The sequence below is a fragment of the Triturus cristatus genome, chromosome 8, assembly GCF_964204655.1.
Source record: "Triturus cristatus chromosome 8, aTriCri1.1, whole genome shotgun sequence".
Classification (NCBI taxonomy): Eukaryota; Metazoa; Chordata; class Amphibia; order Caudata; family Salamandridae; genus Triturus; species Triturus cristatus.
Window position 1 is genome coordinate 1,511,382,653 of NC_140591.1, and position 144,179 is coordinate 1,511,526,831.

Sequence of the window (144,179 nt, forward strand, 5' to 3'; positions counted from 1 at the left end):
TGATCAGGTTGAGTTCTTGGGGGCAGGGGGCCCTTCTAGGGAAGATATGAGTAAGGAGCAACAGTGCTGCCCCTCTCTTGAACCCTTCAGACAGCAGGCTGCTGCTGAGGCTGCTAGGAGTGCTAGTGGGTCCCATGAAGTTTATTGGGATGAGGGACTCCTATATTCTGAGGGCAGAGATCCAACCCCTGGAGCCACCAGGAGGTTGGTAATACGTCAGACCTTTAGGGGGTTCCTCTTGACCCTAGCACATGATATCCCTTTGGCAAGTCACTTGGGCCAAAACAAGACCGGGGACAGGCTTGTTCAACATTTTCATTGGCCACATATGTCAGAAGACACAAAGGAGTTTTGTCGCTCTTGTGTCACCTCTCAAGAGAGTGCAAGGCAGGTGGCACAACAAAGGCCCCCCTAATACCACTACCTGTGGTGGGGGTACCCTTTGAAAGGGTAGGGATTGACATTGTTGGTCCCCTTGACCCCCCAACTGCATCTGGGCACAGATTTATCCTGGTGGTAGTGGATCATGCCACCAGGTACCCAGAGGCAATTCCCCTAAGGACCACCACAGCCCCTGTGGTAGCAAGAGCCCTCATTGGAGTTTTCTCCAGAGTGGGTTTCCCAAAGGAGGTCATCTCTGACAGAGAGCATACTTCATGTCAGGATATTTGAAAGCAATGTGGAAGGAGTGTGGTACAACTTATAAGTTCACCACCCACTATCACCCACAATGCAATGGGTTGGTTGAGCGTTTCAACAAAATCCTGAAGGGAATGATTAAAGGACTCCCAGAGAAGCTAAGGCGGAAATGGGACCTTCTTCTTCCCTGCCTTTTGTTTGCATTCAGAGAGGTTCCACATAAGGGGGTTGGTTAAAGCCCATTTGAGCTTCTGTTTGGACACTTTCTAAGAGGTCCATTATGTTTGGTAAAAGAGGGCTGGGTGTTACCTCTCAAACCCCCCAACAGGATGTGATGGACTATGTACTTGGTTTCCGCTCCAGGATGGCCGAATAAATGAAGGAGGCAACCAAAAACCTGGAGGCCAGCCAAGAATTACAAAAAGCTTGGCATGACCTAAAGGCTGTGCTGACTGTGTACCAGCCGGGACAGAAAGTGTGGGTGTTGGAGCCTGTGGCCCCAGCAGCCCTCCAAGACAAGTGGAGTGGCCCCCATACAATATTTGAGCAAAAGGGAGAAGTCACCTATCTGGTAAATCTTGGAACTCACAGGAGCCCCCTGAGGGTGCTCCATGTCAACAGATTGAAACCATATGTTGACAGGGCTGACATGGGCTTGCTCATGGCAACTGATGAGGAGCAGGAGGAGGAGAGTGACCCTCTCCCTGACCTCTTCTCACAGAACCCTGATGATGGGTCAGTAGATGGTGTTGCTGTGGCAAGCAGCCTCACTGACCATCAACAAACGGAGTTCAGACAAGTTCTGCAACAGTACAGACATATGTTTAGCCTGACCCCTAGGCAGACTACCTGGTGCACCCATGAGGTGGACACTGGGTACAGTCTGCCTGTCAAGAGGAAAATCAACAGGCAACCTGCCCATGTCAGGGACTGTCTCAGGACTGAAGTCCAGAAAATGTTGGAGTTAGGTGTAATTGAGCCTTCAGATAGCCGCTGGGCTAGCCCAGTAGTCCTAGTACCCAAGCCTCATACCCAGGGTGGTAAGAAAGAAATGAGGTTTTGTGTAGACTACAGAGGCCTCAATACAGTCACCAGGACTGATGCCTATCCTATTCCAAGGGCAGATTAGCTGATTGATACGTTGGCCTTAGCCAAGTATCTCAGCACATTCGACCTAACAACTGGCTACTGGCAGATCAGGTTAGCTGATGATGCTAAAGCCAAAACAGCATTTTTGACCCCTAGTGGGCACTATCACTTTGTGGTGATTCCCTTTGTATTGAATAATGCACCTGCCACTTTTCAGAGGTTGGTGAACAAAGTTCTGGCAGGGATGGAATCTTATTGCTCAGCTTATCTAGATGATATTGCTGTCTTTAGTTCCTCCTGGCAGGATCACCTGTTCCACCTCAGAAATGTTTTGGAGGCTCTGCAGAAAGCAGGCCTCTCTATCAAGGCCACTAAGTGCCAGATAGGACAGAGCCAGATTGTGTACCTGGGCCACCTTGTAGGTGGGGGCCAGGTTCAGTCTTTACAGAGCAAAATCCAAACCATAATGGAATGGGTTGCTCTAACCACCCAGACACAGGTTGTTGTAAATTGGTGGCGATTGGATTAGCATTAGCGGAATCCATCTGGTATTTAGAGGCTATCTTGTCAAGTTTGTGGAATCCATTTTGTATTTCTGGCAGCCATTTTGTCTGCCATGTGCTCACCAAGAGATGTTTCCTTCTTCACTGTTGCTTACCCTTGTGCTCTGTTTAAAGGACTGGCTATATTTAGACTCTGCTACTCTGCACATGCACAGGAAAATCTAACTGTCCATGCATCGGTTTTTAGTCTGTAGCTGTCAGGTTGTTTCTACCAGAGTCAGCAACTGCTAGCTCCTCCTTTACTGTTGACTGTGCATTTCTGTATGACTATCTATGTGCATATCTCTTCTCATGTATACTTGTACCACCCTCTTTTTGAGCCCCTGTGTGGGTATAAAAGGCCCATGGTTCTTCTACTCTGTGTGCTACATTCATTCAGCACCACAGGGTGCTGTGTGAATGTGGTTCCACTTCATGAAGGTTTATTAAACCTTGTATTTTCTATTCCAGTTTCTGTGCCAACTTCTTCATACTAGTCTGAGGACTCTGTGCAGAGAAGGGCGAACCCCTTGCACTGGTAGGCCTAGCTGAGGTCTCCTTTCAACAAGGTGAGAGCCTTCTTAGGCCTGACCGGGTACTATTGGAGGTTTGTGAGGGGATATGGATCCATAGTGACCCCCTTGAATGATCTTACCTCAAAGAAAATGCCAAAAACGGTTCAGTGGACAGCTAGCTGTCAAAAGGCATTTGAAGACCTAAAGCAGGCTATGTGCACTGCCCCCATTTTACAGAGTCCAGACTACACCAAAAAGTTCATTGTCCAAACAGATGCTTCTGAGATGGGTGTTGGAGCTGTACTGTCTCAACTGAATGATGAAGGTCAAGACCAGCCAGTAGCTTTTATTAGCAGAAGGCTGACCCCTAGAGAGAAATGTTGGTCAGCTATAGAGAGGGAGGCCTTTGCTGTGGTATGGGCCCATACGTGTTTGGCACTCACTTCATAGTTCAGATTGACCACAAGCCCCTCCTATGGCTTAAACAGATGAAAGGTAAAAACCCAAAACTTTTAAGGTGGCCATTTCCCTACAGGGGATGGACCATACAGTGGAACATAGACCTGGAACCCAACATGCCAATGCAGATGGACTCTCAAGGTGTTTCCACTTAGAGCACAACGACTCAATTGGTGAAGGTTAGTTTAGTGTCCCTGCATTTTTTTGGGGGGGTTGTGTAGGAGAGTAGGATCTGCCTCTTATGTTGCCCCCAATTCTTTTCTCATGTTTACACTGGTTTCTGGATATAGTCTGGCTGGGACCCTGCTAATCAGGGCCCCAGCCTCTCTGTTCTCTCTAAACAACATGGAGTGCATATTAGGTGCACTAGTGATTGGATACTGTGGTACCTTATGAGTCCCTGGTATATGGTACCTTAGGTACCAAGGGCATAGGTGCTTCACAGGCCTAACAGGGGCTGAAGCATGTATTATGCCACTCCTGGGAAGCAGACTAAATCTGACACCACATGCCTGCTACTGCAGCCTGGGTGAGGTGGTGCTAGCACTCCTCACTGGGCTATAGGTTTCCTATATCTCTCCTGCACACACATTTAAACCTATTGGTCACCCCTAAGGCAGGCCCTATCAATCCTGAGGGCAGGATGCTTGGTTTCCATATGAGGGAGTACCTCTGCCTGAGCAGGACCCCTCTGTAGCTCTCAGAGTCCATTCTCTGGGGCTGTTTGTGAATGCAGTCAAACCATATACTCTTAAGTGCATTATAACCTCGCTATAAATGCTAACTTTGGAATGGCTGCATCTAAACATGTTGTGTTTGGTGTCAAACGCTTTGGAATCATACTCCCACACCAGTAACTGGTGTGGGAGTATGATCTCACCCTTCTAGAGGGACAGACATGTACCTACTGTGGAAACGCGGTAGGATCTTGAAGAGCCCTGGCATCACAAAATGGATGCCACCAGTAACAGACACTGGGCTACCCTCCTGCTGATGACCGAAATTCACAGTGGAGGAAGCCCAACAAAAGGTATCCTGCCACAGGGAGGTGTGACCATCTCCCAGACAGGGTTTAGTGTAGTGGGGCTGTGTGGGTGCACTCCTAGAGTGCTTTGAAGTCCTGCACTGGGGGAGCAGTAGGCTCCTCTGTGCATTCACCAGTTCAAATCGGCTCAGGGGCTACCTGCCCCTGCTCTGGCGTGAAACTGGACAAAGGGAAGTGGGTGTAGCCATCCACTCCCCTGACCCTCCCATAGGTGGGGTCATAGAGCTAGTCCCTCCCTTCCTTCCAGTATAAATTAGGGAACCCTTTCCATTGCAAACCAGATACCCCTGGATGACACTGAAAACGAATCCCGGATCTTCGACGTTGCACTACCTCTGGAAGACTGAAGAATCTCCCTTGGAGTCAAGGAATGACTCCCCTGCTTGGCAGGCAGCAAAAACTGCAATCCACAGTTGCAAACTCCACCGCTCCCGCCGGAGCCCGAAGTCCCTGCAGCCCAGGAAGAGGATTTCTTGACTTCTCCAATGCCATCGTGAGTCCCCAGCGATGCTGAGGTAAGTGGACCCCACGAGTGCAAGGAACCGCAATCCCTGGGTACCGTGCACTATTTTTGAGTGCAACCCCTTCACGACATTCTACGAACCTGTGCTTTGGGCCACGTGTGATCGAATCCTCTAGCAGGGATCCCTCCAGAGATCAGAGGCATTCCCCGTCCCGAGTAACCGTGGGCCCCTGTTGAGAGGATCCTCCTGAGGCGTCTTCGCGATCCCTTGCCGGCTGGCTTGTGGGTCCCCTGAAGACATTCCTACAATTCCAAAGGGCTCCCCTGGTTGCTCCAGGCCTGCCCTGACTTACCCTCGCTAGGTGAGTCCCCCAGATCTTGCTGGTCTGCACCGCTGACTGTTTGTCCTTTCCATGAGACTTGCTGTTATCAAGGCTTGTTGGCTCCAATCTGGTCACCGACACTGCAGTAAGCTGCAGACTTTATGGGACACACCGAATCTACCTCCTGGTCATCGTCGACACCTCCTGGACCTAAATGGCTGAAGAGTTAAGACACCTTTGAACTACCTGAAAACACCCGACGACTGTGGGTATCCATCTTCCTTGCCCAGGGTCACTGCCAAGTGACTTTGAACATTGTCCCCTCTGCTTTCAGGTCTTCCTTCTTCTGAATCCATGCATGGATTCCACAGGACACTTCTTCTGTCTTCACAAGCTGCATGTCTTCATTGTCTCCAATTGAAAACGACGCCGCGACCCGACACAAAAAGACACCTATGCACCCGGCTTCCCTGGCGGAGGTAACTCCAGCAATACGGATATCCTGTGGGTGTTGGCTCTAGAACTACTTACCCTGTAAGTGACTTGCTTGTAGACTCTCCCGAAGTACCCTTAAACTCTTAATTTCCAACCGCGACTTGCACCATTGAAGTCAAAGGGGATTTGCGGCTGTGTTAACACACTGCATGCGTCCCTCGTGGGTCCTTTACCTGCCTTGGGTAGTTTTGTGAGGTCCCAATGCTTCTGAAGGCCCTAGGACTTGTCCCTTTGCAAGTCGTTATCTCTAAGTCTCTTTTTTAGTATATGGTCTGGTACGCCCCCTAGGGCCCCAGCCATATTTGTGCTTAATTTATTGTGAAACGTTGTTTGTGCATATGTTCCTGACTTCTAATCTCATAAAGAGATTAGTAGAGAGTTGTTTAGTAATAAATACCTATATATTTCATATATATACCTCTGTGATGTCATTTCATTTGGTAATTCAAGAGATTATGTGGTAAAACAAGCTGCTTTACATTCCTTCCAAGACAGCCTGAAGGTTGCTCTCCACAGCTACCACTAGGATAGCTTTCTTTAAAGGTTGTCTTAAACCTACGACCATAAGAGTCGAATTGTACTGGTGCAAGGTGTCCACTTTAACTAGTGAACAGCATATACCAGGTCAACTTCTCACACCTTCTATACAAAATCGCCCTATAACCAATATCAAAACAAGGCTCCGGTATTAGCCGGCATAGTTACAGAGGTGCCCCTCCTTCCAGCCTCAAGTCTGCTTTATCACAATTGTCCATATCTCATGACCTGCATACAGTAGTGGCATTAACTTGAAACAGTCCCCATATAGGGCCAAGAAATGTATAATCCCATTGCGATAGGCACGAATGAGTTATATTTTTCCATTGTCTGTGCTGTCCAAGGTATATTCAGACCCGCTACAAACTTCTATGCTCCCCTGCGTCGATTGAGGTTTCAGGCGTGTGGGTTTCGAGGTTTGGCATTTATGTTGTGATGATCTACTTCTACTCACTGTGTCGGCTTACACTATTAATGTCCCTGACAATTGGGTGGGGGGCTTTAGACTGAAATTTCTGCCACTGAGGTCAAGATCTGCATCTTACCCTGGTACAATACCCTAAGCTTGACGGGGAACATTAAGCTAGAGCTCAGGTTGTGTTCTCGTAGTCTTGCCTTTAGCTCTAGGAAGGTTCGCCACTGCTTTTGAACTTTCGGGGTAAAATCTGGAAATACCGAGATGGGTTGCCCTTTGAAGTTAGGTGTACCTTTTGCTCTCACATGTTGCAGGATTGTGTCTCTATCTCTATGGTTAAGTACCCTGGCAATGATGGGTCTCTTAGGTGCCTCATTGTGAGGGGGCTGCTCTAAGGTTCTCTGTGCATGTTCCACTGTGAAGAGCCTCAACAGAGGTTTTGGATGCACAATCTTGCGTATCTACTCCTCAAGAAAAAGTTCTGCCGATTGTCGTTCCGATTTTCCAGGGAGTCCAACAAAGTGGAGGTTGTTCCTCATGGAACGCCCTTCTGCGTCTTCCTCTCAGTCCTCTAAACAGGTGGTCAGTGTTTGAAATGAGGATATTGTTTTGCAAAGGCACACTAATCTGGATTGTAGGTCTGTTACTACCGTCTCAGTAGTAGTCACTCAGTCTAGAAGCCCATATAGGTCCACCCACAGAAGCTTTACATTTATGGCAACAGAGTCTATTTTGTGGAAGAGTCTCGAACGTGTGGTTGGAATTGCTGCCAGAAGGTCTGCTAGTGAGGGCTCTTTGGGCAGGCTGTCGGGTTGTGACTGTTTCGGTTTAGTCTATCTGAAATTCTGTAGTCCGTCCTGTCAGTACAAGCACCTGGTTAAAGTGGTCGATTTTGTTGGATTGGGAGTGCTTGGTATTTCTCTCTTTGCCCATGTTGGCACTGTCGCTTACCAAAAGACAGGCTGTCCTCAAACCAGGAAATAAGTCTTATATTGTCTGAGCTGGTGGCTATTGTGGTTGGATTATCCGCACAATGGCAATATTTTCCATGCACTAAAATGGCATGTAGCCAGAACACGGGACTGGCCAATGACGTTTCCCTACCCAACTTATTTCCAACGTTCCCCATGAAGGGGTTCATCCACTCGGTCAATGACAGCCGGGAAGGGTGATTAGAAGGCCCTTGAGTGTAAAACAGTGTCCCTGGCTCCTGCCATGAGAAAGGGCAGGGGGCACGGGAAAGCCGCCACTGAGGTCCCACGGTCCGGGAGGAGGCTGACTTTGAGGGAAATGCCCCAGTACCTACAGGGGAACAGGTAGCTGAACTGGGGGACGACTTATCTTAGCTGGTCAATTGGCAGCAAGAAGGTGGTCCCACCAGGGAAGAACTCTGCAGTGAGCAGAAAGAATTCTCTTCTCTGGAGGGTTTGCAGCAGCAGGCTGCAAATCAGGCAGCTGGTGACCAGTCTGGATCATACTGGATCTACTGGGAGAATCATCTTCTATACAGTGAGCTTAAAGTTACTGATATATCCACAAAATGAACAGGGGGGGCGTAAGGGCGCTTTATGAAAGAAGGTCCAGCTATGTGTGCCCTCAGAAGATACAACAACGAAAACAAAGCTGTTCCTATAAGTGAGATAAGAAAAAGGGGGGGAAAGAATGTGTGTTCACGGACACTTAAAATATTGGATATTGAGGCCCTCACACAAACTCAAGGGTATCGTAATTTACGTTACCCCTTCGAATGTATTGCATCATCATCGGGCTGCTCCTGCGTCGAGTCGGCTGGTGCAATACCCGACGGGCTCTTGTTTAAGGAGCACTTTTATGGAGATCTTTTAAATCCAATGAAGCCGGTGGATGCGTGCGTGTGTGAGGCTCTAAAGTGATGTAGATGAAAAATGCGTTGGTATTTAAAAATAGGGGTCGAGGTACTTACTCAACTAATTTATTAGGAAGTCTTCTCCCCTAGTTAAAAAATTCTGAGGTTAAGTGTTATTAACCTAGAGTTATTAACTAAGTTATATACACTGCCTCAGTTGGGTCGACATGTTTCTCGCTCCATTTAGAGAAGTACTCTGGCGATTCTTCAGGACCAAAAAGATGTTTATCTATCTACATCTAAAATAATATCTGAATAAACAGTACGCAGTCTCTGTCACAAATTTAGTGTTACCTGCAGCTCGGTCTACCTGTAGGGGGATAAAGGCCAAGGAGGTTACAGAAAGCATAGTATAGTCACTGTTTGTTTACATTAAATATCTCGTGAACCACTGAGTGCAAATGTGGTGAAAGTGCACTCTAAACGTGAAAGGTGAAAAGAAACTAAGTGAAGACTGAACCCTGTGAAGTGACTTCTATTAAACACGGTGTTGGTAAAATTCATAAATGGACTTACCCTAACAATTCATAAGGATATTCCACTGCAGTTCCTGGTAGATGAACGCAAGGAGTTCCTCGCGTTCTGTAATCATATATGAACACAGCTAGAGGAACGGGGGTTGTTAAAAATGAAAAACTCCAGGGTCATGGTGGCCCCTTCTCTTATTGTTGTAGATACATCCTGAATTCTGAAAAAATGCTTGGGACACTCATATTTTCTGATTTAAAAACACTCCTTTTTGTATAATCGTGAAGGTAAGGATGGTTCATTTTTTTGTAGAGAGTTGCATTCAATGAAAACTATGGCTCTGACCCTAATGCTTGGTGAAGGTACTATCCTTAGTCTTTTAATTAAAGCATGTATTTGCCGAAATGGCTGCCCCAACCTTTATATCTGGGTCGCTGTTTGCTGTGATTACATTGAAAGAACCCCATGGTAAAGCACTATGTAAACTATGCAAACTGGGTTGGCGTGTAGAGATATCTTATTAGAGGCTAGCTCTTATAGTCAATACTAACTGCTTATTGTGTGGAGCTCACGGATAAATATCACCTTGGGTGTAAAATCTTTAAGCTTCGGAGGGGTCGTCATGAACGTTCGACTCATGTCCTCGTTAAAGCTAATGTTTTGACTCTACAAGGTCTCGTAGTCAATGCTGACTGCTAATTGTGTGAAGCTCAGGGATAAATATCACATATAGTATGGGGTCATGACGAGCGATCGGCTAGCGTCCTCATTAAAGCTTATCCCTAATTCTACAAGGTGTCCGTTTATTTGTTAACTAAATGGGTCCCGTAGTATCGAGTCAAATCCTCTAAAACCCCTTCTTTGTGTTTCAAAGTTAAAACAATAAAGATCAGAAAATAAAATAAAAAAGAAGTCTACTTACTGACACGCCGAGTCCGTGTCTCGTACACACCTACCCCGTTCTACCAGGACTGGGCGGCGGTGTGTAGATTCTCGTTGCCGTATTTGAAGACGGCGTTTGACGTGGACCCGGAAGTGATAGGAACACTCGGAATTGTATGGCTTAACAGCGGCCGGTGGCGAATGCGGTCGCCATCTTAGGTGAGGGTCATAGTACTTTAACTTTTTGTCGTACACCGGCTCTTCAAGTATTGTTGCTCTCATTATTTAATCGTTACGACATATCGCCTTTGAGACCCGGTTGTATTTTGCGAGTCTGCTTAATTACATTGTTGTCAAAAACATCTAAGGGGGAGACATATTTTATTAAAAAGGTGATTGATGTAGAAGTATATTTAGAGGCCGCCATCCTAAGTTGCATAGTCTGCATTGTGGGTCTATATGATTCACTCTAAATCATTTCTTCAGGCTTTACATACGAAGTTCGCTATATGAGCCTCTATATCAGTATAGGAGAGTGCAGTGTGTCAGGGGATGGTGTTAATGGGTACGTAATTCAAGGAGGTTTGATGGAAGCCCAAGGAATAGCATCATTCAATCCTGTCACATGAGTGCCCAACCTGTACACCCACCTCTGTTCTTTTGTAAGTAAAGCATCCTTGGTGATGCTCGAAAATGATTCCAATATGAGCCAGGTGAATGACTCTGGAAGATGTCCTTTTTCTAGAAAGTGGGTGCACATTCTAGTGGTGATTTTTTTGCAGCGAAAATTGCTGCGGTGTTCAGTCATGCGTATTTTGATGGGGCGAGTGGTCATGCCAATATATTGCAGTCTACAGGGGCATGTGATGAGATATATGCAGTTCGCTGTGTTGCAATTTGTATGGCGACGTAGCTCCCATTTAAAATTGTTGTTAAAGAGGACAGACTTGTGTGTTGTGGTCATGGGACACACTGAGCACGAGCCACAAGGGTAGTGTCCAGTTACAGGTGGCAAATCCCATAATTGTCTCTGGGTTGTTTGCCCCTGCGGACGTGGTCGAGTGTGAATCAAGGTGTCTTTTAAGTTTTTTGTACGTTTGAATGCAAATCTAGGAATTTCAAGTTGCATGGTACCTGTGTTCAAAATGTTCCAATGTTTTTTGATTGTTTTAGTAATCTGATTTGACAATGGAGTAAATGATGTGACACAGGTCAGGGTTTCGTTTGGAGTTGTCACTTTGGGTTCTAGAAGGGCTTCACGGTTGTTGTTTCGGGCTCTCTTCCTGGCCAGGGCTATCTGTTTGGTAGGGTAGTCACGTGCCCGAAGATTATTGGCCAATTTCTTCGCTTCTACTTTGTAGTCTGCCAAGTCACTACAATTTCGTCTTACCCTAAGGAACTGTCCGATGGGTAGATTATCCCTCAGACTGCGGGGATGATGACTTGTGTATAGTAATAGACTATTACGATCTGTTGGTTTCTTGTATAGGGAGGTGGATAAAGTGCCCCTGTGTAGACTGATGTTTAAATCTAGGAAAGGAATGATGTTGTCGGACACTGTTTGTGAAAACTTGAGGTGTGGGTCAAGGGTGTTGATCCAATCACAGAACTCGGTACAGGTCGACATATCCCCCTTCCAAAGGATGAGGATATCATCAATAAACCTCTTCCAGAGGTATATGTCTGTGCTGAAAGGGTTGGACTCGTGGTAGATGTACCGGGTCTCAAAATCAGACATATATAAGCAAGCCAGACTAGGAGCAACCGTGCTCCCCATGCAAGTTCCTTGTGTCTGCTTGTAAATCTGGCCTTTGAATTCGAAGAAGTTCTCCGTCAATGTTAGGGTGGCACATTCCATAATGAAACCAGTGGGGGTGTTATGTTCCCAGACTCCCTGATTCAGGACTTCTTCTACCACATTCAGAGTAGCCCTTTGTGGTATATTTGTGTACAGTGCTTGTACATCTAGGGTCACCAATAGTGTGATCTCATCCGTGGATGGTAGTTCATTCAAGAGTCTTAATAAGTCTGCGGTGTCCTGTATGTAAGACGCAGTCTTCTTGACTAGAGGTTGCAAAAAGTAGTCACAGAATTGAGACAACGGTTCTAAGACTGAATCTATCCCTGATACGATGGGCCTTCCGGGGACAGGTGAAATACCCTTATGGATTTTTGGTAGGGTATAAAAGTATGGAGTGCGTGGATTCTTCTTCACCAGAAATGTAGCCTCTTTCTTGCTAATCCAGCCTTCACTCTCAGCCGAGAAGACTAAGGCTGTGATAGTAGCAAGTAGGTTTTGGGTGGGGTTGGCGGAGGCCGGAGTGTAGTAAGTTCTGTCACTCAATTGTCGTCTGCATTCCAGGTCATATTCTGATGTATCCATTATGACCGTGGCCCCTCCTTTATCTGCTTGCTTAATGGTTATTGATGTATCGTTGGACAAGTTCCTAATAGCCTCAATCTCCACTTTACACAAGTTGTTGTATTTCTTGGGTTTGGTTATGTTGGCCAGGTCTTTTAATACGGCTTGTTCGAAAGTCAATACTTCTGGTGGAATCATTGACATATTGGGAGTGAAGGAAGACTTAATGTGCAAACCACTGTCTGTTTGTTCTGTGGTCTCGGTTCCATCAAAAAAGGATCTTAACCTGATTTTGCGAAAAAATTGTTGAATTTCGCACTGCTGTTTGAATTCATCGATCTGAGGTGTTGGTACAAAGCCCAACCCTTTTTGGAGTACTCTGTGTTCGATTTCAGTAAGAGTTCTTTGAGAAAGGTTGACAACTAGGTCTTCTTCCTGGTGTTGGTGTGGCTCCTGGTTTCCATTGTTCTCGGAGTGTCTTCCCACTGGACTCTGGTTCCTTGTTGGGTTTGTTGATTGTTTCCTCTTCTTCGCCCGCGCCCTCTGCCCCAACCTCTGCCTAAAAAAGGCTGGTTGTATACCGGGGGGTAGAGCTGTGGCGGGCCCTGTGGTGGTATTGGATATTGAGGTTGGCCGTGCAAATTCATAGGGTATTGCCAAAAAGTAGGATATTGAAAAGCAGGCGGTTGGAAAGTAGGGTAGGTTTGGCGATTCCCCTTACGTGAAGTACCATAGTTAGTTGAGTCAGTGCTCGAGTTACTGTTGCTCGAGGAGCCTCTTCTAGTGGAGTTAGAATTTGTATCGGAATCTCCAGAATTGTTGGAACTTGGAGGTACAAAATCTTCTTTTAAATAGGGGTACATTTTCTCTTTGTTGAAGTTGTTCACATCTTTTTGTAACTTCTTAACCTTTTGTCGCATCAAGTATTCGCGATGTTCTGCGATCTCGTTATTGATTTCCGACAACTTAGATTTAAAAAGAGTCGTAGATGTTGCACTTTTCAACGTGCTTTCTGCCAATTGGATCCTTGCCAAGAGAGTATCCGCTAGTCTCTTGGCTGTCTTAATAATCAATATGAGGAGATCTCTGGTGCATTTCCATGACACCTGTGACCAATCGGTCTTGAATGTTCCGTCCTCTAGAAAAATACGTGGGAAGATTTTCACTATTAAGCCATTAGGGGCGATGTTTGCCCTCAGGTATTCTGTCATCAGGGCGCCATGGAGTGTGATCTTCACCCAGTCTCTTTTTAGTGAGGATAAGGACTGCCAGTCTTCTGATTGGCTCCCTGTGGCTGCCCCACCATCAGCTCCCAGAATTGAGGGGGCATTGAGTATCTCGTCAACAAAATCATCCCCAAAACTTAGCCCTTGACCTTCCATTATGATGATGATCTGAGTAATGGTCTCTGGTTATGAGATACTCTCTTTATAGTATTGATGTTATCGACTGTAGAGGCCAGTTACAGGGTTCAGGTGAACTGACAAAAAGAAGTCCTTTTTGTACTAAAAAAGGGGGGGGGGAAAAGGACATGGAAACCTTAAAAATGGGGGATATGCACAGGTTAACCCACCGGAAGATGCCCCACGGATAGAGATCCGTGCATAATATATCCACAAAATGAACAGGGGGGGCGTAAGGGCGCTTTATGAAAGAAGGTCCAGCTATGTGTGCCCTCAGAAGATACAACAACGAAAACAAAGCTGTTCCTATAAGTGAGATAAGAAAAAGGGGGGGAAAGAATGTGTGTTCACGGACACTTAAAATATTGGATATTGAGGCCCTCACACAAACTCAAGGGTATCGTAATTTACGTTACCCCTTCGAATGTATTGCATCATCATCGGGCTGCTCCTGCGTCGAGTCGGCTGGTGCAATACCCGACGGGCTCTTGTTTAAGGAGCACTTTTATGGAGATCTTTTAAATCCAATGAAGCCGGTGGATGCGTGCGTGTGTGAGGCTCTAAAGTGATGTAGATGAAAAATGCGTTGGTATTTAAAAATAGGGGTCGAGGTACTTACTCAACTAATTTATTAGGAAGTCTTCTCCCCTAGTTAAAAAATTCTGAGGTTAAGTGTTATTAACCTAGAGTTATTAACTAAGTTATATACACTGCCTCAGTTGGGTCGACATGTTTCTCGCTCCATTTAGAGAAGTACTCTGGCGATTCTTCAGGACCAAAAAGATGTTTATCTATCTACATCTAAAATAATATCTGAATAAACAGTACGCAGTCTCTGTCACAAATTTAGTGTTACCTGCAGCTCGGTCTACCTGTAGGGGGATAAAGGCCAAGGAGGTTACAGAAAGCATAGTATAGTCACTGTTTGTTTACATTAAATATCTCGTGAACCACTGAGTGCAAATGTGGTGAAAGTGCACTCTAAACGTGAAAGGTGAAAAGAAACTAAGTGAAGACTGAACCCTGTGAAGTGACTTCTATTAAACACGGTGTTGGTAAAATTCATAAATGGACTTACCCTAACAATTCATAAGGATATTCCACTGCAGTTCCTGGTAGATGAACGCAAGGAGTTCCTCGCGTTCTGTAATCATATATGAACACAGCTAGAGGAACGGGGGTTGTTAAAAATGAAAAACTCCAGGGTCATGGTGGCCCCTTCTCTTATTGTTGTAGATACATCCTGAATTCTGAAAAAATGCTTGGGACACTCATATTTTCTGATTTAAAAACACTCCTTTTTGTATAATCGTGAAGGTAAGGATGGTTCATTTTTTTGTAGAGAGTTGCATTCAATGAAAACTATGGCTCTGACCCTAATGCTTGGTGAAGGTACTATCCTTAGTCTTTTAATTAAAGCATGTATTTGCCGAAATGGCTGCCCCAACCTTTATATCTGGGTCGCTGTTTGCTGTGATTACATTGAAAGAACCCCATGGTAAAGCACTATGTAAACTATGCAAACTGGGTTGGCGTGTAGAGATATCTTATTAGAGGCTAGCTCTTATAGTCAATACTAACTGCTTATTGTGTGGAGCTCACGGATAAATATCACCTTGGGTGTAAAATCTTTAAGCTTCGGAGGGGTCGTCATGAACGTTCGACTCATGTCCTCGTTAAAGCTAATGTTTTGACTCTACAAGGTCTCGTAGTCAATGCTGACTGCTAATTGTGTGAAGCTCAGGGATAAATATCACATATAGTATGGGGTCATGACGAGCGATCGGCTAGCGTCCTCATTAAAGCTTATCCCTAATTCTACAAGGTGTCCGTTTATTTGTTAACTAAATGGGTCCCGTAGTATCGAGTCAAATCCTCTAAAACCCCTTCTTTGTGTTTCAAAGTTAAAACAATAAAGATCAGAAAATAAAATAAAAAAGAAGTCTACTTACTGACACGCCGAGTCCGTGTCTCGTACACACCTACCCCGTTCTACCAGGACTGGGCTGCGGTGTGTAGATTCTCGTTGCCGTATTTGAAGACGGCGTTTGACGTGGACCCGGAAGTGATAGGAACACTCGGAATTGTATGGCTTAACAGCGGCCGGTGGCGAATGCGGTCGCCATCTTAGGTGAGGGTCATAGTACTTTAACTTTTTGTCGTACACCGGCTCTTCAAGTATTGTTGCTCTCATTATTTAATCGTTACGACATATCGCCTTTGAGACCCGGTTGTATTTTGCGAGTCTGCTTAATTACATTGTTGTCAAAAACATCTAAGGGGGAGACATATTTTATTAAAAAGGTGATTGATGTAGAAGTATATTTAGAGGCCGCCATCCTAAGTTGCATAGTCTGCATTGTGGGTCTATATGATTCACTCTAAATCATTTCTTCAGGCTTTACATACGAAGTTCGCTATATGAGCCTCTATATCAGTATAGGAGAGTGCAGTGTGTCAGGGGATGGTGTTAATGGGTACGTAATTCAAGGAGGTTTGATGGAAGCCCAAGGAATAGCGTCATTCAATCCTGTCACATGAGTGCCCAACCTGTACACCCACCTCTGTTCTTTTGTAAGTAAAGCATCCTTGGTGATGCTCGAAAATGATTCCAATATGAGCCAGGTGAATGACTCTGGAAGATGTCCTTTTTCTAGAAAGTGGGTGCACATTCTAGTGGTGATTTTTTTGCAGCGAAAATTGCTGCGGTGTTCAGTCATGCGTATTTTGATGGGGCGAGTGGTCATGCCAATATATTGCAGTCTACAGGGGCATGTGATGAGATATATGCAGTTCGCTGTGTTGCAATTTGTATGGCGACGTAGCTCCCATTTAAAATTGTTGTTAAAGAGGACAGACTTGTGTGTTGTGGTCATGGGACACACTGAGCACGAGCCACAAGGGTAGTGTCCAGTTACAGGTGGCAAATCCCATAATTGTCTCTGGGTTGTTTGCCCCTGCGGACGTGGTCGAGTGTGAATCAAGGTGTCTTTTAAGTTTTTTGTACGTTTGAATGCAAATCTAGGAATTTCAAGTTGCATGGTACCTGTGTTCAAAATGTTCCAATGTTTTTTGATTGTTTTAGTAATCTGATTTGACAATGGAGTAAATGATGTGACACAGGTCAGGGTTTCGTTTGGAGTTGTCACTTTGGGTTCTAGAAGGGCTTCACGGTTGTTGTTTCGGGCTCTCTTCCTGGCCAGGGCTATCTGTTTGGTAGGGTAGTCACGTGCCCGAAGATTATTGGCCAATTTCTTCGCTTCTACTCTGTAGTCTGCCAAGTCACTACAATTTCGTCTTACCCTAAGGAACTGTCCGATGGGTAGATTATCCCTCAGACTGCGGGGATGATGACTTGTGTATAGTAATAGACTATTACGATCTGTTGGTTTCTTGTATAGGGAGGTGGATAAAGTGCCCCTGTGTAGACTGATGTTTAAATCTAGGAAAGGAATGATGTTGTCGGACACACTTAGTTTCTTTTCACCTTTCACGTTTAGAGTGCACTTTCACCACATTTGCACTCAGTGGTTCACGAGATATTTAATGTAAACAAACAGTGACTATACTATGCTTTCTGTAACCTCCTTGGCCTTTATCCCCCTACAGGTAGACCGAGCTGCAGGTAACACTAAATTTGTGACAGAGACTGCGTACTGTTTATTCAGATATTATTTTAGATGTAGATAGATAAACATCTTTTTGGTCCTGAAGAATCGCCAGAGTACTTCTCTAAATGGAGCGAGAAACATGTCGACCCAACTGAGGCAGTGTATATAACTTAGTTAATAACTCTAGGTTAATAACACTTAACCTCAGAATTTTTTAACTAGGGGAGAAGACTTCCTAATAAATTAGTTGAGTAAGTACCTCGACCCCTATTTTTAAATACCAACGCATTTTTCATCTACATCACTTTAGAGCCTCACACACGCACGCATCCACCGGCTTCATTGGATTTAAAAGATCTCCATAAAAGTGCTCCTTAAACAAGAGCCCGTCGGGTATTGCACCAGCCGACTCGACGCAGGAGCAGCCCGATGATGATGCAATACATTCGAAGGGGTAACGTAAATTACGATACCCTTGAGTTTGTGTGAGGGCCTCAATATCCAATATTTTAAGTGTCCGTGAACACACATTCTTTCCCCCCCTTTTTCTTATCTCACTTATAGGAACAGCTTTGTTTTCGTTGTTGTATCTTAAAGTTACTGAGCCTGGGCCAGCCATTGTGCTGGTGGTACCCCGGCATCTTCAAGACCTTCCTACTGGGTCTGGCTCACGATGCGCCTTTGGTAGGACATTTGGGGCACTCACTTCTTTTAGCCCCAAATGCAAAGACAGTCAGATGGGCATTGCATGTCTTGCCAAACTTGCCAGGCAAGTGGTAAGTGTGGGAGGAAGTGTTAGGCTCCTCTCCAACCTTTTATAGTTGTAGTAACCTCTTTTGAAAGGGTAGGGATGGACATTCTGGGGCAACTGGACCCCAGGACAGCCATGGGCAACAGGTACTTTCGGGTCTTGGTGGGCCATGTGACCCAGTAACCGTGGGCTATCCCTCTCCGGACAACGATGTCACCAGATGTTTGTCGGGTGTCAATGGGGATATAGTCCATGTGGCCATCCCCAGAGAGGTGGTATTTGACCGTAGGACCAATTTCATATACAAGTAGACAGCATTCTTGTGGGAGTGCAGTGTGGCCTACAAGTTTATCACTTCTTATCACCCAAAAGGCAATGATTTGGTGGATATATTCATCCAAGCCTTAAAGGGCATGATCAAGGGCCAAGCATAACCCGTGAGGTGTAAATGGGACGTCCTCTTACTATGCCTTCTTTTTGCATACACGGAGGTACCTCAGAAGTCATTAGGGTTCAGTCCCTTTGAGCTTCTGAATCGGCACCCTGTGAGAGCACCTCTCAGTTTGGTCAAGGAAGGCTTGGAGACAGCTCTCGTAAAACTCCCCAGGATGTATTTTCCTACATTCTTACCTTCAGGAACCAAACTTCCCACTTCGGGAAACTCGGTCAGGCGAACCTGGAAGCAAGCCTGGAGGAGGTGAAATGCTGGTACGACCGGAATGCCACTCTGGTAGCGTTTCAGCCTGGCCAGGAACTGTGGGTCATGGCCCCAGATGAACATTGTGCCTTGCAGGACAAGTGCACTGGTCCTTTCAAGGTGGTGGAGTGCAAATGTAATGCCACCTACCTGGTGAATTTGCAGACTCCCAGGAACCCTTTGAGGGTGCTACATATGAACGGCCTCAAACCTCACTTTGAGAGGTCTGAAGTGAACATTCTCTTGGTGACAGATGATGGGGTGGAAGAGGAGAGTGAACCTATCTCTAACCTCTTGTCGACCAAGGAGAACAATGGGTTAGTGGAAGGTGTGATCCTCTCCCCAGCACTGTGCCCAGAGCAGCGGAGTGACTAATGCCAATTGTTGGGGAAGTTCACCTTGCTGTTCTCCCTGAACTCAGGTGTCACTCACTGGAGTACCCATGAGGTGAACACTAGTGAAAGCCCTCCTGTGAAACAGAAGATTTACAGGGTGACTGATCGGTTCAGATCCAGCATCAAAGAGGAGGTCTCTAAGATGTTGGAGCTAGGGGCGATAGACCCCCCCCAAATAGTCCTTGGGCCAGCCCCATGGTCTTGGTCCCAAAGGCTACTGCAACCGTTGTCACTCCAGAGCTGCAGTTCTGCATGGACTATCGTGGGCAGTACCGGCTGCGGCACTGTTTGCTGCTGACACATCAGGGGCCGGAGGATGATTGTAGGCTGCACTGTGTGGCAGTGACACAACAGGTGCCGAAGTGGATACATCTGCCGCACTGTGAGGCACCGACACATCAGGGGGCAGAGATGTGGATGGTGTGGGGGCAGCAGCATTCATCTGCGCCACGCCTTGTGGGAGCAATGCCATGATGAGGATCTGCAGGGCATGGTAGATCCCAGCTACATTTCGCTGGTGTGCAGCGGTGGCTGCCATCCTTTCTGCCTCCATCAGCAACATGTCCTCCATGAGCCCCCACATGTGTGCCAGCTCACGGCTGGTATCGCTCGAACCACTCTGAGCAGACAGGTGTTCTTCTCTCCGCATCATGACTCCAGCGATGTCAGTAAGGGCTTGTTGAAGACCATGGAGCAGGCCTAGACACCCAAGGATGGCATCCAGTTTGGCAGCCATGAGGTCGAACCCCACCGGCACCTGCTCAGCCGTCTTCCTCTGACCCTCCAGCACACGGTGTTGGAAGGCCATGTGTTGTTCCTGGGAGTCTTTGGAGACTGCCTGGGCTGTAGGTGCTTCCTGCTGAGTGGTTTGGGTGGTGGGTGGGGTCTCCTTGATGCAGCTGGGCTGCCCTGATCTTAGAGGTGAGTTGCGGATGATGTCAATGATGTCTAAGAGGGCTTGGGTGTCAATGCTTGGGGTGTCCTCCTTGTCATTGGTGAAGAGTGGCTGGGACTGCTCTGCAGGAGGTGTTGATGGTGCCCCTGAAATGTGAAGGGGAGATGGGGTATTACAATGTGTCCACATGTATGTAGCCGCATGGTACATGTTGACATTTAGACAGCATGGCATTGCTCATTGTGACAGTCTGTGGATCAGGGCCATGACCCAGAGTCATTGTGGGTGTGCACTGTGCTCTGCTTGATTGTGCATGTGTGCCATAGTGGCCATCTCCACCTATCCCCCCAGTACCTGGTGGTCATTCACCCTGTTGCGGTTGTGTCGTGTCCTGTCAAGCAGTGTCCGGTCCACTGCCTCTGGCCACAGTCTCCATACTGATGACTGTCGACACCAGCTCCTCCATGTCATCCAGTTCCAGCTGTGGCACAGGGCTCCCACCTTCAGTCTGCATTGCTGCCTTCTGGTTGGCTGCAAGTTTATACTTGGTCTTTTGATTGATGTCATTCCATCGCCTCTTGACCTCATGGATTGACCTCTTGTGTTCTCCGACGGCATTCACCTTGTCCACAATTTCCTGCCATATACCATTTTTGGTGCCCAATGACACAGTGGAGGTGACGAACAGTTATTGGTGTTTCATCACCTCCGTGACTATGATCCTGTTCTCCTGCGGACGGAACTTCGTCTTCCTCTTCTTCTTGTCCTTGCCCTTCCCTGTCCCCGAAGTCCCGGGATGGTCGTCCGGGGTGCTTGTGGGGGTGCGCTCTTCCTCTGCACCTTCTCTGGCTTCCTCAATGGTGCTTGGGTGTTGGTCAGTTTGAGTCTGTGTGTTTTTTCTACTTTTATAGTGATTTTTCCCACCTGCCATGTGTGTATTGCAGGCCTGGCGGTGCTTATCGCTGATTTTCTCATAGCGCTTTGGCCCATCGCAGGTTTTTTTGTTGTTAAAGTGTGTGTTTTTATCTTCGTCGAGGTGGTTGTATTGCGGACATTGACCGCGGTTTCGGTTGACTATCGTATGGTACTGCCTAGTTGTGAATTCCACGTTGACACGGGGTTATTTTCCCGCAATAGTTTGCAATGTGTAAAGTTGCGTTAGCATTTTTTGTTGATGTTTAGCACATGTTCTTGTGAATATACCTCTTTGTCCCTTTATACCTCTGCATGGATTCACTGTGCTAATCCTACGCTTGAAGACTCCGATAGAAAAGCAGACATTTGAGGTGATCAAATTTAGAGTGTCACTGGTGTTGAGAATACTCTATACTGGAGCTGCTTTCCACCTAAACTTGAGAATTACCCAGAGTTGTCTGCTTCTTTTTTTGCACATATATATATATATATATATATATATACATATATATATCACCACGAATTGCTGATCTGAAATGAAATCAGCGGGACACATGCTCTGGGCACAAAGCAGGATTTAATTCAGCATATAAAAGCACTTCTGCAGAGCGTGGAACATCCATATATATATATATTCACTTAAAAAACCATAGGTTTCACACATGTTATAGTTAGCTGGGCATTTCCCTCGTAAAAAACTAATGAAATTCCCCCGTTATAGTTAGTGCAGGCAACTATAACTCACGCGACCGCAATCCGCTGCTGATGACGTCAGATATTACATCACTGTTTTTAGACACTTATTTACCCATGTCTTCTTCCATTCATCTTTAGCTATACATATATTACATTTTTTTTTTCTTCAGAAAGACACATATGTCATCAGTGATGTAATATCTGACGTCATCAGCAGCGGATTGCGGTCGCGTGAGTTATAGTTGCCTGCACTAACTATAACGGGGGAATTTCAATGGTTTTTTACGAGGGAAATGCCCAGCTAACTATAACATGTGTGAAACCTATGGTTTTTTAAGTGAATTTGCAAGGTTTTTTAAATGCTAATTCCTAACTATAACGTGTGTGAAACCTATGGTTTTTTCAGTGAATTTGTACGGTTTTTTAAATGCTACGTTATGTATTTATTAATATATATATTTTTTTTTTACTTTTTCACCGTGCACGCGCGGTGCGCGCGCGGTGCGCTTCACGCACCGAGCGCTTCACGCACCGTGCGCACGCGGTGGGCACGCGCCCACTTTACGCAGTTCGTGCCGTGCGCGCACGGTGCGCTTCGCGCACCTTGCGCGCGCGGTGGGCACGCGGTGCACTTCACGCACCGCGCGCCCAATTTACGCAGTTCGTGCCGTGCGCGCATGGAGCGCTTACGCAGTTATTGCCGTGAGCGCACGCTGCGCGCACTCCGCGATTTTTCGAAAAAAAAATAAATTTTTTTTGGCCCTTGGGGGTCCTTCCGGGGCCCCCTGTCCACAGCTAGGGGGTCAGTAACTGTCCACCCTGCCCCCTTTTCACGTTCTCCACATTTGTTTTTCACCCCCTCAGAGTGTGAGAGACAAAATGGTGGCCGACACTTCCTGGTTTCGACCGATTCGAATGTTTACTAAGATCTAACAACCAATCAGAATTGCGCTGCGCGCGTACAGATATATATATGCTTTTAAATGCTATTTTCTCTGAAAATACTGAACAGGTTTATACCAAACCTGCAAAAGGCACTTCATGGACCATATGGCTACCACTCTGCCAAATTTCACGTAATTCTGTTCAGCCGTTCGGGCTGTAGCTGCGACTAAAGTCCCTATGGAAAAATCCATGGGGAAAACGCGTTTTGGGACCCCCCCTTTTTCTCAGCACCCGCTTGATGAATCCCCCCGAGACTTTCAGAGAAGGAGCGTAGAGGAGCGCCCCACCTATTTTGAAAATTTCGCGAGGATTCGTCAATCGGCGCCAAAGTTATTCCAAATAGAATGTTGCGGATTTCCTATGGAAACACGGTCCTAACTATAACTATCTACTGGCGATCGCCAGTAGATAATGTATATATATATATATATATATATATATATATATATATATTTGTATATATTCACTGAAAAAACCATAGGTTTCTCCCACCTCGCCGCCAAGACCTGGAACACTCTCCCTACCGACCTACGACAGACGCAGGGCCTGCTTGCCTTCAGAAGACTTCTCAAGACCTGGCTCTTCGAACAGTAGCAGCCCTCCTTTCTCCCAGCACCTTGAGACCCTCACGGGTATGTAGCGTGGTTTACAAATGGTATGATTGATTGATTGATAGGTTTCAGGGGCGTTATAGTTAGGAATTGGCATTTAAAAAACCTTAGAAATTCACTGAAAAAAACATAGGTTTCAGGGGTGTTATAGTTAGCTGGACATTTCCCTCATACAAAACCCTAGAAATTCCCCCGTTATAGTTAGTTCAGCTAACTATAACTCGCGCCCCCGCAATGCACTGCTGATGACGTCACATATTACATCACTCATGACATGGTCAGTGACATCACTGATGACATCTGAAATGACATCACCTCTGACATCACTGATGACGTCATCTAGTGAGTGTGTATTTCTGTAAATTTTAAATATGTTTAATATATATATATATAGGGAAAAACCTATGGAAGAATGAGTGGGTGTATAAGTGTGTGAATGGATGATTCAGTAGGTGCATGACTGACTCTATAAGTGAGTCATTAAACGTATCTTACTGCAGACTAGTGACTAAACTGTGTGAATGTCTGTATCTGTCTGTCTGTCGGTGTATAAGCGGCTGCATGGTTTTGTGAATAGCTATATGAGTGTCTCTATGGGTTATTGATTGGTTGTCTGAGTATCTGTTTGGGTGCCTGAGTGTTTGTGTGTGTGGGGTGTGTGCATACATGTGTGAGTGGGTGAGTCTAAGGGTGCATGTTTTTTTTTTGTTTTTTTGTTGTCCTCATTTGCCAATTACCCTCTTATAGGAATCACCGGCCACCTAGTATGTCGCAAGCTGGAAGAACAGCTCTGGTTCTCGGGCTAGCTCGCATTCCAGGACACAATTCACAGAATGGCGGAAGATAAATCCACAATGAGGGAAGCTAATTAGCTTGATTACTCCGCCAAGGAAACTTTCAGCCTGATGGGGCGAATCATTGAACAGTTAGACCAGCGTTAAAGATCCATAGAGTAAAATAGGCATAATCTTAGGACCCGGGAAAAACAAAAAGAATCCCCGGCGCTCCTATTTCCAGTTTAACAAGAGGTCCCAGAAAGCCACATTTTTTTTATTAACACATCTAGCCAGGTCCAGCTTGGATGTATTGTATAAGGATGTCAACCAATCGCCATGTGATGGGACAGTGGCGTCTACCCAAAGCCTGCATATTTGACTTGCCAGGAGAATAGCATAAAAAAGAAAGGATCTTGCCTGGCCCAGAATGTTTTCGTCAATGCCAAAAATAACTAATGACAGAGTAATGGGCACGGAAAAATTGAGTATAGAGTCCAACGTCTCCTTTATTTTCTCCCAGAAAGTACAGATAGAAGGGCAATCCTTAAACATGTGTGTATCTGAAGCATCGAGGAGGTTGCACTTGTTACATCTCTTTCCTGGCAGAAATTTTGATAGTCGTAAAGGAGAGAGGTATGCACTGTGAACGGTGAAAAGGTGGTTGCGCCTTAGCCAAGCAGGTTTAACTAATCTATGTAAGAGAGTAAATGAGGTAAGCCATAATTGCTCACACTGTCGCCCCATCTCCTCCCCCCATAGTTGGTCAGGGAGGTTAAAATCTTCATCCACCTCCTCCAAAATACTCCAATACCAGGAAGCCACCTCTGTGTATTGTATTGTATTGTATTGTATTGTATAGAGTATTTATAGATCGCAACAATCACCCAACGGGCATCTCGGCGCTACAGTACATGATAAAAAAGATATGTGGCTAGGGGGGAACGGAAAAAGAGCAAATAGTGCCAGGAAGATTATTGAGCTCTAGGGATCAGCCATGTCTTAAGTTTCCTCCTGAACTGCATAAGGTCATGCGACTGTCTGAGTTCCAGGGGAAGGCCATTCCAGAGGTTAGCTGCAGCAAAGCTAAAAGCTCTACCCCCTGACTTAACTTTCCGAACCTTTGGAACTTTTACCAAGTAGGCAGTAGCAGAACGAAGACACCTGGTAGGAACATACCACGGAAAAATGTCTTGAAGGGGTATGGGTCCTTGTCCATGCAAGGCCTTAAAAACCAGGCAAAGGGACTTAAACTGGATCCTCTGCGTTAGCGGTAGCCAGTGAAGCTCAGCAAGAGCCCACGAACCTGATGACTGACGTGGTTTCGTCAGTGCCAATTTGGCCGCCATGGTCTGTACTCTCTGGAGACGTTCAGTCAAAAATTTGGGGGCGTCCAACAGTAGAGCATTACAGTAATCTAGTCTACTGAGGATAATACCACCAGTGACCAGCGCTCTCGCCACCTCTGGTAGTAGTGGAAAAATTTTCTTCGAGCTCTAATCCGAGAAAAACAGGTCCCTACCACCTTATTGAGGTGCATTTCCAGAGTTAGAGTAGCATCCAGCATAACTCCCAGATTGCGTACAGCTTTAGCCAGCGCCAAGGTAGGCGTAGATAGAGATGACCAGAGATTTTCAGGGAAAAGGGGGGAATCCTCCCGGTGGTGCAGTAAAGAACCTCAGTTTTGCCTGAATGAAACTGAAGAGAGTTTGCTCTTAGCCATTGGGCAGTATCTCGCATACAGTCATGAAAGGCTGTCAATGGGATAGAGTGATTCCCCTCAAGGGAGAAAAAGATTTGAGTGTCGTCGGCATAATTTACAAGTCTCACACCATGCGTTTTTATGAGTCTGACCAGGGGTTGCATATAAATATTGAAAAGAATGGGACTTATTGCCGACCCCTGTGGAACACCATGGAGGACTTCAGAAAACTTAGACCGATACGGTGGAAGGGAGACCGCTTGACACCTATCTGATAAATAGGAACAAAACCAATTAAGGGAAATCCCAGACACCCCTATTTCTTCCAGTCTGGTCAGCAAGATTTCATGGTTGACCGTATCGAAAGCGACAGACAGATCGAGTAAAATTAGAATACCTGATTGCCCTCGGTCTGCCCGCATCCGAAGATCATCCAATACGGTCACAAGTGCAGTCTCGGTTCCGTGACCAGGTCGAAAACCAAATTGGACATCATCCAACTTAGAGTTGGATTCAAGGAACTCAGATAGACTTTTGCTGACCAGACGTTCAACTATTTTTATCGGAAAAGGAAGGAGAGAAATGGGTCTGTAATTCGCCGCACTAGTCGGGTCTAAAGTCACTTTTTTCAGAAGTGGAGTGACCATTGCTTTCTTCCAACAAGCTGGCACTGACCCGGAGGTCAGAGAGCTATTACAGATCTGGCGGAGAAGGGGGACGAGCTCATAACCAAGGTCCTTCCAGATTTTGTAAGGGAGGGGATCTAAAGGGGACCCGACGATACACTCCCTGCAATTCTATGAAAAGTATCCTCTGAAAAAAGCTCAAAGTGATCCAAGGTGGGTGATAAGCCCATCTTTGGTGCTTTGGCCCTGTCCGATTCCAATACCTCAATGTGATTATCCACAGAGTCTTTACAACTGGGTAGGTCAGTGCGCCTTAATCCGTCAATTATGTTGCTTATTTTTTCCAAGAAATAAATGGCTAAGCTATCACATAAGGCTTGGGTCGGCACAACTTTAGATTGCAGACATTCAGGGGCAGTCATATCCTTCACTATTTTAAAGATTGTCCGAGAATTGTTTTTAGAGTTTAAGATAATATTGGCAAAATATTCCGACTTGACCACATTGATTTCCTTCCTATATTTCCCCAGTAGTACCTTCCAAACAGTCCTATTCTTATCTGAATAGGTTTTCCTTCATTTCCTCTCAGCTTGTCGACAGACCAGTTTCATAGACTTAAGATGGTCGTTATACCAACTGGCCAAAGGCCTACCTACTTTCCTACAGATTTTTTCGGGGGCAATTTGGTTGAGTTGACTTTGGATTTGGGTACAAAGAGTCATATAATTATCTTCTACGGTACTGCAATCGTTAAAAGTGTCAATAAAAGAAAATACAGGAGGGGGGCCAATCTTTCTCTTGATTAATTCCTTCCAGTTTCTACATTTGAGCAGCCTAGCCTCACTAATAGCAAGCTGTGCTCTTTGAAGATCAAGTAGCCGAAATTTGATCAGAAAATGATCGGACCAGTCAACTGGAAGAATTTCCACCACTTCCAAGGCCTGTTCCTTGGAGAAGATGAAATCAAGAGTATTTCCTCCTATATTGCTGATTCCCTGGTATAAATCCAAGTTCTCGCAGGCTTGCAAAAGATTGTAAAGGCCGGAGTCCAACTCTCCATTACACCATAAATTAATTATAAACAAGTTGGAATGGGTGACGGCCATATTGCAAATCACATCAATTAGACTCTGCAAATGCGAGGACCTTACCGCTCCTGGCGGTCTATAACAAACAATACCAGCCCGTACGCAGCCCTTAGGATCTTTGAGGGAGAAGCCAAAAAGTTCAAAACCCTCCACTTCATCAATCTCTAACTGAATAAAGTCCAGTGCTTCTCTAAAGATAATCCCCACTCCACCTCCTCTTCCATTGTTACGGGGCTTATGTAAGATTTTATAGCCCGGAGGGCATGCCAGTCCTAGTTCTACCTCTAGGTCTGGTTGGGTCCAGGTTTCCATTATAAACAGGACATCTAAATAATGAAATTCCAGCAGCAATTGGATCTCCACTTGATGTTTCGGCAGAGATCTAACATTAAGTAGCCCTCCCAATAAAGCATATTTCCTAACAATCTCAGCCATAATACTGGTTGTGCCCTCACCATGGTGCAGATTGAACCTACCATTTGCCGATTCGCCTATCAGCTTTAGAGCCTCGCTGGAGTAGGTGAGTCTCTCATTGCTAACACTATTCTCAACTTTTCCGGTAGCATAACTGGGTGCTGTGCGTGGCCGGTGCGCGGACGGGCGCAGACGGGCTTGCCTTAGGCGCACCTTCGGCCAGCCAGCAGCGCGCCCGCCGCGCGCGTCCGCTACGTGGCCACGCCAGCGTGCTGCCTAAATGGGGCCGAGCAAAAAACAACTAGACCGCCGACCTTGAGACTAATAGAGCCGCTCTGAGGGCGTGCTTCTGTGAGGTCCGCTAGGCGCAGAGTATCGTGTCTGCAGCCCAAGAGGCTCCGAGCACTGATCGAATTAAAACACCAATTATTCACGTTTCATGTCAATTTTACAAATAAAATCCGATTCATGTTTAAAAAGTTCAGGGAAGTCAGTGAACATAACAAGATGTGCAAATGAGCAATTTCATTTAAAAAAAGCAAGCTAGAGGAGCAAAAAATGCAGTTTTCGTTCCCCCCACCACACAGTAATCAAGTAGCGTTAGCGTTAGTAATCTTTACCGCCCGCCTGCCTTACCACAAGCTGTTGTTCCAGCTTGCTAAATTTGCCCAGCGGGACAGCTTTACTACCGAGAGCCCGGGCCCAACTATCAAGCTGCATATATTTAAATCTCGATAGCCCGGGGCCAACCTTGACCCGTAGTTCATCCCATGTCACCAATGCGTCGTTTACCAACATCTCTCCCCACCTTACGATTCCGGCATGTTTCAAAGGGGACACCAACCCATCCCTCAAACACATTGGTAAACGCGGGGAGTCCCACACCGGGGCATAGTTTGAAAAATAAGACAACCCTATTTTCTTTTTAATCTGGACCCAGAGTCTAGCCATAGATTGAAGAGGCTTTAATTTAACTTTTTTAAAAAACTTTTGGTCTCCAAACTTAAACATAAACCCCTGAGGAGGTATTTCCGCCCCAGCTAACATGGCTCGATACATTAATCCTATCGAGGAGTTGGATGGCGATTTAAGAAGCATTCTACAGTAAGATAATTGGAAGGTCCAAGCGTAATACTGCAGGTCGGGTAATGCCAACCCACCCTTTTCCCTCCTCCTTCGCAATTTCTTCGATGCCAATCTAGTAGCTTTATACTTCCAAATAAAAGAATTAATTTCCCGCTGAAATTTATCTATTTGTTTAGGGTCAAAAGCAAGGGGAATAGTGTTACAGATGAAAGTAAACTTAGGAAGGATAGCCATTTTCACTAAATTGATTCTACCCAATATAGATAGTGGAAGGTAGGACCACGCTTTTAGTTTTTTTTTATAGTCTTTAAAGACTCGTTCCAAGTTGATTTGCGCTATGTTCCCAACTTCTTGAGTGATGCGGATTCCGAGATATCTCATTGAGGACGTCACCTCAAGATGTGTATTATTTATATTCCACACCATTATTTCGGTTTTGCTTGCATTTATCTCGTATCCGGAAATACGCCCGAATTCTTCTGCGCGCTTAATTACAGTTGGAAATGCTAAGACCGGGTCTACAGTAAATATAAGGATGTCATCCGCATACAGGGCTACCCTCCTTTCCCACCCCTCATATTTAAAGGAGGGGATATTAACTTCCTCCCGTAAAACTTGAGCAAAAGACTCAATGAACAAATTGAAAAGAAGGGGAGAAAGGGGGCAGCCCTGTCTTGTCTCCCTTGTAATTTTTACCGGGTTTGACAAAGTATTGTTTACTAAGAGTCTAGCGGATGGAGCCTTATACAGAAGAGAGATCACCCAACAAAAATTGTCGCCGAACTTAAATTTTTTCAATACCGCAGCCAAGTAAGGCCAGCTCACTCTGTCAAAGGCCTTAGTTGCGTCTAAGGTGAAAGTAGCTTACGGAAGAGAGAAGCTAGAAGCAATATCAATGGCCCGACTAAATCATGCGTAAGGTCAGCCAACTGACGGCCCTTTATGAATCCTTTCTGATCTTGATTTATTATTAAGGCTATAACCTTCCCCAGCCTAGCTGACATAATGGCCGCAAACATTTTATAGTAATTATTAAGGAGTGATATCGGGCGGTATGATCCGCACTCAGTCGGTTCTTTCCCCGGTTTAAGTATCAAGACTATGATGGCATCACTCCATGATTTAGGAGGGTCATCCCCTTTTAAAAGATTACTATTAAAAAGGATTGTCAGAGTTGGTATTATAGCCTCGCTCAACGCACGATATAGTTCTGCTGGTAAGCCGTCAGTACCATCTGCCTTCCCTGGCTTAAGTTGCCCAATAACTTCTCTAACCTTCGCTTCTGTTATTTCCGAATCCAAGCTGCTACTTTGAACCTGAGTGAGACTTGGCAGGGATATTTTATCCAACCAGGAATCTCTTGCAAAGTGGTTGTCAATGATATCCTCTTTGTAAATGGCCTGAAAAAATTCCTGAAAAGCTCTCCCAATTTCGGAGTTTGCAGATCGAGGGGATTGTTCGCCTTTCAACTTTATCTCCCTTATGTATTTTTTTGTTTAATCTGCTTTTATTTTTCACGCTAGCATCCTCCCTGCTGCTTCCCCGAACTCGAAATGGGAATTTTTACTTGCCTCCCATCTCCTAGCGACCCTTTCTTGTAAAATACTCTCCAATTGTGTTTTTAAGTGGACTAATCTTTCTTGCTGTCTAATTGAGCCTATAGAAGTACCAAGTTGTTGTTCAATAGATTTCATTTCCACTTCTACATTTATAATCTTTTAACTGTATATCTTCCGTCTCTGAGAGGCTCTACAAGTAATGTTTCCTCTCCAAAATGCCTTCAGAGCATCCCAAACTGTGGCAATTAGAGTGAAATCTAGGTTTGCTTCTAAAAAAAACTTAGATTCAGCTATTAAAAAACTAATTTCGTCCTCATCATGAAGGATGGACCGATCAAATGACCAAGACACATGTCCTAACTGCTGGCCGGAATTCAAAGTAAAACAAATTGCTGAGTGATTGGAGAAATGAGAGGGGAGATATGATATCTCCACTAATGAGTCTTTAAGACAAAAACTAAACAAAGCGTAGTCAATTATTGATCTGTGCTTATATTTAAGGTTCCGAAATGAGACTCCCAATTTATCGCCCTTCCTCTCCCTCCATATGTCGGCTAGACCCAATTGTGCCATTATTCATGCTAGAATTTGCCGTGATTTAGAGGCAACGCTGGCCCTCGAATTTGGAGAATTTTCGAGTTTTGGGTTGAGCACAACGTTGAAATCTCCACACCAGATAATAGGGTCATTAACATTTAACAAGTGATTCCGAATGAGGTCTAAATGCGAGGGATCATCTTGGTTTGGGCCGTAGTAGGCGACCAGTGAGTATATACTCTCACCTAATGAGACTCTTAACATAAGCCATCTTCCACTCTGGTCCTACATATGCTCTAATATTTGAGCATTAGCATTCTTTTTAAAAATAATGACGATCCCTCTTATATTTTCCGATTGATCTGTAGCAACAACATTATCAATCCATTTCTGTTTTTTTAATATATCCGTGATCTCTGTTTTGAGAAGATGTGTCTCCTGTAGGGCAATGACCTGTGCGGGAGAGTCCCTAAGATATTGTAAAATCCGGTCTCTTCTAACCTTACCACACAGGCCATTGACATTCCAAGATAGGTAATGCAGGGAACTCATCTCAAGTCTCTCCCCCTCCACAGACCCGCCAACCCGCTAGCCAAACCTACATCCCAGATCACTGCCTCAAAAAAAAAGATAGTCTGAAAGTAAAGTGGTGACACATCACCCTTGCCTACCCGTAAAAAACAGCCAAAGAAGGTTGGCTTTTGAGGATGATTTTTGATTTTTTCCCCTTTCCCCAATACACCCAGTGCCCCCGTTCCTCTGTCCCCTCCTTCCCCTCCCCTAGAGAACCCCTCCCATCTTAAGCTGGCTAGATGTATGGCCAGTTTAACGTCCTCTATCCGTCCTCCCCCCCTTACACACAAACCAAACACAACTAAGAATGGTACTAAGAATACTTTGTTGGAGAAATGAAGAATAAAGAGTAAGGTGTTGGGAAAAAGTGAGAAGAGCTACTTTTAGCTTTTAACTTTACTGTAGTGCATATGTTATGTGTGTTTTTTTTTTTTTTAATTCTCCTGCATACAGTATAGATAATTTCTATTCATAAATTTTCTCGTTTTTGTTTTTTTTCCCTCCTTTTTTTTCCCCCGTTTCTCCTTTCTTTTCTCCCTTCTTATTTAAATATATTTTTTTATTTTTCCATTCCCTTCCTTTCCTTTATTACCCTTTTCCTCATTTCTCCACCCCACTGTGCTTGTATATCCCCCAGCTCTCAAATATATATATATATATATATTTTTTAAAATATAAAATGACTCCCCCATTCTTTTTTTTTTTCCTTAATTACCAATACTCACTCTTTATGTTTCTTTTTTTATCTAAGGGCTAGGGCCAGATGTAGAAGCAGTTGGATGTTCCAACATCAAAGTTGCATCTATACCGGTCTTAACCCAAATAGTGCAACACCCTAAATAGGTCCACCCGCGGAGGCCTTAATATAGTCCAGTAATTGATCTGTGTCTGAGGTGGATCTAATATTGTACATCTTGTTGTTGAACATAATCCGCAAAAACGCAGGGAACCTCATTTGCACCGTTGCGCCTAATGATCTAAATTTGTCCATCCTTTGGCCAAGTTCCCACTGCCGGTCCAAGGTGGATTTGGAGAGGTCGGACCGAACTTCATAGGAAAAATCTGGGCCCTGTAATGATTTGGCATTCAATGCTAAATTTAAGATCCTTTCTTTCAGGGTATACGTATCAAAGTTAATCAAGATTTTTCTGGGTTTAGTTCTGCCGGGGTTTAGCCGAAAAGGGTCTCTGTGTATCCGCTGGATGTCTTTCAGCAGAGCCTCGGGTGTCTCGTCTGGTTTTAGAGAGTCTTTTAACAAAGACACCACAAAGGATTTTAAATCACTCCCTTCCTTACCCTCCGGAACATTTAAAAGACGAAGATTGTTATGACGGGAGTCATTTTCCAATGATTCGACTCTTTCCCGCAGAGCATCTCCTTCCTTATGGAGGCTTTCAATCTTTACCTCTGCAGACTCCAGTGTAGTTTTGAGATCCCCCACGGAATCCTCTAGAGATTCAGTTCTTGCATAGAGTCCATCTACTTTCCTCTCCAATATTTCACAAGCAGCCCTGATCTCATTCTGATTTCCATTAGAGACCTGAAACCCGTTCCTGATCTCTTCCCTCATAGAAGTGAGAATATCCTCTAGTGACGTTTCCCCCTCCTTCTCTACCCCCGCTACTACAATCCGACTCTGAGTAGCTGGTAAGCGAGAACGGGGGACTGTAGGGTTCACAGCCCCCAATATATCGTCTTCTGGTCTCATTGAGTCACCCACTCTGAGGGGATCGGCAAGGCCCTCACCGTGCGTATACTTCCCCCCTGTATTGACCAACTCCGCAGGAGGAAGCGATGTGGCCAGAGCCGGCAAATCTAAAGGGACTAGAGAAGATTCGGCCATAATGGTAGCTTGGGAGCAAGGAGGAATTGCGGAAGCGAGAGGGTGTATATCTACTACCTGATGTAGCACATTAAGAGTACATCTGTGATGGACTGTATGGTTGGGTGAGTGTATGTATGGGTGTGTTAGTGATGAATGTATATCTCAGTGGTACATGTGTGAGTAACTACATATGTGAAAAGCAGTATATATGTGTGTAAGAGTATATAAGTGGGTATATGTGAGAGTGTGTGATTGTGAGAGTGGCTGTATGGATGAGTGTGTGCTTGTATCAGTGATTGTATAAGAGCGTAAGAATGTGGTACTGTTTTTATGAGTAAGTGAACTTGTGTGTGTAAAACTGCATAGGTGAGTAAATGGGAGTGTGATTAATTATTTGCATGACTGACTAGGTGTGAGAGTACCTCTATGGATGATTGGTGGTGTGTGAGTGTCTATGTAGGTGTACAAATGCATATGATAGTCCTGTACTGAGTGACTGTAAGTATGAGTGACTGTACAGGTGAGTGAGTGCATGTGTGTGTAGATCTAAGAGTATCGATGGTTTTGAGAATGGACGTCTGAAATTTTGCTTGAGTATATCAAAGGGTTTGAGAAGATGCACTAATTTATCACATGGATGATGTCATCAGTGATGTCATTTCAGATGTCATCAGTGATGTCATCAGTGATGTCACTGACCATGTCATGAGTGATGTAATATGTGACGTCATCAGCAGTGCATTGCGGGGGCGCGAGTTATCGTTAGCTAAACTAACTATAAAGGGGGAATTTCTAGGGTTTTGTACGAGGGAAATGTCCAGCTAACTATAACACCCCTGAAACCTATGTTTTTTTCAGTGAATTTCTAAGGTTTTTTAAATGCCAATTCCTAACTATAACGCCCCTGAAACCTATGGTTTTTTCAGTGAATTTCAAAAGTTTTTTAAATGCTAATTCCTAACTATATCAGGCCTGAAACCTATGGTTTTTTGGGTGAATTTCAGAGGTTTTGTAAATGACAATTTTGAATGTATTAATTGTTATACTGATTTTTTTATTCTGATTTACTACATTTTTTAAACTAGTTATTTTTAGATATATTCTTTTAATTACATTATAATTACATTATACATTAAAATACAAAATATACTTTCTCAGAATGAATTACTTTAGTTTAAATACTTGGCAAATAGGCAACAGACTTTCAAGTATAGTAGTTCCAGTTGTTGCAATGGGCAACACAATTTCAAACACAAAGCAACATTGAGCTCAATGTGAATTTCTATTTAAATGCAATTAGTTACTTTATGGATTACTGTTCTAACCACAGGACTGGATCCTAGATTCAGTCCTTGGACATCTCCTGTAAACAGTTGAGTAAAAGCGCTTTGGTTAAAGTAGTAATTTTTAAGGAATATTATTGTATTTTAAAAGTTGACACTTGGAAACTTTTCCCCATAGAATCACCAATGTTATCCTATGGCAGAAAATTCACTTAGCAGGTAAGTAGTATTATCGTTACTTTTTCTTACTCAGTGGTGGATCCTGGATCCAGCACTGGCCAACCTCCTGTAAACAGTTGAAAGAATGTGTTTAAGTCATACAGACGATTTTTTAGGACTATTTTTAGGTTGTGAAAATAGACACTTAGAAGCTTTTCTGGTGAAAACCACACAATGGATTCCTATTAAGGAAATACAAGTTACTGGTAAGTACGCTTAGAATTACTTTTCAATGCCAGTGCTGGGCTAAAAGATGCAGCACTGGGTTCTCTCCTGATTACAGGTAAGTAAATCGGAATTCGTAGTTCGGCTGATTTTAGAGGAATATTTGTACAATGGTGAAGGAAGGGGGAGGGGCCTGAGGTGACCTGTGCAAACACGCCCTGTGGCGCGTTTTTTTTTTTAAAACTGTTTTTTTTCGTCAACAGACACATATAATGTCGGCCCCTGTGACCCAGAGGTATCGGCCCATGCAATACACTAATCATGCCATTGACAATTTTATCATGATAGGATATTTGGAATGCAATTCAGATGAAAACAAAACCCCCAAACTCTCCCCCCCTAACCTCCCCACTCCCACCCCCCGACCGCACTATACTATATTTAGCCATCCATAATGCGTATAAGCGTAGGTCTGACAGGTCAGTTCCCTGTCCATGCGTGCACCCCCTCACCCGGGGGCGACTAGGCGAGTCCCTCCTCCAGCTCCTCTGGGACTGGCTCCAGAGGGAGACCCCTATAGTCTACCCAACTTTTCCATATCTTATAATGTTTGCGAGGGCACCCTCTAGCAGCAAAGATAGGGAGCTCCAGACCCATATTAAAGTCTAAGGCCCTCTTCCACACATTCAGCGAGGGGGCAGTCGGTGCTTTCCATGCCCGGGCGATATCCCTCTTGGCCAGTGTAAAACCCAGTAATAATAGGTGCCGCTTGTATATGTTGCCACCAATGTCCTCCATAATGTGCAGGAGTGTCAGCTTGGGGTCCGCTGGGAGATCCCACCCCAATACCTCGGATAAACAAGCCAATACCCCTCTCCAAAACCGGGACAAGGACCCACAGAGCCACACAGTGTGAAAGAAGGAACCCTCTTCCCGTCTACAGCGGAGGCACTCCGGAGAGTCAACCAAGCCCGCCCGCCACAACCTCCACCGGGTAAATAGGCCCTATGTAAGTACTTAAATTGTATGAGACGGAGTCGCATGGCTATGGCTGCTCCCAGGGGTGAGGCCAGTGCATCTGTCCAATCCGTCTAGTCAAGGGGCCCAACATCGTCCTCCCATTTCCCTTTGAGCTTTTGGAGTGAAGGGGCACTATGGATAACCAGTGATCAGTATGTCTTGGAGATTTTCTTTTCATGAAGGTCTCCCATAAACAACTTCGCTTCGACTGGGCTAAAGTCAGCTATGGAGTCCAGGCCCACGAGACTAGGGGAGAACGCGTGGCGAAATTGTAGGTATCGATAGAACTGTGTCTGCGGCATGTAGGACATGAAGGACTTCAGCACACACCCACGCACGACGTTGCCTATAGCGGAGATGCCAGTCTGATCCCACTCCTCAAACCCAGACAGGACCGCCAACTGTGGTAGCCACCCATTGTGCCACAGAGGGGTCTCGTGCGTGAGAACGCCCCAGCACCCAATAAATTGCAACACCTGGCTCCAAATTTTGAAGATTACTTGCGTCGCCGGTGGCAACCGCGCCCGATGGACGGCAGAATAAAGCAAGGTGTGAAGTGTGTGTGGGACCATGAGCCGCCATTCCACCGCATACGCCGGGTCCCCCCCTCCCATACCACCAGTCGATCAGCACCAGAAGGTGGGAGGCCTGGTAATACGAGAGCAAATCCGAAATAGCCAGACCCCCAGTATATGTTGAGAGGAAGCACGTTCGTAAGGCAACCCGCACCACCCCTCCCTCCCACAAGAACTGACCCAAGGTCGAGTTCACCCTACGGAACCATTCCGGTGGGATCGTATAGGGTTGATTCTGCAGCTGATATAGCAGGCGGGGAAGAGCCACCATTTTAAAAATCGCAGACCGGCCAAAGATAGTGAGTGGCATGCGAGCCCATAATTTGATGTCCCGACAAACCTGCTCCCACACGGGCACCACGTTTCGCCCCCAGGAGATCTCCGGGGTAGGTGACAAGAATACCCCCAGATACTGAAGCCCCCCCTCTGCCATCCACACCGAGGACGCCCACCCCTGCACAGGACTCGGACCCCCAAGTACCCACAGCGTGGACTTCCGGGGGTTCATAAAAAGACCCAACGTCTCACCGAATAGCTGCATGATCCGGAGCAACCGGGGCCCTGTACGATCGAGATTCGTCAGAAAGAAGAGGACATCATTGGCGTATAGGGCTATCCGATCAGCCAGGCCAGTTTCCCACTCAAATCCGGATATCTGCGCGTCCATTCGCACCCACGCCGCCAGCGGCTCCATGGCCAAGGCAAACAGATATGGAGACAAGGGGCACCCCTGGCGCATCCCACGCTGTACGGGGAACAGCCGTGAGGACACCCCCGCCACCCTGACCGAGGCCGTAATCTCCGTATAGAGGAGCAGCACGTAAGACAGGAACCGCCATCCGAAGTTTAAGCGCCGCAGCAGCAGGAACAAATAGCGTCAATTAAGGGAGTCAAACGCCCTATCCATGTCCGCCAACAATTGAGCTGTCGGGACCTCTAACCGCCGCACTTCAGCAATCGCCACATTGGCGCGCCGGATATTATGCCGCGTGGCACGAGAGGGCATAAACCCCACCTGATACGGGTGGACCAATGAGGCAACATATGGCAGGAGGCGAGTGGCCAAGGTCTTCACGAGTATTTTAGCCTCCACGTTGAGGAGGGAGATCGGACGGTACGAGGCATGCTCCTCTGGGGGTCTACCTGGTTTATGAAACACTACAATCTCAGCATGTCTCCAATCCCGGGGTAACAACCCACCCTCTTGGGCCTCCTCCACCACCGCTGCATAGTGTGGTGGACCTAATTGTAAAAAGTATTTCTTAAAAAACTCGCACGGAAACCCCTTCGGGTCCGGGGCCTTGCCCGGATTCAGGCCACCCAGAGCCTCCCCCAGTTCTTCCACTGTTAGCGGAAGATCCAATGCCGTCCGTGCCGTTTCGGGTAAGGCCGTGACCGAGTGATCAGTCAGGAAGTGCTCTACTGCCGTCGCCGTGAGGCACTCATGGGGGCTATAGAGATCCTCATAGTATGTCGCAAAACTTTTAGCCAGCCCCCCCGGGTCCACTATGGGCGCCCCCCCTGAATCCATTATCCCGGGTAGGTCCTTGGCATGATATTTCCCCTGGCACAACCTATGTAGCATCGCACCCGACTTATCCCCCCACTGGTACACGCGACTCCGTGTGGCCAGCCACACCTGGCGCGCCTCGTCAAGCAGCAGGGAGCCGTACTTCTGCTGCGCATAGATTAACTGTCAACAATGCCCCCCCCTCCCACCTCCCGAGCCCCACGCTCCAGTTCCAAGACCTCAGCCTCCGCTCGAACCAGCCCCGCCCTATGATCACGGCAGGCCGCCACACAAAAGGAGATATCCACACCAAAGAGTATCGGCTTCAGTGCCTCCCACAACGTCTCTGCCCCGGATACAGAACCCACATTTCGCGACAGATACTGATCTAGCGCCGCGGTCATATGCACTCAATAGTCCTGTTGTTACAAGTGCCACACTGGCAGTCGCCAGCGAAACGGCCCCCCGCGCCCCCCATCCGCTGGACCGCAGACACCGGGGAGTGATCCGAGAGCCCGCGCTGTAGGATCTATGCCGTGTCCAACCGAGTCACCGCGGCCCCTGATAGGAATATATAGTCCAGTCGGGAGAAGGACCCGTCCACCGCCGACAAATATGTGTAAGCCCTAGCAGCTCCATGACACCGTCTCCAAGCATCCACCCACACCAGGCCACCCACCAGCGTGTGGAGTTTCGTCTGTCCCCCTTCCCCTCTCTCCCGGCCCCCCGAAAGTCGGTCCCTATGAAGATCCATCACATCGTTCCAGTCCCCCCCGATAATCCCCGGGACTTCCGGGATGTCTGCCCAGCGCCCCAGGAGCCACTCCGCAAAGGACCAGAAAAATGGGGGGGGGGCGTACACACTACCGAACACCATCTGCTCCGTTCCAATCCGACCCAAGACAAAGACATACCTCCCATACTTGTCTGTCTACATCTGGGAATGCGCAAAGGAGACCCGCCTGTGTATCAAGATACCCACACCCCTGGAACCTGGACAAACCCTGCATGAAACACCTGTGTATATCCGTAGCATTGTAGGCATAGCACCTTCGTTCCCAATAAGTGTGTCTCCTGCAGGAGCACCAAGTCCGCCGATGCCCTCTTCACGTACTGCAGAATTGCCCCTCTTTTAATCTTATCGAGGGCACCCCGAACATTCCAACTCAGCACTTTGAGCGCAGCTAGTCGCCCACTAGGCCCAGGGACATCTGTCGCCATAGTGATCATATCCAGACCATAGGGACCACTCAGGGACTCCTGTATTTACCCCGCCCACGCCCAATAGTGTTCTAAGGTGCGGTCAACCCCTAACTCAAAACTCCAACTCTCCCACAATCCCCCCACCCCCGCTCCCCCCACCCCATACCTCACAAACATGGAAGTACCTGTCGCAGTGAGAAACTTCCCAAGGCCCAAACAGTGAGCTTCTGTAGTGCTCAACCAAGGGATCCCCAACGTACCCCCGCCACCAAATCCCCAAAGACCCCGCCCGCAACTGGCTACGATGGTGGTCGCCCCCAAACTCTGTCCCCCGGACCAAGGTAGCCCCCCATATCTAGGAGAGTAAGGCAGCAGGCGGCATGTCCATGATATGGAAGCCAGGAAGATTTGCACCCAAGGAACGTCCAGGCCTTTAAGGTCCACTCGGTGGATGTCCTGCCTCCGGGCCAGCCCCACGCCAAGCTCCCCCCGACTTATGCCGACGGCGGGATCTGGAGCGCCGCTGCTTCTTAGCTATAGATCCTGCCCCCCCAGCTTGGGATGAGTCCGAATCTCTACCTGGAGGTGTATGGGGGCGCAATTTGTCTCGTCTGTCCATTTAAATACTTCCTCCGGTGATTCGAAGAATAGTGTTTGGGACTCATGGACAACCCGCAGGCGCGCAGGGTAGAGAAGGGCATAGGATAAGTGAAGTTCTCGTAACCTGGCCTTAGCCACCAAGAAAGACTGCCACTGCTGCTAAACCATGCGGGTATAGTCTGGGAATATAAGTATACAGGAGTTTTCGAACTGCAAATGCTCCTTCTCCCTGGCCTGGCGGAGAATAACGTCCCTGTCGTGCTAGTTCAAAAGTTTAGCGATAATCGACCGAGGACGGGCCCCCACCGGCGGCCTCTGGACCAGGGCCCGATGAGCCCGCTCCACCACGAAGTAGCGGGACAGCGATTTGGCCGGTAGCCACTACTCCAGCCATTGAGAGAGGAAGCGCTCCATGTTGTTCACTTCGCATCCCTCCGGAAAACCCACGAAGCGCAGGTTATTCCTGCGGGCCCGCCCTTCTGCGTCCTCAACCCTGCCCACCAGGCCCCGCTGGGTCGACTCCAGGGCCGTGACATGCTTCCTCAGCGTCGCAACCTCGTCCTCCACGCTCAACAACCTGGTCTCGGCCTCCGTGATGCGGGTCACCGCGTTTCGCAGATCTTGACGCAGCAGCATGACGTCCGAACCTACTGCCCCAATCTTGGCATCCAACATATCCCGGGTCTGCGTTATGGCTGCAAGGAGGGCGGCGTTGTCTGGCACTGCCCCCGGGGAGTCCCCGGTCACCGACCCCGCCGGGCCCGCAAATTTATCAATAGGCCCCTGCTTCGCCGCCCCTCCTCCGGGTTTGTCCCTGGTCATCGTGGCAGACTGATGATCCCAATCCACCACCGTACGGGATCCCCCGGTCCGACCGCAGATCCTCACTCTCTCTTACGGGACTGCCCTCAGGATAGCTCCACCGTCTCCTGTCCTCGACCCCGGTCGTCAAGGGGAAATCACGGGGATGGGCTAAGCCGGTCTTCCGTCACCTCGCCTGCGCCGGACCAGGCCCAGTCTCTACCAGATAATGGGGGGGCAGAGGGGGCCCCCGGCGCCACTCCCCAGACTATGAAACGGGGCGGATACGACGTCCACTGCACCCCAGCCGGCCAGGTCAACTGTGCCCTGTGGCCACTAGGATCCACCAAGCCACAGCCCCTTTCCAGTCGGGCCCAGCAGCCCTCATCGCCTCACACCATGCACCTCACCTCCCTCGCAACCCGAACTGGCCGCCGAACCCCCAGGGACCAGCAGCCCATCCAGGGGGGGGGGAGAAGAGAGGGGAGAACCAGTTTCGGCACACCGGGGACCCAGGCGCCACCTCACCTCAGGGCCGAAGCCCGCAGCGCGCCCCGCTGTGTCGCAGGCCCCTCCAAGACGAGACGCCCCAGACTGCCTCTGCCGGATCTCGCCAGCTGGGACTCAGACTCCGCTCCGCCGTCAGCTCACAGGATCGCCGTGTGACTACCAATGTCGCCGGGCACCACACCGCACCAGCCGATCTCGAGCAGGGCCGGCCCAGCCTCCCGGCTCATGCGAGGGCGGTGCTCCCGGTGCCGCTCCAGGCCTCAAACGTCCCTCGGCCGTCCCTGAGCTCACAAGGGACCTGGACCCTCCGGAGCGCTCCTATCGCCGCCGCTGCTCCTCCGCTATCGTTGCCTGCTGGCGGGGCTTCTGCACCGGGGACAAGGATAATTATGCGGATATTTGGTACGGGCGGGCGGGAGCCGGCTTAAAAAGCGGCTGCCATCTTCTCTCACCAAGCCACCCTGTGGCGCGTTTTAAGTTGGGGAATAAATTCCTCTTCAATCCTGTGGTGCCCTGGGGGCCAACTAGCCCACCAGGTACCTCCAGTATGTGCCAGGGAGCTGCATTGCAGAGAGGTATTCAGAGGCCACGCCCCTTTTTACAACACTCTGCAACACAGCTCCGTGGCGCTTACTGGAGGTACCTGGTGGATTAGTTAGTCCCCAGGGACCCTCAGGATTGAAGAGGAATTAATTCCCCACCTTAAAACGCGCCACAGTGCGTGTTTGCACAGATCTCACCTCAGGACCCGCCCCCTACCTTCACCACTGTACAAACGCGCCCCGTGGGGTGTTTTAAGTTGAAGGATTAAGTCCCCTTGAATCCTGAGGTCCCCATGCGGCCAACTAGCCCACCAGGTACCTCCAGTATGTGCCAGGGAGCTGCGTTGCAGAGAGGTGTTCAGAGGCCACACCCCTTTTTACAACACTCTGCAACACAGCTCCGTGGCGCTTAGTGGAGGTACCTGATGGGCTAATTGTCCCCTAGGGGACCACTGGATTGAAGAGGAATGATTTGCCCAACTTAAAACGCGCCACAGGGCGTGTTTGCACAGTATTACCTCAGGCCCCTCCCCCTACCTTCACCACTGTGCAAACATGCCCCGTGGCGCGTTTTAAGTTGGGAGATAAAGTCCCCTTGAATCCTAAGGTCCCCTGGCGAGGTGTAAAAAGGGGCATGGCCTCATCACACCTCTCTGCAACGCAGCCCGCTGGTGCATACTGGAGGTTCCTGGTGGGCTAGTTGGCCCCCAGGGACCCCCAGTATTGAAGGGGAATTCGTTCCCCCTCTGCAAACGTGCCAGGGGGCATGTTTGCAGGGTGATGAAAGGAGGGGGGGTGGCCTCCTCCCGATCCCGTTTTTTTTTCTCCTTTTTAAGAAGGGGCCCCCCTTCTTTTTCTTATTTTTTGGCCCTGGGGACCCCATCCCCCAGGGCCTGCCCCCAATTTGATTTTATTATTTAAAAAAAAAAATCGGGAAAGGGGCCGCGTGGCCCCCCTCCCGAGGCCATAATTTGCCCCGGGGACCCCATCCCCCGGGTCATGGCCCTTTTTATTTTTTATTTTTTAAGGAGGGGTGCTGCGTGGCCCCCTTCCTGGGCCACTACTGGCCCCGGGGACCCTATCCCCCAGGGCCTGGCCTCTGTTGGGGGCTGTGGGGGTCCCCAATCCCCCCACAGCCCCGCCGGCTCCCCGCGTCCTGTGGGAGCCGGCATTGCTTTTCCACATGGGGAGCAGCTAACATGCTGCTCCCCTTGTGGAAAAGCAATCGTGTTTGGTATTTGGAAGAGAGAGCAGGTTTCCTGCTCTCTCTTCCAAATACCAAAGCAGTTTGCTATGGCAGAATGGGAGCCGCGAGGCTCCCACCCTGCCATAGCAAATAGCAGTGTCCCGGGGGTGGGCACCCTGGGACACTGCAGGAGCCGGCCCTGGGGGGTGGCAGTCCCCAGGGCCATGACAAAGCTCCAGGAGGGGGGCCGCGGGCCCCCCCCCACTTAATATTAAGCCCCGGGGGTGGTGTTCCCCGGGGCTTGGGGGTCTCTAACGGACCCCCGATTTAAATATTTAGTGTCCCGGGGAGGTGGCGGTCCCCGGGGCGTGTGGGGGGCTCGAGCACCCCCACACAGGTATTTTTATTTTTTTAAAACAAGCCCCGGCGGGTGGCGGTCCCCAGGGCTGCGGGGGGTTATGAGCCCCCCGCATACATTCAGTTAAGCCCCAGGGGATGGTGGTCCCCGGGGCTAGGGGGCTCCTCTGGGCCCCACATTATGATAAACACATTGGCCCCGGGGCTTGGCCCCCCGGGGGCTAAATAAAAACGAAGCGCGGGAGTCCGCGCTTCGTTTTTTTTTCATTAGCGGGTTGCGTGGACCCTACGCGCATCCCGCGATTTAAAAAAAAATAAAATTCTTTGGGCCTAGGGGGTCAGGGTGTTTCTACCCTGCCCCCTTGTCACGTTTTGCGCCTTTGTTTTTGTGCTTTCTTGTGCCTCGTTTCTACCGCGGCACAAGACGGCTGCCAACACTTCCTGATTCAGAGTGTTGGCAGCCAATTCGCATTAAGCTCGTGCTCGGGAGGGTTTACACCATTTAAGCAAAAGGCAGGAGTCTGAACTGAGCATTACCTCTTTGCCAAATTTGGTGTAATTCCGTTCAGCGGTTCGGGCTGTAGCTGCGACAACAGATCCTATGGGAAATTGTATAGGGAAAACGCGTTGTGGGACCCAACTTTTTCTCGGCCCCACTTGACGAATCACCACAAAACTTTTAGGGTAGGAGCGGAGCGGAGCTGGCCAAAAGTTTGGAAAATTTCGCGAAGATTCGTCAATCGCCGCCAAAGATCTTCCCAATAGAATGTTGCAGATTTCCTATGGAAAAAAACATAGGTTTCAGGGGTATTATAGTTAGCTGGCCATTTCACTCGTTCAAACCATAGAAATTCCTCCGTTATAGTGAGTTCTGCTAACTATAACTCGCGTGCCTGCAGTGCACTGCTGGTGATGTCACATATTGCATCATTCATGACATGGTCAGTGACATCACTGATGACATCACTGATTACATCTCAAATGACATCACTGATGACATCACTGATGACATTATCCAGTGAATGTAGTTTAGTTTGAAATTTAAATGTGTATTATATATATATATATATATACCAATCTGTATTGAAGGTTGAGTGGATATATAACTGTCTGGATGGAGAATTTAGTAGCTGTCTGACTGTCTGTTTAAGTGAGTAATTAAAAGTGTCTCACTTAATACATGGATTAGTAACTAAGCTATGTGAATGTGTGCATCACGGTCTCTGTTGTTGTATAACATGCTGCATCAGTTGGTCACTAACTACATGAGTATTTATATTAGTTATTGATTAGTTGGATGAGTATTTGTATGGTACACTGAGTTTGTGTGTGGTTGGATGGGGTGTGTGTAACTCTATGCATAGATGTGTGAATGGTTGATTGATTAGGTGTATAGATTTAAGAGTGCATGTGGAAACAGTTGTGACTGAGTGTATTTATTTGTGTGTTGGAGAGCGAATATATGTTTTAGTTGTACATCTTCAACAAAGTAAAAAAATAAAAGTCATTGTATGTGAGAGTTGGTGTATATAAATAAGTATGTGTGAGAGTCAGTGATTGTGAGAGTAACTATATGAATGAGTGTATAATTGTAATGGTGATTTTTTAACATATTAACTATAAATTACTCTGTGTTTGAATAAATGAGGTGTTGTTGGATAATTGTGTAAGTGAGTAAATGTAAGTGTGATTAATTTTTAATTATATGAGTGAGTAGGATGACTGCATAACCGACTAAGATGACTGCTGATGTGTCAATGTCTATATACGTGTATAAGTGCATTTGATAGTGTTCTATTAATTAGTGACTGCATGCATAAATAATTTTGTTGTTGAATGGGTAGTTGTGTGTGTAGACTTAGGAATCAGTGAGTGGGTATGTAGTAACTGGTATTGGTGTGTCAATGGTTTCAAATATGGTACTCTGTATTTTACAGTGAGTGATGAAAAGTTATACTAGTGTATGATGAGGTGTATCAGATTGTCACATGGATGATGTCATCAGTGATGTTATTTGAGATGTCATCAGTGATGTCATCAGTGATATCACTGACCATGCCATGAATGATGCAATATGTGACATCATCAGCAGTGCATTGCGGGCGCGCGAGATATAGTTAGCAGAACTAACTATAACGGTGGAATTTCTATGTTTTTGCAAGAGTGAAATGGCCAGCTAACTATAACACCACTGAAACCTATGGTTTTTTCCATGAATTTCTAAGGTTTTTTAAATGCTAATTTCTAACTATAACGTCTCTGAAACTTATGTTTTTTCAGCGAATTTCAAAGGTTTTTTAAATACTAATTTTTAAGTGTGATAGTAGTTATACCTTTTTTTGTAATGATTTTCTACAGCTTTTTTAACTGTTCATTTATAAATATTTTATTCATTAAATAACATTATATATTTTCTAAAAATTGCAACAAAAAAAAAAATCAAACAGAAATATTGATGATTTTTTTTTAGTTTTTCATTGTTTATGTTAATATATTTATATAATTTTCTTTAAAAAAAAAAGTTTTTCCCAAAAAATTTCATAGTCGCGCACTCAAAGCGTACACCTCACGGTGGGTGCGCGGATTCTAGCCGCTATTTTAGAAAAGTCGTGAAGGATCTGCGTACGGTGTGCGACACTGCATGTTTTTCAGTTACATCATATACATTTAATATTACGTGATGTGCGCGATTGGTATGCGACCAGTCCGCGACTCCTGCTCCTGCGCATTCGCGACACAAGCATTACGGTACGAGATGCTTGCACGGTGGCGGGTCCCGCGTGATGACATATACGATACGTGCTGGGGCGTGCTGGGTTCGCAACGCCCCCAAAACAAATTTATGTTCCAAAATGATATGTATGTGTCTTTAATATACATATTAGGGCAAGAGATTATCTAAGATAGTCATAAAAATAACATATTTGTACTTATAATAAACTTATATATATATAAATATATTTTCACGAAGTCGGGTGCGTGCATCGTGAGTGCAGAGAACCAGGTCAGCAGAGGTGCTGTAGAGCCAGAGAAACCAGGTAAGCAGAGCTGTTGTAGAGCCAGAGAACAAGGTCAGCAGAACTGCTCTAGAGCCTAAAAAGCAGGTCATCAGAGCTGCTCTAGAACCAGAGACCCAGGACAGCAAATCTGCTCAAGAGCCAGAGACCCAGGTCAGCTGAGCTGCTCTAGAGGCCGAGAACCAGGTCAGCAGAGCTGCAGTAGAGCCAGAGAAACCAGGTCAGCAGTGCTGCTTTAGAGGGAGAGAACCAGGTCAGCAGAGCTGTTCTAGAACCAGAGAACCATGTCAGCAGAGCTGCTTTAGAGCCATAGAACCAGGTCAGCAGAGCTGCTTTAGAGGCAGAGAACCAGTTCAGCAGAACTGCTTTAGTGCCACAGAACCAGGTCAGCAGAGCTCTTATGAGGGAGAGAATCAGGTCAGCAGAGCTGCTTTAGAGCCAGAGAACCAGGTCAGCAGAGTTGCTCTAGAGGCAGAGAACCAGGTCAGCAGAGCTGCTTTTGAGCCAGAGAACTAGGCCAGCAGAGCTGCTTTAGAGCCAGAGAACCAGGTCATCAGAGCTGCTCTAGAGCCAGAGAACCAAGTCAGCAGAGCTGCTTTAGAGCCATAGAACTAGGTCAGCAGAGCTGCTTTAGAGCCAGAGAACCAGGTCAGTAGAGCTGCTCTAGAGCCTAAGATCCAGGTCAGCAGAGCTGCTCTAGAGCCAGAGAACCCAGGTCAGTAGAGCTGCTTTAGAGGGAGAGAACCAGGTCAACTGAGCTGCTCCAGAGGGAGAGAACCCAGGTCAGTAGAGCTGCTTTAGAGGGAGAGAACCAGGTCAGCAGAGCTGCTCCAGAGGGAGAGAACCAGGTCTGCAGAGCTGCTCTAGAGCCAGAGAACCATGTCAGCAGAACTGCTTTAGAGCCATAGAACCGGGTCAGCAGAGCTTCTTCAGAGCCAGAGAACCAGGTCAGCAGAGCTGTTGTAGAGCAAGAGAACCAGATCAACAAAGCTGCTCTGTAGCCTAAGAACTAAGTCAGCAGAGCTTCTCTAGAGCCAGAGAACCAGGCCAGCAGACCTGCTGTAGCGGCAGAGAAACCAGATCAGCAGAGCTGCTTTAGAGCCAGAGAACCAGGTCAGCAGAGCAGCTCTAGCTGACACTGACTGACTGGCACTGACTGACTGACACTGACAGATTGACACTGACTGACACTGATTGACTGACACTGACTGACACTGAAACTGACTGACACTGACTGACTGATAATGACTGACACTGACTTACACTGAAACTGACTGACACTGACTGACTGACTGACACTGACCGACAATGATTGACTGACACTGACTGACTGACACTGACTGACACTGACACTGATTGACTGACATTGAGTGACTGACTGACACTGACACTGACTGACTGACACTGACAGTGACTGACTGACAGACAGACTGACTGACACTGACTGACACTGACAGACACTGACTGACACTGATTGACTGACACTGACTGACACTGAAACTGACTGACACTGACTGACTGATAATGACTGACACTGACTGACACTGAAACTGACTGACACTGACTGACTGACTGACACTGACCGACAATGATTGACTGACACTGACTGACTGACACTGACTGACACTGATTGACTGACACTGAGTGACTGACTGTCACTGACTGACTGACACTGACACTGACTGACTGACACTGACACTGACTGACTGACAGACAGACTGACTGACACTGACTGACACTGACAGACACTGACTGACACTGACTGACTACTCTCTACTACTCTACTACTCACTCTCTACTACTCTCTCTCTAGTACTCACTCTCTACTACTCACTCTCTACTACTCTCTACTACTCACTCTCTACTACTCACTCTCTACTGCTCTCTACTATTCACTCTCTACTACTCACTCTCTACTACTCTCTCTACTACTCACGCTCTACTACTCACTCGCTACTACACTCTGCTTATCACTCTCTACTACTCTCTACTACTCACTACTACTCTCTACTATTACTCTCTTCTACTCTCGCTCTACTACTCACTCTCTAATACTCTCTGCTACTCACTCTACTACTCTCTACTACTCTCTACCACTCACTCTCTACTACTCTACTACTGACCGACAATGATTGACTGACACTGACTGACTGACACTGACTGACACTGATTGACTGACACTGAGTGACTGACTGTCACTGACTGACTGACACTGACACTGACTGACTGACACTGACACTGACTGACTGACAGACAGACTGACTGACACTGACTGACACTGACAGACACTGACTGACACTGACTGACTACTCTCTACTACTCTACTACTCACTCTCTACTACTCTCTCTCTAGTACTCACTCTCTACTACTCACTCTCTACTACTCTCTACTACTCACTCTCTACTACTCACTCTCTACTGCTCTCTACTATTCACTCTCTACTACTCACTCTCTACTACTCTCTCTACTACTCACGCTCTACTACTCACTCGCTACTACACTCTGCTTATCACTCTCTACTACTCTCTACTACTCACTACTACTCTCTACTATTACTCTCTTCTACTCTCGCTCTACTACTCACTCTCTAATACTCTCTGCTACTCACTCTACTACTCTCTACTACTCTCTACCACTCACTCTCTACTACTCTACTACTCACTCTCTACTACTCTCTACTACTCTCTCTCTACTACTCACTTTCTACTACTCAGTCTACTACTCTCTGCTGCTCACTCTCTACTACTCACTCTCTACTATTCACTCTCTACTACGCACTCTCTATTACTCTCTGCTACTCTCTCTCTACTACTCACTCTCTACTACTCACTCTACTACTCATCTTTACTACTCACTCTCTACTATTCACTCTCTACTACTCTCTCTCTACTACTCGCTCTCTACTACTCTCTACTACTCACTCTCTAATACTCTCTCTCTACTGCTCTCTATTACTCACTCTCTACTACTCACTCTCTACTATTCTTTACTACTCACTCTCTACTACTCACTCTCTACTACTCTACTACTCTCTACTACTCTCTCTACTACTCACTTTTCACTACTCTCTGCTACTCACTCTACTACTCTCTATTACTCTTTACCACTGATTCTCAACTACTCTACTACTCACTCTCTACTACTCTCTCTTTACTACTCAGTCTCTACTACTCACTCTACTACTCTCTGTACTTATAATAAACTTATATTATTTTTAAATATAATTTCGTGAAGTCGGGTGCGTGCATCGTGAGTGCAGAGAACCAGGTCAGCAGAGGTGCTGTAGAGCCAGAGAAACAAGGTCAGCAGAGCCGTTGTAGAGCCAGAGAACCAGGTCAGCAGAGCCGTTGTAGAGCCTGAGAACCAGGTCAGCAGAGCTGCTCTAGAGCCATAGAACTAGGTCAGCAGAGCTGCTTTAGAGGCAGAGAACCAGGTCAGCTGAAGTGCTTTAGAGCCAGAGAACCAGTTCAGCAGAGCTGCTTTATATTTAGAGACCCAGGTCAGCAGAGCTGCTCTAGAGGGCGAGAACCAGGTCAGCAAAGCTGCTGTAGAGCCAGAGAAACCAGGTCAGCAGAGCTGCTCTAGAGCCAGAGAACCAGGTCAGCAGAGCTGCTGTAGAGCCAGAGAAACCAGGTCAGTAGAGATGCTTTAGAGTGAGAGAACCAGGTCAGCAGAGCTGCTTTAGAGGGAGAGAAGCAGGTCAGCAGGTCTGCTTTTGAGCCAAGGGACCAGGTCAGCAGAGCTGCTCTAGAGCCAGAGAACCAGGTCAGCAGAACTGCTTTAGAGCCATAGAACCAGGTCAGCAGAGCTGCTTTAGAGCCAGAGCACCAGGTCAGCAGAACTGCTTTAGAGCCATAGAACCGGGTCAGCAGAGCTGCTTTAGAGCCAGAGAACCAGGTCAGCAGAGCTGTTGTAGAGCCAGAGAACCAGGTCAGAAGAGCTGCTCTGAAGCCTAAGAACTAGGTCAGCAGAGCTGCTGTAGAGCCAGAGAAACCAGGTTAGCAGAGCTGCTTTATAGGGAGAGAACCAAGTCAGCAGAGCTGCTTTAGAACCTGAGAACTAGGACAGCAGAGCTGCTTTAGAGCCAGAGAACCAGGTCAACAGAGCTGCTTTAGAGCCAGAGAACCAGGTCAGCAGAGCTGCTCTAGAGCCAGAGAACCAAGTCAACAGGGCAGCTTTAGAGCCATAGAACCAGTCAGCAGAGTTGCTTTAGAGCCAGAGAACCAGGTCAGCAGAGCTGCTCTAGAGGCAGAGAACCAGTTCAGCAGAGCTGCTCTAGAGCCAGAGAACCAGGTCAGCAGAACTGCTCTAGAGGCAGAGAACCAGGTCAGAAGAGCTGATTTAGAGGGAGAGAACCAAGTCAGCAGAGCTGCTTTAGAGCCAGAGAACCAGGTCAGCAGAGCTGCTCTAGAGCCAGAGAACCAGGTCAGCAGATCTGCTTTAGTGCCAGAGACCCGGGTCAGCAGAGCTGCTCTAGCTTACACTGACTGACTGGCACTGACTCACTGACAGATTGATACTGACTGACACTGACTGATACTGACTGACTGACAATGACTGACACTGATTGACTGACACAGACTGACTGACACTGACTGACTGACTGACTAACACTGACCGACACTGATTGAATGGCACTGACTGACTGACACTTACACTGACTGACTGACAGACTGACTGACTGTCACTGACTGACACTGACTGACACTGATTGACTGCTCTCTACTACTCTACTACTCAATCTCTACTACTCTCTCTCTACTACTCACTCTCTACTACTCACTCTCTACTACTCTCTACTACTCACTCTCTACTACTCTACTACTCTCTAATACTCACTCTCTTCTACTCTCTACTACTCTCTACTACTCACTCTCTACTACTCACGTTCTACTATTCTCTACTATTCACTCTCTACTACTCACTCTCTTCTACTCTCTACTACTCTCTCTCTACTACTCACTCTCTACTACTCACTCGCTACTACTCTCTACTACTCACTCTACTACTCTCTACCTCTCACTCTCTACTACTCTCTACTACTCTCTCTCTACTGCTCACTTTTACTACTCACTCTACTACTCTCTACTACTCACTCTCTACTATTCACTCTCTACTACTCACTCTCTACTACTCACTCTCTACTATTCACCCTCTACTACTTGCTCTCTTCTAACTAACGCGACCGCAATCCACTGCTGATGACGTCTTCCATTAACCTTTAGCTATATATATATAACAAATATTTATTTTACAGAAAGACACATATGTCATCAGTGATGTAATATCTGACGTCATCAGCAGTGGATTGCGGTCGCGTGAGTTATAGTTACATGAACTAACTATAACGGTGGAATTTCATTGGTTTTTTACAAGTGAAATGTCCAGCTAACTATAACATGTGTGAAACCTATGGTTTTTTAAGTGAATCTGCAAGGTGTTTTTAAATGCTAATTCCTAACTAAAATGTGTGTGAAACCTATGCTTTTTTAAGTGAATTTGCAAGGTTTTTTAAATGCTAATTCCTAACTAAAACGTGTATGAAACCTATGGTTTTTTAAGTGAATTTGCAAGGTTTTTTAAATGCTAATTTCTAACTATAACGTGTGTGAAACCTATGTTTTTTTTGTGAATTTCAAAGGTTTTTTAAATGCTAATTTATGTATGTATAATTTTTTTTTATTTAATTTTTTTTTTGAATTTGGATAGAGTTGAACAGCATAGTTAATATCTTCTATAAAATTATAAACAGTTTTAATTTTTTTTTTCTATGGGTTTTTCACCGTGCGCGCACCTCGCGATTTTTCAGAAATAAAAGAAAATGTTTTTTCTCACCCTTTTTGGTCCTTCAGGGACCCCCTGACAAAGGCTAAGGGGTCATGAACTCTCTACCCTGCCCTCTTTTCACGTTCTTTTTTGTTTAGTTTTTTAAGGGTTTTTCACGGTGCGCGCACCGTGGGCGCACCCAGCGATTTTTAAAAAAAATAAATAAAATGTTTTTTTCACCCTTGGGGTCCTTCAGGGACCCCCTGGCAGAGGCTAGGGGGTCAGGAACTCTCTATCCTGCCCCCTTTTCACGTTCTCCACCTTTGTTTTTCTCTCTCACACAAGCGACACACAAAATGGCAGCCGACACTTCCTGATTTCGACCGATTCGAACGTTGACTGACATCAAACCACCAATCAGAATTACGCTCGCGCACGGCACCGTGCGCGCACGGTGCGCGCCTATAGATATATATGTACTTTTAAATGCAAATATCTCAGGAAATACTGAACAGATTGACACCAGATATGCAAAAGGCACTTCCTTGACCTAAGTAATACCACTGTGCCAAATTTCAAGAAACTCTGTTCAGCTGTTCGGGCTGTACCTTCGACTAAAGGTCCTATGGGAAAATGCATGGGGGAAACGCGTTTTGGAACCCCCCTTTTTTCTCAGCCCCCGCTTGAGGAATCACCCTGAGACTTTCAGGAGCTGAGCGGAGCATCCTATTAGTTTTGAAAATTTCGCGAAGATTCGTCAACCGGCGCCAAAGTTATTCAAAATAGAATTTTCTGATTATATATATATATATATATATTCACTGAAAAAACCATAGGTTTCACACAAGTTATAGTTAGCTGTACATTTCACTCGTAAAAAACCAATGAAATTCCACGTTATAGTTAGTGCAGGCAACTATAACTCACGCGACCGCAATCCTCTGCTGATGCTAATACTTTATTTAGACACTTATTTGCCCATGTCTTCTTCCATTAAATTTTAGCTATACATATATTACAAATATTTTTTTTTCATAAAGACACATAAGTCATCAGCAGAGGATTGCGGTCGCGTGAGTTATAGTTGCCTGCACTAACTATAACGTGGAATTTCATTGGTTTTTTATGAGTGAAATGTACAGCTAACTATAACTTGTGTGAAACCTATGGTTTTTTCAGTGAATTTGCAAGGTTTTTTAAATGCTAATTCCTAACTATAACGTGTGTGAAACCTATGGTTTTTTCAGTGAATTTGTACGTTTTTTTAAATGCTAAGTTACTTTACGCCGTTCGTGCCGTGCGCGCCCACTTCACGCAGTTCGTTCCGCGCTTTGCGCACCGCGCGCCCACTTTGCGCAGTTAGTGCCGTGCCGTGCCCACGTTACGCTTGAAAAGGCCATGTACGCACGATGCGCTTCGCGCACCGTCCGCACACGGAGGACACATTATGCGCTTCGTTGTGAAAGGTTTTCTATTAAATGTTGATCTCTTATATGCCATGCACAAATGGTGCGTTGCGCGCACCATTTGCAAACGGGGGAGGGGACATTTGTAGAGTTTGTTTTTAAAAAAAAATTTTTTTGCCTTACGCGTACGGTAAGCGCATGGTGCGCGTACGGTAAGCGCATTCGGCGTTTTTTCGAAAAAAAAAAAATATTATTTTTTGCCCTTGGGGGTCCTTCTGGGACCCCCTGACCAAGGCTAGGGGGTCAGGAGCTGTCTAGCCTGCCCCCTTTTCATGTTATCCACCTTTGTTTTTCCCCCACCTCAGAGTGCGAGAGAGAAAATGGCGGCCGACACTTCCTGGTTTCGACCGATTTGAATGTTTACTTAGATCTAACAGCCAATCAGAATCGCGCTTGTGCACGTCACCGTACGCGTACGGTAAGCTTACCGTAAGCGCACGGAGTGCGCTTACAGATATGTATATTGATTTAAATGCTATTTTCTCAGGAAATACTGAACAGATTTATACCAAACCTACAAAAGGCACATCCTTGACCTGTAGACTACCTCTCTGCCCAATTTCAAGTAATTCTGTTCAGCCGTTCGGGCTGTAGCTCGGACTAAAGGTCCTATGGAAAAATGCATGGGGAAAACGCGTTTTGGGACCCCCCTTTTTCTCGACCCCTGCTCGACGAATTCCCCCGAGACTTTCAGGGAAGGAGCGAAGCGTAGCGCCCCATTAGTTTTGAAAATTTCGCGAAGATTCGTCAACCGGCGCCAAAGTTATTCCAAATAGAATGTTGCGGATTTCCTATGGAAACACGGTCCTAACTATAACTATCTACTGGCGACCGCCAGTAGATAATATATATATATATACATACATACATACATACATATATACATACATATTACCTGCTGGCGGTCGCCAGTAGGTAGTTATAGTTAGGACCGAGTTTCCATAGGAAATCTCAAAATTCTATTTTGAATAACTTTGGCGCCGGTTGGCGAATCCTCGTAAAATTTTCAAAACTAATGGGGTGCTCCGTTCAGCTCCTACCCTGAAAGTCTTGGGGTGATTCATCAAGCGGGGGCTGAGAAAAAGGGGGGGCCCCTCCACACTTACCTACTCCCTGCTGACGAGAGGCAACTACCTCGAAACACGTGTCCAGGGATGGCTAATGCGACACATACTTATTCTTACACTTCATAGCATAGGCGTACTCACCGTCGCTACTACATCGCCCACAGTTCCATGGGGCAACTTGCTGGTGTGACGAGCAGTGTGCGGCCATTTATACCTAATACATTACGGCTCTCCTGAGCTAGCCGACTGACGAGTCATTGACCGGCACCTGCGCGCCTTGAAAGGTACTTTACCTGTTTTTAATTGCATGCAGTCCACGCGGCACCCCTCCACACTTACCTAATCCCTGCTGACGAGAGGCAACTACCTCGAAACACGTGTCCTGGGATGGCTAATGCGACACATACTTATTCTTACACTTCGTAGCATAGGCGTACTCGCTGTCGCTACTACATCGCCCACAGTTCCATGGGGCAACTTGCTGGTGTGACGAGCAGTGTGCGGCCATTTATACCTAAAACACGTTTTCCCCATGGATTTTTCCATAGGGACTTTAGTCGCAGCTACAGCCCGAACGGCTGAACAGAATTATGTGAAATTTGGCAGAGAGGTAGCCATAAGGTCCATGAAGTGCCTTTTGCAGGTTTTGTGTAAATCTGTTCAGTATTTCCAGAGAAAATAGCATTTAAATCAATATATATATCTATACGCGCGCTGCGTGCGCGCACTGAGCAAGCCCTGTGCGCGCACCCTGCCATGCGCGAGCGCACTTCTGATTGGTTGTTAGATGTCAGTAAACATTCGAATCGGTGGAAATCAGAAAGCGGCGGCCGCCATTTTGTCTCTCGCAGTCTGAGGCAGTAAAAAACAAAGGGGGAGAACGTGTAAAGGGGGCAGAGTGGGGAGATATTGACCCACTAGGCATTGTCAGGGGGTCACCTTGTAGGGCAAAAAAAAAGAATTATATTTTTTAAAAAAATATCGCCGAGTGCGCGCACCCAGCGCGCACCCGAAAAAAAACTTTAAAAAAAAAAAGAAAAAAAAATCACAGTAAAGTGTTTAGATATTAGGTGGCTCTAAAAAGAGCCCTTGTGTTCATTGAGTGTTTTTTTTTGTAGTACCTACAAGTAAGTACGGATGCAGAGTCTTAAGTTCAAGAGGAAGACTCTGTTGCCTTCATCAGTGAAGTGTACACCATCTCCTCTCTATAAATGCCTTGCATGTTGTAACGCAAGTTGTTGTGGTATATAGAACCCATACCATAGTCTCTGAGGAAAGCAGAAATAGATTTGTTGACGTGCTTCCTTGCTTTGTCAATCTGCGGACAAAATTGGTTGGACCAGATCCACTTTTGCCTTTGGCATATATTAGAATATACAAAGGCAGTTTGTGGAAAAAGCGCCATCAATTGCACAAAGGTGTCCTTCATAAGCATTTCCAGACCTACCCCAGTTAAAGTGCCTAGGTCATTTCCACCACAGTGCACAATAATAAGGTTAGGCTGTGGGAGATGTAGAAAGGTTTTCACCAAAGGCATTAATTGGTTCCACTTTAACCCTCTCTGACCAATCCATTTAATGTCTACATTTGGCAAAGCAAGGTCTCTCACCATACCTCTTTTTTCTGCATACTTTGCACTCCAGAAGACATAGCTGTGACCTACAATCCACACTGTGAACATTTTCCAAGGAGATCTGGATGCACTCAGGAGGTGTCTTTCAGCAGAATGGCAATATGAAAAGAAAGACAGTTGAAAAATGGAGGCATACATATTTTTTTTTAACAAAAAGAACTGATTGGCTGATTCAAACTATTTTAAAGTTAAATCTAGGCTGTCTGTATACATTTTTAGAAGCATGTTTTGTATTGGTTATGAAAAATGTGTTGCCACTGAACATTACTTTGGATTTGCTGTGAGGTTTGACAGGTCAAGCACTTTTGCTCTTTGGATTTGAAACATTGTGTGCTGAACTTCTGACCTCTCTGCACACACCAGTGTTCCATGACCTGTTGCTATGGCAGCAGGTAGAAGTCATGTTGGGGGAAGGGTTCAGTTGGAAAAGGGTTGAAAATGACAACCAATAAAAAAGTGTGATTCCATTTGAAAAAATGTGGGAAGGAATGTGATTTGGAGTCAACATGTATATGTGTGAAAAAAGAGAGGGAAACTGTGCCATTAACTGGTTCTGCTGAGAGGAGAGAGGTGTTCAGCTCAGAGATTCTGGGCTGCTAAACTGCTGTGTGACTGCCACATTTCTTTCACAACTAACTAATTTTAAAGGTGAGTTATGAGTTTGAGAGGGGGTGTATGTGGTCAATTTAGATATAAATAAAAAAAATTGTGATTATTTGTTTAAAGTTGTGATTTACATTTTGTGTTATGGGAGATATTTAACTGTCTTGAATATGTAAAATATTAAGGAGTATGTTTTCACCATAAGTTAAGGTGTACTGGTAACAATAAGGAAAACATTTTGTGCCTACTATCAAACCATGAGTCTGTGTGCAGAGAGGAATTGTTGACAGAGATTTAATTTGTGTTGCTGTTGAAAAGTAAGACTTGCACTTGAAAGAGAAGGAAAGCTTTTTTTTAACTGTGATGGTTAGGATTTAGCAGAAATCACTTTGAAAGAAATGAGAGGCAAATGCCAACACATTTGAAATTAGCATGGTAGATTTTCGTTCTACATTAAAAGTTGTGAATTACATTTTATGTTGTGGAAGATATGTATCTGTCTTGATCATGTTAGATATTTTGGAGTATGTCTTCCCCAGAATCTAAGGTGTGCTGGTACTATCCAGGAACACTGTTTTTTGCCTAAAATCACAGCATGAGTGTTTGTGCATACAGGAATTGTGGGCAGAGATTTAATTTGTGAAGTTGTTGTTCTGAAAGAATTGCAGTCCCAGGAAAGGGGCAGCCTGTGTTATGTGCCTAAAATGACGGCATGAGTCTGTGTGCGCACAGGAATTGTGGGCAGAGATTTAATTTGTGAAGTTGTTGTTCTGAAAGAATTGCAGTCCCAGGAAAGGGGCAGCCTGTGTTATGTGCCTAAAATCACGGCATGAGTCTGTGTGCGCACAGGAATTGTGAGTAGAGATTTAATTTGTGAAGTTGTTGTTCTGTAAGAATTGCAGTACCAGGAAAGGGGCAGCCTGTTGTGTAAACTCAAATTATCGCTTGGCATACATGCACTGTTACATACATCCCTGCAGTCTTCATGCAGTTCTGGAAGTCTCCTTGCTCATCTCTCTTGCACCAGAGAATACACAGTCTCCAGAAACATACTCTTGGCATACACACAGCAGCTTCTCCAACACTCCCATGCGTAGTACTCAGCTCTGTGTGATGTTTCAGATAGCAGTGTGTAACGCAAAAAAAAAAAAAACATCATCAAGGCTCATTTTCTTTGCTCTAGTCTAATCACTCACCCTGTAACACATGGTCATGGTCTCAAGGAGCTGTTAGGACATGTGCTGTTTTCTGCCTCTCTAAACGATAAGGAAAATGTGTCAGGCTGTAACAGTAATTTGGTACTATCCAGGAACACTGTTTTGTGCCTAAAATCACAGCATGAGTCTGTGTGCGCAGAAAAATTGTGGGCAGAGATTTAATTTGTGAAGTTGTTGTTCTGTAAGAAATGCACTCCCAGGAAACGGGCAGCCTGTGTTTTGTGCCTAAAATCACAGCATGAGTCTGTGTGCATACAGGAATTGTGGGCAGAGATTTAATTTGTGAAGTTGTTGTTCTGAAAGAATTGCAGCCCCAGGAAAGGGGCAGCCTGTGTTATGTGCCTAAAATCACGGCATGAGTCTGTGTGCACACAGGAATTGTGGGCAGAGATTTAATTTGTGAAGTTGTTGTTCTGAAAGAATTGCAGTCCCAGGAAAGGGGCAGCCTGTGTTATGTGCCTAAAATGACGGCATGAGTCTGTGTGCGCACAGGAATTGTGGGCAGAGATTTAATTTGTGAAGTTGTTGTTCTGAAAGAATTGCAGTCCCAGGAAAGGGGCAGCCTGTGTTATGTGCCTAAAATCACGGCATGGGTCTGTGTGCGCACAGGATTTGTGAGTAGAGATTTAATTTGTGAAGTTGTTGTTCTGTAAGAATTGCAGTACCAGGAAAGGGGCAGCCTGTTGTGTAAACTCAAATTATCGCTTGGCATACATGCACTGTTGCATACATCCCTGCAGTCTTCATGCAGTTCTGGAAGTCTCCTTGCTCATCTCTCTTGCACCAGAGAATACACAGTCTCCAGAAACATACTCTTGGCAACTTCTCCAACACTCCCATGCGTAGTACTCAGCTCTGTGTGATGTTTCAGATAGCAGTGTGTAACGCAAAAAAAAAAAAACATCATCAAGGCTCATTTTCTTTGCTCTAGTCTAATCACTCACCCTGTAACACATGGTCATGGTCTCAAGGAGCTGTTAGGACATGTGCTGTTTTCTGCCTCTCTAAACGATAAGGAAAATGTGTCAGGCTGTAACAGTAATTTGGTACTATCCAGGAACACTGTTTTGTGCCTAAAATCACAGCATGAGTCTGTGTGCGCAGAAAAATTGTGGGCAGAGATTTAATTTGAGAAGTTGTTGTTCTGTAAGAAATGCACTCACAGGAAACGGGCAGCCTGTGTTTTGTGCCTAAAATCACAGCATGAGTCTGTGTGCATACAGGAATTGTGGGCAGAGATTTAATTTGTGAAGTTGTTGTTCTGAAAGAATTGCAGCCCCAGGAAAGGGGCAGCCTGTGTTATGTGCCTAAAATCACGGCATGAGTCTGTGTGCGCACAGGAATTGTGGGCAGAGATTTAATTTGTGAAGTTGTTGTTCTGTAAGAATTGCAGTCCAAGGAAAGGGGCAGCCTGTTTTCTAAACTCAAATTAACCCTTACCACACATGCACTGTTACATACATCCTAGCAGTCTTCATGCAGTTGTGGAAGTCTCCTTGCTCATCTCTCTTGCATCAGAAAATGCACAGTCTCCAGAAACACACTCTTGGCACTCACGCAGCAGCTTCTCCAACTCTCCCATGCGTAGTACTCAGCTCTGTGTGATGTTTCAGATAGCAGTGTGTAACACAAACACATAAAAACATCATCAAGGCTCATTTTCTTTGCTCTAGTTTAATCACTCACCCTGTAACACATGGTCATGGTCTCAAGGAGCTGTTAGGACATGTGCTGTTTTCTGCCTCTCTAAATGATAAGGAAAATATGTCAGGCTGTAACAGTAATTTGGTACTATCCAGGAACACTGTTTTGTGCCTAAAATCACAGCATGAGTCTGTGTGCGCAGAGGAATTGTGGGCAGAGATTTAATTTGTGAAGTTGTTGTTCTGTAAGAATTACACTCCCAGGAAAGGGGCAGCCTGTGTTTTGTGCCTAAAATCACAGCATGAGTCTGTGTGCATACAGGAATTGTGGGCAGAGATTTAATTTGTGAAGTTGTTGTTCTGAAAGAATTGCAGCACCAGGAAAGGGGCAGCCTGTGTTATGTGCCTAAAATCACGGCATGAGTCTGTGTGTGCACAGGAATTGTGGGCAGAGATTTAATTTGTGAAGTTGTTGTTCTGTAAGAATTGCAGTCCAAGGAAAGGGGCAGCCTGTTTTCTAAACTCAAATTAACCCTTATCACACATGCACTGTTACATACATCCTAGCAGTCTTCATGCAGTTGTGGAAGTCTCCTTGCTCATCTCTCTTGCACCAGAAAATGCACAGTCTCCAGAAACACACTCTTGGCACTCTCGCAGCAGCTTCTCCAACACTCCCATGCGTAGTACTCAGCTCTGTGTGATGTTTCAGATAGCAGTGTGTAACGCAAACACATAAAAACATCATCAAGCCTCATTTTCTTTGCTCTAGTCTAATCACGCACCCTGTAACACATGGTCATGGTCTCAAGGAGCTGTTAGGACATGTGCTGTTTTCTGCCTCTCTAAATGATAAGGAAAATGTGTCAGGCTGTAACAATAATTTGGTACTATCCAGGAACACTGTTTTGTGCCTAAAATCACAGCATGAGTCTGTGTGCGCAGAGGAATTGTGGGCAGAGATTTAATTTGTGAAGTTGTTGTTCTGTAAGAATTGCACTCCCAGGAAAGGGGCAGCCTGTGTTTTGTGCCTAAAATCACAGCATGAGTCTGTGTGCATACAGGAATTGTGGGCAGAGATTTAATTTGGGAAGTTGTTGTTCTGAAACAATTGCAGCCCCAGGAAAGGGGCAGTCTGTGTTATGTGCCTAAAATCACGGCATGAGTCTGTGAGCGCACAGGAATTGTGGGCAGAGATTTAATTTGTGAAGTTGTTGTTCTGTAAGAATTGCAGTCCAAGGAAAGGGGCAGCCTGTTTTCTAAACTCAAATTAACCCTTACCACACATGCACTATTACATACATCCTAGCAGTCTTCATGCAGTTGTGGAAGTCTCCTTGCTCATCTCTCTTGCACCAGAAAATACACAGTCTCCAGAAACACACTCTTGGCACACACGCAGCAGCTTCTCCAACACTCCCATGCGTAGTACTCAGCTCTGTGTGATGTTTCAGATAGCAGTGTGTAACGCAAACACCTAAAAACATCATCAAGGATCATTTTCTTTGCTCTACTCTAATCACTCACCCTGTAACACATGGTCATGGTCTCAAGGAGATGTTAGGACATGTGCTGTTTTCTGCCTCTCTAAATGATAAGGAAAATGTGTCAGGCTGTAACAGTAATTTGGTACTATCCAGGAACACTGTTTTGTGCCTAAAATCACAGCATGAGTCTGTGTGTGCACAGGAATTGTGGGCAGAGATTTAATTTGTGAAGTTGTTGTTCTGTAAGAATTGCAGTCCCAGGAAAGGGGCAGCCTGTGTTTTGTGCCTAAAATATCAGCATGAGTCTGTGTGCGCACAGGAATTGTGGGCAGAGATTTAATTTGTGAACTTGTTGTTCTGAAACAATTGCAGCCCCAGGAAAGGGGCAGCCTGTGTTATGTGCCTAAAATCACGGCATGAGTCTGTGTGCGCACAGGAATTGTGGGCAGAGATTTAATTTGTGAAGTTGTTGTTCTGTAAGAATTGCAGTCCCAGGAAAGGGGCAGCCTGTTTTCTAAACTCAAATTATCCCTTAGCACACATGCACTGTTACATACATCCCAGCAGTCTTCATGCAGTTCTGGAAGTCTCCTTGCTCATCTCTCTTGCACCAGAGAATACACAGTCTCCAGAAACACACTCTTGGCACACACACGGCAGCTTCTCCAACACTCCGATGCGTAGTACTCAGCTCTGTGTGATGTTTCAGATAGCAGTGTGTAACGCAAACACATAAAAACATCATCAAGGCCTCATTTTCTTTGCTCTAGTCTAATCACTCACCCAGGTTGCACATGCTCATGGTATGAAGTAGCTGTTAGGAAATGTGCTCTTTTCTGTCTCTGTAAACTATAAGGAAAATGTGTCAGGCGGTAACAGCAATTATCACTTGCTCTACCTCAGTAGTAAATGTGCTTTGAAATTGCCAATCAAATATCGTTTTCTGCCTAGAATCTCACCATGAGGCTGTGTGCGCACAGGAATTGTGGGCAGAGATTTAAAGTGTGTTGCAGTTGTTCTGAAAGACTTGCACTTGCAGGAAAGGGGCAGCTTGTTTTTTTCAACTGTGGTGGTTAGCACTCTGCACAAATCAGTAAATCACAAATGAGAGGCAAATGCTAAAACATTTGAAATTATTGAAAAGCTTAACATTTTTTTTAATGAATTATAATTACAAAAAGGTATTTTTTTAAAAGTGTTTTGCAGGTATTGCTGAGCAACAGTGACAAAATAAAAAATGCCTTTAAGGACAAGAAAGAGGAAAGAAAAGTAACAACAAGTATATCTGGACAAAACTGGGGGAAAAAAAATAGGAGGAAAAGCTTGTGATGAAAAAAAGAAAAACTCTACTGTTAAGCAAACTAAAGTTTTCTTTAAAAATATTTTCAAAAAAACAAAAAATGGAAAAAATAAATGTAAAACCAACAGTGTTTTATGTACAAAGCAACAACAGAGTCAACAGCAAAAAACAAAAGCTAATGTACAATCAGAAATAAGTAAAACTGATTTAACACGAAAATTAGATTTTAAAAACATTCGTCGAAAAATGTTTCAGAGAAGAGTGATGTTAAATTTGCTAAAGGATGTGAAAAAATATAAGAAAAAATCAAAATTTATTAAGAACATTTTTTTATAGAAAATATTGTAAGTAAGGCTTTGGAAATAAAAAGAAAACTTTTTATTTTAATTTTGAATAGGATGCGTAGATTAGATAAATTAGTCAATGCAATGAAGTCACAAAGCAAAAGGAAAAGAGAAGTGAAAAAAAGTAACTGTTGCATGCAGTTGACACCAATGGTAGAGCATATGAAGTTAAGGATGGTTGTGTGATGGAAAAGGAGAAAATGGTCCCAAGAAATGAGGAAGAAGTAATGGCTGCTGAGGCTATGGGGAGACGTCCAAAAGCCCCAGTGTACACTTGGAACTGTAGTAGTATTTGTACTGTGCGTCAGGAATCTATTGATAAATTACGTGACTTTCTAAGAGAATATAGTAAAAAGAGTGTAAAACAGAAAATTAAGGTGCTTCAAACACTAAATCCATGCAGAGTGAGAGAGAATACTGGTTTGCAAGGGCATTCTCTGGCTTGTCTTTCTAGGAAAGTTTGTCAAAGTGTTTTTCAGCATTTTAGGATGCTGGCAGTACATCATACTGAAATGAGAAAGTTTGTGAGAACATTGTATTTTGCTAAAAGTCCAGCAGTAAAGTTAAATGAGTTAAATAATGCTCTGTTCCGTGGATCTGTATCAGATGTAGTGAAGGTTACCGATGAGATTCAGTTTTGCTACTTCGGTCCAGAACAAGAAAGTGCAGAAAAGGACACAGTTAATGAGGAAAATGAGGAACAGAATGTAGAACTCATTATTACTAAAAATTTTGAAGATGAAATGACAAAATTTACTATCATCTCAAATGAAAGACCAAATATTACTTGTATTTGTTGCCGCAGAAGCCATTATAAAATTCAAACAAGGAATGTTGATCTGTATAAAAAAAGTGAAAATGAAGATAATTATAAGTGGAAGGATTTTGCAACATATATATTTCTGGAAAATTGTTTTGATTTGGGTGAAGATCAGCGTATTTGTAAATACTGTTATAATAAGTTAGAAGAAAATAGAATGCCGACCAGAGCTGTACACAATAATTTAGAATTGGATGCTATTCCTGCCGAACTTTCTGATTTAAATACATATGAGTCTATACTCATTCAATGTGTTCATCCGTTCCAGACCATAGTACGTATGAAGCCCAAAACTGGTAAATTACCTCCTTCAGATTTACTGAGAGGTTTAAAAGGAAGAGTGGTCTATTTGCCGTTGGATTTGAAAAAAAATATGGAAACTATTGATGCAGATACTTTGGAAACTGAACCATTAGTTATTCTGGTTAATGGTGTACCTACAAAGAATAAGAAGATTTGGCAGGAGCTGGTAGATGTACGGAAAGTACAAAGAGCAAATTTATATTTGAAAAGGAATAATAAATGGTATGAATCAATTTATATAGATGAAGAAGAAGAAGATTTACAAGAAGACACAGAAACACCAACTGGACAAATTGAAAAAGTGGACAAGTCAAAAGAAGAAGAAATTTATGAACATTTTAGCATACATCCTCTTCATTCAAAAGAAGTTATGGGAGACACTATTGATCTGTTTCAGATGAAGAAAGCAAAAGGAACTCCCGTGAGTGTATGGGAGAAGAGCTTGGAAGCTCGATGTTTTCCTCAGCTGTTTCCTACAGGAAAAGGTGGACGATACGATGAACGCACAGAACAGATTCCAGCTTCTGAGTATCGGACTACAAGACTATATGCTGAAGATTCAAGATTTCGTCAAAGTATTCCATATTTGTTTCATCTTTTATTTGAAAGCGACTTGTCTGCACTATCTTATGCAGTAAATCACATTTTAAAAAGTGGAGTACATCTACATAATGTGTCTGCTAAAGATTTTATGGACAAAGTGCAGCACCGAAATGATCATTTGGAAACACAATTGATCAATCTGATGGCTTGTCAATGTGGGACAAATGAATATTGGTACCGACGCCATGGAGAATTGAAATGTATGTTACGGAATTTAGGAACTCCTACATGGTTCCTAACCCTAAGCTGTGCCGAGTACGCTTGGGATGATTTATTGGATTTTCTACGAGAGGCAAATTCAAACATTAAAAACATCGAATACAAGACCGCAGGAGAACTGTGCTCATTGGATCCGGTTAATGTTTGCAGATATTTCAATCATAGATTTGAGGCTATGATGTCCTTCATCTGCAATATAAAAAATCCACCTCTTGGAGAAGTTGTGGATTTGTTTTGGAGAAAAGAGTACCAGGCAAGAGGTGCTCCTCATATTCATATGCTGTTGTGGATCAAGGATGCTCCAAAATTTGGAACAGATGCTGATGAAGCAGTGTTATCTTTTATTGAAGAATATGCAACATGTGCTATACCTAAAAGCACAGAAGAGAAAAAGTTAAAAGAGCAAGTTTTACGTTTCCAAAGTCATCGGTGTGGAAAATACTGTCGACGGAAGTACAAGACCAAAGATAAATTCTACACAAAGTGTCGATTTGGATTTCCACGACCTGTTCTTTCAAAAGGAAGAGTCAACAGTTTTATGTCAGCTGTGCGACATACTATTACAAGAAAATCTCCAAAAAATATACAACCTAAGAAGAAAAGAAGAGTCAAAATTTATAAATGACTACAACCCAGTCATTTTATCCATGTGGAATGCTAACATGGATATTCAGTATGTGGCAGACAATTCTATTGCTGTTGCTCGGTATGTCAAATCTTACATCACTTAATCTGAGAAAACAGAATTGAAGGAAATGTGGGAAGAGATTTCTCACGAGAAGACTGTCACTAAGAAGCTGTACAGTTTCAGTTCAAAGATGTTATCGCATCGTGAAATTGGATCCTACGAATGTTCAGATAGGTTATCATCTGCAAGTCTGTACTCGAAATCAAGAAGAATAATTTGGGTCAGTTTAGGCCTTGCAGGAATGTGAAATCGGGTACTGAAATCTGTTGGAGAAATTGAATATTTGGCCGAGAACGACCCAGAAATTACAGATATTTTGAAAACAAACATGTTGGACACATATTACCCAAAAAGAAGTCATCATCTTGAGAACATGTGTCTCTATGAAGTGCTGCAGAACTACATTTTTTCACGGAAAGCCACAGAAGACATCAACAATGGAAAATATAAAGTCATTGGTGAGGAAGGATGTTTGGTGAAGCAAACAAAAGGAAGTTTGATAAATCACAGGAAGCTGAGTTGCGACACTACTGACAAAAAGGAATTTTACTACTTGGCACTTTTACAGCTGTTTAAACCATGGCGTTGAGAGGACGAACTACTGGGAGAATTTCAAAGCTATGAAGATTCATTTAATGCTAGCAAAGACAGCATAGAATGCAGTACTTTCACAACTTATGTCCAAATGTTAAATGAAGAAATTGAACAGGAAGCAACAATTGCAGCTGAAGTAGCTAGAGACAGTTCTCAAGACAGCCAAAGTTCTGGAACACTCAGTCAAGATCCCCTAGGACAACCTGTTGTAGAAAATGAAGCTGCAATAGCCATGACTGTAGTAGAAACGGCTATGAATCAAGCACAGGAAGATTCAATAGACTTACTAAATCTGGAACAACAACTGAATGAAGAACAAAAACAAATTTATGAAGAAGTCACCAAAAAAATTGATCATGGATTACTACATGAAAAAAAACAGTTCTCATGCACATCATTTGAACCAATCAGGATGTATGTGAGTGGACAAGCTGGAACTGGTAAAAGTTTCTTAATAAAAGTCATCAGAAGCTACCTACAGCAAAAAACAGCTTCAAATTTGTTTTGTGTGGTAACTGCTCCAACTGGGTTAGCAGCCTATAACATAAAAGGAATTACCTTACATCGCTTGCTAATGTTACCAGTGGAGCATGAGAACAAAATAGAATACCACAAGCTAACTGGAGAAGCATACTTCGAAGTTTCAAGAGTGTTGAAGAAGATGCAAGTTCTCATTATTGATGAGGTGAGCATGGTATCAAACTTAATGCTTGCCTTTGTGCATTTAAGAATGCAACAAATTCTAAAGAGAGACTATGACGTGTTGTTTGGAGGAAAACACGTCATAGTTTTTGGGGATCTTTTACAGCTCACTCCAGTTAAAGGAAAACCCGTGTTTAATACTGTGACACATGAAGACACGAAGAAGTCATTAGGAAGCATTGGTAATGTGAATATTTGGTCGTTCTTTGAGTACAAAGAACTCACTACCAATATGAGGCAAGCAAACGATGAAGATTATGCAAGTATTCTGAAAGATATCAGAATTGGACTACTCACAGAAGTTGGCAAAAAAGCATTACAGAGTAGGATGCTACATAATTTATTTCCAAATGAAGAAATAGTTGCAGAGAAAATATACAAGAACATTGCTGAAAAAAATACTGTAATCTGCTTAATGCCAACACTATGTGAGTGCTCAATATTCAATGAGGAACTTTTGAAATTGGAAAAGGAAGAGATTAAGAACATGGAAGCAGAGGACACAATTCAGCATGAAAGAATTACTATTACATTAACAGGCAAACTGAAAAATAAATTGGATTCACTAGAGAAGAACATTTCCAAAACAGCTGGATTAGAAAAAAATCTATATGTTTGCATGAATTGTCGAGTGATTTTAAGGAGAAATTTGGATGTAGAAAAAGGTTTAGTGAATGGAGCTATGGGAAGAGTTGTGGGTTTTATTAATTACCAGAAAAAAGTTGGAATTGAATGTTTAAAAATAAAATTTGATCAGATAGAAGAAGTTAAAGACATTTGTCGTTGTTCAGTTCGTTTCTTGCTTGTGAAAGACTTATATGTGCGCAGGAAGCAGTTTCCATTTTCTCTAGCATATGCTGTAACTATTCACAAGTCTCAAGGATTGACTGTAGATAGTGCTTTTGTAAACATTGGTTCTACTGTGTTCAAAGAAGGTATGGCATATGTTGCTCTGTCACGAGTCAAAACATTATCTGGTTTATTTATGATAGACTTTGATGACACAAAAGTTAGTGCTGATGCGAACTGTGTAAAGGAGTATAATAGATTAAGAAGAATCTATGCTCCTCATTTAGGTCAGTATCCTGTGATTGAAAAACATGTTGTTTCTCGGAAAAGGAGAATTGAAAATATCTGTAATGTGGATGAACAGAACAAAAAAAAAAGGACAGTAATGTGATAGCAAGGAAAAAGAAAAAGGACAGTGTTGAAGAGGTTGTTGGTTGCCATTTTGAAAATAGCTCTGGTGTCAACTGCTACGCAAATGTAGTGCTGAATGTTGTATTTTATCTTGAAAAGTTGCAAGAACAGATAATAGTAAATCATGGAAAAAGATTCTGTTCTCTGCTGAGTCTCCTTTATGAGAAGCTAAGTAATGATAAAACTAAAATAGAAAGTGCTTCTGATGTTAGAAATCTTTTAGATGTATGTTCTGGATCTACACAGTTTAAAGAAAATGTCCAGCAAGATGCACAGGAATTCTTAATATATATACTGAGCGTACTTGAAGATGAAGGAGTAGAAGTAGAAAACTTATTTGGTGTCTCTTACAAATGAGAACATTGCTGTGAAAACTGTATGAACACATGCAGTAGTAATGTTGATTCTGAAAGGTTCATCTTTTTACCATTACCACAAAGTAAATCAGTGACTTTTAGTAAATTAGTTAAAGATGCCAATCACAACATGGAATGTTCTGAATGTAAATCTGACATGTTTTCCACGTTATTTTTACAGAAATATGGTCAGTATGTAATTTTAATGATGCAACGTTGTAGAGCTGATGGTTCAAAATTGGATACTTTAATAAAGAAGTTTATAGGACAACAATTATCAATTTCTGGAAAAACTTTTGTTACAGTTGCAATAATTTTTCATGAAGGGCCTACTGTAACTTCTGGACATTACACAGTTTATCTTAAATGTGAAAAAGGCTGGACACTGTGTAATGATTCCCAATTGATTTTCAAGCAACGTTTGCCTTATGATTTACCCAATTCTTACTTAATTTTTCTGAAACCTAAATTTTGAAAACTAAAAACTGCATCTGAAGAAAGCATTTTTTGTAATTTTAAAGGATTATAATTGAAGATATCACTTAAAAAGGATTTTGAAATTACTATTTGGCCTAAAGGAAAAGTAATAAAAACAATTGTGGACTCCTTTGACAGATATTATTTTGGCGTATGTGCTTTTGCAACAAGGTTTAAAGACGGTTTATCTAGAAAATTTTTATTCATCTAGAAAAGTATTTGTAATATATGTAATATTTCTAACAAGGTATATTTTAGTGTGGATAGTTTTGGGGCTTTTTTTAAACAATCTTTCAGATAGTTTTTTTTTTGCCCGCTGTTAAATGATGAATACAATTGTTTTCACTATTTTAAGTGAAAATTAAAAAATTCTGAAAACAGCAAAAAAAGGGCAAAAAATTGCTTTGTTAAATATGTAAAAACATGTAATGCTTTTTAAAATGTATGATTGAATATTAATACTTTTTCTTGTTTTGCAGAACTAGAAAGAAAAATGAAAAAATGAAATTCTGTTCCCTTGCAAATTATTAAAAATGTTTTTTTTTCAAAATAAGTTATTTTTAAAAAAAAAATAAGTTAAAAATATTTGTATTTCTCAATCCTCCCTTTTCATGCTTCCTTTTCTTCACCTCTCTTTGTACATTAATTTAAAAAATAAATAAATAAATCCCCCAAAAATTTTGGGGGTTTAGTTTTTAAGTGGCTCTTAAAAGAGCCCTTGAGTTAATGCAGGGAAACAGGAAGAGAAAAACGAAAAAAAGAAAAAACATCTATGGCCTAGAGCACTCATGCGCATCAAATTTTCTCTGAAGGAGATCAAGACTGGTCTCCCCCACAGAAATAAGATTACCGCAAAAAGTGCACCATGTGGACAACCAAGCCAAACAAGGTGGACCAACAAGAGGTGTGGAAGAAGGCGAAGGCACCATCGCAGAAGAAGTGCTCGCCTGAGCTGCCGAAGATGTGCTCGGCTGAGCTGCTGCAGATGTCGTCGGCTGAGCAGGTGGAGGGTTTGCTCCAGAAGCTCGACGAAAAGTCACTGGATGCATTTTGTCAACATGCCTCAACATATTGTGAATAGTAAAAGAATACTTCTTGTTAGGATTCCCACGTGACAAGACTTTTTGACAAAGTACACAAGTAACTTTCGGTGCATTCACCTTTTTTTGTCCCTCTGGGAAAGTAAAAAACTGCCATATAAAGCTGTCTTTCTGCTTCCTGTTCCTCTGTCTCTCAAGAGTGTCCTGTTCACTCTCTGAAGATGGTTGCTGCTCAGCCATTGTCTCTTAACAACAGATTAGCTCCTTCTCCAAGGGAATCATAACTAATAATGAGGGGAGTAGGTGTGGTTTGGGAAGAATCAGGAACTGAAAGTACTTCAAACCAATCAAAAGGGATGATTCTTGATCACATGACTTGCCATCAGGGGATTGGGTGTGGTGTTGAAACAATCAGAAACTGAAAGTAATGAAAACCAATTAGAAGTGTTGTTTTATTATGCACATAACCCGAGGTGCGCGCACTGAGCAAGCTCCGAGCGCGCACCTTGTGATTACGCATGCGCGAACGCGTAGGAGCACATGCGCATACGTCATATGCGTGTACGTAACGTGCATATGTAGCACACGCGTATACGCGAACGTAAATGCGCGTAATTTAAGCGTATGCGGAAGTGAACCGCGTGGAGCGCGTACGACGCACGCACGGATGCGTAAGTACGCATGCGTACGTACGTATGCGTACTGGGTGTGCGCTCCCAGCGCGCACTAAAACGTATGTATGCGTACGTAAATTACGTACGATGGTATTCATAAAAAACTTACGAAAACGTACTAGGTGCGCGCTCTGAGCGCGCACCCCAAGAATTTATATAAAAAAAATTAAAAGTGGAGAAAACTTAATAGAAAAAATTAAATATGCTGTTCAACTTTATCGTAATTGAAAGTTAAAAAAAAAATTAGCCAAAACAAATAAAAGGATACAGATAATATATAAATGAATACATAGGAATTTAAAAAAAGAAATTTCAAAATATAATTTAATAATTCAAAAATTAGCATTTAAAAAACCGTACAAATTCACTGAAAAAACCATAGGTTTCACACACGTTATAGTTAGGAATTAGCATTTAAAAATCCTTGCAAATTCACTTAAAAAACCATAGGTTTCACACACGTTATAGTTAGCTGGACATTTCTCTCGTAAAAAACCATTGAAATTCCCCCGTTATAGTTAGTTCAGCTAACTATAACTTGCGCGACCGCAATCCACTGCTGATGACGTCACATATTACATCACTCATGACATGGTCAGTGACATCACTCATGACATCACTGATGACATCTCAAATGACATCACTGATGATGTCATTGTTGACGACATCAATGTGATAAATTACCACATCTTCTCACACCCTTATAAAACCTTTGATATACCAACTGAAAATTACACACTTCCATTCTCAAATCCATAAATAATGCAATACCAATAACTGCATACCCAAAAAATAACTTTTAAGGCCTTCATTCACCTCCACACACTCACCTGTACAGTCACTCATAGTTACAGTCAGTCCATAAAAAAGTATCATATAAATTTATACACACTCCTATATAGACACTCACACACTAACAATCATCCATAGAGGTACTCTCACACCTAGTCATTCATACAAATAATCACACTGCCATTTACTCACCTATGCAGTTATACACACTCAAGTTCACTCACTCACAAAAATAGTATCATATTCTTATGCTCTATTAGAATCATTGACACAAGCACACATTCATCCATACAGTCACTGTCACAATCATACACTCTCACATTTAGCCACTTATATACTCTTACACACATATATACTGCCTTTTACATATTTAGTTAGTCACAAATGTACCACTGAGATATACATTCAATCCATAACACAGCCATACATACACTCACTCAACCATACAGTCCTTCATAGATGCACTTTTAATAACATCCAGTCATAGAATCACACACTCACTCATCTATGCACAGTCACACACACCTTACCCACACAAACACTCAGGAACTCATACAGATACTGAGACAAGCAATCAATAACCCATATAGACACTTATATAGCTATTCACAAAACCATGCCACCACTTATACACCTACACACAGACACATACAAAACATTTCTACAGTTTAGTCACTAGTCTGTAGTAAGATGCAGTTAAAGGACTCACTTGTCGAGTCAGTTACGCAACACAGAAAATCATCCCTTTACACACTTGTACACCCACTCATTCTTTAACAGGCCTTTCCCTATATATATTAAACATATTAAAATTGTTCAGAAACACATACTCACTGGATGACGTCATCAGTGATGTCATCAGTGATGTCATTTGAGATGTCATCAGTGATGTCATGAGTAATGTCACTGACCATGTCATGAGTGATGTAATATGTGACGTCATCAGCAGTGGATTGCGGGCGCGCGAGTTATAGTTAGCTGAATTAACTATAACGGGGGAATTTCAATGGTTTTTTACGAGAGAAATGTCCAGCTAAATATAACGTATGTGAAACCTATGGTTTTTTCACTGAATATATATATATATATATATATATATATATATATATATATATATATTCACTTAAAAAACCATAGGTTTCACACATGTTATAGTTAGCTGGGCATTTCCCTCGTAAAAAAACAATGAAATTCCCCCGTTATAGTTAGTGCAGGCAACTATAACTCACGCGACCGCAATCCGCTGCTGATGACGTCAGATATTACATCACTGTATTTAGACACTTATTTACCCATGTCTTCTTCCATTCATCTTTAGCTATACATATATTACTTTTCTTTTTTTTCAGAAAGACACATATGTCCTCAGTGATGTAATATCTGACGTCATCAGCAGCGGATTGCGGTCGCGTGAGTTATAGTTGCCTGCACTAACTATAACGGGGGAATTTCATTGTTTTTTTACGAGGGAAATGCCCAGCTAACTATAACATGTGTGAAACCTATGGTTTTTTAAGTGAATTTGCAAGGTTTTTTAAATGCTAATTCCTAACTATAACGTGTGTGAAACCTATGGTTTTTTCAGTGAATTTGTACGGTTTTTCAAATGCTAAGTTACTTTACGCCATTCGTGCCGTGCGCGCACGGTGGGCACGCGGTGCGCTTTGCGCACCCCGCGCCCAGTTCACGCAGTTCGTGCCGTGCGCGCACGGTTCGCTTCGCGCACCGTGCGCGCACAGTGAGCACGCGGTGCGCTTCGCACACCGCGCGCCCACTTTACGCAGATAGTGGCGTGCACGCACGGTGCACTTTGCGCACCGCGCATGCACGTTACGCTGAATGGGCCATGTACGGACGGTGCACTTCGCGCACCGTCTGCACACGGAGGACACATGATGCGCTTTGTTGTTAAGGGTTTTCGCGTTAATACCGCGCACCGCGCGCCCACGTTACGCTTCGTGGGCCATGCACGCACGGGGCGCGAAGAAAAGCACGCTTCAGTGTAATATGTAGTTTATATTCATAAGCCATTCACGCATGCTGCGCTACGCACAGCCTGCGTACACGGGGTGGGGGAATTTTGAAATTAGATTTTTTTGGTTTATAGCGTGCGCGCACGCTAAGTGCACTTGCGGAATAATACGTTCTGCTCCTACCCTGAAAGTTTCATGGTGATTCGTCAAGCAGGGGCCGAGAAAAAAGGGGAGTCCCAAAATGTTTTCCCCATGCAATTTCCCATAGGATCTGTTGTCGCAGCTACAGCCCGAACCGCTGAACGGAATTACACCAAATTTGACACAGAGGTAGTCCTCAGTTCAGACTCATGCCTTTTGCATAAATGGTGTAAATCTGTTCAGTAGTTCCTGAGAAAATTAGGGTAAAAAAGTTAGTGATATCTATGGCCGGGAAGGATCTGCGCACCCTACCCGCACCGTAAGCTCACCCTCCCCGAACCGAGCGCGCACACTGCCGACACGCGCTGATTGTTAATTAGCTGTCAAGCATCTCTCTACATTCAAAACCAGGAACTGTTGACAGCCATTTTCTGCCTCGGTAGAAGCGAGGCTGAAGAAGCAAGGGAAATAAGTGTGTGAAACATAAAAAGGGGGAAGAGTGGAAATACTCTGACCCTCTAGATCTGCTTAGGGGGTCCCAGAAGGACCACCTGGGGCCCCCCTTTAAAAAAAAAAAAAGACGGCAAAATGCACGCAGGGTATGCGGATCCTCTCGCGTTGGGTGCGTGGATCCTAACGCGTTGGGTATGCGGTTCCTAACGCGCTGGGTGCGAGGATCCAAGGAAAAAGAAATTGAAATTTTTGGGAGATAAACATCAAGCTGAAGTGTTTTGTTCTTGAGTGGCTCTAAAAAGAGCCGTTCAGTTCATTGAGAGTTGTTGGTACTTATAAATAAGTACCTATACAGAGTCTAAAGTTGTTGAGGAAGACTCTGTTTCCTTCATCAGTAAAGTGTACTCCATCTCTCCTATACATCTCTTGCATATAAAAGCGCAGATTGTTATTGTAAATGGACCCCATTCTATAGTATCTGAGAAAAGCAGAAACAGATTAATTCACATGTTTCCTAGCTTTCTCAATTTGTGGACAAAAATGATCGGACCAGTTCCATTGCTGCCTTAGGCGTATTTTAGAATACACAAAGGCAGTTTTAAGGAAAAGTGAAATCAGTTCTGCAAAGGTGTCCTTCATAAGCATTTCCATTCCTACCCCAGTCAAAGTGCCTAGGTCATTGCCACCATAGTGCACTATTATGAGGTCAGGGTGTTGGATATGCATGAAGGATTTCACCAGTGGCATCAATTGGTGCTACTTTAACCCTCTTGTCCAATCCATTCAATGTCTACATTTGGCAAACCTAGGTCTTTGTGAATATATAGCTGTGTCCCACAGTCCACACTCTCAGCATCTAGAAAGGAGGTCTGGATACACTCAGATGGTCTCTGTAAATGAAATGGCAGTTTGGAAAGTAAGATTTGTCTAAAATGGTGGCTAAGATTCAGTTTTGAAAAAAGACAAGAAATCATTGGTTGTTTGACAACCTTCTACACTGAAAGGTAGGGTGCATGTTTCTGTTTTTTAAACGGATGATTCTTATTGGTTAACAAAAACTAATTGTAAGGAACATTATATATGATAAGCTGATATGTTGAAAAGTCAAGCACACTTGCTGTTTTGATTAGCAACATTGTGTGCTGAACTTGTGACCTGTGTGCTCAGTACAGTGTTCCATGACCTGTTTCTATGGTAACAGGCAGAAGGCAGATTGGGGGAAGGGTTCAAATTTATGTCATTTGGAAAGGGTTGAAATGTTTAACCAATAGAAATGTGTGTTTGGTTTTGAATTTATGTGGAAAGGAATCTGATTTGATGTTTACATGTATAAGTGGAAAATGAGAGGGAAACTTTGCCATTGTTTGGTTTTGCTGAGAGGTGCACAGTGCAGAGATTCTGTATAAGAAAATCTGGTGTGTGACTCATATACTTCTTAACCTACAAAACTACTTGAAAGGTGAGTTATTTAATTGAGAGGAGGTCTTTTGTGATAAGCATTTGTGTTTTTCATGTGTTTGCATTAAAAACTGTTTCATATTGCTGTTTTTATATTTTGGTACAATTAGAAATCAGTGATTGTTTATGAATTTGTGAAATGGGTTATGTTTCTACACTAAAATGTAGTACTCCTTCTAGATGAAGAAATGTGTTTTGTTATAGTGCAAGGGATAGTGTTGTTTGTCTAGAATCACACAGTGAGTATGTGTGCATTTGGGAGTCACTGTGAGAGAAGCATTTGGTAACATCATGTATTTGCTGACAGATAACTGTTTTAAAACCTGTCATGTTGTCAAGTTTTAGTAGCAATAGAAGCCAGTCTTTGCTTATGCTTTGATTAAATGAGTCAGGCTTTGATACTAAAGAGCAGTTCTGAAATATGTAGATTGTGTGCAGTCCCCTTACCCTTCCACAGTAGTGAATGAGTTTTGGTAAGCTGCGAGGGATAGTGGTGCTTGTCTAGAATCACACTGTGAGTCTGTGTGCATTTGGAAACCACTGTGAGAGAAGCATTTGGTAACATCGTGTATTTGCTGACAGATGACAGTTTTAAAACCTGTCTTGTTGTCAAGTTTCAGTAGCATTAGAAGGCAGTTTTTGCTTATGGTTTGATTAAATGAGTCAGGTTTGACACTAAAGTGCAGTACTGAAATATGTAGATTGTGTGCAGTCCCCTTACCCCTTCCATAGTAGTGAATGAGTTTTGGTAAACTCCAAGGGATAGTGGTGCTTGTCTACAATCACACTGTAAGTCTGTGTGCATTTGGGTAACCATTGTGAGAGAAGCATTTGGTAACATCATGTATTTGCTGACAGATAACTGTTTTAAAACCTGTTATGTTGTCAAGTTGTAGTAGCAATAGAAGCCAGTCTTTGTTTATGCATTGATAAAATGAGTCATGCTTTGAATCTAATGTACAGTTCTGAAATATGTAGATTGTGTGCAGTCCCCTTACCCCTTCCACAGTAGTGAATGAGTTTTGGTAAACTCCTAGGGATAGTGGTGATTGTCTAGAATCACACTGTGAGTCTGTGTGCTTTTGGGAACCACTGTGAGAGAAGCATTTGGTAACATCATTTATTTGCTGACAGATAACTCTTTTAAAACCTGTCATGTTGTCAAGTTTTAGTAGCATTAGAAGCCAGTGTTTGCTTATGTATTGATAAAATAAGTTGTGCGTTGACAGTGATGTGCTGTAGTTTAATATGTAGATTGTGTGCAATCCCCTTACTCCTTGCACAGTAGTGAATGAGTTTTGGTAAACTGGTAGGGATAGTGTTGCTTGTCTAGAATCACACTGTGAGTCTGTGTGCATTTGGGAACCACTGTGAGAGAAGCATTTGGTAACATCATGTATTTGCTGACAGATAACTCTTTTAAAACCTGTCATGTTGTCAAGTTTTAGTAGCATTAGAAGCCAGTGTTTGCTTATGCATTGATAAAATGAGTCAGGCTTTGACACTAAAGTACAGTACTTAAATATGTACATTGTGTGCAGTCCTCTTACTACTTCCACAGTAGTGAATGAGTTTTGGTAAACTCCTAGGGATAGTGTTGCTTGTTTAGAATCACACAGTGAGTCTGTGTGCAGTTGGGTAACCATTGTGAGAGAAGCATTTGGTAACATCATGTATTTGCTGACAGATAACTCTTTTGAACCCTGTCATGTTGTCAAGTTTTAGTAGCATTACAAGCCAGTCTTTGCTTCTGCATTGATAAAGTGAGTCAGGCTTTGACACTAAAGTGCAGTACTGAAATATGTAGATTGTGTGTAGTATCCTTAACCCTTCCAGACTAGTGAATGATTTTTGGTAAACACGTAGGATAGTATTGCCTCTCTAAAATCACACTGTGAGTCTGTGTGAATTCTGGTAAGGATTCTGAGAGAAGCATTTGGTAACATCAAGTATTTGCTGACAGATAACTGTTTTAAACCCTGTCATGTTGTGAAGTTTTAGTAGCATTAGAAGGCAGTTTTTGCTTATGCTTTGATTAAATGAGTCAGGCTTTGACACTTAAGTGCAGTTCTGAAATATGTAGATTGTGTGCAGTCTCCTTACCCCTTCCATAGTAGTGAATGAGTTTTGGTAAACTCCTAGGGATAGTGGTGCTTGTCTAGAATCACACTGTGAGTCTGTGTGCTTTTGGGAACCACTATGAGAGAAGCATTTGGTAACATCATGTATTTGCTGACAGATAACTCTTTTAAAACCTGTCATGTTTTCAAGTTTTAGTAGCATTAGAAGCCAGTCTTTGCTTATGCATCGATACAATGAGTCATGCTTTGACAGTAATGTGCTGTACTTTAATATGTAGATTGTGTGCAGTCCCCTTACCTCTTGCACATGGACTGTTTCAAAACCCTATCCACTATGCATGAGGTCTTCTAACCACCTTCACATTTGCCTTTCACACCTTCAATTCTACAGTCATTATACATACTCTTCCAGCAAACACTCTGTCACTCCCCTTGCATTCCTGTAGTGACCCATTCAGCACCATGTACTAATCCATTCACTGCGCCAAAACCCAACCACTTATAAATTCACCCAAGCACTCTCCATGCAGTACTCTAATCATTCAGTCAGTACCCAAGTACTCATGCACTGCTTCAAATGCCTATCAACTATGCATGCAGTCCTCTAACCATCTACACACTTGTCTTTCACACCTTCAATTCCCCAGTCATTATCCATACACTTCCATCAGACACCCTGTCACTCTCCTTGCACTCTTCTAGTGACCCATTCAGCACCATGTACTAATCCATTCACTGCGCCAAAACCCAACCACTTATAAATTCATCCAGGCACTCTCCTTGCAGTAATCTAATCATTCAGTCAGTACCTATGTAGTAATGGAGTGAGGCAGGACATAGCGCATGGATTGCTACAAACCCCTATCCACTATGCATGCAGTCTTCTAACCACTTACACAATTGTCTTTCGCACCTTCAATTCCCCTGTCAGTATAGATACACTCCAGCAAACACCCTATCACTCCCCTTGCACTCCTCCAGTGACCCATTCAGCACCATGTAATAATGTATTTACTGCACCAAAAGCCAACCACTCATAAATTCATCTAGGCACTCTCCTTGCAGTACTCTAATCATTCAGTCAGTACCTATATAGTAATGGAGTGAGGTAGGATTTAGCACATGGAATGCTACAAACCCCTATCCACTATGCATGCAGTCTTCTAACCACTTACTCAATTGTCTTTCGCACCTTTAATTCCCCAGTCATTATACGTACACTCCAGGAAACACCCTATCACTCCCCTTGCACTCCTCCAGTGACCCATTCAGCACCATGTACTAATGTATTTACTGCACCAAAACCCAACCACTTATAAATTCACCTAGGCACTCTCCTTGCAGTTCTCTAATCATTTAGTCAGTACCCAAGTACTCATGCATTGAGCCGGGCCTTAGCACATGGACTGCTTCAAACGCCTATCCACTATGCATGCAGTCCTCTAACCACCTACACACTTGTCTTTCACACCTTCAATTCCCCAGTCAATAGTCATGCACTTCCAGCAAACACCCTATCACTCCCCTTGCACTCCTCTAGTGACCGATTCAGCACTATGTACTAATGTATTTACTGCACCAAAAGCCAACCACTTATAAATTCACCCAGGTACTCTCCTTGCAGTACTCTAATCATTCAGTCAGTACCCAATTACTCATGCAGAGAGCCAGGCCTTAGCACATGGACTGCTTCAAACGCCTATTCACTATGCATGCAGTCCTCTAACCACCTACACACTTGTTTTTTACACCTTCAATTCCCCAGTCAGTATTCATGCACTTCCAGGTAGTTTTGGAGTGATGCAAGTGTTTCTCTAGCAAACACCCTGTCACTCACCCAGTGTGTCTCCTTATAGTACTGTAATCATTCAGTCAGTTAGCATGTAGTCTTTTAGTGAGGTAGGCTTTAGGGCATGAACTGCTTAAAAGTAGTATACACTATGCATGTAGTGTTTTAACGATTGTCACACTTGTGCTTCAGGGCTATAGTTTCTTAGTCATTTTTATATAAAATGTGTTTCTACAGTAATAGAATAGTATAAATTTGAAAGTTATTAATATACATTTATTTTTTGATTCTTTTTTACAGAAACTGTTTTTCAACGTTAAAATATAGAAATCATGCCAGAAAGAAAAAGAAAAAGAAAAGAACAGAGACAGGAGGATTACTTGAAGAAACATCAACCACAAGTATTGAATGTACAAGATAATGTGGCTAAAAGGAAAAAATCTTCTGGTAAGATCACAAAACAATTTATTAAAAATGTTTGTAGGACAAAACAGAATGTATAATTGTGAAACTACTGAGAATGCTTCAACTTGGAAAAAAATCAAAATAAGAGGAAAAGGAAAAAAGCAAATGGTTTGTCAAAGGAGATAAAGTATGGTAAAAGAAGGCAAAATCAGTATAAGGAATTACGCAAAAATATATTTTACAAGAGATTAGTGCATAATTTGCTGAAAGATGTGAAGAAATATAAAATGAGAGCTCTATTTTATAAAAAGAAGAAGCATATTGAAAACGTTGTGGAAAAGGTTTTTGAAATAAAAAGGAAACTGTTTATTTTAGTATTAAACATAATTCGATCACTAGATAAACCAATCCATGTAATGAAGGCCAAAAGTAGGAGGAAAAGAGTTATTAATAAAAAAAAAAATTGTGATTTTTTTTGGGAGAATGGAAACACAGTTCCAGTTCAGAGCCTTTTTTTAACGAAGAGAGTTATTCACAGAGCGAAAAATTATTGTATGCAGTTGACACCAGTGGTAGAGGTTATGAGGTTAGAGGCGGTTGTCCAATTGAGAAAGAGAAAATGGTTGAAAGAAATGCAGAAAAAGTGATAGCTGATGAAGTTTTAGGGAGACATGCTAAAAACCCTGTGTACACTTGGGATTGCAGTAGTATTTGCAGTGTACGATAGGAATCTATTGAAAAATGATGTCGTTTTTTACGAGCCTATACTAAAAAAAGTGTAAAACAAAAGATTAAGCTGTTGCAAGGACTATACCCTTGCAGAGTGAGAAAACATACTGGCTTGCAAGGTCATTCTCTGGCTTGTCTTTCTAGGAAAGTTTGTCAAAGTGCTTTTCATCATTTCAGGATGCTGGCAGTACATCATACTCAAATGCGGAAGTTAGTGAGAAGGTTGTATTATGCAAAAAGTCCAGCACTAAAGTTAAGTGAGTTGAACAGTGCTCTTTTGCGTGGGTCAGTATCAGATGTGAAGGAGGTCTGTGATGATATTGAGTTTTGTTACTTTGGTCCTCAGCAAGTGAGTGAAGAAACTGACACATTAGTAGAACAAAATGTTGAAGACAATGTACAACCCATAATTACAGAAACATTTGAGAATGAAATCACAAACTTTAAGGTAATTTCAGGTGAAAGACCAAATGTTTCTTGTATTTGTTGTCGGTGAAGTCACTATAAAAATCAGACTAGGGGTGTCAATCTGTATTTAAAAAGAGAAATAGAAGATAATGATAAGTGGATGGAATTTGCAACTTATTTGTTAGTAGAGGCTTGTTTTGATTTGGGATCTGAGCAGCGTATTTGCAAATATTGTTATAACAAATTAGATGAGAATAAAAGGCCTGCTAGAGGTGTTCATAATAATCTAGATTTGGTTGCTATTCCACAAGAGCTGATAGATTTAAATACGTATGAGTCAATTCTCATACAATGTGTTCACCCGTTTCAGGCTATTGTTCGCATGCAGCCCAAAACAGGGAAATTACCTCCATCAGAGTTGCAAAGTGGATTGAAAGGAAGAGTTGGGTATTTACCGTTAGATTTAAGGAAAAATATTGAAACTATTGGTGTAGACCATGCAGAAAATGAGCCACTAGTCATTCTAGTTAATGATGTTCCTACTAAGAATAAGAAAATTTGGCAAGAGTTAGTGGATTTTAGAAAAGTGCAAAAGGCTTCATTGTATCTGTTGAAAAATAATGAGTACTATAGAAATGTGTTTGTTGGAGAAGAAGAAATAGATTTAGCAGAATATAATGAAACAATAAGTGGACAAATAGAAAAAGTGGACATGTCCAGATGTGAAGAGATCTATGAACATTACAGTGTACATCCACTTCATTCCAAAGAGGTAATGGGGAATACGATTGAGTTGTTTCAAATGAAAAAAGCAACAGGAAGTCCCATGAGTGTATGGGAAGAGAGCTTGGAAGTTCGTTGTTTCCCGCAGTTGTTTCCAACAGGAAAAGGTGGACGATATGATGAACGTCCTGTGCAGATTCCTGCATCTGAATATCGGACAACAAGATTATATGCAGAAGATCCAAGATTTCGACAATGTATCCTTTATATGTTTCATCTTCTGTTTGAAAGTGACTTTTCTGGACTTTCATATGCAGTAAATCACATTTTAAAAACTGGAATGCATCTTCAAAATGTGACTGCAAAGGATTTTATGGATAAAGTGCATCAGAGAGATGATCATTTAGAATCTCAGTTGATTAAGCTGATGGCATGTCAGCGTGGGACTAATGAATATTGGTACCGTCGACATAGAGAACTGAAATGTATGCTACGGAACTTGGGAAATCCTACATGGTTCGTTACACTAAGCTGTGCTGAGTATGCTTGGGATGATTTACTTGAATTTCTTCGAGAGGCAAATTCCAATATAAAATATATTGAATACAAGACACCTGGAGAATTGTGCTCTTTGGATCCTGTCAATGTATGCAGATATTTCAATCATAGATTTGAAGCTATGATGTCTTTCATCTGCAATAAAAAGAATCCTCCTCTTGGAAAAGTTGTGGATTTCTTTTGGAGAAAGGAGTATCAAGCAAGAGGTGCTCCTCATATACATATGTTCTTATGGATCAAGGACGCTCCCAAATTTGAAACAGATTCAGATGAAACTGTTTTGTCTTTAATTGAAGATTATGCTACATGTGCTCCACCCAATAGCAGAGAAGATAAAAACTTAAAACAACAAGTCTTACGATTTCAAAGCCACAGGTGTGGAAAATACTGTCGACGAAAGTACAAGTCAAAGGATAAGTTCTATACCAAATGTCGTTTTGGATTTCCTCGTCCTGTATTATCTAAAGGAAGAGTGAACAGTTTAATGTCAGCTATGCGACATACCATCACAAGAAAGTCTCCGAACAACACCTACAACTTAAGAAGAAGTGAAGAATCGAAATACATAAATGACTTAAATCCAGTTATTTTATCCATGTGGAACGCGAACATGGATATTCAGTATGTTGCGGACAATTCCATTGCTGTTGCTCGATATGTAATGTGTTACCTTACTAAATCAGGAAAAGACTGAATTGAAAGAAATGTGGGAAGAGATTTCTCACGAGAAGACTCTAAGTAAGAAATTATACAGTTTCAGTTTGAAGATGTTATCGCATCGTGAAATTGGAGCATATGAATGCTCTGATCGGGTATCATCTGCAAGTTTAAATTCCAAAAGTAGAAGAATCATTTGGGTGAGTCTAGGTCTTGCAGGAATGCGATATCGGGTACTGAAATCTGTTCAAGAAATTGAATATTTAGCAGAAAATGAACCAGAAAGTAGAGATATTTTAAAAACGAATATGTTGGACACATACCACCAAATAGAAATCATCATCTTGAGAACATGTGTCTCTATGAAGTGCTGCAAAACTATACTTTTAAACGGAATATTACAGAGAACATCAATGAGGGAAAATATGCAGTGATTGGTTCCAAAGGATGTCTGGTGAAATAAAGGAAAGGAAATGTAATTAATCACAGGAAACTGAGTTGCGACCCAGCTGACAAAAGGGAATTTTACTATTTAGCCCTTTTGCAAATGTTCAAACCATGGCGTTCAGGACTGGAATTACTTGGAGATTTTCCCAGCTATGAAGATTCATTTCATGCTTCTAAAGATAGCATACAATGCAGTGCTTTAGCAAATTATGTCAAAATGTTGAATGATGAAATTGATCAAGAAGCTACAATTGCAGCTGAGATTGCTAGAGACAGTCCTCAAGACAGTCAAAGTTCTGCTCAACTGAGTCAAGATCCACTAGGACAAACAATTGTTGAAAATTGAAGCAGTGATTGCAATGAATGAGGTGGAAACAGCAATGTATCAAGCTCAAGAAGATGCAATACAGTTAGGAAACTTGGAAGAACAACTAAATGTTGGACAGAAACAAATAAATGAGCAAGTGAAAGAGCATATAGACCATGGATTACTTCATGAAAAGAGAGGGTGCTCATGTACATCATTTCAACCTATCCGAATGTATGTGAGTGGTCAAGCTGGAAAAAGTTTCTTAATTAAAGTAATTACAAGTTATCTGCAGAAAACAACTGATTCGCATTTGTCTTGTGTTGTCACTGCTCCAACTGGGTTGGCAGCACATAACATTAAAGGAATTACTTTACATCGTTTACTAATGCTGCCAGTAGAGCTTGAAAACAAATTGGAATACCACAAGCTATTTGGAGAAGCTTGATGTGAAGTTGCAAGAGTCCTGAAGAAAATGAAACTTCTCATTATTAATGAGGTGAGCATGGTCTCAAACTTGATGCTTGCCTTTGTGCATTTAAGAATGCAGCAAATTCTTAAAACAGAGTATGACGTGTTATTTGGAGGAAAACACGTCATAGTTTTGGGAGATCTACTGCAACTGACTCCGGTAGAAGGACAACTGGTATTTAAAACACTAGCCCATGAAGATACCAGAAAGTCTCTTGCCAGTTCTGGTAATGTGAACATTTGGACTCATTTTGAATACAATGAACTGACAACAAATATGCGACAGGCAAATGATGCTGAATATGGAAGTATTCTTCAAGATATAAGAATTGGAATTCTTTCAAAACTAGGCAAACAAGCTTTAGAGAGTTGATTACTTTGCAATGTCTTTCCAAATGAAAATGCAGTTCCTGCAGAAGTGTATGTGGAAATTGCTAAAAATAAATCAATGATTTGCTTAATGCCAACACTGCGCGAGTGTTCCATATTCAACAAAGAACTATTGAAACTGGAAAATGAAGCAATTGTAAAAATGGAAGCCATCGATAAAATACAGCATGAAGGAATCACTATTATTTTGACAGGAAAGTTGAGATCAAAACCGGATTGTTTAGAAAAAAAACATATCTAAAACTGCTTGTTTAGAAAAGACACTCTATGCGTGTGTAAACTGTCGGCTAATTTTAAGGCGTAATTTGGATGTAGAGAAAGGTTTAGTTAATGGTGCCATGGGTAAAGTGGTGGATTTTGTGAATTATCAGAAAAAAGAAGGAATTGAATTTTTAAAAATTAAATTTGATCAGATTGATGAAGTGAAAATATTGGTAGTTGTTTCGTTCGTTTTTTGCTTGTTAAAGATGGATATGTCCGCAGAAAACAATTTCCATTTTCTCTGGCATACGCAGTGGCTATTCATAAATCTCACGGATTAAGTGTAGACAGTGCATTGGTGAACATTGGATCTACCATATTTAAAGAGGGTATGGCATATGTTGCTTTGTCGCGAGTCAGAACATTCTCTGGTTTGTTTTTGATTGATTTTGATGAGACGAAGGTTACTGCAGATGCAAACTGTGTAAAAGAGTATAATAGGCTAAGAAGGGTTTATGCTCCAAATTTAGGTAAATATCCTGTATTTGAAAAGCTTGTGGTTGGTCGAAAAAGAAGGTTAGAGAATATCTGTTCTGAAGGTGTCAAGAAGGGAAAAGAACAAGATAATGTTGTGATTGCAGGTAAAAAGAAATTGGACACTGTTGAAGAGATTGTTGGTTATCAGTTTGAAAATAGTTCAGCTGTCAACTGCTATGCTAATGTAGTGGTCAATGTTGTTTTTTATCTGGAAGGTTTGCAAGAACAAATTATGCAGAATCGGCAACAAAGATTTTTGTTCTCTGTTGCGTTCTGTTTATGAAATGTTGACAACAGATACAAGTAAAATACAATCTGTTTCAGATGTTCGTAGTCTTTTGGATGTGTGTTCTGGTTCTACACAATTTTCACAAAATATCCAACAAGATGCTCAGGAACTTTTAATGTATATGCTTACCATTTTTGAAAATGAAGGTGTAGAAATAGAAAATATTTTTGGCTTTTCTTACAAATGGGAACATCATTGTGAAAATTGCATGTATACATGTAGCACTAATTTAGACACTGAGAGATTTCTGTATTTAACATTACCAGAATGTAAATCAGTGTCTTTCAATAAATTAGTTAAAGGTGCAAATCAAAACATGGAGTGTAGCCAATGTAAATCAGAAATGTTATCCACATTATTCTTAACAAAATATGGCAAATACATAATTTTAATGATGCAATGTTGTACAACTGGATACTTTACTAAAGCAATTTGTAGCAGCACAACTATCAATATCAGGAAGAACTTTTGCAGCAATTGCTATAATTTTCCATGATGGTCCTTCCACCACATCTGGACATTACACTGTCTATCTAAAATGTGACAAGGGCTGGACACTTTGTAATGATTCCCAGTTGGAATTCAAACAACGTTTGCCTAGGGAACTACAAAATTCATACCTAATATTTTTAAAGTTAAAGTTTTAGCAAGATAATTCATTCTCTGAGGAATTTATTATTATAATTTAATAGGACTACCATTGGACAATTTACATAAAGAAGGAGTGCAAAAATACCATTTGGCATCAAGGAAAGGTATATTTTTGAAACATGGACTTTTTGGTGGTCATTGATTCGGTGAATATTTGAAGGCGGCAAAATTTACAGTTTTTATAAGTTAAAGTTATAAAATTTTGTAAGCCGTAAGCATTTCATATATGTGTGATTTGTATTTTCTGGTATTTTACTGAGAATAGCATGTTGTTTTTTTTTAACAATCTTTCTGATTTTTTTACCCCGCTGCTAAGTGATTAGTACGATTGAAATCACTATTTCTAGTGAAATTCAATATAATCTGAGAACAGCAAAAAAGGCAAATAAATTACTTTGTGGAAATTATGCTGTGTTGTAAAAAATGTATTATTACATGTTATAATTTTTTTTTCTTTTCTTTCACAGATCCAAATTTAAAAATAAGCAATTTATAACAATACAGTTTGCAAAGAAAATCTGAGAAAAAAATGTATACCATTTTTTATTCCTATTACTGTGAAGGTAAGTTTAACTAAGTCTCAATATGCAGACTGAGGAGGTCTGCAAGAAGCTACAAAGTTGAAACACATTTCTAAAAACACTCCATTTATACCTATGTAGTTTTGAAATCTGACCATAATCAGCTATCATATGACTTGCAAAAAAAGAGATTTGAGGTGTTCATAATATTTCCCATTGTACCTATTGAAGGACCGCAATCATTTCAATCATTCTTCTTTGCAGACAGAACTCTTTGCTTACCTTCTATCATTCGCAAGAAATTTTAAAACCAGATATATGTCACTTTTTGTAACATAGTTATTGCGCAAGACACTCTTTCATATTTACAAAGAGAGGAAAAGGCACTCTGTGCACTTTTTCTACTCCATGTAAATACAACCTCATCATACACACCACTTTGTGTTGAAAGGCTGTTCTATAAGTGTTGTTGTGCATGATTGCACTGAATACTAGGGGTGGGCGGAATTTGCGGAGCAAAATCCAAATTTTGCTCCGATCCGGAAACTGATAGGACGGAGGTAACACAGCGTAAACCAGACTCGCTGGTCAAAGAGGAGGATTTTAGCACATTACGTGTTGCGGGAACCCAGAAATATAACCATAGAAAGAGGTTGTTTACAACTAACGAGCCCCCCCCAATCACCAAAAGGTAACTATAAAGTGCAACACATTACTCGATTCATCACGAGGGCGGAAAAAGATGAGTTGGAGTTCATCTTACTATTCAGAGAATAAGGAGCACAGATAGATATCCCCTAATACAAAGGAATAAGATTAACTGTGGTGGGAGACAGAATCATGTGGTCTTGATAAAGATGGTAATATCATTTTGAAGCCATCGAAACGCGTCGACGCTGTGGATAAGCACAATCAAAGAACAAATACTGATTACGTATATACAGATTTATTAATGTATAATGTGCTGTATCTTAGAAACTCAATCTGATGTGAAATCGTAAAGAAGGTATTTGAATCTTACAATTTTGTCTGTCTCCATATTATGCTGGTCATAATTGTGTTACATTGTTTTATGTGATTGAAATCGAATTGTCATGTATTTTATGAGGTTTTTAATATTTTGATGTACTATGAAATGTTAAGTGACTTTGTATGATATATAATGATAAATATGTTTTTTTAAATAAAGAAAAAAATATTTCTATATAGAACCCCCTTTCTGACATAATATTTTATGCTCTCTTAATTGTTGGATCAAGGGAATATTCTCTTTTCTCCAGAAGAGTTGTCTACAGTGACCATGTGTGTCTGTAACGTTGCCACGGTGCCGACACCCCCGGGGTCCTTCGAGTCAGCTGTTCATCATAGTGGGGGAAATGGCGGGAAGACGTTGCCCACCGCTGGTGTGTGGGGCGGGGCCAAACGGGCGGGCTTCCATGCAGTTCACTTGCCTCTTGTTTATAAAGGGTCAGAGCAGTGTCTCTGAGGCAGACAAGGAAAAGGAAGTAACCGCCTTGGCACCGGAACTACATGAGGATTGCGCTCGAGAAAATGAAGGATGCAAACACCACCATCAAGTATATCCACTAACATTTCAGGGTGGAAATGGGGAGAAGGCACATCTGCTTAACCACGATCACGATTTCTACACGAGGATTGCGCTCAAGAAAATGAACGATGCAAACACCAACATCAAGTATATCCGCTAACATTTCAGGGTGGAATGGGTAGATGGCACATCTGCTAGTGCTAAGCCACCTCCACGCTCCCAAATGTTTTGTGCTGATTAATGCGTTCCTGAATTTGAGCTTCAACTCGGGCCCCTGCTTTATTTAATTTCCGTTCCCTCGCGGATCGCGGAAATTTTGATATTTTCGCGTTCCGCGCGGAAGGCGAAAATGTCGAATTGTCGCAATTTCCGCGAGCGGAACGGAAATTGTCGCCCTCCCTAATACTCATAGAACAAGACACAACTCTAGATTTATCAGAAATCATGAATCTCGATATGTGTGTGAATGCTGCGCCATTCTAAAATTGTTGTAGGAAAGCAAAAGAAGGAGAATTGTTTTCATTTCTCCTCATTTTTACATCTTCAATGCATGCTAAAATGTTCAGCATACATTAAAGGAGTAGAATGTGTTTTCTCATTGTTTTTGTGCAGGAAGCTGTGTCTTCCTGTGCAAAAACAAAGAGCACATGACACAGATATCCTTGCACTATGGTGCCTGTGTCACCATATGGCTGCAGTTTAAGCAGCCGTGCAGAGAGAAGCATAGATTTGCAACATATTTATGTACATATGTACAAATAGCTAACTATAACGCCCCTGAAACCTAGAGTTTTTTCAGTGAATTTCAAAGGTTTTTTAAATGCCATTTCCTAACTATAATGCCCCTGAAACCTTTGTTTTTTTTAGTGAATTTCAAAGGTTTTTTAAATGCCAATTCCTAACTATATTGCCACTGAAACCTTTGTTTTTTTTCAGTGAATATATATTTAGATCTAAATTCACTGACAAAACCATAGGTTTCAGGGGCGTTATAGTTAGGAATTGGCATTTAAAAAACCTTAGAAATTCACTGAAAAAAACATAGGTTTCAGGGGTGTTATAGTTAGCTGGACACTTCCCTCGTACAAAACCCTAGAAATTCCCCTGTTATAGTTAGTTCAGCTAACTATAACTCGCGCCCCGTAATGCACTGCTGATGACGTCACATATTACATCACTCATGACATGGTCAGTGACATCACTGATGACCACTGATGACATCTGAAATGACATCACTGATGACGTCATCCAGTGAGTGTGTGTTTCTGTAAATTTTAAATATGTTTAATATATATATAGGGAAAAACCTAAGGAAGAATGAGTGGGTGTATAAGTGTATGAATGGATGATTTAGTAGGTGCATGACTGACTCTATAAGTGAGTCATTAAACGTATCTTACTGCAGACTAGTGACTAAACTGTGTGAATGTCTGTATCTGTCTGTCTGTTGGTGTATAAGCGGCTACATGGTTTTGCGAATAGCTATATGAGAGTCTCAATGGGTTATTGATTAGTTGTCTGAGTATATGTTTGGGTGCCAGAGTGTTTGTGTGGGTGGGGTGTGTGTGACTCTGTGCATACATGTGTGAGTGGGTGATTCTATGGGTGCATGGTTTTAAGAGTGCATCTTTGATGGAGTGTATGGTTGGGTGAGTGTATGTATGGGTTTGTTAGTGATTGAATGTATATCTCAGTGGTACATGTGTGAGTAACTACATATGTGAAAGGCAGTATATATGTGTGTAAGAGTATATAAGTGGGTATATGTGATTGTTAGAGTGGCTGTATGGATGAGTCTGTGCTTGTATCAGTGATTGTATAAGAGCTTAAGAATGTGGTACTATTTTTATGAGTAAGTGAACTTGTGTGTGTATAACTGCATAGGTGAGTAAATGGGAGTGTGATTAATTATTTGCATGACTGACTAGGTGTGAGAGTACCTCTATGGATGATTGGTGGTGTGTGAGTGTCTATGTAGGTGTATAAATGCATATGATAGTCCTGTACTGAGTGACTGTAAGTATGAGTGACTGTACAGGTGTGTGAGTGGATGTGTTTGTAGATATAAGAGTATATCAAAGGGTGTGAGAAGATGCACTAATTTATCACATGGATGACGTCAACAGTGATGTCATCAGTGATGTCATTTCAGATGTCATCAGTGATGTCATTTCAGATGTCATCAGTGATGTCATCAGTGATGTCACTGACCATGTCATGAGTGAAGTAATATGTGACGTTATCAGCAGTGCATTGCGGGGGCGCGAGTTATAGTTAGCTGAACTAACTATAACAGGGGAATTTCTAGGGTTTTGTACGAGGGAAATGTCCAGCTAACTATAACGCCCCTGAAACCTATGGTTTTTTCAGTGAATTTCTACGGTTTTTTAAATGCCAATCCCTAACTATAACGCCCCTGAAACCTATTGTTTTTTCAGTGAATTTCAAAGGTTTTTTAAATGCTAATTCCTAACTATATCAGGCCTGAAACCTGTGTTTTTTTGTGAATTTCAAAGGTTTTGTAAATTACAATTTTGAATGTATTAATTGTTACACTGATTTGTTTGATACTGATTTACTACATTTTTTAATGTATTTAATTTTAGATATATTTTTTTAATTACAATATAAATACATTATACATTACAATACAAAATATACTTTCTCAGAATGAATTACTTTAGTTTAAATACTTGGCAAATAGGCAACAGACTTTTAAGTACAGTAGTTACAGTTGTTACAATGGGCAACACAATTTCAAACACAAAGCAACATTGAGCTCAATGTGAATTTCTACTTAAATGCAATTAGTCACTTTATGGATTACTTTTCTAACCATAGGACTGTATCCTAGATTCAGTCCTTGGACATCTACTGTAAACAGTTGAGTAAAAGCGCTTTGGTTACAGTAGTAATTTTTAAAGAATAATATTGTATTTTAAAAGTTGACACTTAGAAACTTTTTCCCATAGAATCACCAATGTTATCCTAAGGCAGAAAATTCACTTAGCAGGTAAGTAGTGTTATCGTTACTTTTTCGTACTCAGTGGTGGATCCTGGATCCAGCACTGGCCAAACTCCTGTAAACAGTTGAAAGAATGTGTTTAAGTCATACAGACGATTTTTTATGAATATTTTTAGTTTGTGAAAATAGGCACTTAGAAACTTTTATGGTGAAAACCACAAAATGGATTCCTATGGAAGGAAATACAAGTTACTGGTAAGTACACTTAGAATTACTTTTCAGGGTCAGTGCTGGGCTAAAAGATGCAGCCCTGGGTTCTCTCCTGATAACAGGTGAGTAAATCGGAATTCGTAGTTCGGCTGATTTTAGAGAAATATTTCTACGTTTCAGAATTGGACACTTAGAAACTTTTCTGCTAAAAACAAAACAATAGATTTTCCATTCCAATCTAAATTCATTTAAATTGCTTTTTGCTAAATTTGGATCTGTGAAAGAAAAGGAAATAAAAATTATAATATGTAATAATACATTTTTTACAACACAGCATAATTTCCACAAAGTAATTTGTTTGCCTTTTTTGCTGTTCTCAGAATATATTGAATTTCACTAAAAATAGTGATTTCAATTGTACTCATCACTTAGCAGCGGGCAAAAAAAAACCAATCAGAAAGATTGTTAAAAAAACAACAACATACTATTCTCAGCAAAATACCACAAAATACAAATCACAGATATAAAAATGCTTACGGCTAACAAAATTTTATAACTTTATCTTACAAAAACTGTAAATGTTGTTGCTTTAAAATATTCACCGAATCTAAGGATGAATTTTTGAAGGATGCACCACCCCACAACGTTTTTCTTCAGTGGTGTAGAAAATGTTTACCTTTCCCGAGGGGCAAACAAAGATCAATGCCAGCTTGGTCACGTGCAAAATTTCCAAAAGAGTTCTATAGCAAGGGGATCCTAACAAGAAATACTCGTACGGCAAGTATGATGAAACACCTATGGACCCTTCATCCAAACAATGTTGCATGAGAAAAGTGCAAACAGATGAGAAACACTCCTGCTCTGTATCTGTAAAAAAGAATCACAAATAAATGTATATTAATAACTTTCAAATTTATACTATTCTATTACTGTCGAAACACATTTTGTATAAAAACTGACCAAGAAACTATAGCCCTGAAGCACAAGTGTGACAATGGTTAAAACACTACATGCATAGTGCAAACTACTTTGAAGCAGTTCATGCCCTAAAGCCTACCTCACTAAGGGCCATATGTAGGAAGCTAAATACCGGTCGGTAACGGCCGAAATTCTGTAAATTTCCTGTTACCGACCGGTATTTAGCTAGTTGAGATGTAGGGGGCATCATTTCAGTATTCGGTAATTTACCGAATACCGACTCGGTAAAAATACCGATTCGGTAAATACCGAATCCTGAAATGATATGTAGGAAACACTCTAATGAGTGATGAGTAGGAATTAGAATTTGTTATTTACCACCAAATTCAGGTTGGTGATAAATAACGAATACCTTGCAAAACGCAATAATTTGCAGATGTAAGAGTGCCATGTGGCAGACATACATGCCCTTAGGGCATGTATGTGCGCCACATGTGCACACATGCAAGAATCAGGGGTGCAACAGGGTGTCAATGTGACACCCTGCCACCCTTGTATTTGCTCGCCCCATTACCGAATCGGTATTTACCGAATCGGTAATGGTGACTGGCTTCCCATTGATTCCTATGGGCCTTCAGGCCCATAGGAATCAATGGGAAGGTATGCCCCATTACCGAATCGGTAAATACCGATTCATATTTACCGAATATTTCCGATTCGGTAAAATTTACCGAATCATTACCTACATCACATTTACCGATTCATAAATACCGAATCGGTAAAATTCGGTATTTATGAATCGGTAAATGTGATGCTACCTACATATGGCCCTAATAGACTACATGCTAACTGACTGAATGATTACAGTACTATAAGGAGATACACGGGATGAGTGACAGGATGTTTGCTAGAACTGTATGAATACCGACTGGGGAGTTGAAGGTGTGAAATACAAGTATGTAGGTGGTTACAGGACTGCATGCATAGTGGATAGGCGTTTGAAGCAGTCCATGTGCTAAGGCCTGGCTCACTGGATGAGTACTTGGGTACTCACTGAATGATTACAGTACTGCAAGGAGAGTGCCTGGGTGAATTTATAACTGTTTGGGTTTTGCACAGGGAATGGATTAGTCCATGGTGCTGAATAGGTCACTAGAAGAGTGCAAGAAGAGTGACAGGGTGTTTCCTGGAAGTGAATGAATACTGACTGGGAAATAGAAGGTGTGAAAAACAACCGTGTAGGTAGTTAGAGGAATGCCTGCATAGTGCATAGGCGTTTGAAATAGTCCATGTGCTAAGGCCTGGCTCACTACATGAGTACTTGAGTACTGACTCAATGATTAGAGTCCTGCAAGGAGAGTGCCTGGGTGAATTTATAAGTGGTTCGCTTTTGGTGCAGTAAATACATTAGTACATGGTGCTCAATGGGTCACTGGAGGAGTGCAAAGGGAGTGATAGGGTGTTTACTGGAGTGTATGTATACTGACTGGGGAATTGAAGGTGTGAAAGACAAGTGTGTAGATGGTTAGATGACTGCATGCATAGTGGATATGTGTTTGAAGCAGTCCATGTGCTAAGCCCCGACTCAATGCACGAGTACTTGAGTACTGACTAAATGATTAGAGTACTGCAAGGAGAGTGCCTAGGTGAATTTATAAGTAGTTGGCTTTTGTTGAAGTAAATACATTAGTACATAGTGTTGAATGGGTCACTGGAGGAGTGCAAGGGGAGTGATAGGGTGTTTGCTGGGGTTTATGTAGACTGACTGGGGAATTGAAGGTGCAAAAGACAATTGTGTACGTGGTTAGACAACTGCATGCATAGTGGATAGGCGTTTGAAGCACTCCATGTGCTAAGGCCCGGCTCAATGCATGAGTAATTGGGTACTGACTGAATGATTAGAGAACTGCAAGGAGAGTGCCTAGGTGAATTTGTAAGTGGCTGGGTTTTGGCGCAGTGAATGGATCAGGACATGTTTCTGAATGGGTCACTACAGGACTACAAGAGGAGTGACAGGGTGTTTGCTGGAAGAGTATGTATAATGAGTGGAGAATTGAAGGTGTGAAAAACAAATGTGAAGGTGGTTTGAAGACTTCATGCATAGTTGTTTAGGGTTTGAAACAGTCCATGTGCAAGAGGTAAGTGGAATGCACACAATCTACATATTAAAGTACAGCACATCAGTGTCAAAGCCTGACTAATTTTATCAATTCATAAGCAAAGACTGGCTTCTAATGCTACTAAAACTTGACAACATGAGAGGTTTTAAAACAGTTATCTTTCAGCAAATACATGATGTTACCAAATGCTTCTCTCACAGTAACTCCCAAATGCACTCAGACTCACTGTGTGATTCTAGACAAACAACACTATCCCTTCCACTATACCAATACACATTTCTTCATCTAGAAGGTGTACTACATTTTAGTATAGAAACATAACAAAAGCTCATTTCACAAATTCATAAACAATGACTGGTTTCTAATTCTACCAAAATATAAAAACTGCACAGTTATCTGTCTGCAAACACATGAAAAACACAAATGCTTATCACAGAATGGTTTCTACATGCACACACACTGTCAATAAGATTGTAGAGAAAAAAAGTACTCCCTACACTTTAGCAGGAGGAATACATTAGTCTCATTAAAATAAAAATAGTCTACATATATCCCCTCACAATTAAATAACTCACCTTTCAAGTTGTTTTATAGATCAGTCACTCACCATATTTTCTTTTGCAGAATCTCTGCACTGTGCACCTCTCAGCAAAAACAAAGAATGGAAAATGTTATCTTTCATTTTCCACACATATACATGTAAACATCAAATCACAATCCTTCACACATAAACTCAAAAGCAAACACACATTTCAACTGGTTAAACATTTCAACCCTTTCCAACTGAAATACATTTCAACCCTTCCGCCAATATGCCTTCTACCTATTACCATAGAAACAGGTCATGGAACACTGCACTGTGAACACAGGTCACAAGTTCAGCACACAATGTTGCTAAACAAGACAGGAACTGTGCTTGACTTTTCAACTTATCATATATAATGTTCCTTACAATCTGTTTTTGTCAACCAATAAGAATCATACCTTTAAAAAACAGAAATATACACCCTACCTTTCAGTGTAGAAAGTAGGCATGCAACCAATGATTTCTTGTCTTTTTTTCCATGGATCCGCGCACCCAACCCGAGAGAATCCGTGCACCCAACGCAATAGAATGTGCGCACCGTGCGCGCATTTCGCCATTTTTTTTTCAAAAAAAGGGGACCCCCAGGAGCACCTCTACAGGGTCAAAGTATTTACACCCTGCCCCCTTTATATGTTTTACACACTTATTCCCCTTGCTTCTTCAGCCTCGCTTCTACCGAGGCAGAAAATGGCCACCAACAATTCGAATGTTGACAGACACTCAACAGCCAATTAGTATTCAGCGCGTATTCGGGAGGGTGCGCACTCGGTTCGGGAAAGGTGCGCTTACGGTGCGGGTAGGGTGCGCAGATCCACCGCGCAGATAGATATATATGTACTTTTAACTCTAATTTTCTCAGGAACTACTAAACAGATTCACACCATTTAAGCAAAAGGCACGAGTCTGAACTGAAGACTACCTCTTTGCCAAATTTGGTGTCATTCCGTTCAGCGGTTCGGGCTGTAGGTGCGACAACAGATCCTTTGGGAAATTGCATGGGGAAAACGTGTTTTGGGGCTCCCCTTTTTTCTCGGCCCCCACTTGACGAATTACCATGAAACTTTCAAGGTAGGAGCGGAGCGGAGCTGGACAAAAGTTTGGAAACTTTTGCGAAGATTCGTCAATCGGCGCCAAAGATATTCCCAATAGAATGTTGCGGATTTCCTATGGAAAATAGGTCCTAACTATAACTATCCACTGGCGACCGCCAGTAGATAATATATATATTATATATATATATATATATATATATATATATATATATATATATATATGTATATATTCACTGAAAAAACCATGGGTTTCACACACGTTATAGTTAGGAATTAGCATTTAAAAAACCTTGCAAATTCACTGAAAAAACCATAGGTTTCACAGATGTTATAGTTAGCTGGACATTTTACTCGTAAAAAACCAATGAAATTCCCCCGTTATAGTTAGTTAAGCTAACTATAACTCGCGCACGCGCAATCCACTGCTGATGACGTCACATATAACATCACTCATGACATGGTCACTGACATCACTCATGACATCACTGATGACATCTCAAATGACATCACTGATGACATCACTGATGACATCATCCAGTGAATGTGTGTTTTTCTGAAAATTAAATATGTTTTATATATGTATATCTCAAGGTCAATGTAAGAATAAATGGGTATATAAGTGTCTAAATGGATGATTTTTTTTGAAAAATATATTTTGTAACTGACTGATAAAGTGTATCAAAGTGAATACATGGCTTAGTGAGTAATGTTATAATATGTAAATATCTGTATCAGTCTCTCACTTTGTGTATAAGTGGCTGCATGGGTTGGTGAGTAGCTACATGATTGTCTATATAGGTTATTAGTTGTTTTTTGAGTATCAGTATGACTGTCTGAGTGTCTGCATGGTTTGGTGGGGGGTATTACGTAGTGCATAGGTGCATGAATGAGTGACTCACTGTATGTGTTGAAGACAGCATGTATGCAGGACTGTATGGGTGGATGAGTGTGTGTATGGGTATGTTAGTGAGTGAATGACTGTCTCAATAGTGTCTCCATGAGTAACTACTTATGTTTTATAGTAGTATATGTGACTATTGGTGTATATAAGTGAGTATATGTGAGAGTGAGAGATTGAAAGAGTTCCTGTATCATTAAGTATGTGTTTATATAAGTGATTGTTTAAAAGACCAAGTATGTGTAAGTTTCCGTTGAAGTAAGTGTGGTGGTGTGTGTATAAATGTATATGAAGGTAAATGGATGTTTGATTCTTTATTAGCATGAGTGACTATGTGTGTGAGTAACTCTATGGATGAGTGACATTGTGTAACAGGATGTACAGGTGTATGAGTACATATGAGTGAGTACATGTATGAGTGACTGTATAGGACTGTTGGTAAATGAGAAGATGTGTATGTGGTTCTTAGAATTACAGAAGAGTTTGTTGAAACTGGTATTGGAATTTCCATTATTTTTTTATTTTTTAGTCTCTATTTTTTAATGTGTGTATCAAAGGTTATATTAGGGTGAGAGGAGGTCTGCCACTTTATCACAAGGATGATTTCATCAGTGATGTCATCAGTGATGTCATTTGAGATGTCATCAGTGATGTCATGAGTGATGTCAGTGACCATGTCATGAGTGATGTTATATGTGACGTCATCAGCAGTGGATTGCGGGTGCGCGAGTTATAGTTAGCTTAACTAACTATATAACGGGGGAATTTCATTGGTTTTTTACGAGTAAAATGTCCAGCTAACTATAACGTCTGATAAACCTATGGTTTTTTCAGTGAATTTGCAAGGTTTTTTAAATGCTAATTCCTAACTAGAACGTGTGTGAAACCCATGGTTTTTTCAGTGAATTTGTATGGTTTTTTAAATGCTAATTCTTTTATTTAATGTGTGTTTTTTTTTTTTTTTTTTTTTGCAAGGTTTTTCACATCTTTTTTTTAATTTATATCCTCTTTAAACACTATTGTAAAATTTAAAAAATGTTGCAATATATATTTTTAACACCTTTTTTTTTTTATCCAAACAGGTAAGATATATTAGTATAACATAGTGATTCTTTTTTTCCATTTTTTTTTTTTTTTTAACGTGCGCGTACGGTGAGCTTACCGTAAGCGCACGTTTCGCTTTATGTACGTAATATTTCTACTCTGTTTGCGTATCGTTACGCAATTTGCGTAGACGTACGTACGCGGGGCGTAAGCGCATACGTCATACGCGCACGTTACGCGGAAGTGTTGGGGCGTGCCTTTTATGCGCATGCGCGCGTGCGCCTGTCTTTTTTACGCGCATGCGTACTTTTACCGTAAGCGCACCGTAAGCGTAACGTAAGCGTAACGTACGCGCACGGTGGGTCATGTGATCAAGAAACAACACTTTTGATTGGTTTAAACTACTTTCAGTTCTAGAACTCTCCTACACCACACCCATTCCCCTCATTTCTGCTTGTGATCCCTTAGGAGAAGGAGCTGAGTTGTCTTTGGGATACAATGGCAGACCAGCAGTCCTCTTCTTCAAGTGAGGCTAGCAGCACCACCATCAGGCAGAGAAGGAGGAAACAAAAGAGCTCTTTTATATGGGAGTATTTTACGTTTCCAGAGGACAAGAAAAAGGTTAATGCTCCTTTAGTGACTTGTAAGCTTTGCCAGCGTGTACTTTCTAGAGGTAATCCTAACAATAAGTATTCCTTCGGGAATCACACTATGTTGAGACACCTTCAGGATGTACAAACTAGGACAAATGCTCGACATACTGGAGCAAACCCTTCAGTAAGTCGTCCGAGCACATCCACAGCAGCTCAGCCGAGTACATCTTCGGCAGGTCAGCTGAGCCCTTCATCTGCAGGTGGAGAATCACATTTTTCTGGTCCTCTGGAAACTAACCCTTGATTTGCAAGGGTTACAATGCGGTGCTCAAATTGCCATGGTCTAATTGTTCGTGGGGAGACCAGTGTTGCCCTAATTAACAACAGAATAGACCAGCACATTTGTCCTACCAGCTAATATTCCCATTCTTTCTTTCCTCTGTCCCTGAATGAACACAACGGCTCTTTTAAGAGCCAACCTTACCTTTCAACTTTTTTTATTCTTTTCTTAAAAACCTTTTTTTTCTTTTTTTTTTACCGTACGCATACGGTAAGCGTATTTAAAAAAAAAAAAAAAAACACTAAAAAACAATTACCACATTACAAGGTCCTTGAGGGATTATTACAAAAAACTGAAAATCTGATTGAGGAGAAGTGGAAAAAAGGGACCATGTAATTTCTGACTTACCTGACCCACCCAAAAAATTAAATATCAAATAAAATTTTATTTAAATTGCTAGAAAAATGGTTTTATTTTTCGAAAATGTTCTTTCTCAATCTGAAAAAAAAGAAATAAGTATTAATATTTAATAAAACATTTTATAATACAGTACACGTATTTACATATTTTTCAAAAACAATTTTTTGACATTTTTTTGCTGTTTTCAGAATATATTGCATTTCACTATAAATCGTGAAACCAATTGCATTCATCACTTAACAGCGGGCAGAAAAAAAAATAACAATCTCAAAGATTGTTTTAAAAAAGCCCAGAATCTCTTCTCACTTAAACATAACATTATAGAAATGCAAAATATTCAATAAAAATATCATCTAATAACAATAACTATTTCTAAAAAATACCGTCTGACAATTTTGTTACAGAAGCATAATCACAAAAATAATATATCTCAAATAACTCCACAATACATCTGGTTACGGTGCCACAGTCATTATGGATACCACTGCCTATCGCACCGAATGCTTGAGACAATTGGGTAACACCACCTTCTACCAACCCCTCGCTCAATATCCCACTAATCGTTTACTAAAGACCATTCAGGTCCTAGTGAATGAAGCCAGCACCAATGGTTGGATTACCTCCAATGAAGCGCAATATCTGGTGAACACCTCGCCCATTGTACCTTATTTTTATATTCTACCTAAGGTACATAAAAATGTGAGTCCCCCTCCTGGTCGTCCCATCATTTCAGGACTAGGGTCCTTATTGGAACCATTGTCGGCTTTTGCAGACCATTTCTTACGTCCATTTGTAGCCCAAATGCCTACGTACCTCAAGGATACCAAGGACATCCTGATCCTACTCAAAGACTTGTCCTTTGATTGTGAAACGGAATTCTTAGTATCATTCGATGTAGAGTCACTTTATACTTGCATTCCGCAGGATGAGACTTTGGAAGTCATAGAATCTCTCCTGTTGGCCAATCCACCAGACTCCATCACTCCTGTTTCATTCATAATGTCATGTGCCAAGCTAGCCATGAAAGAGAACTTTTTTCAATTTGAGGAACAGCTGTTCCTGCAGGTGTCAGGCACTTCAATGGGGAGCATTTTTTCTCCCAGCCTGGCGAATCTGTATGTTCATGTCTTTGAGGAACAACATGTGTTTAGTACCAACAATCCATACAAAGATCAAATAAGGATATGGAAGAGGTACATAGACGACGTGTTCGTACTATGGCATGGACCACCATCCTCATTGTTGGCTTTTAAGAATTGGCTTAACAATTGTGATCCCTTTCTGAAATTTACCTGTGAGTACTCCAAGACTCAGCTACCCTTCCTTGACATTTTGATAACCCCGTTTGATGGTGGCCTGAGTACTGAGCTATACAGGAAACCCATGGCGGTGAATTCTCTTTTGAAATATGACAGCTTTCACCCGCGGGCATTGCGGGACAATCTGCCTTTCGGCCAGTTTCTCCGCCTCAAAAGGAATTGCTCCTCAACTGCTAAATACAAGGAACATGCGAGCAATTTATCTAAACAACTACTGGCTAGACATTACCCTAAACATTTGATCCGCAGAGCGTCCAAACGGGCCGCAAATAACAATCGGGATACTCTTTTAGCACCTAAGGTCCCCAATACATCTGACAGCAGGCTTACCTGTGTACATACCTATTGTCAATTCTCCAATCAAATTAAAAAAATCATCTTGTCTAATTGTAAAATTCTGAACATAGGTAATGTAGGTTTGCCTAGACCTCTTTTCGCGTTTAAACGCAGCAGCAACATCAGAGATCAATTGGTCCATACCCGCCCACGCACCAATCAAACAGGCACTCAACATACTCTGTGGGGTCTACCACCGGTCGTGGGCCACTACCCATGTGGTTCTTGTGCGGCATGCAGCCACACTTCTGTAACTAAAGAGATCGACATTGGCACTGGCAGACCGTGGACTCTCAGAAGCCACAGTAACTGCAACAGTTCAAACTTGATCTACCTTATAACTTGCCCGTGCGGGTTAAAATACGTTGGAATGACCACCCGTCGGATTAAAACCCGTATTTTGGAACATAAAAGTACTATAAGGTGTGGTCGTTCCTCTACCAAACTTACCAACCATTTTCTAGCGGTCAATCATGTTCCCAATGACCTACATTGGACCGTTCTTGATAAACCTTTCATACCACCCCATCTGACAGATTGCTCTTCTTTTCTATTTAAACATAAGCAAAGGTGGGTGTACAAACTCAGGACGCATGTTCAAGGGCTAAATGATGATATTCCATGGCTGTCCCTTTAAATTTTGCGTCACCAGTTTACTCTTTGGCCCCTTCTTTCACACTCCTCATATTGGCATCAGTGAAAGGTGACACTTCATGAATTATTGCTGCTCCTTCTATTTTGCAGCAGCTTTGTTGGGAAACCTTATATTTGCCACATGTCTTACACATTTATGCTGCCAGTTTACACTGACTTCATTTATTCTCTCTTGACAGTCTACTGCTGTCTTGTTCTTTCCAGACATCCTTGGTTCATGGCATCAGAACTTTTTCCACACTTTTTCCGGCAGAGCTAGTGCCTGTTTAACTAGGCTCCGCCGTGTTGCATTCTTAGTACAGCACCAGTTCACAGTCATCCCCCGATTTGAGCATTCATCCAGGGAGCTACTTTCCTAACGGAGCTAGTGTCGTTTAAACTAGCTCGTCTCCGCGTTGGACTCAACTATGCATTTGTAGCAGTGGCACACTCTGATTCCACCACTCGGGTACATCATGCTTCACAGAGTCAGCGACACGCATTTTGTTTCTCCAACTCCCCTGATTAACTCACACTCCTTGGTAATGAGCGCTGTCATCTTTTCTCTTAATTGTTCGTGACGCGCATTCCCACTTTGTTTGACAGCTTGATTCCAACCGTCAGCTGCATACCCGTTTCCTTGGTGACTGACATCCGGGCGGTAGAGCACCACTGATTGGCTCTCCACGTCCGCTGTTTGTGTATCAGGCCCTCCGATTGGCCCAATCCTGATGACACTTTTTCTTCTTTACCTAACTCCGTCCACCCCCGCGGGACCTCCGGCTGCAGGCTCATTCCGGCCCGGTTCCCCGACGGAGAGGTAGGCTATTTTGACAACCTCTGATGCTGTGTGCACACCGCCCTTTCTTTTTGTAGTTTACATTATGATTTCACGATGGCAGTCATTTACTATTCTTCTACTGGCATGCAAGATTACTCATTACGGTTTCATTGTATACGAGGCTCAGGTACTTTGAGCTCTTCCGCTCTTTGTTTAGACTTACAGACCCACCTTACCCAGTCTTACAGGACAGGTGGTCGGTTGTGTCAGGGTTCTTTCCCTATATGACCATTCTGATGAACCTATTTGTTGTACTAATAAGCACATCGTGCATTCATTGACTCTGTCAGTCTCCCTCGCTATTAGATATTCAGTTCACCTTTTTACACTCGCTCATGATATGTAAGTACCCCATCTTTCAGCAGTCTTACATCTTCTTTCAGAGCGGTGTTCCTTCCTGAGCGGTTGCCAGGTGGAGGTCAATTCACCACCCAGTTTTCACGGGTGAGTGGCCATTGCTTTAAGTTATCATATTTTATTATTCTTATGACTTAGCATTTGTGACCAACTTTTTCTTACACTGATTGTCTTTTGTTTAGGTGTTGTTTTGAAGTATAAAGGTGACGTACACCCGACAAGCAACTTCGGGGTGTCCACGGTATCCTTACTATTCTTTCCTTTTTGCAGTAGCTAACTAGGTCCTGATGAAAGCCGAGCCTATTTAGGCGCCACGGCTGAAACATGTTGACCATTGTCTTATGCATTGCACCATTGGTTATATTGAACTAGTGGGGCTCACATTTTTAATCTAGTATCGGTACGGCGGTGTTAAAGAGATTCCTCCTTGCCGTCCGGTAACTAGTTTTAACACACTCTTACTGCACTATCATTTCATTAGCACTGCACCCCCTACTCACACCCAGCTCTTCATATGTGGATTTAGTCCACCCTTCAGTGCAAAATATAAACATCCTTGAGCTCCTACCTCTCGTAGAGGGGCCAGCGGCCCCCAGAGAGACTGAGATTTTTCTTTGGGATGAAAATCCCATGTGATGGGGCGTGTCACCCAGGGTGAGTGAGTGATTACGTTCCTAAGGGATTGCCCTTTCACTAGGTGCATTGGGCTTTTGTTTCTCATTTCACACACCACCTTTTCATCTTTCTTTTTTTGCTATTCCAGACCTCAGGGTTTTTAGTGTCTTTAATACGTTTCCTTTAGGCCAAAAGGTAATTTTAAAATTCTTTTTTGATTAAATTTCCAATGGTAATCCAATAAAATTCCAAAATTTGATTTGTACAGATGTTACCAATTCTCTCTAAAATTTTGGTTTCTAAAAGATTAATTAGGAATTAAATAAGTCCACAATACAATTGGTTACCTTTCCTTTAGGCCAAATGGTAATTTTTAAAATCTTTTTGTTAGAAAATTCCAATGGTAATCAATTAAAATGGTAAAATTGATTTGTACAGATGTTGACAATTCTCTCTAAAATTTAGGTTTCAGGAATATTAGATAGGAATTTGCTAAATCAAAGGCAAACGTTGCTTGAAAATCAATTGGGAATCATTACACAGTGTCCATCCTTTTTCACATTTAAGATAAACTGTGTAATGTCCAGAAGTTACAGTAGGCCCATCATGGAAAATTATTGCAACTGTTACAAAAGTTTTTCCTGAAATTGATAATTGCTGTCCTGTAAACTTCTTTATTAAAGTATCCAATTTTGAACCATCAGGCCTACATCGTTGCATCATTAAAATTACATACTGTCCGTATTCCTTTAAAATTAACGTTGAAAACATGTCAGATTTACAATCACCGCATTCCATGCTATGAGTAGCATCTTTAACTAATTTAGTAAAAGTGACTGATTTACTCTCTGGCAATGTTAAATAAATAAACCTTTCAGAATCAACATTAGAGCCACATGTATTTAAACAGTTTTCACAACTATGTTCCCATTTATAAGAGAGACCAAACATATTTTCTAATTGTAACCCTTCTTCTTCCAGTACCTGAAGAAAATACATCAAGAATTCCTGTGCATCTTGCTGTACATTTTGAGAAAACTGTGTACATCCTGAACATACATCTAAAAGTTTTCTAATTTCAGTAGCACTTTCTATTTTAGTTTTATCAACACTCAGCTTTTCAAAAAGGAGACTCAGCACAGAACAGAATCTTTTTCCCTGATTTACTATTATCTGCTCTTGCAAACTTTCAAGATAAAATACAACATTCAGCACTACATTAGCATAGCAGTTGACACCAGAGCTATTTTCAAAATGACAACCAACAACCTCTTCAACATTGTCCTTTTTCTTTTTGCTTGCAATTACATCACTCTTCTTTTGTTTTCTCTTCTCTACATCCTCATTACAGATATTCTCAATTCTCCTTTTACGAGAAACAACACGTTTTTCCAAAACAGGATACTGACCTAAATGAGGAGCATAGGTTCTTCTTAATCTATTATACTCCTTCACACAATTTGCATCAGCACTAACTTTTGAGTCATCAAAGTCTATCATGAATAAACCAGATAATGTTTTCGCTCGTGACAAAGCAACATATGCCATACCTTCTTTGAACACAGTAGAACCAATGTTTACAAAAGCACTATCTACAGTCAATCCTTGAGACTTGTGAATAGTTACAGCATATGCTAGAGAAAATGGAAACTGCTTCCTACGTACATATAAGTCTTTCACAAGCATGAAACGAACTGAACAACGACAAATGTCTTTAACTTCTTCTATCTGATCAAATTTTATTTTTAAACATTCAATTCCTTCTTTTTACTGATAATTAATAAAACCCACAACTCTTCCCATAGCTCCATTCACTAAACCTTTTTCTACATCCAAATTTTTCCTTAAAATCACTCGACAATTTAAGCAAACATATAGATTTTTTTCTAATCCAGCTGTTTTGGAAATGTTCTTCTCTAGTGATTCCAATTTATTTTTCAGTTTGCCTGTAAATGTAAAAGTAATTCTTTCATGCTGAATTTTGTCCTCTGCTTCCATTTTTTTAATCTCTTCCTTTTCCAATTTCAAAAGTTCCTCATTAAAAATTGAGCACTCACGTAGTGTTGGCATTAAGCAGATTACAGTATTTTTTTCAGCAATGTTCTTGTATATTTTCTCTGCAACTATTTCTTCATTGGGAAATAAATTATGTAGCATCCTACTCTGTAATACTTTCCTGCCAACTTCAGTGAGTAGTCCAATTCTGATATCTTTCAGAATACTTGCATAATCTTCATCGTTTGCTTGCCTCATATTAGTAGTAAGTTCCTTGTACTCAAAGAAGGACCAAATATTTGCATTACCAATGCTTCCCAATGACTTCTTTGTGTCTTCATGTGTCACAGTATTAAACACTGGTTGTCCTTTAACTGGAGTAAGCTGTAGAATATCCCCAAAAACTATGACATGTTTTCCACCAAATAACACGTCATAGTCTCTCCTTAGAATTTGCTGCATTCTTAAATGCACAAAGGCAAGCATTAAGTTTGATACCATGCTCACCTCATCAATAATGAGAACTTGCATCTTCTTCAACACTCTTGACACTTCTAAGCATGCTTCTCCTGTTAGCTTGTGGTATTCTATTTTGTTCTCATGCTCCACTGGTAACATTAGCAAACGATGTAAGGTAATTCCTTTTATGTTATATGCTGCTAACCCAGTTGGAGCAGTTACCACACAAGACAAAGTTGAATCCGTTTTTTGCTGTAGGTAGCTTCTGATGACTTTTATTAAGAAACTTTTTCCAGTTCCAGCTTGTCCGCTCACATACATCCTGATTGGTTCAAATGATGTGCATGAGCACTCTTTTTTTTCATGTAGTAATCCGTGATCAATTTTGTTTCTGATCTCTTCATAAATTTGTTGCTTGTCTTCATTCAGTTGTTCTTCCAAATTTGGTAAGTCTATTAATTCTTCTTGAGCTTGATTCATAGCCGTTTCCACTTCAGTCATGGCTATTGCAGCTTCATTTTCTACGATTGGTTGTCCAAGGGGATCTTGACTGAGTGTTCCTGAACTTTGGCTGTCTTGAGAACTGTCTCTAGCTACTTCAGCTGCAATTGTAGCTTCCTGTTCAATTTCTTCATTTAACATTTGGACATAATTTGTGAAAGTACTGCATTCAATCGTATCTTTACATGCATTAAATGAGTCCTCATAGCTCTGGAATTCTCCAAGTAGTTCATCCTCTGAACGCCATGGTTTGAACAGCTGTAAAAGTGCCAAGTAGCAACTCAGCTTCCGGTGATTTATCAAACTTCCTTTTATTTGCTTCACCAAACATCCTTCCTCACCACTGATTTTATATTTTCCATTGTTGATGTCTTCTGTGGCATTCCGTTTAAAAATGAAGTTCTGCAGCACTTCATAGAGACACATGTTTTCAAGGTGATGACTTCTTTTTGGGTAATATTTGTCCAACATGTTTGTTTTTAAAATGTCTGTACTTTCAGGTTCAAACTGTGCTAAATATTCAATTTCTCCAACAGATATCAGTACCTGAATTCTCATTTGTGCAAGGCCTAAACTTACCCAAATTATTCTTCTCGATTTCGAGTACAGACTAGCAGATGATAACCTATCTGAACATTCGTAGGATCCAATTTCACGATGCGATAACATCTTTAAACTGAAACTGTACAGCTTCTTACTGACAGTCTTCTCGTGAGAAATCTCTTCCCACATTTCCTTCAATTCTGTTTTCTCAGATTTAGTGATGTAAGATGTGACATACCGAGCAACAGCAATAGAATTGTCTGCCACATACTGAATATGCATGTTAGCATTCCACATGGATAAAATGACTGGGTTGTAGTCATTTATAAATTTTGACACTTCTTTTCTTCTTAGGTTGTATGTATTTTTTGGAGATTTTCTTGAAATAGTATGTCGCACAGCTGACATAAAACTGTTGACTCTTCCTTTTGAAAGAACAGGTCTAGGAAATCCAAATTGACATTTTGTGTAGAATTTATCTTTGGTCTTGTACTTCCGTCGACAGTATTTTCCACACCGATGACTTTGGAAACGTAAAACTTGCTCTTTTAACTTTTTCTCTACTGTGCTTTTAGGTATAGCACATGTTGCATATTCTTCGATGAAAGATAACACTGCTTCATCAGCATCTGTTCCAAATTTTGGAGCATCCTTGATCAACAACAGCATATGAATATGAGGAGCACCTTTTGCTTGGTACTCTTTTCTCCAAAAGAAATCCACAACTTCTCCAAGAGGTGGATTTTTTTTATTGCAGATGAAGGACATCATAGCCTCAAATCTATGATTGAAATATCTGCAAACATTAACCGGATCCAATGAGCACAGTTCTCCTGCTGTCTTGTTTTCGATGTTTTTAATGTTTGAATTTGTCTCTCATAGAAAATCCAGTAAATCATCCCAAGCGTACTCGGCACAGCTTAGGGTTAGAAACCATGTTGGAGTTCTTAAATTCCGTAACATGCATTTTAATTCACCATGGCGTCGGTACCAATATTCATTAGTCCCACGCTGACAAGCCATCAGATTGATCAGTTGTGTTTCCAAATGATCATCTCGGTGCTGCACTTTCTCCATAAAATCCTTAGCAGACACATTTTGAAAATGTACTCCACTTTTTAAAATGTGATTTACTGCATAAGATAATGCAGACAAGTCGCTTTCAAATAAATGATGGAACAAATAAGGAATACTTTGACGAAATCTTGAATCTTCTGCATATAGGGCCATATGTAGGTAGGGACACATTTACCACTTCATAAATACCGAATTTTACCGATTCAGTATTTATGAAGTGGTAAATGATATGTAGGTAATTGGTCGGTAAATATTACCGATTCGGAATAATTCGGTAATTACCGAATCGGTATTTACCGATTCGGTAATGAGGCATACCTTCCCATTGATGGGAAGGTATGCCTCATTACCGAATCGGTAAATACCGATTCGGTAATGGGGGGAACACATGCAAGGGTGGGAGGGTGTCACATTGACACCCTGTTGCACCCCTGAAACGGCCATGTGTGCACATGTGGCACACATACATGCCCGAAGGGCATATATGTCTGCCACATTGCACACTTGTAGGCGCTATAAAATGCATTTCACCATCCATACTTTATTTACCACCAACTATTAGTTGGTGGTAAATACCGACTCCAAACATCACCCACACACTCCCCCTACATCTCATTTCTGTATTCGGAATTTACCGAATCGGTAAAATTACCGAATCGTTAATTTTACCGATTCGGTAAATTCCAAATACAGAAATTATCCCCCTACATACCAAAAGCCAAAATACCGGTCGGTAACGGTATAATTACCGAAAATCGGCCGTTACCGACCGGTATTTGGCTTCCTACATGAGGCCCATAGTCTTGTAGTCCGATACTCAGAAGCTGGAATCTGTTCTGGACGTTCATCGTATCGTCCTCCTTTTCCTGTAGGAAACAGCTGGGGAAAACATCGAGCTTCCAAGCTCTCCTCCCATACACTCACGGGAGTTCCTTTTGCTTTCTTCATCTGAAACAGATCAATAGTATCTCCCACAACTTCTTTTGAATGAAGAGGATGTATGCTAAAATGTTCATAAATTTCTTCTTCCTTTGACTTGTCCACTTTTTCAATTTGACCAGTTGGTGTTTCTGTGTCTTCTTGTAAATCTTCTTCTTCTTCTTCTATATAAATTGATTCATACCATTTATTATTTTTTTTCAAATACAAATTTGCTCTTTGTACTTTCCGTACATCCACAAGCTCCTGCCAAATTTTCTTGTTCTTTGTAGGTACACCATTAACCATTATAACTAATGGTTCAGTTTCCAAAGTATCTGCATCAATAGTTTCCATATTTATTTTTCAAATCCAATGGCAAATAGACAACTCTACCTTTTAAACCTCTCTGTAAATCTGAAGGAGGTAATTTACCAGTTTTGGGCTCCATACGTACTATGGTCTGGAACGGATGGACACATTGAATGAGTATAGACTCATAAGTATTTAAATCAGAAAGTTCAGCAGGAATAGCATTCAATTCTAAATTATTATGTACAGCTCTGGTCGGCATTCTATTTTCTTCTAACTTGTTATAACAGTATTTACAAATACGCTGATCTTCACCCAATTCAAAACAATTTTCCAGAAATATATATGTTGCAAAATCCTTCCACTTATAATTATCTTCATTTTCACTTTTTCTGTAGAGATCAACATTCCTGGTTTGATTTTTATAATGAGTTCTGCTGCAACAAATACAAGTAATATTTGGTCTTTCATTAGAGATGATTGCAAATGTTGTCATTTGATTATCAAATTCCTTACTTACAGAGGGTTCTACATTCTCTTCCACATCTTCCTCGATAACAGTGTCATTACCTGCACTCTCTTGTTCTGGACCAAAGTAACTAAACTGAATTTCATCAGTAACCTTCTCTACATCTGATACCGATCCACGGAACAGAGCCCTATTCAATTCATCTAACTTTATTGCTGGACTTTTAGCAAAATACAATCGTCTCACAAACTTTCTCATTTCAGTATGATGAACTGCCAGCATCCTAAAATGGTGAAAAACACTTTGACACACTTTCCTAGATAGACAAGTCAGAGAGTGTCCTTGCAAACCAGTATTCTCTCTCACTCTGCATGGATCTAGACTTTGAAGCACCTTAATCTTCTGTTTAACACTTTTTTTACTATATTCTCTTAGAAACTCATGAAATTTATCAATAGATTCCTGACGCACAGTGCAAATACTACTACAATTCCAAGTATACACTGGGGCTTTAGGACGTCTCCCCATAACCTCATCTGCCATCACTTGTTCCTCATCTCTTGGAACCATTTTCTCCTTCTCCATTATACAACCGTTTTTCACTTCATAAGCACGACCTCTGGTGTCAACTGCATGCAGCAAACTATTACTTTGAAGATAACTCTCTTCATTAAAAAAAGGTTCACTACTTGAACTATGCATCCATTCTCCTAAAAACACTTTACAAAAGTTTGTTCTTTTCACTTGTCCTTTCCTTTTGCTTTGTGATTTCAGTACATTGACCATTTTATCTAATGTACGCATCCTGTTCAAAATTAAAATGAATAGTTTCCTTTTTAAATCTAAAGCCTTTGCTACAATGGCTTCAATTTCTTTTTTTCTCTTATAAAATTTCGCTTTTTTCTTATATTTCTTCACATCCTTTATCAAATTGGACATAACTCTTATCTGAAACATTTTTCTACGAATCTCTTTAAACGCTGTTTTTCTTTTTAAGTTAATCTTTATTGTTTCTGAAGGTACATTTGCATTAACTAAATGCTCAATTTTTTCCTGTACTTTTCTGTTTAAAACAGTATTTCCAGTACAGACATTTTGTACATTTTTCCTTTTTTTGAAGATATTTTTAAAAAAATCTTTTGTCTGCTTATCAGAAGACTTTCTCTTTTTCCCAACATGAGCATCTCCAACTAACTTGGGTCCTCCAGTTGTCTTCAAATATTGATTTTTTTTCTGGTTTTTCCTTACTCTGGATTTTGTAGGCATCTTAAATTTTGTTCACTGCTCTTCAGCAATACCTGAAAGAAAGTAAAAAAAAAATTCCTTTATTTTATTTAAATATATTACTATATTTTTTATGATCTTTTCAAATCTTAAAATACTATGTACCCCTTTCCTACAAGTGAAAATCACAATAAAACCATCACAAATTAAATATCTAAAAACAATTCCTGCATGCATGATTCTACAGAATAAGCAGCTGGGTGTGTGCTAAGAGTCTGCTTCTGCAGAAAAATAGCTGCCCTTTTCCTAGTAATGCAAATCTACAATTACCAGAGTAACACCAAATAAATCTCTGTCAACATTTCCTCTTTGCACACAGAGTCATGGTTTGATATTAGGCAGAAAACGAAATTTCTTTGCCAATTTGAAAGCACACTTACTACTCTTTTTTTGGCAAGTGATAAGTACTTTTACAGTCTGACACTTTATCAATCCACTTTTCTGGATCTGCAAACAGCACATGTCCAAACAGCTTTTTCAGACCAGGAACATGTGTAACCTGGGTGACTGACTACACTCCAGCAAAGGCAACCAGCCTTAGTGATGTTGAATGTATTTGCATTACTCACTGCAACCTCATACACCACTCGGTTGTGAATACTATGCATGATTCTACAGGATAAGCAGCTGGGTGTGTGCTAAGAGTCTGCTTCTGCAGAAAAATAGCTGCCCTTTTCCTAGTAATGCAAATCTAAAATTACCAGAGTAATACGCAATAAATCTCTGTCAACATTTCCTCTTTGCACACAGAGTCATGGTTTGATATTAGGCAGAAAACGAAATGTCTTTGCCAATTTGAAAGCACACTTACTACTCTTTTTTTGGCAAGTGATAAGTACTTTTACAGTCTGACACTTTTTCAATCCACTTTTCAGAATCTGAAAACAGCACATGTCCAAACAGCTTTTTGAGACCAGGAACATGTGTAACCTGGGTGACTGACTACACTCCAGCAAAGACAACCAGCCTTAGTGATGTTGAATGTATTTGCATTACTCACTGCAACCTCGTACACCACTCGGTTGTGAATACTATGCATGATTCTACAGGATAAGCAGCTGTGTGTGTGCTAAGAGTCTGCTTCTGCAGAAACATAGCTGCCCTTTTCCTAGTAATGCAAATCTACAATTACCAGAGTAACACCAAATACATCTCTGTCAACATTTCCTCTTTGCACACAGAGTCATGGTTTGATATTAGGCAGAAAACGAAATTTCTTTGCCAATTTGAAAGCACACTTACTACTCTTTTTTTGGCAAGTGTTAAGTACTTTTACAGTCTGACACTTTATCAATCCACTTTTCTGAATCTGCAAACAGCACATGTCCAAACAGCTTTTTGAGACCAGGAACATGTGTAACCTGGGTGACTGACTACACTCCAGCAAAGGCAACCAGCCTTAGTGATGTTGAATGTATTTGCATTACTCACTGCAACCTCATACACCACTCGGTTGTGAATACTATGCATGATTCTACAGGATAAGCAGCTGGGTGTGTGCTAAGAGTCTGCTTCTGCAGAAAAATAGCTGCCTTTTTCTAGTAATGCAAATCTAAAATTACCAGAGTAACACCAAATAAATCTCTGTCAACATTTCCTCTTTGCACACAGAGTCATGGTTTGATATTAGGCAGAAAACGAAATTTCTTTGCCAATTTTAAACCACACTTACTACTCTTTTTTTGGCAAGTGATAAGTACTTTTACAGTCTGACACTTTATCAATCCACTTTTCTGAATCTGCAAACAGCACATGTCCAAACAGCTTTTTGAGACCAGGAACATGTGTAACCTGGGTGACTGACTACACTCCAGCAAAGGCAACCAGCCTTAGTGATGTTGAATGTATTTGCATTACTCACTGCAACCTCATACACCACTCGGTTGTGAATACTATGCATGATTCTACAGGATAAGCAGCTGGGTGTGTGCTAAGAGTCTGCTTCTGCAGAAAAATAGCTGCCCTTTTCCTAGTAATGCAAATCTAAAATTACCAGAGTAACACCAAATAAATCTTTGTCAACATTTCCTCTTTGCACACAGAGTCATGGTTTGATATTAGGCAGAAAACGAAATTTCTTTGCTAATTTGAAAGCACACTTACTACTCTTTTTTTGGCAAGTGATAAGTACTTTTACAGTCTGACACTTTATCAATCCACTTTTCTGAATCTGCAAACAGCACATGTCCAAACAGCTTTTTGAGACCAGGAACATGTGTAACCTGGGTGACTGACTACACTCCAGCAAAAGCAACCAGCCTTAGTGATTTGAATGTATTTGCATTACTCACTGCAACCTCATACACCACTCGGTTGTGAATACTATGCATGATTCTACAGGATAAGCAGCTGGGTGTGTGCTAAGAGTCTGCTTCTGCAGAAAAATAGCTGCCCTTTTCCTAGTAATGCAAATCTAAAATTACCAGATTAACACCAAATGAATCTCTGTCAACATTTCCTCTTTGCACACAGAGTCATGGTTTGATATTAGGCCTGGGCGGCAATTTCGTTCCGCTCGCGGAATTTGCGAAATTTCAGTAATTTCGCGTTCCGCGGAGAACGCGAAATTGTCCAAAATTCTGCTTTCCGCGACTTCGCGAAATTTTTTCCTGTTCGCGTTCTCAAAATGCGTGTTTGCGAGATATTTCTCCCCGAGCACGCAACAGCAACTGTGAACAGGAAAAAAGCATCGCGAACAAGCAATTCCGCGTGTTCGCGGAATTTCTGCATGTTCGCGGAGATTTTTTACCGTTTCGCGGAGATTTGCGTAACGCGATTACGCAAATTCCGCCAACCCCTATCTGATATTAGGCAGAAAACGAAATTTCTTTGCCAATTTGAAAGCACACTTACTACTCTTTTTTTGGCAAGTGATAAGTACTTTTACAGTCTGACACTTTATCAACCCACTTTTCTGAATCTGCAAACAGCACATGTCCAAACAGCTTTTTGAGACCAGGAACATGTGTAACCTGGGTGACTGACTACACTCCAGCAAAGGCAACCAGCCTTAGTGATGTTGAATGTATTTGCATTACTCACTGCAACCTCATACACCACTCGGTTGTGAATACTATGCATGATTCTACAGGATAAGCAGCTGGGTGTGTGCTAAGAGTCTGCTTCTGCAGAAAAATAGCTGCCCTTTTCCTAGTAATGCAAATCTAAAATTACCAGATTAACACCAAATAAATCTCTGTCAACATTTCCTCTTTGCACACAGAGTCATGGTTTGATATTAGGCAGAAAACGAAATTTCATTGCCAATTTGAAAGCACACTTACTACTCTTTTTTTGGCAAGTGATAAGTACTTTTACAGTCTGACACTTTATCAATCCACTTTTCTGAATCTGCAAACAGCACATGTCCAAACAGCTTTTTGAGACCAGGAACATGTGTAACCTGGGTGACTGACTACACTCCAGCAAAGGCAACCAGCCTTAGTGATGTTGAATGTATTTGCATTACTCACTGCAACCTCATACACCACTCGGTTGTGAATACTATGCATGATTCTACAGGATAAGCAGCTGGGTGTGTGCTAAGAGTCTGCTTCTGCAGAAAAATAGCTGCCCTTTTCCTAGTAATGCAAATCTACAATTACCAGAGTAACACCAAATAAATCTCTGTCAACATTTCCTCTTTGCACACAGAGTCATGGTTTGATATTAGGCAGAAAACGAAATTTCTTTGCCAATTTGAAAGCACACTTACTACTCTTTTTTTGGCAAGTGTTAAGTACTTTTACAGTCTGACACTTTATCAATCCACTTTTCTGAATCTGCAAACAGCACATGTCCAAACAGCTTTTTGAGACCAGGAACATGTGTAACCTGGGTGACTGACTACACTCCAGCAAAGGCAACCAGCCTTAGTGATGTTGAATGTATTTGCATTACTCACTGCAACCTCATACACCACTCGGTTGTGAATACTATGCATGATTCTACAGGATAAGCAGCTGGGTGTGTGCTAAGAGTCTGCTTCTGCAGAAAAATAGCTGCCCTTTTCCTAGTAATGCAAATCTACAAATACCAGAATAACACCAAATAAATCTCTGTCAACATTTCCTCTTTGCACACAGAGTCATGGTTTGATATTAGGCAGAAAACGAAATTTCTTTGCCAATTTGAAAGCACACTTACTACTCTTTTTTTGGCAAGTGATAAGTACTTTTACAGTCTGACACTTTTTCAATCCACTTTTCTGAATCTGCAAACAGCACATGTCCAAACAGCTTTTTGAGACCAGGAACATGTGTAACCTGGGTGACTGACTACACTCCAGCAAAGGCAACCAGCCTTAGTGATGTTGAATGTATTTGCATTACTCACTGCAACCTCATACACCACTCGGTTGTGAATACTATGCATGATTCTACAGGATAAGCAGCTGGGTGTGTGCTAAGAGTCTGCTTCTGCAGAAAAATAGCTGCCCTTTTCCTAGTAATGCAAATCTACAATTACCAGAGTAACACCAAATAAATATCTGTCAACATTTCCTCTTTGCACACAGAGTCATGGTTTGATATTAGGCAGAAAACGAAATTTCTTTGCCAATTTGAAAGCACACTTACTACTCTTTTTTTGGCAAGTGTTAAGTACTTTTTCAGTCTGACACTTTATCAATCCACTTTTCTGAATCTGCAAACAGCACATGTCCAAACAGCTTTTTGAGACCAGGAACATGTGTAACCTGGGTGACTGACTACACTCCAGCAAAGGCAACCAGCCTTAGTGATGTTGAATGTATTTGCATTACTCACTGCAACCTCATACACCACTCGGTTGTGAATACTATGCATGATTCTACAGGATAAGCAGCTGGGTGTGTGCTAAGAGTCTGCTTCTGCAGAAAAATAGCTGCCCTTTTCCTAGTAATGCAAATCTAAAATTACCACAGTAATACGCAATAAATCTCTGTCAACATTTCCTCTTTGCACACAGAGTCATGGTTTGATATTAGGCAGAAAACGAAATTTCTTTGCCAATTTGAAAGCACACTTACTACTCTTTTTTTGGCAAGTGATAAGTACTTTTACAGTCTGACACTTTTTCAATCCACTTTTCTGAATCTGCAAACAGCACATGTCCAAACAGCTTTTTGAGACCAGGAACATGTGTAACCTGGGTGACTGACTACACTCCAGCAAAGGCAACCAGCCTTAGTGATGTTGAATGCATTTGCATTACTCACTGCAACCTTATACACCACTCGGTTGTGAATACTATGCATGATTCTACAGCATATGCAGCTGGGTGTGTGCTAAGAGTCTGCTTCTGCAGAAAAATAGCTGCCCTTTTCCTAGTAATGCAAATCTACAATTACCAGAGTAAAACCAAATAAATCTCTGTCAACAATTCCTCTTTGCACACAGAGTCATCTTCTGATTCTATACAGAAAACAGTATTCCTCATTCATACCAGTACACCTTAATTTATGGTGAAAACATAGTCCATAATATTTTACATGTTCCTTACATTTAAATTTCTCCCAAAACACAAAATGAAAAACACAACTTCAACAAAAGGAATCCCAATTCTATTATTCATTTCTAAATTTACCACATACATCCCCTCTCAAACTCATAACTCACCTTTAAAATTAGTTAGTTGTGAAAGAAATGTGGCACTCAAACAGCAGATTATTAGAGCCAGGATCTCTGTTCTGTACACCTCTCTCCTCTCAGCAGAACCAGATAATGGCAATGTTTCCCTTTCTTTTTCCACACATATACATGTTAACTTCAAATAACACTGCTTCCCACATTTTTTCAAATGGAAACACACATTTCTATTGGTTGAAAATGTCAACCCTTTTCCAAATGCACCCTTCCCCCAACATGACTTCTACCTCCTAGCATAGCAACAGCTCATGGAACACTGGTGTTAGCAAAGAGTTCAGAAGTTCATCAAACAATGTTTCTATTGCTAAGAGCAAGACTGCTTGACCTGTCAAACCTTACAGCAAATCCAAGTTAATCTTCTGTGGGAACACAATTTTCTGAACCAATACAAAACATGCTTCTAAAAATGTAAACATGCAGCCTAGTTTTGAGTGTAGAATGGTTTGAAACAGCCAATGAGTTATTTTTATTAAAAAAAATATGTATGCCTACATTTTCCAACTGTCTTTCATTTCATTTTCCCATTCTACTGAAATACACCTCCTGAGTGCATCCAGATCTCCTTGGAAGATGTTCACAGTGTGGATTGTAGGACACAGCTATGTCTTCTGGAGTGAAAAGTATGCAGAGAAAACAGGTATGGTGAGAGACCTTGCTTTGCCAAATGTAGACATTAAATGGATTGGTCAGAGAGGGTTAAAGTGGCACCAATTGATGCCATTGGTGAAATCCTTCATGCAAATCCAACACCCTGACCTCATAATAGTGCACTGTGGTGGCAATGACCTAGACACTTTGACTGGGGTAGGTCTGGAAATGCTTATGAAGGACACCTTTGCACAACTTTTTTCACTTTTCCCTAAAACTGCCTTTGCGTATTCTAACATATGCCAAAGGCAAAAATGGAACTGGTCCAATCATTTTTGTCCACAGATTGACAAAGCAAGAAAGCACGTCAACAAATCTGTTTCTGCTTTCCTCCGAGACTATGGTATGGGTTCCATTTACCACAACAACTTGCGTTACAACATGCAACACATTTATAGAGGAGATGGTGTACACTTCACTGATGAAGGGAACAGAGTCTTCCTCTTGAACCTTAGACTCTGCATCGGTACTTACTTGTAGGTACCATGAAAAAATCACTTCATAAACACAACGGTTCTTTCACTAAAAAAATCACTTCTTAAACACAACGGCTCTTTTTAGAGCCCCCTAATATCTAAATACTTAAATCTGAATTTTATTTCTTTTTTTTTTTTTTTGCCGTACGCGTACGGTAAGCTTACCGTACGCGCACTCCGCGATTTTTTTATAAAATTAATAAATGTATTTTTCGTACTTTTCTGTTCTTCCTTGACCCCCTTTCAAATGTTAGGGGGTCTGTAACTCTCTTCCTTGCCCCCTTTTCACGTTATCTCCCTTTTTTTTCTGTGTGAAACACACAAAATGGCGGCCGACACTTCCTGATTTCGTCCGATTCGAATGTTTACAGTCATGTGACAACCAATCAGATTTGAGCTCGCGCACGTCACCGTACGCGTACGGTAAGCTTACCGTAAGCGCACGGAGCGCGCTTACAGATATATATATTGATTTAAATGCTTTTTTCTCAGAAACTACTGAACAGATTTACACCAGACCTACAAAAGGCACATCCTTGACCTGCGGACTACCTCTCTGCCCAATTTCAAGAAATTCTGTTCAGCCATTCGGGCTGTAGCTCGGACTAAAGGTCCTATGGAAAAATGCATGGGGAAAACGCGTTTTGGGACCCCCCCTTTTTCTCTGCCGCCGCTTGACGAATCCCCGCGAGACTTTCAGGGAAGGAGCGGAGCGGAGCGCCCCATTAGTTTTGAAAATTTCGCGAGGATTCGTCAACCGGTGTCAAAGTTATTCAAAATAGAATTTTGAGATTTCCTATGGAAACACGGTCCTAACTATAACTATCTACTGGCGACCGCCAGTAGATAATATATATATATATATTTATATATATATATGTATATATATATATATATATATATATTATCTACTGGCGGATGCCAGTAGATAGTTATAGTTACATCCTATTTTCCATAGGAAATCTGAAAATTCTATGTGGAATAACTTTGGCGCCGATTGACGAATCCTCGCGAAATTTTCAAAATAGGTGGGGCGCTCCGCTCCGCTCGTACCCTTAAAGTCTCGGGGTGATTCGTCAAGCGGGGCCGAGAAAAAGGGGGGTCCCAAAACGCGTTTTCCCCATGCATTTTTCCATAGGACCTTTAGTCGCAGCTACAGCCCGAACGGCTGAACAGAATTACGTGAAATTTGGCAGAGAGGTAGCCATAAGGTCAAGGAAGTGCCTTTTGCATGTCTGTTGTAAATCTGTTCAGTATTTCCTGAGAAAATAGCATTTAAAACCATATCAATATCTATACGCGCGCACCGTGCGCGCACCCTGCCGTGCGCGAGCACAATTCTGATTGGTTGTTAGATCTTAGTAAATATTCGAATCGGTCGAAACCAGGAAGTGTCGGCCGCCATTTTGTCTCTCGCAGTCTGAGGGGGTGAAAAACAAAGGTGGAGAACGTGAAAAGGGGGCAGGGTGGACAGTTCCTGACCCCCTAGCCTTTGTCAGGGGGTCCCAGAAGGACCCCCAAGGGCCAAAAAAAGATTTGTACACGCACTGTACAAACGGAAAAAACAATTCCGCGAAGTTCATGCACCCTGCGCGCACTGTACAAACGGAAAAAATTCCGCCAAGTTCGCGCACCGTGCGCGCACGGTGCGCACAAGCTGAAAATTCCATTAAAAAAAATACATACATGAAATTCACTGAAAAAACCATAGTTTTCACACACGTTATAGTTACGAATTAGCATTTAAAAAACCTTGCAAATTCACTTAAAAAACCATAGGTTTCACACATGTTATAGTTAACTGGACATTTCACTCGTAAAAAAACAATGAAATTCCCCCGTTATAGTTAGTGCTGGCAACTATAACTCACGCGACCGCAATCCTATGCTGATGACATCAGATATTACATCACTGATGACATATGTGTCTTTCTGAAAAATAAATATTTGTAATATATGTATAACTAAAGATTAATGGAAGAAGACATGGGTAAATAAGTGTCTAAATACAGTGATGTAATATCTGACGTCATCAGCAGAGGATTGCGTGAGTTATAGTTGCCAGCACTAAATATAACGGGGGAATGTCATTGTTTTTTTTACGAGTGAAATGTCCAGTTAACTATAACATGTGTGAAACCTATGGTTTTTTAAGTGAATACATATATTACCTACTGGCGGTCGCCAGTAGGTAGTTATAGTTAGGACCGAGTTTCCATAGGAAATCTCAAAATTCTATTTTGAATAACGTTGGCGCCGGTCGGCGAATCCTTGCGAAATTTTCAAAACTAATGGGGCGCTCCGTTCAGCTCCTACCCTGAAAGTCTTGGGGTGATTTGTCAAGCGGGGGCTGAGAAAAAAGGGGGGTCCCAAAACACGTTTTCCCCATGGATTTTTCCATAGGGACTTTAGTCGCAGCTACAGCCCGAACGGCTGAACAGAATTATGTGAAATTTGGCAGAGAGGTAGCCATAAGGTCCATGAAGTGCCTTTTGCAGATTTGGTGTAAATCTGTTCAGTATTTCCAGAGAAAATAGCATTTAAATCAATATATATATCTATACGCGCGCAGCGTGCGCGCACTGAGCAAGCCCTGTGCGCGCACCCTGCCGTGCGCGAGCGCACTTCTGATTGGTTGTTAGATGTCAGTAAACATTCGAATCGGTGTTAATCAGGAAGCGGCGGACGCCAGTTTGTCTCTCGCAGTCTGAGGCAGTAAAAAACAAAGGGGGAGAACGTGTAAAGGGGGCAGAGTGGGGAGATATTGACCCATTAGGCATTGTCAGGGGGTCACAGTAGGACCTTGTAGGGCAAAAAAAAAGAATTATATTTTTAAAAAAAATATCGCCGAGTGCGCGCACCCAGCGCGCACCCAAAAAATAACTTTAAAAAAAAAAAGAAAAAAAAATCACATTTAAGTGTTTAGATATTAGGTGGCTCTAAAAAGAGCCCTTGTGTTAATTGGGTGTTTTTTTTGTAGTACCTACAAGTAAGTACGGATGCAGAGTCTTAAGTTCAAGAGGAAGACTCTGTTGCCTTCATCAGTGAAGTGTACACCATCTCCTCTATAAATGCCTTGCATGTTGTAACGCAAGTTGTTGTGGTGTATAGAACCCATACCATAGTCTCTGAGGAAAGCAGAAATAGATTTGTTGACGTGCTTCCTTGCTTTGTCAATCTGCGGACAAAATTGGTTGGACCAGTTCCACTTTTGCCTTTGGCATATATTAGAATATACAAAGGCAGTTTGTGGAAAAAGCGCCATCAATTGCACAAAGGTGTCCTTCATAAGCATTTCCAGACCTACCCCAGTTAAAGGGCCTAGGTCATTTCCACCACAGTGCACAATAATAAGGTTAGGCTGTGGGAGATGTAGAAAGGTTTTCACCAAAGCCATTAATTGGTGCCACTTTAACCCTCTCTGACCAATCCATTTAATGTCTACATTTGGCAAAGCAAGGTCTCTCACCACACCTCTTTTTTCTGCATACTTTTCACTCCAGAAGACATAGCTGTGACCTACAATCCACACTGTGAACATTTTCCAAGGAGATCTGGATGCACTCAGGAGGTGTCTTTCAGCAGAATGGCAATATGAAAAGAAAGACAGTTGAAAAATGGAGGCATATATATTTTTTTTAACAAAAAGAACTGATTGGCTGATTCAAACTATTTTAAAGTTACAACTAGGCTGTCTGTATACATTTTTAGAAGCATATTTTGTATTGGTTATGAAAAATGTGTTGCCACTGAACATTACTTTGGATTTGCTGTGAGGTTTGACAGGTCAAGCACTCTTGCTCTTTGGATGTGAAACATTGTGTGCTGAACTTCTGACCTCTCTGCACACACCAGTGTTCCATGACCTGTTGCTATGGCAGCAGGTAGAAGTCATGTTGGGGGAAGGGTTCAGTTGGAAAAGGGTTGAAAATGACAACCAATAAAAAAGTGTGATTCCATTTGAAAAAATGTGGGAAGGAATGTGATTTGGAGTTAACATGTATATGTGTGAAAAAAGAGAGGGAAACTGTGCCATTAACTGGTTCTGCTGAGAGGAGAGAGGTGTTCAGCTCAGAGATTCTGGTCTGATAAACTGCTGTGTGACTGCCACATTTCTTTCACAACTAACTAATTTTAAAGGTGAGTTATGAGTTTGAGAGGGGGTGTATGTGGTCAATTTAGATATAAATAAAAGAATTGTGATTATTTGTTTAAAGTTGTGATTTACATTTTGTGTTTTGGGAGATATTTAACTGTCTTGAATATGTAAAATATTAAGGAGTATGTTTTCACCATAAGTTAAGGTGTACTGGTAACAATGAGGCTAAATATTTTGTGCCGACTATCAAACCATGAGTCTGTGTGCAGAGAGGAATTGTTGACAGAGATTTAATTTGTGTTGCTGTTGAAAAGTAAGACTTGCACTTGAAAGAAAAGGAAAGCTTATTTTTAACTGTGATGGTTAGGATTTAGCAGAAATCACTTTGAAAGAAATGAGAGGCAAATGCCAACACATTTGAAATTAGCATGGTAGATTTTCGTTCTACATCAAAAGTTGTGAATTACATTTTATGTTGTGGAAGATATGTATCTGTCTTGATCATGTTAGATATTTTGGAGTATGTCTTCCCCAGAATCTAAGGTGTGCTGGTACTATCCAGGAACACTGTTTTGTGCCTAAAATCACAGCATGAGTGTTTGTGCATACAGGAATTGTGGGCAGAGATTTAATTTGTGAAGTTGTTGTTCTGAAAGAATTGCAGTCCCAGGAAAGGGGCAGCCTGTGTTATGTGCCTAAAATGACAGCATGAGTCTGTGTGCGCACAGGAATTGTGGGCAGAGATTTAATTTGTGAAGTTGTTGTTCTGAGAGAATTGCAGTCCCCGGAAAGGGGCAGCCTGTGTTATGTGCCTAAAATCACGGCATGAGTCTGTGTGCGCACAGGAATTGTGAGTAGAGATTTAATTTGTGAAGTTGTTGTTCTGTAAGAATTGCAGTCCCAGGAAACGGGGCAGCCTGTTTTGTAAACTCAAATTATCCCTTGGCATACATGCACTGGTACATACATCCCTGCAGTTCTGGAAGTCTCCTTGCTCATCTCTCTTGCACCAGAGAATACACAGTCTCCAGAAATATACTCTTGGCACACACGCAGCAGATTCTCCAACACTCCCATGCGTAGTACTCAGCTCTGTGTGATGTTTCAGATAGCAGTGTGTAACGCAAAAAAAAAAAACATCATCAAGGCTCATTTTCTTTGCTCTAGTCTAATCATTCACCCTGTAACACATGGTCATGGTCTCAAGGAGCTGTTAGGACATGTGCTGTTTTCTGCCTCTCTAAATGATAAGGAAAATGTGTCAGGCTGTAACAGTAATTTGGTACTATCCAGGAACACTGTTTTGTGCCTAAAATCACAGCATGAGTCTGTGTGCGCAGAGGAATTGTGGGCAGAGATTTAATTTGTGAAGTTGTTGTTCTGTAAGAATTGCACTCCCAGGAAAGGGGCAGCCTGTGTTTTGTGCCTAAAATCACAGCATGAGTCTGTGTGCATACAGGAATTGTGGGCAGAGATTTAATTTGTGAAGTTGTTGTTCTGAAAGAATTGCAGCCCCAGGAAAGGGGCAGCCTGTGTTATGTGCCTAAAATCACGGCATGAGTCTGTGTGCGCACAGGAATTGTGGGTAGAGATTTAATTTGTGAAGTTGTTGTTCTGTAAGAATTGCAGTCCAAGGAAACGGGTAGCCTGTTTTCTAAACTCAAATTAACCCTTACCACACATGCACTGTTACATACATCCTAGCAGTCTTTATGCAGTTGTGGAAGTCTCCTTGCTAATCTCTCTTGCATCAGAAAATGCACAGTCTCCAGAAACACACTCTTGGCACTCATGCAGCAGCTTCTCCAACACTCCCATGCGTAGTACTCAGCTCTGTGTGATGTTTCAGATAGCAGTGTGTAACGCAAACACATAAAAACATCATCAAGGCTCATTTTCTTTGCTCTAGTTTAATCACTCACCCTGTAACACATTGTCATGGTCTCAAGGAGATGTTAGGACATGTGCTGTTTTCTGCCTCTCTAAATGATAAGGAAAATGTGTCAGGCTGTAACAGTAATTTGGTACTATCCAGGAACACTGTTTTGTGCCTAAAATCACAGCATGAGTCTGTGTGCGCAGAGGAATTGTGGGCAAAGATTTAATTTGTGAAGTTGTTGTTCTGTAAGAATTGCACTCCCAGGAAAGGGGCAGCCTGTGTTTTGTGCCTAAAATCACAGCATGAGTCTGTGTGCATACAGGAATTGTTGGCAGAGATTTAATTTGTGAAGTTGTTGTTCTGAAAGAATTGCAGCCCCAGGAAAGGGGCAGCCTGTGTTATGTGCCTAAAATCACGGCATGAGTCTGTGTGCGCACAGGAATTGTGGGCAGAGATTTAATTTGTGAAGTTGTTGTTCTGTAAGAATTGCAGTCCCAGGAAAGGGGCAGCCTGTTTTCTAAACTCAAATTATCCCTTACCACACATGCACTGTTACATACATCCTAGCAGTCTTCATGCAGTTGTGGAAGTCTCCTTGCTCATCTCTCTTGCATCAGAAAATGCACAGTCTCCAGAAACACACTCTTGGCACTCATGCAACAGCTTCTCCAACACTCCCATGCGTAGTACTCAGCTCAGTGTGATGTTTCAGATAGCAGTGTGTAACGCAAACACATAAAAACATCATCAAGGCTCATTTTCTTTGCTCTAGTTTAATCACTCACCCTGTAACACATGGTCATGGTCTCAAGGAGCTGTTAGGACATGTGCGGTTTTCTGCCTCTCTAAATGATAAGGAAAATGTGTCAGGCTGTAACAGTAATTTGGTACTTTCCAGGAAAACTGTTTTGTGCCTAAAATCACAGCATGAGTCTGTGTGCGCAGAGGAATTGTGGGCAGAGATTTAATTTGTGAAGTTGTTGTTCTGTAAGAATTGCACTCCCAGGAAAGGGGCAGCCTGTGTTTTGTGCCTAAAATCACGGCATGAGTCTGTGTGTGCACAGGAATTGTGGGCAGAGATTTAATTTGTGAAGTTGTTGTTCTGTAAGAATTGCAGTCCAAGGAAAGGGGCATCCTGTTTTCTAAACTCAAATTAACCCTTACCACACATGCACTGTTACATACATCCTAGCAGTCTTCATGCAGTTGTGGAAGTCTCCTTGCTCATCTCTCTTGCACCAGAAAATGCACAGTCTCCAGAAACACACTTTTGGCACTCTCGCAGCAGTTTCTCCAACACTCCCATGCATAGTACTCAGCTCTGTGTGATGTTTCAGATAGCAGTGTGTAACGCAAACACATAAAAACATCATCAAGGCTCATTTTCTTTGCTCTAGTCTAATCACTCACCCTGTAACACATGGTCATGGTCTCAAGGAGCTGTTAGGACATGTGCTGTTTTCTGCCTCTCTAAATGATAAGGAAAATGTGTCAGGCTGTAACAGTAATTTGGTACTATCCAGGAACACTGTTTTGTGCCTAAAATCACAGCATGAGTCTGTGTGCACAGAGGAATTGTGGGCAGAGATTTAATTTGTGAAGTTGTTGTTCTGTAAGAATTGCACTCCCAGGAAAGGGGCAGCCTGTGTTTTGTGCCTAAAATCACAGCATGAGTCTGTGTGCATACAGGAATTGTGGGCAGAGATTTAATTTGTGAAGTTGTTGTTCTGAAAGAATTGCAGCCCCAGGAAAGGGGCAGCCTGTGTTATGTGCCTAAAATCACGGCATGAGTCTGTGTGCGCACAGGAATTGTGAGCAGAGATTTAATTTGTAAAGTTGTTGTTCTGTAAGAATTGCAGTCCAAGGAAAGGGGTAGCCTGTTTTCTAAACTCAAATTAACCCTTACCACACATGCACTGTTACATACATTCTAGCAGTCTTCATGCAGTTGTGGAAGTCTCCTTGCTCATCTCTCTTGCATCAGAAAATGCACAGTCTCCACACACACACTCTTGGCACTCACGCAGCAGCTTCTCCAACACTCCCATGGGTAGTACGCAGCTCTGTGTGATGTTTCAGATAGCAGTGTGTAACGCAAACACATAAAAACATCATCAAGGCTCATTTTCTTTGCTCTAGTTTAATCACTCACCCTGTAACACATGGTCATGGTCTCAAGGAGCTGTTAGGACATGTGCTGTTTTCTGCCTCTCTAAATGATAAGGAAAATGTGTCAGGCTGTAATAGTAATTTGGTACTATCCAGGAACACTGTTTTGTGCCTAAAATCACAGCATGAGTCTGTGTGCGCAGTGGAATTGTGGGCAGAGATTTAATTTGGTACTATCCAGGAACACTGTTTTGTGCCTAAAATCACAGCATGAGTCTGTGTGCGCAGAGGAATTGTGGGCAGAGATTTAATTTGTGAAGTTGTTGTTCTGTAAGAATTGCACTCCCAGGAAAGGGGCAGCCTTTGTTTTGTGCCTAAAATCACAGCATGAGTCTGTGTGCATACAGGAATTGTGGGCAGAGATTTAATTTGTGAAGTTGTTGTTCTGAAAGAATTGCAGCACCAGGAAAGGGGCAGCCTGTGTTATGTGCCTAAAATCACGGCATGAGTCTGTGTGTGCACAGGAATTGTGGGCAGAGATTTAATTTGTGAAGTTGTTGTTCTGTAAGAATTGCAGTCCAAGGAAAGGGGCAGCCTGTTTTCTAAACTCAAATTAACCCTTACCACACATGCACTGTTACATACATCCTAGCAGTCTTCATGCAGTTGTGGACGTCTCCTTGCTCATCTCTCTTGCACCAGAAAATGCACAGTCTCCAGAAACACACTCTTGGCACTCTCGCAGCAGCTTCTCCAACACTCCCATGCGTAGTACTCAGCTCTGTGTGATGTTTCAGATAGCAGTGTGTAACGCAAACACATAAAAACATCATCAAGGCTCATTTTCTTTGCTCTAGTCTAATCACTCACCCTGTAACACATGGTCATGGTCTCAAGGAGCTGTTAGGACATGTGCTGTTTTCTGCCTCTCTAAATGATAAGGTAAATGTGTCAGGCTGTAACAGTAATTTGGTACTATCCAGGAACACTGTTTTGTGCCTAAAATCACAGCATGAGTCTGTGTGCGCAGAGGAATTGTGGGCAGAGATTTAATTTGTGAAGTTGTTGTTCTGTAAGAATTGCACTCCCAGGAAAGGGGCAGCCTGTGTTTTGTGCCTAAAATCACAGCATGAGTCTGAGTGCATACAGGAATTGTGGGCAGAGATTTAATTTGTGAAGTTGTTGTTCTGAAACAATTGCAGCCCCAGGAAAGGTGCAGTCTGTGTTATGTGCCTAAAATCACGGCATGATTCTGTGTGCGCACAGGAATTCTGGGCAGAGATTTAATTTGGGAAGTTGTTGTTCTGTAAGAATTGCAGTCCAAGGAAAGGGGCAGCCTGTTTTCTAAACTCAAATTAACCATTACCACACATGCACTGTTACATACATCCTAGCAGTCTTCATGCAGTTGTGGAAGTCTCCTTTCTCATCTCTCTTGCACCAGAAAATACACAGTCTCCAGAAACACACTCTTGGCACACACGCAGCAGCTTCTCCAACACTCCCATGCGTAGTACTCAGCTCTGTGTGATGTTTCAGATAGCAGTGTGTAACGCAAACACCTAAAAACATCATCAAGGCTCATTTTCTTTGCTCTACTCTAATCACTCACCCTGTAACACATGGTCATGGTCTCAAGGAGCTGTTAGGACATGTGCTGTTTTCTGCCTCTCTAAATGATAAGGAAAATGTGTCAGGCTGTAACAGTAATTTGGTACTATCCGGGAACACTGTTTTGTGCCTAAAACCACAGCATGAGTTGTGGGCAGAGATTTAATTTGTGAAGTTGTTGTTCTGTAAGAATTGCAGTCCCAGGAAAGGGGCAGCCTGTGTTTTGTGCCCAAAATCACAGCATGAGTCTGTGTGCATACAGGAATTGTGGGCAGAGATTTAATTTGTGAAGTTGTTGTTCTGAAAGAATTGCAGCACCAGGAAAGGGGCAGCCTGTGTTATGTGCCTAAAATCACGGCATGAGTCTGTGTGTGCACAGGAATTGTGGGCAGAGATTTAATTTGTGAAGTTGTTGTTCTGTAAGAATTGCAGTCCAAGGAAAGGGGCAGCCTGTTTTCTAAACTCAAATTAACCCTTACCAAACATGCACTGTTACATACATCCTAGCAGTCTTCATGCAGTTGTGGAAGTCTCCTTGCTCATCTCTCTTGCACCAGAAAATGCACAGTCTCCAGAAACACTCTTGGCACTCTCGCAGCAGCTTCTCCAACACTCCCATGCGTAGTACTCAGCTCTGTGTGATGTTTCAGATAGCAGTGTGTAACGCAAACACATAAAAACATCATCAAGGCTCATTTTCTTTGCTCTAGTCTAATCACTCACCCTGTAACACATGGTCATGGTCTCAAGGAGCTGTTAGGACATGTGCTGTTTTCTGCCTCTCTAAATGATAAGGAAAATGTGTCAGGCTGTAACAGTAATTTGGTACTATCCAGGAACACTGTTTTGTGCCTAAAATCACAGCATGAGTCTGTGTGCGCAGAGGAATTGTGGGCAAAGATTTAATTTGTGAAGTTGTTGTTCTGTAAGAATTGCACTCCCAGGAAAGGGGCAGCCTGTGTTTTGTGCCTAAAATCACGGCATGAGTCTGTGTGTGCACAGGAATTGTGGGCAGAGATTTAATTTGTGAAGTTGTTGTTCTCGAAGAATTGCAGTCCAAGGAAAGGGGCATCCTGTTTTCTAAACTCAAATTAACCCTTACCACACATGCACTGTTACATACATCCTAGCAGTCTTCATGCAGTTGTGGAAGTCTCCTTGCTCATCTCTCTTGCACCAGAAAATGCACAGTCTCCAGAAACACACTCTTGGCACACACACAGCAGCTTCTCCAACACTCCGATGCGTAGTACTCAGCTCTGTGTGATGTTTCAGATAGCAGTGTGTAACGCAAACACATAAAAACATCATCAAGGCCTCATTTTCTTTGCTCTAGTCTAATCACTCACCCAGGTTGCACATGCTCATGGTATGAAGTAGCTGTTAGGAAATGTGCTCTTTTCTGTCTCTGTAAACTATAAGGAAAATGTGTCAGGCTGTAACAGCAATTATCACTTGCTCTACCTCAGTAGTAAATGCGCTTTGAAATTGCCAATCAAATATCGTTTTCTGCCTAGAATCTCACCATGAGGCTGTGTGCACACAGGAATTGTGGGCAGAGATTTAAAGTGTGTTGCAGTTGTTCTGAAAGACTTGCACTTGCAGGAAAGGGGCAGCTTGTTTTTTTCAATTGTGGTGGTTAGCACTCTGCACAAATCAGTAAATCACAAATGAGAGGCAAATGCTAAAACATTTGAAATTATTGAAAAGCTTAAAACATTTTTAATGAATTATAATTACAAAAAGGTATTTTTTTAAAAGTTTTTTGCAGGTATTGCTGATCAACAGTGAAAAAATAAAAAAATGCGTTTAAGGACAAGAAAGAGGAAAGAAAAGCAACAACAAGTATATCTGGACAAAACTGGGAAAAAAAAATAGGAGGAAAAGCTTGTGATGTAAAAAAGAAAAACTCTACTGGTAAGCAAACTAAAGTTTTCTTTAAAAATATTTTCAAAAAAACAAAAAATGGAAAAAATAAATGTAAAACAAACAGTGTTTTATGTACAAAGCAACAACAGAGTCAACAGCAAAAAACAAAAGCTAATGTACAATCAGAAATAAGTAAAACTGATTTAACACGAAAATTAGATTTTAAAAACATTCGTCGAAAAATGTTTCAGAGAAGAGTGATGTTAAATTTATTAAGAAAAAAAAATGTATAGAAAATATTGTAAGTAAGGCTTTGGAAATAAAAAGAAAACTTTTTATTTTAATTTTTAATAGGATGCGTAGATTAGATAAATTGGTCAATTCAATGAAGTCACAAAGCAAAAGGAAAAGAGAAGTGAAAAAAAGTAACTTTTGTAAAGTCTTCTTGGGAGAATGGAAGAACAGTTCAAGTACTGAACCATTTTTTAATGCAGAGAGTTATCTTCAAAGTAATAGTTTGTTGCATGCAGTTGACACCAATGGTAGAGCATATGAAGTTAAGGATGGTTGTGTGATGCAAAAGGAGAAAATGGTCCCAAGAAATGAGGAAGAAGTAATGGCTGCTGAGGCTATGGGGAGACGTCCAAAAGCCCTAGTGTACACTTGGAACTGTAGTAGTATTTGTACTGTGCGTCAGGAATCTATTGATAAATTACGTGACTTTCTAAGAGAATATAGTAAAAAGAGTGTAAAACAGAAAATTAAGGTGCTTCAAACACTAGATCCATGCAGAGTGAGAGAGAATACTGGTTTGCAAGGACATTCTCTGGCTTGTCTTTCTAGGAAAGTTTGTCAAAGTGTTTTTCACCATTTTAGGATGCTGGCAGTACATCATACTGGAATGAGAAAGTTTGTGAGAACATTGTATTTTGCTAAGAGTCCAGCAGTAAAGTTAAATGAGTTAAATAATGCTCTGTCCCGTGGATCTGTATCAGATGTAGTGAAGGTTACTGATGAGATTCAGTTTTGCTACTTCGGTCCAGAACAAGAAAGTGCAGAAAAGGACACAGTTATTGAGGAAAATGAGGAACAGAATGTAGAACTCATTATTACTAAAAATTTTGAAGATGAAATGACAAAATTTCTATCATCTCTAATGAAAGACCAAATATTACTTGTATTTGTTGCCGCAGAAGCCTTTATAAAATTCAAACAAGGAATGTTGATCTGTATAAAAAAAGTGAAAATGAAGATAATTATAAGTGGAAGGATTTTGCAACATATATATTTCTGGAAAATTGTTTTGATTTGGGTGAATATCAGCGTATTTGTAAATACTGTTATAATAAGTTAGAAGAAAATAGAATGCCGACCAGAGCTGTACATAATAATTTAGAATTGGATGCTATTCCTGCCGAACTTTCTGATTTAAATACATATGAATCTATACTCATTCAATGTGTTCATCCGTTCCAGACCATAGTACGTATGGAGCCCAAAACTGGTAAATTACCTCCTTCAGATTTACTAAGAGGTTTAAAAGGAAGAGTGGTCTATTTGCCGTTGGATTTGAAAAAAAATATGGAAACTATTGATGCAGATACTTTGGAAACTGAACCATTAGTTATTCTGTTTAATGGTGTACCTACAAAGAATAAGAAGATTTGGCAAGAGCTGGTAGATGTACGGAAAGTACAAAGAGCAAATTTATATTTGAAAAGGAATAATAAATGGTATGAATCAATTTATATAGATGAAGAAGAAGAAGATTTACAAGAAGACACAGAAACACCAACTGGACAAATTGAAAAAGTGGACAAGTCAAAAGAAGAAGAAATTTATGAACATTTTAGCATACATCCTCTTCATTCAAAAGAAGTTATGGGAGACACTATTGGAACTCCCGTGAGTGTATGGGAGAAGAGCTTGGAAGCTCGATGTTTTCCTCAGCTGTTTCCTACAGGAAAAGGTGGACGATACGATGAACGCCCAGAACAGATTCCAGCTTCTGAGTATCGGACTACAAGACTATATGCTGAAGATTCAAGATTTCGTCAAAGTATTCCATATTTGTTTCATCTTTTATTTGAAAGCGACTTGTCTGCACTATCTTATGCAGTAAATCACATTTTAAAAAGTGGAGTACATCTACATAATGTGTCTGCTAAGGATTTTATGGACAAAGTGCAGCACCGAGATGATCATTTGGAAACACAATTGATCAATCTGATGGCTTGTCAACGTGGGACAAATGAATATTGGTACCGACGCCATGGAGAATTGAAATGTATGTTACGGAATTTAGGAACTCCTACATGGTTCCTAACCCTAAGCTGTGCCGAGTACGCTTGGGATGATTTATTGGATTTTCTACGAGAGGCAAATTCAAACATTAAAAACATCGAATACAAGACAGCAGGAGAACTGTGCTCATTGGATCCGGTTAATGTTTGCAGATATTTCAATCATAGATTTGAGGCTATGATGTCCTTCATCTGCAATAAAAAAAATCCACCTCTTGGACAAGTTGTGGATTTCTTTTGGAGAAAAGAGTACCAGGCAAGAGGTGCTCCTCATATTCATATGCTGTTGTGGATCAAGGATAATCCAAAATTTGGAACAGATGCTGATGAAGCAGTGTTATCTTTTATTGAAGAATATGCAACATGTGCTATACCTAAAAGCACAGAAGAGAAAAAGTTAAAAGAGCAAGTTTTAGGTTTCCAAAGTCATCGGTGTGGAAAATACTGTCGACGGAAGTACAAGACCAAAGATAAATTCTACACAAAGTGTCGATTTGGATTTCCACGACCTGTTCTTTCAAAAGGAAGAGTCAACAGTTTTATGTCAGCTGTGCGACATACTATTACAAGAAAATCTCCCAAAAATACATACAACCTAAGAAGAAAAGAAGAGTCAAAATTTATAAATGACTACAACCCAGTCATTTTATCCATGTGGAATGCTAACATGGATATTCAGTATGTGGCAGACAATTCTATTGCTGTTGCTCGGTATGTCACATCTTACATCACTAAATCTGAGAAAACAGAATTGAAGGAAATGTGGGAAGAGATTTCTCACGAGAAGACTGTCAGTAAGAAGCTGTACAGTTTCAGTTTAAAGATGTTATCGCATCGTGAAATTGGATCCTACGAATGTTCAGATAGGTTATCATCTGCAAGTCTGTACTCGAAATCAAGAGGAAGAATTTGGGTCAGTTTAGGCCTTGCAGGAATGCGAAATCGGGTATTGAAATCTGTTGGAGAAATTGAATATTTGGCCGAGAACGACCCAGAAAGTACAGATATTTTGAAAACAAACATGTTGGACACATATTACCCAAAAAGAAGTCATCATCTTGAGAACATGTGTCTCTATGAAGTGCTGCAGAACTACATTTTTTCACGGAAAGCCACAGAAGACATCAACAATGGAAAATATAAAGTCATTGGTGAGGAAGGATGTTTGGTGAAGCAAACAAAAGGAAGTTTGATAAATCACAGGAAGCTGAGTTGCGACACTACTGACAAAAAGGAATTTTACTACTTGGCACTTTTACAGCTGTTTAAACCATGGCGTTCAGAGGACGAACTACTGGGAGAATTTCAAAGCTATGAAGATTCATTTAATGCTAGCAAAGACAGCTTAGAATGCAGTACTTTCACAACTTATGTCCAAATGTTAAATGAAGAAATTGAACAGGAAGCAACAATTGCAGCTGAAGTAGCTAGAGACAGTTCTTAAGACAGCCAAAGTTCTGGAACACTCAGTCAAGATCCCCTAGGACAACCTGTTGTAGAAAATGAAGCTGCAATAGCCATGACTGAAGTAGAAACGGCTATGAATCAAGCACAGGAAGATTCAATAGACTTACTAAATCTGGAACAACAACTGAATGAAGAACAAAAACAAATTTATGAAGAAGTCACCCAAAAAATTGATCATGGATTACTACATGAAAAAAAACAGTGCTCATGCACATCATTTGAACCAATCAGGATGTATGTGAGTGGACAAGCTGGAACTGGTAAAAGTTTCATAATAAAAGTCATCAGAAGCTACCTACAGCAAAAAACAGCTTCAAATTTGTCTTGTGTGGTAACTGCTCCAACTGGGTTAGCAGCCTATAATATAAAAGGAATTACCTTACATCGCTTGCTAATGTTACCAGTGGAGCATGAGAACAAAATAGAATACCACAAGCTAACTGGAGAAGCATGCTTCGAAGTTTCAAGAGTGTTGAAGAAGATGCAAGTTCTCATTATTGATGAGGTGAGCATGGTATCAAACTTAATGTTTGCCTTTGTGCATTTAAGAATGCAACAAATTCTAAAGAGAGACTATGACGTGTTGTTTGGAGGAAAACACGTCATAGTTTTTGGGGATCTTTTACAGCTCACTCCAGTTAAAGGAAAACCTGTGTTTAATACTGTGACACATGAAGACACGAAGAAGTCATTAGGAAGCATTGGTAATGCGAATATTTGGTCGTTCTTTGAGTACAAAGAACTCACTACCAATATGAGGCAAGCAAACGATGAAGATTATGCAAGTATTCTGAAAGATATCAGAATTGGACTACTCACAGAAGTTGGCAAAAAAGCATTACAGAGTAGGATGCTACATAATTTATTTCCAAATGAAGAAATAGTTGCAGAGAAAATATACAAGAACATTGCAGAAAATAATACTGTAATCTGCTTAATGCCAACACTACGTGAATGCTCAATATTCAATGAGGAACTTTTGAAATTGGAAAAGGAAGAGATTAAGAAAATGGAAGCAGAGGACAAAATTCAGCATGAAAGAATTACTATTACATTAACAGGCAAACTGAAAAATAAATTGGATTCACTAGAGAAGAACATTTCCAAAACAGCTGGATTAGAAAAAAATCTATATGTTTGCATGAATTGTCGAGTGATTTTAAGGAGAAATTTGGATGTAGAAAAAGGTTTAGTGAATGGAGCTATGGGAAGAGTTGTGGGTTTTATTAATTACCAGAAAAAAGTTGGAATTGAATGTTTAAAAATAAAATTTGATCAGATAGAAGAAGTTAAAGACATTTGTCGTTGTTCAGTTCGTTTCTTGCTTGTGAAAGACTTATATGTGCGTAGGAAGCAGTTTCCATTTTCTCTAGTATATGCTGTAACTATTCACAAGTCTCAAGGATTGACTGTAGATAGTGCTTTTGTAAACATTGGTTCTACTGTGTTCAAAGAAGGTATGGCATATGTTGCTCTGTCACGAGTAAAAACATTATCTGGTTTATTTATGATAGACTTTGATGACACAAAAGTTTGTGCTGATGCGAACTGTGTAAATGAGTATAATAGATTAAGAAGAACCTATGCTCCTCATTTAGGTCAGTATCCTGTGATTGAAAAACATGTTGTTTCTCGGAAAAGGAGAATTGAAAATATCTGTAATGTGGATGAACAGAACAAAAAAAAGAGGACAGTGATGTGATAGTAAGGAAAAAGAAAAAGGACAGTGTTGAAGAGGTTGTTGGTTGCCATTTTGAAAATAGCTCTGGTGTCAACTGCTACGCAAATGTAGTGCTGAATGTTGTATTTTATCTTGAAAAGTTGCAAGAACAGATAATAGAAAATCATGGAAAAAGATTCTGTTCTCTGCTGAGTCTCCTTTATGAGAAGCTAAGTAATGATAAAACTAAAATAGAAAGTGCTTCTGATGTTAGAAATCTTTTAGATGAATGTTCTGGATCTACACAGTTTAAAGAAAATGTCCAGCAAGATGCACAGGAATTCTTAATATATATACTGAGCATACTTGAAGATGAAGGAGTGGAAGTAGAAAACTTATTTGGTGTCTCTTACAAATGGGAACATTGCTGTGAAAACTGTATGAACACATGCAGTAGTAATGTTGATTCTGAAAGGTTCATATTTTTACCATTACCACAAAGTAAATCAGTGACTTTTAGTAAATTAGTTAAAGATGCCAATCACAACATGGAATGTTCTGAATGTAAATCTGACATGTTTTGCACGTTATTTTTACATAAATATGGTCAGTATGTAATTTTAATGATGCAACGTTTTAGAGCTGATGGTTCAAAATTGGATACTTTAATAAAGAAGTTTATAGGACAACAATTATCAATTTCTGGAAAAACTTTTGTTACAGTTGCAATATTTTTTCATGAAGGGCCTACTGTAACTTCTGGACATTACACAGTTTATCTTAAATGTGAAAAAGGCTGGACACTGTGTTATGATTCCCAATTGATTTTCAAGCAACGTTTGCCTTATGATTTACCCAATTCTTACTTAATTTTTCTGAAACCTAAATTTTGAAAACTAAAAACTGCATCTGAAGAAAGCATTTTTTGTAATTTTAAAGGATTATAATTGAAGATATCACTTAAAAAGGATTTTGAAATTACTATTTGGCCTAAAGGAAAAGTAATAAAAACAATTGTGGACTCCTTTGGCAGATATTATTTTGGCGTATGTGCTTTTGCAACAAGGTTTAAAGACGGTTTATCTAGAAAAATTTTATTCATCTAGAAAAGTATTTGTAATATATATGTTATATTTCTAACAAGGTATATTTTAGTGTGGATAGTTTTGGGGATTTTTTTAAACAATCTTTCAGATTGTTTTTTTTTTTGCCCGCTGTTAAATGATGAATACAATTGTTTTCACTATTTTAAGTGAAAATTTAAAAATTCTGAAAACAGCAAAAAAAGGGCAAAAAATTGCTTTGTTAAATATGTAAAAACATGTAATGCTTTTTAAAATGTATGATTGAATATTAATACTTTTTTCTTTTTTTGCAGAACTAGAAAGAAAAATTAAAAAATGAAATTCTGTTCCCTTGCAAATTACTAAAAATGTTTTTTTTCAAAATAAGTTATTTTTTCAAAAAAAATAAGTTAAAAATATTTGTATTTCTCAATCCTCCCTTTTCATGCTTCCTTTTCTTCACCTCTCTTTGTACATTAATTTAAAAAAAAAAAAAAAAAAAAATTAAAAAACATCCTGGGGTGCGCGCAGGGTGCGCGCACCACAAAAAAAAAATGAAAAAAAATAAATCCCCCCAAAATTTTTGGGGGTTTAGTTTTTAAGTGGCTCTTAAAAGAGCCCTTGAGTTAATGTAGGGAAACAGGAAGAGAAAAACGAAAAAAAGAAAAAACATCTATGGTCTAGAGCACTCATGCGCATCAAATTTTCTCTGAAGGAGATCAAGACTGGTCTCCCCCACAGAAATAAGATTACCGCAAAAAGTGCACCGTGTGGACAACCAAGCCAAACAAGGTGGACCAACAAGAAGTGTGGAAGAAGGCAAAGGCACCATCGCAGAAGAAGTGCTCGCCTGAGCTGCCGAAGATGTGCTCGGCTGAGCTGCTGCAGATGTCATCGGCTGAGCAGGTGGAGGGTTTGCTCCAGAAGCTCGACGAAAAGTCACTGGACGCATTTTGTCAACATGCCTCAACATAGTGTGAATACTAAAAGAATACTTCTTGTTAGGATTCCCACGTGACAATACTTTTTGACAAAGTACACAAGTAACTTTCGGTGCATTCACCTTTTTTTGTCCCTCTGGGAAAGTAAAAAACTGCCATATAAAGCTGTCTTTCTGCTTCCTGTTCCTCTGTCTCTCAAGAGTGTCCTGTTCACTCTCTGAAGATGGTTGCTGCTCAGCCATTTTCTGTCAACAACAGATTAGCTCCTTCTCCAAGGGAATCAGAACTAATAATGAGGGGAGTAGGTGTGGTTTGGGAAGAATGTGGAACTGAAAGTACTTCAAACCAATCAAAAGTGATGATTCTTGATCACATGACTTGCCATCAGGGGATTGGGTGTGGTGTTGAAACAATCAGAAACTGAAAGTAATGAAAACCAATTCGAAGTGTTGTTTTATTATGCACATAACCCGAGGTGCGCGCACTGAGCAAGCTCCGAGCGCGCACGGTGCAATTACGCATGCGTGAACGCGTAGGAGCGCATGCGCATACGTCATATGCGCGTACGTAACACGCATACGTAGCACACACGTATACGCGAACATAAACGCGCGTAATTTAAGCGTATGCGGAAGTGAACCGCGTGGAGCGCGTACGACGCACGCACGCATGCGTACGTATGCATGCGCACGTACGCATGCATACGTACGCATGCATACTGGGTGCGCGCTCCCAGCGCGCACTAAAACGTATGTATGCGTACATAAATTACGTACGAAGGTATTTATAAAAAACTTACGAAAACGTACTAGGTGCGCGCTCTGAGCGCGCACCCCAAGAATTTATATAAAAAAAATTAAAAGTGGAGAAAACTTAATAGAAAAAATTAAATATGCTGTTCAACTTTATCCTAATTGAAAGTTAAAAAAAAAATGAGCCAAAACAAATAAAAGGATACAGATAATATATAAATGAATGAATAGAGAATTAAAAAAAAAAAAAAAATTAAAAATATAATTTAATAATTCAAAAATTAGCATTTAAAAAACCGTACTAATTCACTGATGTCATGAGTGATGTCACTGACCATGTAATGAGTGATGTAATATGTGACGTCATCAGCAGTGGATTAGCTGAACTAACTATAACAGGGGAATTTCAACGGTTTTTTACGAGAGAAATGTCCAGCTAACTATAACGTGTGTGAAACCTATGGTTTTTTAAGTGAATTTGCAAGGTTTTTTAAATGCTAATTCCTAACTATAACGTGTGTGAAACCTATGGTTTTTTCAGTGAATTTGTACGGTTTTTTAAATGCTAATTTTTGAATTATTAAATTATATTTTTAAATTTAAAAAAAAAAAAAAAATTCCCTATGTATTCATTTATATATTATCTGTAGCCTTTTATTTGTTTTGGCTCATTTTTTTTTTAACTTTCAATTAGGATAAAGTTGAACAGCATATTTAATTTTTTCTATTAAGTTTTCTCCACTTTTAATTTTTTTTATATAAATTCTTGGGGTGCGCGCTCAGAGCGCGCACCTAGTACGTTTTCGTAAGTTTTTTATGAATACCGTTGTACGTAGTTTACGTACGCATCCATACGTTTTAGTGCGCGCTGGGAGATATATATATCCAAGCGAAGAGAACTCCTCTGGAGATCGTAGCCCGTTGGGGGTGGCACGATGCCGGTGGAGTAAACCGGTATATAATATAAATCGCGAAACGGAGTTCCAGTCGTGCACTCGAATCTTCAAAGCAATCACCAAAAACCAAGGGTCATTCAAAAAGGGGTTTATTCAACTCATAAACCCTGACGTGACGCATTTCTCCCGCTGGGGGCTTGATCACACAACAAGACGTAGAGTCACTAAGGCTTACATACTCTTCCGGTAATCGGCATTGAAGTGGAAAGAGGACTAATTGTTATGTTTGTAAGCGCCATTTTGTTGTGGTAGAACATAGATCTACTTAGCACAATACGGTTTCCCATGAGTGAATACAAAAGGAAAGCACATTAACGATGTTCATATTAGGTTAATACACAAACTATACAACTTATGAATTAAGTAAATAAATAAACATTCTAATCCCTTCACTGACGTTCATAGCTGTGTAGTGATACAAGGGAGTGGATTGACTGTAATCATTGATCCAGTGTGCCGTACATATCGCAATGTACTCTGGGTTATGTAGTATATGTGTACAAATCATCTCCGTTTTTAAAAATATCATATGCATCACGTTAATAGTACATCATTTTCTTTTGAAGAGACGCATTGCGCAGAATGCTCGCTCGCTTATTACTTGGATCATTTCACACTTGCTAAGTGTCTTAATGTCACACTATCATGTTTAGCGAGGGCAAGCTATAGTTCTCTGTCCACATAGTATATGTCCCAGTGCGTCATATTCTGTAATATGTTTGAATATCAAGTTGCCATTGAGATCGTTGGTATACAAATACACCACGATTATATTGCTCATATAGGGCCATATGTAGGTAGCTAATTACCGGTCGGTAACTGCCGAAATTCTGTAAATTTCCCGTTACCGACCGGTATTGAGTCAAGTGAGATGTAGGAGGCCAAAAACCAAAATTCGGTAAATATGAAGCGGTAAATACCGATTCATATTTACCGAGTTCTAAAATACCGATTCATATTTACCGAATACATATTTTCCGATTCGGTAAATATGAAGTGGTAAATATGAAGTGGTAAAACGGAAAAAGACATGTAGGTAAAATCGGTAATTTAGAAATCCATGAAATTCGGTAATTAAGAGTCGGTAATTAACAAAGATTGAAAGCAGGTGGTGATCATCAACAGTGCATAAAAGAAATCCCAAAATGCATCAGCGTGGACAACATGGCCGCTCTGTATGTCATTGCAAGGCGCCTACGTCTACAGGCAGCAGGTCTGAGGATATGGAGACGGAAGGAACGCATATACAGACAGCGCATCACACTCTTCCAACTGACTGAGGCTGAGATACATGAAAGGTACAGGCTACACCCACAAACCATCATGGACCTGATAAGGGACCTGCACCCACTCCTGGACCAGCCAACAATAAGGGCGCATGCCATACCACCACATGTGCAGGTGCTCTGCAGCCTACATCTACTGGCATCTGGCAGTTACCAGGGGGTGATAGCTGCGGTGGGCGGTGTATCCCAGAGTTGCCTGTCCCGTTTCTTCAGGAAGTTCCTGGATGCCATGATGCAGAGAATGCACCACTACATCAGCTTCCCAAACACACAGGCTGAACTGCAGAAAACTAAAACTGACTTTTATCACATGGCACAGTTCCCCCATGTCATCGGCTGTATTGATGGCACACACATCCCAATCTGCCCACTAGCTGCCACTGAGCACATCTACAGGAACAGAAAGTCCACCCACTCCATCAATGTGCAGGTAATCTGCGATGCAGGGAACATCATCACTGACATTGTTGCGAAGTTTCCTGGGAGCACCCATGACTCCTACATCTTCCAGAACAGTGGGATCTACACACGACTGCTTGCCGGAGAATTTGGAGACGGATACCTGCTAGGTAAATCACAGTCACGCTCCCTAATACTTAGTGCAAATCATAGTGTATTGAGGCATGTGACTGATGGTTCCCTTTTACTCACCTAGGCGACAGTGCATATGCCGTGCGGTCATTCATCCTCACTCCCTACCTACACCCATCAACCCAGAGTGAGAGACGATATAATGTGGCACACAAATCTACACGAAATGTGGTGGAGCGCACGTTCAGACTATTGAAGAGCAGGTTCCGCTGCCTCCATAAAAGCGGAGGTGCACGCCAGTACACACCCATCATCTGTTGCAAGATCATTGCCACTTGTGCAATGCTGCACAACCTTACCACAAAGAGAGGTACAGAGGTGGAACTAACAGATTTTGAGGACAATGATGATGAATCAGGTCAGCCAGAGGACAACGCTGCTTGAGTGCCAACAGCAACAGATGGGAGAGAGAGACGGGCAGAGATCACATGCAACTATGTCTGAGTAAGTAAGGGGACACAGCCAGTTGTTGTATGTCATGACGTAGTTTAATAATGCCAGGTCCAGGGAGGACCTGGCTTGGCAGTTCGGTCTGGACTGTTCCCATGAGGCACAGGGTCAAGACTGATTTGCATATGGCTGGGTTCAAACTGGAACGGCATGGTGAGCAAAAAAACGATGGATTTAGGCCCAGATCTCTGTACTGGGGTGAATGTATGACATTGTTCTACATTCTGTCCATCAATTGTTATTTTTGCATTTGTCACCCCGAGTGGAAAGGGTATGCCCAGACGTGGGTCCCTTGCTCTCCATGCCACTGAAAATCAAGCAAGCCTGGCTGAAGACGGCTGAAATGCCAGAAACCGGTCCTAGGATGCTTGTTTCCAGTCCAGGGAGGACCTGGCTTGGCAGTTCGGTCTGGACTGTTCCCATGAGGCACAGGGTCAAGACTGATTTGCATATGGCTGGGTTCAAACTGGAACGGCATGGTGAGCAAAAAAACGATGGATTTAGGCCCAGATCTCTGTACTGGGGTGAATGTATGACATTGTTCTACATTCTGTCCATCAATTGTTATTTTTGCATTTGTCACCCCGAGTGGAAAGGGTATGCCCAGACGTGGGTCCCTTGCTCTCCATGCCACTGAAAATCAAGCAAGCCTGGCTGAAGACGGCTGAAATGCCAGAAACCGGTCCTAGGATGCTTGTTTCCAGTCCAGGGAGGACCTGGCTTGGCAGTTCGGTCTGGACTGTTCCCATGAGGCACAGGGTCAAGACTGATTTGCATATGGCTGGGTTCAAACTGGAACGGCATGGTGAGCAAAAAAAACGATGGATTTAGGCCCAGATCTCTGTACTGGGGTGAATGTATGACATTGTTCTACATTCTGTCCATCAATTGTTATTTTTGCATTTGTCACCCCGAGTGGAAAGGGTATGCCCAGACGTGGGTCCCTTGCTCTCCATGCCACTGAAAATCAAGCAAGCCTGGCTGAAGACGGCTGAAATGCCAGAAACCGGTCCTAGGATGCTTGTTTCCAGTCCAGGGAGGACCTGGCTTGGCAGTTCGGTCTGGACTGTTCCCATGAGGCACAGGGTCAAGACTGATTTGCATATGGCTGGGTTCAAACTGGAACGGCATGGTGAGCAAAAAAACGATGGATTTAGGCCCAGATCTCTGTACTGGGGTGAATGTATGACATTGTTCTACATTCTGTCCATCAATTGTTATTTTTGCATTTGTCACCCCGAGTGGAAAGGGTATGCCCAGACGTGGGTCCCTTGCTCTCCATGCCACTGAAAATCAAGCAAGCCTGGCTGAAGACGGCTGAAATGCCAGAAACCGGTCCTAGGATGCTTGTTTCCAGTCCAGGGAGGACCTGGCTTGGCAGTTCGGTCTGGACTGTTCCCATGAGGCACAGGGTCAAGACTGATTTGCATATGGCTGGGTTCAAACTGGAACGGCATGGTGAGCAAAAAAACGATGGATTTAGGCCCAGATCTCTGTACTGGGGTGAATGTATGACATTGTTCTACATTCTGTCCATCAATTGTTATTTTTGCATTTGTCACCCCGAGTGGAAAGGGTATGCCCAGACGTGGGTCCCTTGCTCTCCATGCCACTGAAAATCAAGCAAGCCTGGCTGAAGACGGCTGAAATGCCAGAAACCGGTCCTAGGATGCTTGTTTCCAGTCCAGGGAGGACCTGGCTTGGCAGTTCGGTCTGGACTGTTCCCATGAGGCACAGGGTCAAGACTGATTTGCATATGGCTGGGTTCAAACTGGAACGGCATGGTGAGCAAAAAAACGATGGATTTAGGCCCAGATCTCTGTACTGGGGTGAATGTATGACATTGTTCTACATTCTGTCCATCAATTGTTATTTTTGCATTTGTCACCCCGAGTGGAAAGGGTATGCCCAGACGTGGGTCCCTTGCTCTCCATGCCACTGAAAATCAAGCAAGCCTGGCTGAAGACGGCTGAAATGCCAGAAACCGGTCCTAGGATGCTTGTTTCCAGTCCAGGGAGGACCTGGCTTGGCAGTTCGGTCTGGACTGTTCCCATGAGGCACAGGGTCAAGACTGATTTGCATATGGCTGGGTTCAAACTGGAACGGCATGGTGAGCAAAAAAACGATGGATTTAGGCCCAGATCTCTGTACTGGGGTGAATGTATGACATTGTTCTACATTCTGTCCATCAATTGTTATTTTTGTAGTTTAATAATGCGGCACTACGCCACGAAACCAAGATTATGCCATTCTGGCAACATTGCGTATTCACAAGTTTGAAGTCCAGGGTTACGTCACCCAATTGTCTTTTGCTACGCGGTGCAGCATCAATGTTTGCGGCCACGTGCTACATTGTGGGATGGCACGGATTCAGCCTCCTCACTGGTGCCAGCCCCATGCCGCCTGCTGCTCCTGCGTGTTTCTGGGACCGGGGGTGTTATGCTGCTCCTGCTGCTGTTGTCGATGCTTTCAGCAGCATCCCCTGCACCACTTGTGGCAGCCTGACTGGTCAATAGCACCTCCAGGGCACTGGTGACCTGCACCATCCCCCTAGTAACGTCGCTGCTGCAGTGTGTCAGGCCCTCCTGCATGTTCACTGAGCGCCGGCAGAGTAGTGAAGTTGCAGTTGCCAGGCGGTTGAGTGCCCTGGTGTGCCTGTCTCCCCTCTGCCGTTCCCGGCGCCTTGCAGCTCTATCTGCGTCTAACTTGCTGCACAACAGCTGCATGGACTGTGACACGTCCCGCAGGCCCGCTGCCATGTCAGTAATCCCCGCCGCCATTGCGCTGATGTTCCTGTCCATGTTTTTGAATGTGGTTCTCAGTCCCCGCACATGCCGCTGAACTGACATGACTGCCTTTGTTTGTAGGCGCTGCTGCTTGAGCATGTTGCCCTCGAGTCCCGCAAAGACCCCATGGCTGTCACCGTCTGCTGGTGGACTCTGAACCCGCGACCTGCGGCGCCGTCTTGCACCCGTGTGTGCTCCCTGTGAGGTGGAGGGCACAGTGGCATAGCTCCCATCCTGGGGCATTGTGTTTGGCTCCGGGCCACTGCTGTCGTCGGATGAGGTCTCTAACGCTGCCAACCTGCCAGCAGCACGCCTCCTCGGCATCACAATTGCAAGTGGTGATGTGGGCGCTGACTCATGCATGAGTGGTGATGTGGGCTGTGGTGGTGGTGATGCAGGGTGTGGTGGTGGTGATGCTGGCTGTGCAGTACTCGTGCTGGCCAGAGCTGACCTGTCTTGCCGGTGTGCCCTCTCTCCTGTACCATGTGCAGTCCTGCGCGATGTTACATCTGTGGACAGAAATGCAACATCAGCTCAGTGTACCTGAAGGGCTGCATTGCAAGCATCACAATAAATTCATGTAACACTCTCACATTGTCCTCTGCCTGCTTTTGGCTAATGTGTGTACCATGCATTGTTGTCCTGTGCTATTCGCTTCATGGTTGGGGGTTCCCTGACTACATCTCCCATAATGCATTGCCTGTCTGCACGAACACATGGACTGGAGTGGGATACTCATTTCACAATGGGGGATGTGGGATAGGGGTAGGAGGGGCTACATTGCTGTGCATTCGTCTTAACTTGTTGGGTGGCGGCTCTGGCAGAGCTGTCGGCATCTCCATGCCCCACGACGCTCTTGTGCTCTATTGTGGCCTCCACCAGCTCCTCCAGTTCGGTGAGGGCAGGTGCCCTGTTGAT